This window comes from Natator depressus, chromosome 5 (assembly GCF_965152275.1).
Source record: "Natator depressus isolate rNatDep1 chromosome 5, rNatDep2.hap1, whole genome shotgun sequence".
NCBI classification, from domain to species: domain Eukaryota; kingdom Metazoa; phylum Chordata; order Testudines; family Cheloniidae; genus Natator; species Natator depressus.
The window spans coordinates 68,146,730-68,290,908 of record NC_134238.1 but is presented as its reverse complement, the minus strand read 5'-3'; the positions used below and the strand labels follow the sequence as shown (position 1 = coordinate 68,290,908).

The 144,179-nt window shown below is 41.6% G+C and overlaps 1 protein-coding gene across 8 annotated transcripts; it reads left to right on the top strand.

The window, feature by feature from the left end:
* Nucleotides 1-52,366: 52,366 nt before the first annotated feature.
* PJA2 (praja ring finger ubiquitin ligase 2) lies at nt 52,367-143,956 on the top strand. 8 transcript variants are annotated; one of them, XM_074952930.1, is made up of 11 exons: nt 52,367-52,606; nt 75,467-75,871; nt 85,408-85,710; nt 91,731-91,931; nt 95,894-96,962; nt 112,712-112,897; nt 121,903-122,088; nt 124,067-124,178; nt 142,435-142,549; nt 142,872-142,993; nt 143,742-143,956. In XM_074952930.1, exons 3-11 carry the CDS (start codon nt 85,662-85,664, stop codon nt 143,865-143,867), a joined length of 2,166 nt encoding a protein of 721 aa, XP_074809031.1. In that variant the 5' UTR covers nt 52,367-52,606; nt 75,467-75,871; nt 85,408-85,661; the 3' UTR covers nt 143,868-143,956. The 8 variants fall into 8 exon arrangements, with proteins under 8 accessions (XP_074809031.1, XP_074809033.1, XP_074809037.1 ...); XM_074952938.1 differs by having other exon boundaries at nt 52,369-52,606; nt 91,731-91,821; nt 143,742-143,954; XM_074952932.1 differs by lacking the exon at nt 85,408-85,710 and having other exon boundaries at nt 143,742-143,955.
* The last annotated feature ends 223 nt before the right edge of the window (nt 143,957-144,179 follow it).

Below are 144,179 nucleotides of genomic sequence, written 5' to 3'. Positions count from 1 at the left end.
TATGATATTCCAAAACTCCTCAATATACCCGAAGAAGACCTACACCAGCAATTCAGGGCACTAGAGACAGTGCTGACACACGATGACATGCGCGATATTGATGTGAGTGATTTAGGTGATGAACTGAAAGCCCTTTCAAGATACATTTCAGCAGGATCAACTCCAAAGGCTGTTCTGGAATATATGTGCACAAATAAGATGACCACCCTCTTTCCAAATACTTTTGTTGCTCTGCGCATACTTCTAACACTTTCTGTAACAGTTGCTAGTTTATTAACTTCACTTTTCCAAGCTGAAGTTAATAAAAACACATCTACGCTCCACAATGACACAGGAGATGCTGGTCAGCCTTGCAACCATCTCAATAGAGCATGAGCTGGCCCAGACTGTGGACCTTCAGGAAGCAGTTAAAATCTTTGCAACCAAGAAGGCACAGAAAGCACACTTTGATTATTCAAACAGATAAAAATGCCAGTGTTTACTACGCAGACAAGAAAAGTTACATTTGCTGTTCAGGCGTTTGAAAGTTAAGTGTTACTTAAAATTTTTGAACAAGGCATTTTAAGTTGTTGGTTCTCCTTTACTGGAGTAGGTAGCAGAGCAGTACCATGAGAGGAGTAGAACAGGAAGAAGGCAGAATTGAGACCTTTCAAAGTTTTGGCCCAAGTGAGGGGGTATGGGAGCGTCATTTGAGCTCCCCGCCTCAGGTGCCAAAATGTTGTGGGCCGGCCCTGTGTGCCTTATCTTCTCAGCTTTGCTACATTGGAAGCTGGTGTTAGTCTCTAAGAAGAAAATACAGAAACAGGCCACATTAAAGGAACTGATAATAGACTGGTAGGATTTGTAGGAAAGTGAGCATCATCCTCAAGATGTTTACAATGAACTCATCTTGAAGTCAGATGTTTCTCAAAAGTATTTGCTTTAAATTGGATATTGTGGGGATACTCAGTTGTTAGGTGAAAGGGGCTATAGAAGTACCCAGATAGATCCTAAAATCAACTATTTTTAGAAGTATTAAAATCCTAATCTCCAGAGTCAAATCCTGTTAGTTTTTCCTGTTGGGAAAAAAAATTGGATGCTTCCTTCAAGAGTACAGCACAGAATAATTTTTCCATTTTTGAGTCAGTGGCAGAAAAGATTTGTTGAATGCTAAACATTTCAGTGGGTAGAACAGAATTTTTTCTCTAACTGAAATGACCAGTTGCTTAAATGTACTTTTCAGATGACACAAAAAAGAAGAAAAGGGAACAACTGGAAACAATCAAAAAGTGACATATTTCTGTAAGGTATCGTTATGTGACTACCTGTCTTCTCTGTGGTAGTGACCCAAATACCATAGACCATCTGTATGCATAAAATATTTCTATCAACCTGAAATGATGCTTTGATAATCCTATGTGGACTTCTTTCTGTTTTGAAATGTAAATATGGTCTAACTGCTGTGCCTTTCCTTTAAATTTAGTAGATCTCTTGTTGTGAGTGACTTGAGTTCACCATCCGTTCTTCCAAGCAAACATGTTGAAAGAAGTATGCTCTTGTAAGTTCATAAAAACAACAAACAGGGTGGTTACAGTTTCTGTGCACTCCAGCTGTTTTGTAAATTGATAATTATGAGATTGGTGGCTATTCTTAGCTTAGTTCCTATGTATTTCAACTTGTAAATAAAAACCTGCACAGTCTGTTTTGCTAATGAATTCCACTTCATAATGTAATGCAGATGGCTCTCTTATCTCTTGAAAAGATGTTCTCACCAAGAGGCTTGATCCTGCTTCCCCTGAAATCAATGGGAATTTTTGCATGGACTCCAGAGAAGGCAAGAGAAGTGTGATGACCCCTTCTTACTGGACCCAGACAGCAATTATTTCATGCATTTAAATAAGCCTGTTTTCTTTTCAGTGGTTAATGCCAGCACAGGGAATCTGTCCGCTCACTGGCTGATATTCAGGATAGAACTGGATAATGTTCCTGTTGAGAACACTTAGAAAGAAGAAATTTCTTTTGAACTGTCAGACAAGAAGAAAGATTTTGCAGCAAACAGCACATATATGTCAGCAGCTGCAAAGTAATTGGAATTAAAGATACATTAGATATGTGTGCACATTTACTAGCATTCAGGATCAACAGTAAACATGTTTGTAAGAAACAAGAAAGAAGCTACTGTAGGAACTAGCTAATGTGAATTGCTACTTTGAACAGAGTCTTTAAGATTTTAAGTGTCAGACAGATACAGGAGCGGAATACAGGTCTGCTCACCATTGCTGCCTGCTCTATAATCACTCGACTGTCTCAAAGTACTTCTTAAAAAGAAAAGGAGTACTTGTGGCACCTTACAGACTAACCAATTTATTTGAGCATGAGCTTTCGAAAGCTTATGCTCAAATAAATTGGTTAGTCTCTAAGGTGCCACAAGTACTCCTTTTCTTTTTGCGAATACAGACTAACACGGCTGTTACTCTGAAAAAAGTACTTCTTGTTTCCTTTGCACTGGGTGGAGCTACAAGTAGACACACAGGATTTCAGGTAATAAAAATGGAAGATTTTTAAAAAAAAAATCTAACATACATATAATTGTTTATGCTGCTTGTTTAATTTCTGAACTTTTTGCAGCTTGGATAATGAAAGTACTAGTAACTATTTTGCTAATAGCTTCTAATAAATTACACCTTCACATTCTTGTGCACTAGCACAATGCTGGAATAATTGGAATGCAAATGTTGTAAGAGTATGTGCATTTGTTTAGAAAATGTTTCCATTGCAATTAAAAAAAAAATCATTGAAGCATGTTTTCTAGTCTAAATTCTTGTAAAAATGTAATTTTACAAAGCCTTAATTTTTAAGCAAAATTTGATCTGACAACGTCTGTTTGAGTTCAGGCATGCTACATGCACATAAAAAGAAAACAGATCTAGCCACATGCTTAGAAGGGGCTCTCATGCCTCACAGAATGTATAAGGCTTAGACAGGCCTCGGGTTTATGTTGTGGGAGTATACACGGGGGCATAGTTAACTTTATTTCTAGATCTAGACCCTCTCTGCCCCACACCATTTCTGTTGCTCTGCCTGACGGGGAAGAAGCATGAAGTGCAAGGTTTTCTTTTAAAAGGCCAGTTCACTATGCCCTGTGATCATTACAAATTCCAGAATAAGGAGCAAGAGGACAAGTCGGAAGTGGAGAGTTCAGCAGTAATTCTGTAGGCCAGGATTTCTGATCCTGTGAAATAAAATTCAAGGGCTACATTTTAAATAAGTAGATTCAGATGCCAAAAAATTAACACGAAATTACAGCATTGCACACACAAATCAAATACCTAACTAGCCTTTTGGATCTGCCATTACCTGATTTGCAAAAACTATTGCATGTATATTTTTGCACATGTATTTTTTCTGCACAGACTGGTCCACAATTTTTAATGGTACCCAAAGGAACATTACCCATGAAGACTGGTTCATTTTCAACAAAAGCGTATAAGCTGTAATGAAAATCCAAATCTACAATGCCTAAGCAGACCTCTCAGACTGAGCAAAAGCAAAATATACAGTATTGCCTCAAGATCCACCACTCCTGCAATGCCTAGACTTGGTCAGCCAATTTATGATGTCAGGTCAGGATAGTTGGAACTTACTTTATTAATTTTTTGGCAAATGTCTATGTTTAGAAAAACTGTATATACTTGATTTTGTCCTCTATTGACACACTTCATGCAATACTTATCATTCTAGGGCTGGAGTGGTGCTTTTTATGCACAATGAGGCCTACCTTACTCCACAAGCAGACCCACTGACTTCAGTGGGACTTCCAGTGGTGAAAGGTTCTATACAACTTCAGCAAGGATACATCACATTTTGACAGTTACACTGTAAAGCAGGGGTGAGCAAACTTTTCGGTCCAAGGACCACATCGGGGTGCGAAACTCTATGGAGGGCCAGGTAGAACCCCCTCCCAATCTAACACCCCTGTTCCCCGTCCCCTGCCCCCCTAGAACCTCTGCCCCATCCAATCGCCCCCTGCTCCCTGTCCCCTGACTGCCCCCCGGGACTCCCTGCCCTTTACCCAACCCTCCACCCCCTTACCCTGCTGCTCAGAACAGCATGTCTAGCAGCCGCGCTGCCTGGCCAGAGCTAGACACGCTGCCACTCTGTGCTGCAGGACTGCGCAGCCCTGCCACCCAGAGCACTGCCCGCGCGGCGCCATGGCTGCGGGAGAGGGGGGACAGCAGGGGAGGGGCCAGGGGCTAGCCTCCCTGGCCAGGAGCTCAGGGGCCGGGCAGGACGGTCTTGTGGGCCGTAGTTTGCCCACCTCTGCTGTAAAGTGTCGGGGGCAGGAGCTCTCTTCATATATGTTTGTCTCTAACACAGTGGAGCCATGATTGAGTCCTATGGGAACTACTGTAATATAAATATGAATAAGAATGTAGTAAGAATATTACAAAATGTATATGGTTTTCAGAGATATAATCATACAGTTGCATGTAGAGAGAGCTAAGAAATTATGATACATTTTGGCTCTGTACTACACTTTTTAGTGGTCCTGTTACACATCTAGGGAATCTTGGGGGCCAGATTCTCCAGCCTGGTAGATGTAAATTGGCCAGAAATGGCCAGTGGCCCTTCCATCTGTGCAGAGACGCTATCACTGGCAGAAAGGTGGTGAAGAGGACACAGATCCATCCTTTAATGATGGGGCAAGATAGGGAGGAGCAGCAGTGGGACGGGCCATGATATAGTGGAGCTCCACTATAATCCTCTACTGATGAAAAGTCTCAATGGCCTAAGTAAGAAATGCTCCTCAGCAGTCCTAACATCCCCGAAGGCCAGGTGATGCAGAACAAATAACTGCAGCTGCCTCCCTGTAGCTCTACCTCTCTGCGGTGCTGAGGTGAGATCAGGTAGAGTAAAGAATCTAGCCACTAGCGTTCAGGAAGGTGAAAGGTATGTGTCCAAACACAACACAACAAAATGTATTATTACATAGACATATGTCAATTTTTATTTAAGCTTTTAATTATTTTTACAAAAGAGAGTAATACAAATGTACAGGATTAATTTTCTTATACTTATCAGCATAAACTATTGGCAGTCTGCATTTTCTCCCTTATTTGACATTCATTTCTTGTTTAACAATCAAAAGCAATGTTGTGTGTGCAAATTACCACTTGGAAGACCTGGATTTGTATGCTTAATTGCTCACGTAAATCATAGCTTTAGACAGAGTGCGCCAAATTCATCCCCAATGTTACTCCATTGAAATCCCAGAGATGAATTCAGCCAACAAGTGTAGTCTTTAGAAAATGTTGACCAAAGCACAATTGTTTGATGTTGACTGTCATATTTAAGTCATTTAGCTATTGAGAAGTTCACAATTTCCTGACTCCAAGGTACAGTACAGCTATCATTTTAGACCTTTCATTGGACTATTCACATAAGAAAAGATTTGCAGGATCAGGTTCTAATATTTTTTAAATGTGTTTTTATCAAGTTAGTCAGGTGCTAAAAAGTGTTAAGAGATTTTGTTTTGTTTGTTTTTGGTTGCTTGTGTAACTTGAAAATAAACTGCTTGATTTTCATTCAGCAAATATCTGAATTCAAGCTGACATCTTTTATGTCAAATTACTGCTTAATAAACTTTTGGCCCAAATTATGTTAAATTATTTAAAACAGGGGTTTATGAACAGGCACAAACCAAGAGAATTAAAGGGCACCAGATATAAATATATAAAATTTGGGTGGGTATTTCATCTCCTTATTTAAGTGATGTGTGATCTGTTCCTAAAGCAATAGTAGCTCAACTTTCTGTCAGAGTACCAGAAGCTGAGCAAGAATACTGAACATGGTGTTGCTTCTTCCTCCTTTTTTCCAAAGCTTCTAGGGGCATCTACTAACAATTACTGTAACTTCAGATGTCCTTGTTAGTCCTGTCTCCCTTCCTCCTCTCAAACTCAAGAATTGTTACTAGAAAGCATAATTATCTTTACAACTAAAAATTATTAATTTTCTTCTGGGAATTAGTTGTAGCAATTTAAAATACCATTGTGAATCTATAACATCCCCTAACCATCACTGAGAGACTTGTGTTCTAAATGCTAGCAGGACTATTCAAAGCAGAGCATAAATTCATGAACTAATGACTAATACAGCATTGTCTGGCAGAGTGTAACCTTTACTGTTACTAGCATATTGTTTCTAATATCACAATCTAGAAATTTAACACCAAGTAAGGAGAATAATCAAGTGCAATATAGTTTTCCTTGACTATGCTTAAGAAAAGCATTTCTGTTACAACAGAAAACATCTATATCATTAAATAACCGATTCACAAAATAAGACATGGAAAAGCTCTTTGGTTGATTACTATCCGAAGTTCACGCAGCCATGCATATTGCCCAGACTTGTTATGAGCTGTTAAGAAAAGAAAATGTATTTTATAGGATTTGAGCATATGAGAATATTTCAGTGACTGAAGTAATCCTGCCAAATCCCTCTACAACCTGATCTCCCCACACCACGATCCACCCTTCCTCCCTATCTCTCCTCCCACTCACCCGCCCCCCCACACACACACAAAAGAAGGAACTCATATTCTGGGCATCATTTAACAAAGTAGCTTTGGGAACAGCATCATAAGATTGCCAGGTATGTGTCATGACTCATTATAGCAAGGTTCCCTCTGACTACCAGAGGGAAAATTAGTTGTCACAGGCTGGGGATATCACTTGCAGGGATTTAGCCTGGAGGTATTGTGAGATGTTAGAAATGTGTCATTCCTCATTATAGCAATGTTGTCAGTCTGCAGTATATAAAATACCATGTCACAGTTACTGTCTAAAATCTGTGCTGTTGATCACTTCTGTTCATATAGTCATTAGTTCACTATCCTGACAGATCATACTACTCTGAAATTTTGCACCTTAAAACATCATGCTTCAGAAACACCAATGCTATTTAACACCAAGAGGATTTATACCAGTAGCTATAAAGCTAAGTTCCACAGACCACATGGGGTCAGTCATTGGAGAGCTAGTTGGTCACATGATGTTGCTTCCTCCTCCTTGTTTCCAGAGCTTCTAGAGGCATCCACACACTCTAGTGCAAAGAAAGGCTTAGGCACCTGTAGAAGCAGCTAGAAAATGGGCAAGTCTGGCTGCCTCCACTAGGGACAGCTGAAGTGTGAAAGGAAATAAGACCAGCTCTCAGGAAGTAGAACTGTCAGTCACCCGTGTGAGCTGCTAAGAGGAGTAGAACCAAAAGCTTACAGTGTGGAAGGAATGTCCAGAGGAGAAGGGAACGCGAGTGTGGAGCAGTATGGCCAGGGGAGGAGTAGAGAGGAGCAAGTAGTTGGGCAGTATATCCAAGGGGAGAAGAAAGGCAGGCACAAGGAAGCATACTGTATGCAGGACTAAATAGGAGAGTGTGACCATGCAGCAGAGAAGCATGGGCAGCCGAAGCAGTGGAAGAGAAAGGGAACAGCATGTGGGAGAGGCAAAGGGGAGATGACATAAATAACATTTTTCTAAAAGGACAAAACACAGTTAAACATACATCTCCGTTTTCCTAATATTACTTTCCACGCCAACTATTGCTGTTGTTGCCACAGGGATGTTCCACACTTAGGAATGTGGGATTGTGATTGGATGCTTTGGAGTGGGGATAGTCTGCAAGAAAATGTGTCTGTTTAAAAACTGGTCCTCAAGCATTCAGAGTCTATCTTAGATTTTATTATAACTTTAAGAAGATATTCTGCCAATTTTTTCTTGTTTAAATTGACTTTTCACTTTCCTGCAAAAAATGGGTATTTGGGGGAATTTTCTAGTTATGTTCAGTGTATGAACATTTTTGAAGGGGGTTACAAACACAAAAATAAGTCCAGCTTTCCCAAAAGAACCAATTATGGACCCCTGTCTCTGAAGTTTTTGAATAAATGTCAAAAATTGTCTGTAGGTTACAGCTACCACTTTCATAGATCAAGATCTGGAAAAGTGAGTATAATAATTGGTGACCAAATTGTGTGTCCAAATTTGCATAGACAGTTACTGGATTTTACAATTTTACAGTTACTATTTAGCATATATTTTTGTTTGGAAGACTTAGGCATCCCATTTTCAAACTTCTCAAGTGTCCTGTAATTAAGTGTTATGATCAACATAGGAAGTTGTAAGAGCAGAATTAGCTCTTAGTCCCAAAGAAGTAAAAGGCAAGTGGAAAAAGAAGTGGAAGGCAAGGCACAAGACCTAATAGAATCATGACAACAGCTAAAACCGCAGAAAATTAGACTCACAGTCCTAAATGACTAATCATAGAATATCAGGGTTGGAAGGGACCTCAGGAGGTCATCTAGTCCAACCCCCTGCTCAAAGCAGGACCAATCCCCAACTAAATCATCCCAGCCAGGGCTTTGTCAAGCCTGACCTTAAAAACCTCTAAGGAAAGAGATTCTACCACCTCCCACCACTCTCTTTGAGTGTTCCAGTTTTCATTTAAATTAATACTGAGTTACAAGGTGCATAAGGAGAACCATTAATGGCAGGCACATGGAATTCGATCTTACACAAAAAAAAGTGGAAAGTAAGAATTGTGAACCACGATCTTCTGCTGTATGTAATTGGTAAACTCCATGCGGCACTAAATTCTTCTTATAGTACGTACTGAGGCATACCCAGTTTGTTTTGACATTCAAAGCAAGAACTCGGCATGAGTGAATGCACCTACTGGACTATGGTATGATGACTACTTTTTAATTTGATTATTGTGTTTTTAATTTATTAGTACAATTAATTTTTATCGATTAGCTCTTCTATATCATGATGTTTGTCGTTGAATATTTTAATGGAGAATACTTTTCACATCAGATGGATTCTTCAGAATCTCAGGTTTCATTTACAATAATTATGTTTCTAGCCCTTATTTTGTGAAGGAAACCTTAAAATTGTGAACTGAGTATAATCAATGCAGTATTGTCTGCTTGCGTCTGTCATTTCTTGTGTTTCATGGTACACATATCATTGAAGAATGATATACTAAGAAATTTTTGTTCGAAGTGTTTTAGTTCTGACCTACATTGTCCAATAGATTTATTAATAATGTTCTCAGCCAATTTTTTAACGTTTCCAAATATGGTGAGTTGACAGAGTTGTGCTGCCCATGAGAATATTAATGTTTGGGCTCATTTAAGTCATTTCAAAAAGTTTCCTAGTCTTTCTGCCAGTCCAGGTAATTTCTGCAATGTGATGGTTCTGTAAACAGAACAGTGAAAATGTCCATGTGTGTCCTAGACTTGCAGATCAACAAGTTTATTATGGTTGGTTTTCAAGCCATCATGGGCTAGATTGATCCATTCGGGTCAGCCCAGATTGGGGCAATAAGTATCTGTACTATCCCAGGAGGGTAGAATTCCTGTCATGTTTCCTCCTTGGTTTAGGGCAGTGGCCCCCTAATTTTTCAGGGTCACACCCCCTGATTCATGTCTGCATTCCCTCCCCCTCCAAGTTGGGGCTGGGAGCAGGGGCCACAGCCCCTGTTCTTTCCCCTATGACCACATCCACAGTCTGAGCAGCCCTTAGTCAGCTTAGCATGAATCAAGAGGGTTGGGGGCTTTACTCCTCTTACTCCCCTCCTCAGCAAAGCAAGTACTAGGGACAGTCTAGCCCAATGTGGCTATCTGTGCTGTCCTTGATGATGACAGACACTGACAACCCATTACAACTGATGACCTAAAAAAAGATGATCATCATCAATGGTCAACATCATTGTGGGTCACCAACAGCTTTCACAAAATCAAAAGTGCACTATTTTTGTGGTAAATCTTTTTCATTTTTTATTGAAATTTGTAATTTTGTCCATGTTCTATCAATGTTTCAAATTTCAGTATTTTCTTAGCAGCTCTAGTTTTGTACAATGCACTGTTTAACTTGGGATTTCCTTGTTTGTACTGTTTGTGTTGCTTGTATGCTCACTTGCGCAACCTTAACTCAATTTCAGTGAAATTTTTGCAGGAGGATAGAAGATATACTGGGTGTAAGCCTGCATGGCCACCCCTCCTGGTCTATCTCTGAGGGAGGCCACGCCTCCTCACTGTTGTGCCTTTAGTACTGCAATCAATTAGGGGGGAATTAGCAGTCTTTAAAGCTGAGGCCACTTGATCCGAGCTAAGCAATAGCGAGCCTGTGAAGCCCAGCCCTCAGGCAGAGCAGGGCCACAGACAGTTAGGGGCTCTGGCTTGCAGTCAGGGCAGAGCTAAACAAGGGTCTAGCATCTTATCTCAGGGGACAGTAGGCTAGCACAGGCCTATTGCCATACACTGGGGAGGCTGCCATCCCAGGGGTGGTGTGGCAGGAGGAGTTGGGCCAACCTGATTCCACCAGGTCCCAGCCCTGGGCCCTAACAGTGGCATTGTGTTCCGCCACTGGGTTCAGGGGGGACTCCAGCGGCAACATGCTGACCTATCTGCAGGCAGCCACGCAGCCAGACTACATTTGGCTGCCCCTGGGCTACTTCCTACATTCCCAGGGTTTAGTTCCGCCATGCTGTGGGAGTCCTCCATCTCTCAGGGGTTGGTGTCAGTGGCAGCCCCAGCAGCTCATCAGTGTCTCAGTTGTCCAGCAACCCTGGAAGCCCTGGCCATTCCTCAGGGCAGCAGCGGTCCCCCTCTGCGTCCCATTCCGGCAGCAGGGGAAAAGCATCACTCAGCAGCTCCCACCCAATTGAGCTGCAGGGCCCGCCTTTTATACTTCAACTTCCTGTCCCACCCCTCAGCTTCCAGAGTGGTGGGCAGGACTTTCCTGGCTCTACAGCCCCAGAAGCAGATTGTGGTCCCTCCTAGTCTATCTCTGAGGGAGGCCACACTTCCTCGCTACACTGAGAAAATTAAAAATATGTTTGAAGTATAAACAAGTCAGAACAAAATCCAAAGTATTCAAGCCCTGATCCTACAAAACCTTCCAATTCAGCAAAGCACTTGAGCACAAGCTTAAATTTAAGCACATATTTAAATTCCATTTACTTCAATGAGACTTAAGCATCTGCTCAAGTGCTTTGTTGGATTAGGGCCAGAGTGTTCTGCATCTTGCAGAATCATGCTCCAAAACAGAACGATTGAAAAAAAATTAAGAAACCAAAATATGGGATCCTGATAACAGTCAAGGTGCTTCATATATTCAAAAAAGAAATCATGAAATAAGATATTCTGTTGAAGATAAATGATGAGCTTGAATGGCCCCAAAGAAACTGTGAAAATTTCCTAACAGTTTATTGCATTACCACTATGAAATTCTACTGGTAGAAAAAAATAATTACTAGTCTTTTGAAGAGTACATCACCAGATGTCCTTTATCAGCTCTATCGTATCCACATGGCAGGATGCCTTCGGTGCAAATGTGTTTCTTCATGTATGAACAGCAAACACAATGGGTTTCATCGGCTGTTGCAACATGAAAGAAAAATAAATGCACTCTTTTAAATGTTTCCTTCTCTTTAAGTTTGGTGCCTCAAAATCAGCAAGGATACTTTCAAATATATACTCACAGGCTGCCTCCGCAAACTTTAATGATCAGTACTCTGGAATCATTGTTGTAAACAAAACCTAAAGGCCAATATAACCTATTGAGTTGCAAAAGGGAATTTATGATGTAGTGTATACCATATCTAAACAGAGGCTTATTCCCTGAGTAGCATAATATTGGAGAGTTTTCTGATGTCTTAGTTTCAGCTGGCTCTAGATTTGATCAAAAGTATATAACACAATGGCTAAGTTACATTAAATATATGTATATAATCTATTGGGCATCCTAAACAGATGGAATGTTTTGCCCTCAGCTAGGTATGACTGGGAATAACAAAGCCCAATGCAACTATTTATGTTAATACATTCATGAACATCAGAAACATGAGGGGATGCTATATTAATACTGAGTTACTGTGCAGGTACATATCTCACTGAGTATTTGACAGACAAGGTGGGTGAGGTAATATCTTTTATTGGACCAACTTCTGCTGGTGAAAGAGACACGCTTTCAAGCTACACAGAGCTCTTCTTCATGTCTGGGAATGGTACTCAAAGTGTCACAGCTAAATACAAGATGGAACAGATTGTTTAGCATTAGTTAACACATATTGTAAGAGACCATTCAAAGCGAAGTGGACTCTTAAATAAGAAATGCAAGTATTGTTGAACTTTTCTACACAAATAGCTGTCAATTTTATCTAAAACTCTTTTATGCATGTGACTTGGCCCAAGCTTTTGCCTAGTTGCATGTAATGGTCCATATTCTGTCCATATTCAGATTCTTGTGTGCAACTCCCTTTTGAGTCATCTTGAATTGTGTGCATGAATATGAGAACAGAACTTGATCTACTGACTTTTAATAAACAGTGTGATGTTAGTTCAGAAAGGAACATAAAGCTAGTGATGTCATGGTGACATCTTTAAAATGCTGCGTGACTGTTTTGGTGACTTACAGAAAATTCTTTGCCCCGTTCATACAGCTAGTACAGTAATCACTCAGTATGTTTTAAAACTGTATTTTCATCATAAATCAACAAATAGCACAAGATGGAGCAAACAAAACAGAATCCATGGGTGATTACACAGACCCAACTCTCACGCCCATGTAATATGTCTGCTCTACACTGTATTGGTGCTGTAATACTATTTAGGTAGAAAACACACATTTGGTAGCCATTATCCAGTAACTTAGAGACTGAAGGCACCCTGGACAGCACTGCACAAAAAGTTCAGCAAATGAGACAAGGACCAAGGGCCCACTTTGTCGAGGGTCCTAAAAACATTTTTTCTGCTATAATAATTCTCACAGATGTTTGGGAAACAAAGATATTCCAGATATTGTGAATGACAGCTGAGCCAGTGACTACTGGCTTGGATCAGACATTTGCAATGTGCAGCTTCACAGAGTATTAGCTACATTTATCTGAAGTTCACCCATGCAGCACCAAAGCTTCTCTGGAAAATTAGTGTATATAACTCCAGATCATCTGTGACACTGCTGGTCAGTCTCCAAACACTCAATTTTGGGAGGAGCATTAACAACTGTCTATGTAAAGACAACCCCAGTCTCCAGTAACGTGTAATGGTGACTTTCACAGGAAAAGGGCTACACAGATATCCTGTGCTGAATGAGGTGGCAATGTCAATAGAACAGTAAAAACCAGTAAGGACAACAGCACAATTCACAAATGAATGTGATCCTCTGGTAGAACAGATGATCTACAATAGAGATAAAATTGAAGTGAAAGTAGTATATGTCTAGAGTGACCAGAGGTCCTGTTTTTAAAGAGACAGACCCGTATTTAAGCCAGCCTGCAGGGGTCCTGACTTTTTCTTTAAAACGGACAAACTGTCCTGTATTTTCTGTCCCATGTCCATACCTCCCCCCCCCCGCCCATCTGTACTGGTGGGTCCTGCTGCTGGCTGGATCCCTGGTCACCACCCACCCTCCCACCAGTGGTGAGTGGGGGGGTCCAGTGGCTGACGATGGGGGTGGGTACAAGGCTAGTGGCAGGGCGAAGTTGCAGTGTGCGGGGCTGGCCACTCTTCCTGCCAGCCTGTCAGTGCAGTCCCCACTGCATGCTGGCTTTTGGCTAGCAGCGCCCCACCCCCTGCCCTGTTTCCGGCTGCACGCTGTGGTGGCTGGTGAGTGTGGGCAGGTGCCAAGCGGTGACTGGTTACGTGTTGCCTCTTCTGTGTTGCACCGGCCCTTTACATGCTCCCCTCTCGCTGTGCTTTCCCTGCTTTGCCCCTTCACTCCCCTGCCCTGCTGCTCCTCTATACCTCTCCCCCCCCCCCCCCCGGGGTACGTCCCACTGTGAGCGGTGTGTGGAGAACCAGCCCCTGATCGGAGCACTCAGCTCACCAACAGCCTGACTGGCAGGCTCCTTCCTTCTCTCACTGCCTCTGGCTGGGCCGGTGCCCCAGGAAAGCCCCAAACCCTGTGGCCCGAGGTACGGGCCAGGAGGAGCAACGCCCTGCATGTGCCAAAGGCACACACAGCGCTGGCACGGGAAGCCTCTCCACCCCTCAGGTGGAGGGTGGTAAACGATTCCCAGCCTGTTCGTGCCCCAGCCCTGCAGGCTCCACATCAGCCCCCTGGGCAGGGGTTTAGCACTCTCTCCATCTGCCCCCTGACCCTGGGTCCTACCCCAAGGGAGCACGGGGCTGCTCCATCCCCTAGGCACCCTCCCCTGCTGAGCCAGCTCTCTGGCCAGGTTTTCTGAAGTCCCTGCAGTCAGATTCCTTGGACCCTGGTGCACAATGCATCTTTAGGGCTTAACCCCTTCCTGCCCACGCTGTAGCCAGGGGACAGGAGGCGGTTGGGTTATGTTGCTGGCCAGCAGCAACCTGGAGGTGTTAGCTGCCTACTGACACTGTGTGGGCAGGAAGGGACAAAGACACAGGCCAAGTCATCCCTTCCCCCCGCTCCCCTGTGGCTGGAAGCAACTCCCGTCCCTTCTCTCCCGCACAGTGCCAAAAGGCTGCTGCTGGCCACATTCTGGTGTGAACCCTGACAGAAATATGAGGGGTGGGGCATCTGACCCTGCATGCCCCCCAACATGTTGCCTGGGGAAGACATGGTGCCAGATACCAGGAAAGGCAGGTCCATCCTGGGGATCCAGCCAGGCATGGTGGCAGGCGGAGAGCACTGGACAGGGAGGGTTGAGTCAGTCACCCTCCCTGTGTGAGAGAGGTGTAGAGAGTATGTGTGTGTCTCTCACCTCTCCCTGTGTGAACCCTAAAGTTTTAAAGATAAGAAGATAACTAAAAATAATCCAACTACGCAGTCTTTCTTTTTAATAAGGGCTCAGTCAGCTTGATGTTAATTTGAACGTTTGTACTGCATAGTTCTGACTGATTGCTTCAATACAAGTAATTTTACCAGGGATGTCCTATATTCAGTATAGGGAAATATGGTCACCCGATATATGTTAATATGGAAAGTGCTGTAATTATTGTGAACGACAATTCATGTTTGGATGTTTCTAGGGTGTTTAACTGAATAATTGTTTAGTAATGATTATTGGAAACATAGTGTAGGTTTGTCATTAAATATTGTTGATGATAATATGCACTGGAGAGAGAGAGAGAGAGAAATCCAGAGAGGGCAAGCTAAAAAGATTCATTACAGTGTAGCAGTGTGCTGGTTAGAAATCGGACACCAGCGCACATTGACCTATACTCTGATTTTGCTATTATTTTAAAACTAATAATGATAGAAGAGCAAAACGAACATTTTGATAAGTGAACAGTTGTCTGTTTTTCAATCAGCATGCTTTTAGCATAATGACAAGCCACTCGGAATGGAAATTAGCCAATGGATTTCATCACAGTCTATACCCATAATAATATTTATGTTAAATTATTGTGTCTCAGCCTAGCAGATAAATGCACTTCGGAGGAGAAAAAAGATTTGAAATTTTGACTGTTCTCAGAATCTGTAGACAAGAAGGCAGGGCAAGGCATTGGCAACCAAGAATAAAGCATCGCTGTACATTGTAGTGCAGAAAACTACTTCATGAATAGAAACTTATCTAAAACCTGAGCTGTACATTTCAGCAAAACTGATGTATTTTTTTCAAATTAGATTACTTTTCAGACAACCAATGAAGTCATAAATAAAACTCTCTGTGTTATTCCTGCTGGCAGTAGATTCTGCAAGGGGAGGAAATGAAAATCACAGTAGAAGACAGTTACGTAAAATTATTTTAACTTATAGTTTAATTAAGACATTAAAAACTAATTTTTAATAATTTATGTACAAAAAATGCATTAGAATGCAGTATGAGAATAAGTAATGAAAAAGAAGATATTATAATGTCTAATAGATGTGCAGTGTTTGCACTGAGAAACTAATTTTCATAGATAGTAAGTAACAATTTAAAAATAATTGCACTGTAAATTATGGTACATAGTTCTGGGAAACTTTTTTCATTACAAAGATAAGCTTTTTTTTTTAGTTTGAATGTTGTCAATATAATCTCTAAAAAAAAACCCATCTGCTTACAGTCTAATGGAAACCAGGGACTTTTGATGTCATACCATCAAGATTCCTTGGAAAGAGTTTTTACTAGATGAACATTGGTGTCTGCAGGCTTGGGGTCAATATTGTACCTGTATATCACATGAGCAGTAGAACTGAAGAATGCCTGCTTTTGAGCTCACAAAAATTCTAATTTTGTGGAGTGAATTTTTTTCCTTCACCACCATTAAAGTATGATTGGGGGGTTGGGGGGAAACACATTTATTTGTCACACAATTTTTGCAAACAGCAAATTGAATTGGTTGACTTTGATTGGTCACATAAGTCACTAAGTATTTGGTTTTGGTGCTCTAATTGGGGTTGAAAGTTAGCAGAAGAAGCTATTCTGACTCATTTTCTAAGATGTATTTGCTCTTTGAGCCAGTCAGGATATAAATGGTTGGCATCAGAGAGAAATGTATAGGGAAAATGTTTCTTATCCTTGATTAATTATCACCCTCATCCCTAAAGGTCCGGTTAGGATTTACCAGGGGTAGTGCCTCCATCTGGCAAAGATACTAGGAAAAAAGCAGTCTAGCCACCAACAGTGCAAGAGGGGTTGTAGAAGACCTCCAGTCTTCCTAGGAAAAGGAATATAGGGGGACTGTGTGAGGGAGGACTTAGAACTGGTTGGAAAAATGAAAATATTTTCACAAAAGAACTGTAGATTGCTTTCTCCTGATTTGTCAAAATGTAACTGACAAAAAAATAGAATAGGTTCTGACTAACTCTGGTGAGCAGTGTGGCCGGGTGTGGTCCTCAGAGTTTCAGATAGGTTTCAAATAAACATCAAAAGTTTCAAAGTGTATTTATAGATTTCCCCATCTCCAGGATTATTTGGTTCGCACCCTTTAAACATTTACTTTTACATAAGGTATTCATGATACTAGCAGTATTCTCCATTCTAATTGCTCATACATAGAGCCCTGCAAATCCATGGGTATCTGCTTTGTATCCGTAGATGTCCGCATCTGCAGATGCGCGATGTCCACAGACCATTTTTGCAGATCGCAGCGTGGCTGCGGATACAAATTTTGTATCCGCACAGGGCTCCACAGTGCACACTCAAATGGAGTAGCTGTCACCTAGCCTGCAGGCTCCATCTCAGCTCTCTGACCACAACAATGTGCTGGGCATTCTGGGAGTTGTAGTCCCCAGCTTGCTTTGAGGGAGGAGGTAAACTACAACCCCCAGAAGGGAGTGAGCCAAGCACCATTTTGAAGGTGGGGCTGTTCTTTAAATGAGCAGGTGGCAATGGCTGTGTGCGTGAGAACTGGTGCAACTGCATAGGGGTGCCTGAGCTCCCCAGGAGGAAGGCAGTACTGCATAGAAGGACCCAAAATTGTAGACTTCCTGCCCAGAGTGGGGAAGGAGGTACGGCAGAAGTGGAGCAGGTAGCAGGTCTCTGGGGAGAAGTGGGGGCTGCGCAGTGAGCTGTGGAGCTGTTTAGAGCCCTGCAAATTCATGGATGCAGATATCTGCAGATAATTTTTGCGGATTGCATGGCGATACATCTTTTTGTGTCTGTGAAGGGCTCCACTCCTAATACTGTATTGAATAATACTACTGTATTGAATGGTAATAAAAAGTTTAAATGAATTTAAGGTGTTCAAACTACATAGTCTAACTATGTTAAGGCTGGTTTACTGTCAGCATTTCATTGGTTTTGGTTCTCTGATTGGCAAAACCTACTCTATATGGGCTGGAAAGTTAGCAGAAGCTTTTCTGACTCACTTTCTAAGAAGGATTTGCTCTTTGAACCAGTCAGGAAATAAATGGTTGGCATTAGAGAGAAATGTGCAGGGAGAAGGGTTGCTTATCACAGTCTGGCTATGTCAAGTGTTAGGGTTTGAATGGTTATTTCATTCACCTTGTAGGCATCATGCACAAGTTATAGAAATCAGTAACTTTTTAGGTGCATTGTGTAATCCCTCTGAGAAAGAGGCTAGCACAGGTGTTGACAGACAGTAACAATTAATATACCCGCTGCCTCAGACTCACTTCCCTTGTTCCACGTGGCCAAAGTATGTATCCTTGTCCTCGGTCACCTCACGGGTCATCAGATGAACTGAAGGAAATGGAAGAGAAGCTTTCATTGGTAGGACAAGAAGAAGAGCCCACTACTGGTAAAGCTGTAACTGAGACACTTTCTGGGGGGTGGCCAGGACTGTGAGTCACCTTGTTACCCCCACCCCCGCCTCAGGAAGAGAGAGACTTGCTTATGCTTAATTGGATATCAGGCCCTGGACCCTCCAGCCAGTTAGCCACCCAAAAAAATCTCTTCAGGCCTCTGCCTGCCTTTAAGGGGGCTTGGCTTTTCAAAGTAAAGAGTGTTCCTCATTCACTGTCCACCCTCAACCACTGGACACTCACAGAAATTACCAGATAAGCTGTCCCCAAATGACCAGTGCACACAGCAGCTTGCTTAGTTCAGCTGAGGATCAGCTCTACTACAACATCACAGCACTGAGATACATTTATATTGAAAAGAATCACAAGTTAAATATTAAACGATTTATGAGATAGTAAATAAGGATACTGGAAACAAATGGTTACATATAAAACAAAACATAAAATGCAAACCTGGGTCTACACATATCAATGGTTACCTTTGCTATTTAATAAAGTAGATTTCTCCCCGCTCCCCCCCAAGGATTAAAAACCACGATCCAAGCATTCATGATCATCCCTATTCTTGTCTATGTTAAAGGATAACAAAATGTCTTTTTGCTTCTCTTTATATTTCCCCAAACCAATTGTTTTTGTCCCCAGAGTCAGGATGACTCTCCATGGCTCCCTTCCTGGCTCCAAGTTGCTTTCACATCCTTGTGTTGACTCCATGTGCAAATTGGGGCTTCCACTGTGTTGGCTTATAATGCTGAATCTACATATGAACCAAGGCAGACAGGTGAATCTACATCCCTTTGTCTGGCAAAACCTGTTTGTCCACAGATTTTTAAAATCTTTTCAGTGCACAACTCTTTAAATATCATCTGTATATATATCTCACAACATTTATGAGAAACAGTATGACAAGCTTTTACGAGATCTCACTTCTCTCTCTTTGGAGAAATACTCTGAAAGCAATATGTTATTGCTGACAAACTCACTATATCCATCAGGAGTTACTGTTATAGAACAATGAACCTTTTACCAGTTGGCATGGAGGAGTTCTTAGGGTCACCAATATGTTTCCTTGTCCTCAGTCACTTCTGGGGTCATCACATGATCTGAAGGGAAGAGAAGCTTGTAGCAGCAGGACAAGAGGAAGAGCCCACTACTGGTAACACAGTAGGGTAAGTGCCTACATTGCCTGCCTCCAATTCCATAGCACCCTGGCCATCAGCCTCGTGTGGTTAGGTTCATCAGCTTTCTAACTGCAAGATGGTGGGATGGGTCTCTGATTCCTCTTGGGAAGCCAGGGGCTATTCATGGTCCTTTAGTATGGAAGCCCCCATGAAAAGCTGCTGCTTCACCTCTGAGCCGCATCACACAGAGTTTTGTTGGCCTGGAAGGCCTAGTCTACTTTCTCCCTGCTGGTGAGAATTTCACATTTGTTAGTGGCACAGAAGCCAAAGGCTGGGAGCTAGAAAAGCTAATGGTTCAGTTGGGAAAGCTTGAGGGGAAAAGAAAAGAAAATCACGTCTCTCCAGACTCAAACTAATATTAATTAGAGACAATATACAACTAAGGGCATGTCTTCACTAGCCATGTTAAAGCGCTGCTGCGGCAGCACTTTAATGTGGCTGTGTAGTCATGTCACCAGTGCTGGGAGAGCTCTCTCCCAGCGCTGTAAAAAACAAAACAAAACAAAAACCAAAAACCCCACATCTCCACGAGGGGAGTGGCTCCCACCACTGGTGCACTGTCTACACTGCCACTTCACAGTGCTGAAATTTGCAGCGCTCAGGGGGGTGTCTTTTCACACCCCTGAGCGAGAAAGTTGCAGCGCTGTAAAGTGGCAGTGTAGGCAAGGCCTGTGAAGAAAGATGGAGCATTTGCTGAAGTGCAGACATTAATAATTTACAGTTAATGAATTTCCCAAGAGTTTTAGGGAGTGACTCTACAGAGGCTTTCAAGCTGTTTACATACTATTAGATGTCTTTGAAATCTCTGAAAACGGCTGTTTGGAAACCTTCGTGATTTAATGTTTTTGATAAAGAATGTGGGACAATTGCAAGTGATTTGTCTCCACCTAAGGTTACAAAAGATCAAGACCTACAATAAATGTCAATTTGATAAAAGGCAAAAGGGAATTAAGGGCTGGATGTATCCTGTTTGTGACATTTCTGTTTCAGACCCATTGGGACAAGATTAAGTGCCTTGCTAGTCATGGAAAAATTGTACTTTTTAACAGCTAGAAATTAATTTTTCCTTAACTTTACAGCAGCACCTTGTAAAAGAAAATTGAAAACTTATGTGAAGAAATAAGGCTAACCTGCAAAGTTTGGGGTCCAGCAACTACTAGTTCATGAAAAGCAGCACTGGCTAGTGTTGGTAAACGAGATTTTGAGGGATGTTACAATAAATCAGTGTCTAGGTAAGACAAGAGACAGATGCCATGTTAATACACAGCCACTAAAGGCATAAAAAAATCCTTTCCCACTGTTTGCAATTTTGTGACATCATGCATATATATAAATAAAACAGTAAAGACAAACAATGTGCTTTTGGGACAGTCAGTTTGAGGATCTGCAGAAATATGGAGAAACAGATGAAGTCAACGTTTTCAGTAGATGTTCAGGTGCTTTTCTAAAATTAACTTTATATATAAACACAAATCAGTGTTTATCTGCCAGATGGTTAATGAGGGCCAGCCAGGCAACTTCTGTAATTCACAATAATGAGTATGGTAATGAGCCTGCATTATAAACTGAAGTGCCGAATGATACATAGTACCTACTTCAACCAACAAAGCCTTTGGAGTGTTTGATATTAAGAAGAGAAACATTGAATCTCCATAAAAAAATATTGGAAGTAAAATTGAAAGATTCAGTTAAACCCTAATTTGATTGAAAGAATGCTCAAAGTTTGTTATAAATGTTTTCAACGTTATATCTTTATAAATGTAGTCAACATAGTAAACCAGACTAGAATCAAACCAAAAGGTAAGGTATTTAAAGCACGAAACAAGTGCAGTTTATATGTCTCCAACAACGAATTTTTCTATACCAGTATCTTCTGTTACCCTTTGCTTACATAAAGGCAACATAACAGGCACATAAGAATGGTTATATTGGGTTACACCAAAAATCCATCTAGGCAAGTATCTTGTCTTCTGACAGTGGCCAATGCCAGGTGCCCCAGAGGGAATGAACAGAACAGGTAATCATCATGTGATCCATCCCCTGACGCCCATTCTCAGCTTCTGGAAAACAGAGGCTAGGAACACCAGCCCTGACCTATCCTCTCTGAACTTATCCAGTTCTTTTCTGAACCCTGTTATAGTCTTGGCCTTCACAACATACTCTGGCAAAGAATTCCACAGGTGTACTGTGTTGTTTGAAGAAATACCTCCTTTTGTTTGTTTTAAACCTGCTGCCTATTAATTTCATTTGGTGATCCCTAATTCTTGTTTATGAGGAGTAAATAACACTTATTTACTTTCTTCACACCAGACTGCTGCTAATTACATTGATTTATTTTCATAAAATTAGACATGCAAATACCATAATTGGGCATCTAGTACTTCTGTGTGCTAATAACATGGGTCTAATAAGCCATTTGGGTGTGTGATTTTGGTACTGATACATGCAAAATAGGCATACCGTTTAAAAAAAAATCAATCCCAATGTGTCTCAGACAGTTGTGCATTCCAAAGAGAATAGAGAAAAATTCCTGTTCTCTGTAGCACTCAGGGGTCAGCTTGGCAAGCTCACGATGGCTCAGTGTGGTGGGGTGCAGAAGGGAAAGGAATGGGAAGAGACTACACTGAGGCACTATATACATAAATTAAGACAAACACATTTCCTGCATATTCATCTGATAGCTGGTGGCTCATAAAGGTGGTGGCCACCGTTCAAATCCATGAATGGGTTCAGGCATCATGGACTGCAAGCACCATACTCTCCTGCTGGGCATGAGAAAACCTGGGCAAAGGGTCCCATCTCTACCCACTGCCTGATCAGCTACCTTCACATTTCATAGAATCATAGAATATCAGGGTTGGAAGGGACCTCAGAAGGTCATCTAGTCCAACCCCCTTGTACCCGCATGAAGTGCCCTTCACTTTTCTTGATGTTCTCCAAGATGCCTCCTTTGGCCTCCCAAAGCATTCATGTTATCCAGCACATCTGTTCAATCTCTCCTTCAGAGTGACCTCCGTTGTTGGCATATTGTCTCCGAAAGAAGAAAATCTCAAATAGGACCTTCCTCTTCTTCTTAGTTTCTGACAGGCTGGCTAACTGAGATCCACCTGTAGGAGCAAGTGAAGTCACAATAGGAGCAGCTGACACCCCATCAGCTGAGTGTCATCTAACAACTTTTACTTATTATTTAGCCAAAGCTCATTACAATATGCTAATGACCCTGGATCCATACAGCTGTTCTGGACAGCTACCCACTCTGTCCCCATTACCCTGGATTGGATCTGTTTGGCTTATGTGCTGCCTTAAAGAAGCATGCAGTTTGAAAAAATCTCTCTGAAAATAAAACTTCTCATTAGCTTTAATGCAAGACTGAGCCCTGTATGTGGGCCATGGAGTGGTACTGCTGCACAAAACCCCCACTGGTTTCAGCTTAGACTTTCCTTTATCTACATACACATTCCAGCACTGTTCGAAGTTCTTAATTTCCCTCCAAAAAATTCTTGGCCCTTCATCTTCTAGATCTCAGCCAAAGCTTTCTAAGCTAATCACTTTATCATTTTGATGCAACTGCTTTGTAAATTCTAAGGGCTTGATTGGTCACTACCATACACCTTGTGCAGTCACCTTAATCCTGGGCAACCTGCTGGTTTTCCTGTGGTCCTGGATGCTGGGAAATGTGCCAGCTTAACACTGACTGACTGGAGGAAAGTTCATTGTTTTGAAAATAAAATGCTAGCACTCTGCTCCCCACTGTAGGTGTTTCACTTTCCACCTTCTCTTCTCACTCTTTTACTATATCTCCTGATGCTCAAAAAATGTGCCAGTGTAAGTAAAACACATTACTAAGCCTCAACTATAAAGATGGAGGGATGCTATGTGGCCAGCAGAAAGCAGTTAAGACGGTGCCTGCGTATTAATTCACACATGTGCAAAGTGGGTATATAATGCAACCAAATCAGAATGCGAGTGTTTGATGTTCCTTTTGTCCTCTCTTTGCAGAGCTGTAGATTATTATAGTCTCATAGATTCTTGGACTTTAAATTAGAAGGGATGATCTAGTCTGACTTCCTGCATATTGCAGGCCACAGAACCTCACCCATTCAATTCTGTAATCGACCCCCAACCTCTGGCTGAGTTACTCAAGTCCTCAAATCATGATTTAAAGATTTAAAGTTACAGAGAATTCACTATTTACACTAATTTAAACCTGCAAGTGACCCAGACCCCATGCTTCAGAGGAAGGCAAAAAAATCCCAGGGTCTCTGCTTATCTGACCCAGGCGAAAATTCCTTCCCAACCCCAAATATGGTGGTCAGTCAGACCCTGAGCATGTGGGCAAGACCCACCAGCCGGACACGTGGGAAAGAATTCTCTGTGGTAACTCAGAGCCCTCCTGTAATGGGGTTCACTCACCACTGTGGTGCCTCCTGCTGGCTGTCTTGGGAATTAGCCAACATCCTCTTCAGGTGGTGTCTCACTACCATCACTCCTGCTCTAGGACCCACGTCTCTCCAAGGACCACAGCGTCCTCTTCAGCAACACAGCCCTTTGGCTGCGCCACGCTCTGTGCTCCTGCCTTCCAGGGGCCTGCAGTCTGCTGTTCAGCCACTTCCCTTAGTGGCAACTACAGCAAATTGTCCAGCCACTTCCTCGTGGCCCCAGCATCCTCTTTGCCCTTGCCTCAGGGCCTCAGCCTGCAAAACCCCAGCAGCCAGCCAGGAGCTGTCTCTCACTCCCCACCTCCATCCCTGCTAGCAGCACTGCTCTGTCCAGGGTGCTGGGTGCTGGCAGTTCTCTCAGCCCTCCAGAGAGGCTGTCTGTGTCTGTGTCTGTGTCTGTGTCTGTCCTTCCTTCCTCCCCTCCCTGGGATCCCAGCAGAGAACTACCTTCCTATGCCCTGTAGCTCCCTTTTTATATGGGCCTGCTTGGCTGCTCCCTTCAGCCCTTCTCTGATTGGCTGCCTCCTGTGCAGCCTCCCTAGGGCTCTGTTAACCCCTTAGAGCCCAGTGTGGGGCAGACGCCCCCTCACATCTCCCCATCTAGGGTCCCATCAGTGGCCATTGGAGATATTTGCCACTAGCAGTCACAGATCAGCTACATGACATTGTAGCAGTCTCATCGTACCATCTCCTACATTAACTTACCAAGTTCAGTCTTGAAGCCAGTTAGGTTTTTTGCCCCTACTGTTCCCCTTGGAAGGCTATTCCAAAACTTCATTTCTCTGATGGTTTGAAACCTTTGTCTAATTTCAAGCCTAGCCTTGTTGATGGCCAGTTTATATCCATTTGGTCTTGTGTCCACATTGGCGCTCATCTTAAATAACTCCTCTCCCTCCCTGGTATTTATCCCTCTGATGCATTTATAGAGAACAATCATATCTCCCCCTAGCCTTCTTTTGTTTAGGCTAAACAAGCCAAGCTCTTTGAGTCTCATCTCATAAGGTAGGTTTTCTATTCCTCTGATCATCCTAGTAGCCCTTCTCTGCACCTGTTCCAGTTTGAATTTATCTTTCTTGAACATGGGAGGCCAGAACTGCACACACTATTCCAGATGAGGTCTCACCAATATCTTGTACAATAGTACTAACACTTCCTGTCTCTACTGGAAATACCTTTCCTGATGCATCCTAGGACTGCATTAGCCTTTTTCACAGCCGCATCGAATTGGTGGCTCATAGTCATCCTGTGATCAACCAATATACCCAAGTCTTCCTCTCCTCTGTCACGTCCAACTGGTAAATCCTCATCTTATAGCAAAAATTCTTGTTGCTATTCCCTAAGAGCATGACCTTGCTCTTTGCACAACTAATAAGATGCATTATCTTCAGTGGGAGTTTTGCCCAAGTAAAGACAATAAGTTCAGGGGGTTGGGATAACATTTTTGCTTTTGGCCTCACTATGCTTTCATTTTCTTCCCCTCTTTTATTATCTTTAATAAGCACTTCAGGATCCAATCCTAACTGCCTTGTTAATGCCTTTCTTTTGTTCCATTCCCTAACTCAGTCATTTTCCATACATTATCCTGTGCTGTTTGTATTTGCTTGTTCTGCACAGTATGCCTTCCATTATCCAGTTTGTTTTTCTTTTTGTTTCAAACCATGTGGATTCCCTGCCTTCTTTCTGGCTGTTAGTTGCTTTGTTGTTTTTCAGCACTTTGATATGACTCACTTCATTGCTGCTTTTGATTTGTTGCTCTGATTTGGTATATATTTTAGACATGCAGTATATGCAAAATGTTCAGAATTCTGTTCTAAAAAGAATCACTGGCCTTTATAATTATTAAAAATATTTCAATTTGCCAAATCAATTTGGAACACTAGCAATATAAACAAAGTCTGATTGAATGTTTGTTTTTTTTTATTCTGCCATTGCATTACCTGACTTTGGAATTATTTTCAGTGTCCCCCAAATGTAAACTATTTAAATAGGATGAATCAAGCTTGATGAAGATAAGACTTTTATGATTTTTTTTCTGGAAACAGTAATACTACTCTTCTATGGGAGGAAAAAACAAATAGGTACCAGACACTCACCAATCACTCAGACAACCCTGAAAGATCTACAAAAAACTAGAAGAGATAATAATCTGTAAGGTTTCAATAAGTCTCTGAGAAAAGGTCACACAGGAAGGAAAATGAACTACCCCTGAGATTTTTCCAGGGAAAACTCACTTAGAAACAATTATCCTTACTACACAATTGTTTTTGGCATCACTCTCTTCGTAACATGCTCATATATGCTGCTTTTTTTCTGTCATTATCTACTTTTCTTTTTCTTTAAATTTTCTTCTTTTCTCCTGCTCCTGCTTCCTTCCTCTGTATTCACTATTCTGATCTGCCTTTAGTTTTCCACAGTTTTTTATTTTATTTCCTTTTTTAGCACAAGAAGAAATTGAAAATAAATAAATCCTACCAGGATAGGCTGATGACTTCCATTTACATCATCTGAGATAGCACCTGGAATCATGTTCTAGGAATATGGAATAGGCAGCATGGAGCTTTGAATCTGTATCTCCCACAGCCTAGATGAGTGTTCTAACTACTCGCTACCTCCTTCTCTGTCCTTTATGATAAAGCATCGACCTGGCATAGGCATCTAACTCCAGGAGAAGCTTCACAACTGTGAATCCTAAGTGGAGATAGGTGCCTCCCTCTGCCATAGACTTAGAGACCTAACTCCCTTTGAGGGGCAGGGACAATCCCCACCTTTCTCAGTATTTTTACTGGCTAGTTTAGCCAGCTCTCTGCTCAGCATTTTGACATTTGTGAATCCCATTCTTAGGCATCTAGCTCTCTCCATTGAATTGTACAGGGAGCCTGGGTACCTAACTCAGGCTGTGGATTTCAGTAGGTGGTAGGCTATCCAAAACTAGCCTTTAAATGCTGAGCATAAGTCCTCTTTGTGGACTCTAGCCTCCAGACTCTAAGTACTCTGAATTATTCTCAGCCTCCTAATTCTTTTCAATAATATCACTAAACTTTCAAAATACCTGCAAAATTTGCTAGCACACTGATTTCCATATGCAAAATCTGTATTTCTCCATATAAATAGAACAAATTATTAGTTATTACATTATTTGTGAAACAGTAGTGCCTAGAAGTCAGGATCCCATTGTGCTACGTCAGTGGTTCTCAACTGTGGTCTACCATTTGTTCAGGGAAAGCCCCTGGCACGCCGGGCCAGTTTGTTTACCTGCCGTGTCCACAGGTTCCGCCAATCGCGGCTCCCACTGGCCGCGGTTCACCGCTCCAGGCCAATGGGGGCTGCAGGAAGGTCAGCCAGCACATCCTTCAGCCCGCACCACTTCCCACACCCCCCATTGGCCTGGAGCGGCAAACTGCGGCCAGTGGGAGCCGCGATTGGCCAAACCTGCGGACGCGGCTGGTAAACAAACTGGCCCGGTGCGCCAGGGGCTTACCCTGAACAAACAGTGGACCACAGTTGAGAACCACTGTGCTAGGTACTGTACAGTCATATGGCAAAGAGCCAGTCCCTGCTCTGAAAAGTTTACAGTATAAGTAATGTCATGCATAAATACACATTTGGGTGCACAGTAATCCTGGATCCACATACAAATGAGTGTAAATATTTACAAATGTAAATGTAAATATGGGAGGCCCATTTTAAAATCTCACCAGAAATTTGAGCTAGGATTTTCAAAGGGAGTTAGGCATCCAGGTCAATTGAAATGCAATGGGATTTGGGACCCTGATTCTCTTAGACTTAGATTATGCTTTAAGAATCAGGATAATTACTGCTGAGTCATCCTAGCCACCAGCCAGCATATAAAGGGAGTGGGCGTACCTCTTTGAGCAAAGAGGAAGGCTGAGGAGCATCTGAGTTTTGGGAGACATGATCAGATGACAGGTTTCAGAGTAGCAGCCGTGTTAGTCTGTATTCGCAAAAAGAAAAGGAGGACTTGTGGCACCTTAGAGACTAACAAATTTATTTTAGCATAAGCTTTCATGAGCTACAGCTCACTTCATCGAATGCAGCCATGTCTCTAAGGTGCCACAAGTACTCCTTTTCTTTTTATGATCAGATGAGTTTATGTTAGAGGTGTTGTTTCTGCTGAATCCCAGAATCTGAGTGAGTTTGGCCTCTCAGGGGCCGAAACCCACTGATATCAGAAGTAATTTTTCTGTTGACCTCAATGGACTTTGGCACAGACCTTAACTCTGTGAGAAAGGGGTAAGGACTCAATCAATTTATATAATCAAAAAAAGTGTTGTTTTTTTCCAATGGCAGTATTTATTTAATGCTTGGAAGAGTCTTAAAACCACTTACCAAGCTAAAAACAATTATTCACTATATGCAAATAATTTTATGCATTATTTGGATTGTGAGGCTTTTGTTACTTTAAATGTTCCAGCAGAATCAAGTTCATAGTGGAAACCAAAGTTCTTGATACCCCACCAAAAAGTTAACTATTAATTTATAATATAGGTTTTGCTTGGTGCAAAATTCATTGTAGAGATTAGCACAAAAATAATAATTTAGATTCACAATTATCACATAGAAATTCTCTAATAGCATTTTTGTGTGTGTTCTGCAGGGTGCTGGGGCGGGCGGGGGGCGGGAGCAAAGCAGGAAAGATTGTTTTCTACTGACATAAAAGTTGTCCCATAATGGTTAGATTAACAGCAAGAATAATTACCAGCTCAGTGGGTAGGTTGCTACAGTTGTTTTTTCAGCTTTGGCAGATTGCACATACATACCTGTTGAGTTTTGCTACCATGTAAAAATCTAATAAATTATATTGAGGGCACATTGTGATGCATATTCTTTCCTATGATGGATTTATGTTTCTGTTTTTAAAGTCTGAGCCTTAACTAATAGTTGCAGTATAAATTAACAATAACAAAGTATGTATGGAAATTATGAGTGCATTTTCCCAGTTAATTCCAAAATAAGCTTGTTATCTACATGAAATACAACTGTGACTCCATGAATAATTCTTAATAAACTTTAATGTAAGCTGAAAGCCAACCATGATAAATACCAGTGAAATAATGCTGCTATTTCCACATCTCCTATTCAGGAGTTTGTTCATATGAGATTATTACTTTTATCAACTATTTATTCAGGAAAAATTTAGCATAAAACCTAAGAGTTTTGTAAACTTGGTACAGAGTGAATTCATCAGTATTCACCAGTATATTGTTTTATCAGAAATTCTTTGATGTGCGTTGCATTCTTTGTCAACATATTCTTGCTGACATATATATTTTAACAGAAAATGCTTTTTTAAAGAATCTGATTCAACTGCTTATTGAGTTGGTGTCAGGGATATGAATGACCAACCCAGCGTAGACTAACATAAAGGACCAAATTCTGATTTTAGTTATACTAGTGTAAAGCTGAAGAAAATCCCCTGAATTAGGCTTTTAAAGTCAAATAGATTACGTGAATACAAAGTAGGTCTGATACATATGTTTGTGCTGAGCCATATCCTTCCCTATAGGGGAGAAACCCATGTAGGGGCCAGGAAACTCTGAGAGTTTGAACTGATGAAGATTCCTTTAGCTTCTATCACAGGACCAGGATTTGTCCATATATGGAACCGGGAGGGGGTGAAACCCATCAATTCTGAAATTATCCTGAGATCCATAGAATGTTCCTATGGCTCTCAAGATACCCCAAAAAAGAGAGATGCTTACGTAGAGACCTGGCGCCTGTTTGTTGTTTCCCAGGATCCTTCTCTTCCATAGCAACATGTCTTCCCCTGCAGCGATACTCGTGTAACCCTTCTGCCAGGCCAAGTTGATAGCAGCAAGGGCCGGGTTCAGTACACAGGGGTTCCCTCACGAACACTCCGCCAGCCTATCCGCGAACAGCACCACTGCACTCTAGTTCTTCCGGCTCCCCACTACTTGACACAGTGCTCAGTGATTTCAGCTCATAGTAGTGGGAGCCTTAGTGCTGGTGCACCATAAGGCCAAAGTGAATTCAATGCAAATGCAAAACTGGCTCGAGCCCCCACCCAGTGACCTGGGAAAATCTTACACACCCCCTGGGCGCCTCAAAGAAGCAATACTTCCCCTCTCGCAAGCACAGAGTCTCGGTGTAGCAGAGAATCTTTAATAACATGAGGTAAACGACATCAGCATTAAGTTGGGGAAACACCACAACTAGTGTTCATTAACCAAACCATGAGCAAAGACCCACCCCAGCAAATTGGGCCACATCCTTTCCCTCGGGTTCTTGAGTCCCAGAACCCAAACGTCTCTTGAGTCCAGCAATCCACAAATCACCCAGAGTTCAAAAAGTCCAGCCCCAGAGTTCAAAAGTTCATCTGCAGAGTGTTGCTCCCCAGTCTGGCTAAAATGTGCCTGTGTGTGGGGGGAAAGAGGTAAGGAGCACCTTACGTGTCCTGAAGCTGACTGCCCCACAGGGCTCTGCTCTGCTCTGCTGTCTCACGACCGGCTCCACTCCACCACGACTGGCTCCGCTCTGCACAGCTCGCCGTCTCACGAACAGCTCTGCTCAGCTCGCCGTCTCACGAACACTCCGCTGTCTCACGAACGGCTCCGCTCTGCACAGCTTGCCTCACCATCTCACGAACACTCTGCCAGCCTATCCGCGAACAGCACCACTGCACTCTAGTTCTTCCGGCTCCCCACTACTTGACACAGTGCTCAGTGATTCCAGCTCTCAGTGATTTCAGCTCATAGTAGTGGGAGCCTTAGTGCTGGTGCACCATAAGGCCAAAGTGAATTCAGCACAGTACCTGTAACAAGACTCTTAATAGACCCAAAATTAGCTCTGACATTCCACAGTGGAGAGAGGCAGAGGTGCAATTGGTGTTTCAGGCCCTCACAAAGGAGCCCACACCACCAGGTACAAATACCTGTCTCAAGCCTCTCTCAATTCACAGAGTTTTGGAACCCATGTCCCTTGCCTAGCGAGTGCTACTTAGTTGATGGTGAGTCCCTCCATCATAACAAAAGGCCAAGTACAGTTCCAAGCACAGTTCCCATAATCAGGGTAATAACAATTTATTCTTCCTGCCCCAATAACAGAGACACTGGGGATCCCACAACAGCCAAAGTGACCATTTGGGCAGTTATGGCCTCATTCTAGGTGGGGTGGGTGTGCCTATGCAAATGAGATCAGCCCCTGAAGTTCTTTTCCACAACTAGCCACACCTCACCACCAGATGTCAGGGTGGAGCTCATCCTGACTCTGCTTACACTCGCATGCACTTCTCAGCTCCTAATTGTGGGGTAGGGAGACTTTTTAATATGTGGAGGGGGGAATTTTCAAAAGTTAGTTTGACATATGTCAACCTTATTTTCCACAGGGAAATCCGCACAGATTGGAGTGGAGAATGATGCTTATGAAGGCATCCATTGTTAGGCCCACCCTGCCTTCTTCCATTCCATTCCAGGTATCTGCATATATTTAATATTTTTGCTATGCCATAAAATCACTCGAACACTTTTAACTAGTGCAATCCGTAAGGAAACAAAAACAATTTCTTACTAACGTGTACAGTATAACATAGATTTTATGAGCTGTCATTTAATGCTTATTTCAAAGGAGAATAAAAACTAGGGGCCTGATTTTCCTCTCATTGACACCAGCTTTAAACCAGGCCCAGACATGCCACTTGGTATTTTTCTATTATTTCAGTTTGGTTTTGACTGTAATGAACGCAGCACTGTACCTGCCCTGGTCAGGCTGAAACAAATCTTAAGACTTTAGAGACACTCAGTTTACAGATCACCAGGCTCTATCTTCATCTGAATGGTGGGGAGTGAATATGTTTGTGTGGGATTAAGAGCTCTCTCTCTCTCTCTCCCTGCAAAAGCTCACAGTGCTGCAGGCAAAAGAGATGGGTGGGGGGGGGGGGAAGGTAGGCAAAAAACCTCTTCAGCAGATCATCCCTTCTTGAGCAAAGGTGAACAACGTAAAAAGATACTAAAATAATAATGTTTAAGCTGTCTTCTATCAACTCACAAAATCTGTGCAAATCTGCAACCAGTGAATGTGGCTGTATTGAAGGTGGATGTTCCATTTAAGATAAAGGCCGTGTCTAGCTAAATGCCGCAAAAGTATTTGTGGCTCTTTCAGGCCAAGAATGAAGCAGATTGCCTGCAACCATAACTACTAGCTGCTGTTAAGTGCAGAGGAATGTGGTTGCTGATGCAGCTTTGTTACTATGCTTGGAGCACCAATGTCAGCTGTACTAGCAGACAGTGCAGCATGTTAATTCAGGAGACCTTGATAAGAAAAACCACAGGCTCAATTCAGTGGTGAAGGCATGCACCTAGATGTATTATTGTTGAAGCACGGTCCTAGTGCCCCATACACTAACACATCTAGGCCTATGACAGTGGACCAGCTCAGTCAGCTGTGGGAGTTTCTGATGTCCCTCGCCTGGACAAAGGTGCCCCTCCTATGACTTCCTCTTTTATACATTGATAAAAACAATTTACATATTACAGTCCTGATGTGGTTAGTTACCACCCTTATTCTTGTACCTGCTAGTTCAAACAAAACATCCCCATCCATTGTCTGTCATCCCATCCTAATTGTACTTGGGGTCGGTGTATTACTGTACCTTCTCCTAGGAATGTGTTTACACCATTACTTGAGAACTCTAGGTGTTCCTGTACCATCCTCTCAAGTCATGAATGTGCTTACTTGGTGTTAGCTAATACCTAGTGTATTGTTATTTTGCCAAGACCAGGCTTACTCTGGTTCACAGCCTTTGTTTCACACTGTTACTTATGCCCAAGGCTCCAGCAAAGCCTACAACTAGTTCACAGGTGACAAAAGGTGTCTCAAGTGTTCCAGAGATACATAAGAATGGCCACACTGGGTCAGACCCAGGTCCATCTAGCCCAGTATCTTGTCTTCCAACAGCGGCCAATGCCAGGCTCCCCAGAGGAAATGAACAGAACAGGCAATCATCAAGTGATCCATCCCCTGTCGCCCATTCCCAGCTTCTGGCAAACAGAGGCTAGGGACACCATCCCTGCCCAGCCTGTCTAATAGACATTCATGGACCTATCCTCCATGAATTAATCTAGTTCTTTTTTTAACCCTGTTATAGTCTTGGCCTTCACAACATCCCCTGGCACAGGTTGATTGTGCATTGGGTGAAGAAATACTTTTGTTTGTTTTAAACCTGCTGCCTGTTAATTTCATTTGGCAACGCCTCGTTCTTGTGTTATGAGAAGGAGTAAATAACACTTCCTTATCTACTTTCTCCATGCCAGTCATGATTTTATAGACCTCTATCATATATCCCCCCTTAGTCATCTCTTTTCTAAGCTGGAACGTCCCAGTTTTATTAATCTCTCCTCATATGGAAGCTCTTCCATACCCCTAATAATTTTTGTTGCCCTTTTCTTACCTATTACAATTCCAGTATATCTTTTCTGAGATGGGATGCCGACATCTGCATGCAGTATTCAAGATGTGAGCGTACCATGGATTTATATAGAGGCAATATGATATTTTCTGTCTTATTATCTATTCCTTTCTTAATGAGTCCCAACATTCTGTTCGCTTTTTTGACTACCACTGTACATTGAGTGGATGTTTTCAGAGAACTATCCACAATGACTCCAAGATCTCTTTCTTGAGTGGTAACAGCTAATTTAGACCCCATCATTTTATATGTATAGTTGGGATTATGTTGTCCAATGTCCATTACTTTGCATTTATCAACACTGAATTTCATCTGCCATTTTGTTGCCCAGTCACCCAGTTTCAAGAGATGCTTTTGTAACTCTTTGAAGTCTGCTTGGGACTTAACTATCTTGAGTAGTTTTGTATCATCTTCAAATTTTGCCATCTCACTGTTTACACCTTTTTCCAGATCATTTATGAATATGTTGAACAGCATTGGTCCCAGTACAGACCCCCGGGGGACACCACTATTTACCTCTCTACATTCTGAAAACTGACCGTTTATTATTACCCTTTGTTTCCCATCTTTTAACCATTTACTGATCCATGAGAGGACCTTTCCTCTTATCTCATCACAGCTTACTTTGCTTAAGAGCCTTTGGTGAGGGACCATGCCAAAGGCTTTCTGAAGATCCAAGTACATTATATCCACTGGATCACCCTTTTCCACATGTCTGTTGATCCTCTCAAAGAATTCTAGTAGATTGGCGAGGCATGATTTCGCTTTACAAAAACCATGTTGACTCTTCCCGAACAAATCATGTTCATCTATGTGTCTGATAATTCCGTTCTTTACTATAGTTTCAGCCAGTGTGCCTGGTACTAAAGTTAGGCTTACCAGTCTGTAATTGTCTAGAGCCTTTTTAAAAAATTGGTTTCACATTAGCCATCCTCCAGTCATCTTGTACAGAAGCCGATTTAAATGACAGGTTACATACCACAGTTAGTAGTTCCGCAATTTCACGTTTTAGTTCCTTCAGAACTCTTGAGTGAATACCAGCTGGTCCTGGTGACTTATTACTGTTTAGTTTTTCAATTTGTTTCAAAATCTCCTCTAATGACACCTCAATCTGGGATAGTTCCTCATATTTGTCACCTAAAAAAATGGTTGTATAGTAGGCTCTCTGCTTCTGCAGTACTTTAAAAAGTTTTTGTTATTACTTTTTTGAGTCTTTGGCTAACTGTTCTTCAAATTCTTTTTTGGCATTTCTAATTATATTTTTACACTTCACTTGCCAGAGTAGTGGCTGCTAACAGGCAATACAAGTGTGGATGGTGAGAATGCAGTCCCAAATCCAAAGAGAGAACCTACAAAAATGGAGGTGAGACAGTGGTGCGAGAGAACAAATGTTCAGTTGACTCTGGTATGTAAGTTTGTGCTGCTACATAACAGTGCCGCAGTAACAGTGCTACATCTAACTGTGCTGCAAATACAGTATTATTTGTGCTGTACTTACCTAATGCTAACAGCTGTGGAATGCATAGTTCTCATTTTATGCCTGTATTGTTGGCTATGCAGTGTATGGTTATATTCAGTCAAAACTCTTCAGCAGCATAGTCAAATGAAAAGGTTTAATATCCATAACAGATATTTTATCTGATGTGTTCAGAGACAAATCAGTAATAGAGACAGTGATTCCACACCCAGTTAGATAAAATGAGCATCAGATGCCATACATCATAGCTGCATAAAGAATCCACTGTCCGCATAATCAATATGCTAAGCAATATGACCTTCTTGTAGCAAATAGTCAGATCAATATGGTAGCTGCAGTCAGTCTCCCACTGACTAGTGATAGATCAGCACCAGTATCTGCTGTGGCCCTAGGGGCAGAGTGGCAAAGACGCAAGAGAAGCATGCTTTGAGCAGGTTTAACTTGTTCCCTTTTTTATGCTGCTTTTTGGATGGGATAATACTAAGTAAGGAATCTGACCACATCTCTCTCTCTCTCTGTCTCTCTCTCTCTCTCTCTCTTTTAAATCCTTTCCTATATCTACAGCTCACCTCTAAATGAGAAAGTCCTAGGTAAGAGTATTGTACTGTTTCTTTCAGTCTGTAACAGGAAGCCAGGCAGGAGTGGGGAAGAGAAAAATTCTCGGCAGATTCTTCAGTGAAACAGATGTAGAGATAAAATAGCTCAATATTGGGTTGTTGGGTTTTTTCATTCTAATAAAGGTCCTTGTTCAATGTAAATTATTTTTTTAACATTGTTACACTGACATCCTGTGCACTGAATTAGTGCTCCCCTTGCTCATTTAGGATTATATGCTAATATATCTTGTGTGTATGCATGAATAATTTACATACTTTTAAAGATTAGTCATATCTTGCATCCTTTTTATCAAGTGTATGCCATGTGCCAGATGGAATAGTCTAGCCCCTTTTCTGAAGGACACTTTCAAACAAAGGCCCAAAGGGCTTTTACCTGACGACAGAAAACAAAGGATTCAAAAATGTGAAAAAGCAGTAAAAATATTATTTTATTTTGCCATGGTTGTTATTGTTACATGACTTCTGGGCTTAAGCAGCCATTCCGTCTTGGCTTCTTGCTGGACACAAAAATTATTTAATTTCACAGACTGCATTTATAGCAGAGTCACATGTGCTCAGTCTGTGTACATGCACCCACGCGCACAGCTTCGCTTCATATAGGAAATACTGGAAGTGCCATGCTGAATCAGACCAGTGGCCCATATAATCCAGATGTGCGTTCTGGGTCTGACAGTAGCCAGTACTAGATACTTCAAGAAAAGATGCAAGCAAGCTGGCAGCAGATAGTTATGGAACATGCCCACAGAGAAAGTTTCTTCTAAATCCCATTTATTTTTGAAAATATGGAAGAATGTGGGGGAACAAAGTCAGCATGCTGGATGTTTATAGCTTTAGTTTGCAACAAGAAGGTTTATAGCACACAGCGCAATTTGTAGTTAGGGACATTTGACAAACATAACATTTCAAAAACTACCTGTAAGCTGATGGGGCAAATCAATGGTTCCAAAAAATTACACGCACATTTTAGACAATTTTATTCCTCCAGGTTTTATTCTTGGAAGATTTTAAAGTGTATTGATTAGAAGAGACACAAACCAAGGTGAATTCACATAAAGAAAATAACCAAACAACTCTCTCAGCCTGGAGCCAACCAAGGTGTGAAGTTAGTCAAAGACCTCCTAATGGGAACATGCACAAGAGGGGGGCAAGAAGGGGCATGCCCCCCCCAATCTCCATGTGTCCCTGCAACCTGAGGAGGGAAGAAGCAGCAGGGTGGCTGGCTGCCAGCTGAGCTCCTCCTCCCACCACCTCTACAGCTGCTGCTTCTCCTTCCCCACTGCTGGAGTCCCACCCGTTACCTCTGCCTCCATCCCCTGACTCACCTCAGTGGGCGGTCTGCAAAGAAGGCAGCAGTACTGGGACTCTAGCAGCAGGGAAGGAGAAGCAGCAGCTATAGGGCCGCCCTGCTTCTTCCTCCCTCCCCCGGCTGCCTCCTTGCTCCTGGGTGTCCCCACCACTGATGTTCTGAGAAATCGGGGAGGGAGAGTGTCACACAAACCTTTTATTTGTGTGTGTTTAAGATGCCCCTCCAAAAGCAGTCAAATTTAAATTCCTGTGCATGCCCCTGCCTCCTAACTATCAAGTGTTATTTTCCTTTATTCCCCAAGGGACTGAATGGGGGCTGCTTAGGCGTACAGGTCCCAGCCTGTACACCTGTTTGAGGTCTAAGCAGGAGTTCACTCCCTGCTTGCTGGGAAATTAGCAGGGTCTCTGGAAGCTGTCACATTATCAAAATGATATGGTCACTGGACTTGTTCACCTATCATCTTTTTTGGGCGGGGATGATGTCCCTCGTCTTTGTTTACAAGAAGCTGGGAATGGGTGACACGGGATGGATCACTTGATGATTATCTGTTCTGCTCAGTCGCTCTGAAGCACCTGGCATTGGCCACTGGTGGAAGACAGGATACTGGGGTAGATGGACCAATGGTCTGACCCAGTATGGCCATTCTTATGCTTATCTTTGTGGGTTTCTATACCTCAAAGCAGTCTCATCACCAACCACTCTTCACTGAGAATAATGGAATAAAATAAATTTAGTGGCTTGGCGCTCTTGAGAATGGGCTGATAAGAGAAAGTTACGGAAAAGTGAACAGCCCTAATATTTTAAGTTTTCATATCTTCCAATTGCTTTGCCTGATTAAATTAAATTCAAACTTTTCAAAATATTTCTCCTTTGGTGGGAAGAAAACTGGTTTATTTTTACAGCCAATTTAGCAGTCAAATTTGGGCTTTAAATAGAAATGTACTCACAGCCTGAACTATAATTTCTGTATATCTTGGGAAGTTTTGATAATTTCCTTTGCAAGTCACTTTTAAAAAAAGGTTTAGGTTCTGTTTGGATTAGCGGTTGGACAAAAGGTTGCATCTCTTCTTATTTGTCCTAAACAAATTTGATTATTTCTAATACATACAATAGTGCTTCATATACTCCTTATAGTTTCTTATTGATTTCCTGCATAACAGTGTGGTGTCAAATATGTAAGTGACACTTTCCATTTGATGCAGGTATTGAATCTTGGATGCACATTCTCAGAAACAAACAACTTGCACATAATGTCAGTATTCTGCTTCACCACTTACTTCTCTTTTGCTGTCCTGTGCAAAGCAAGCAAATCATGAAACAAACTGAGCACAAATCCTGAAACAAGTTATGTTAAAAATATCACATTAACAAATACAATGGTCCATACACCAGAACTGATGCCAACAGCAAGAGCCATAAAAATCATTCACTATCTATATGTGAAGTTGAGACTATGGATAGCCTATTAACTTGGGCCCTGTGTCTTTTTCCCTGAATAAGGCATTTATAATCCAAATACACTTAATCTGTAACTATATCAGTAAAAGGATATTTCCATGAAGAAAAGAATACAGACGTCAGAAAAGATCTTTTCACATATTGGGAACTGAGAAATTGGCTGTGGATGGCTCTGGTAGCAGATTAAATGAGTAATATTGTACATGAGCATGGATTCACAATGGTGTGCTTTCACTGAAATTTGAGCACAGCATCTAACAGTGGGCTACTACATTGTAACATGAAACAATGCCAAAATACAAAGGGAACATACATAGCTTATAATACTAATCTATTTTATACAGCCTGCCCATACAAACTGTGTACCAAAACTTAGTGCCTTCCCTTCCTGCATAAAGATGTATAGAAAAGGACTTACTCTAGAAGGATTGGTACAGCCTCATGTAGGGAAAAAACTGTTTTAGCACCCCGGCTGGACACAGTATTAGTGGGAATGTGTGGCCAAAGGGATGCATGGAGACTGAGTATCCATGGAGAAAATCAGGGACAAACCACTTAGACTGCAGAGCAGCTATGTGCTGCCTTCCTGACTCTGCTTAACTCCTGTCTCCTTTGTCCAGCACTGGCAGCACATTTTGCAGAGGGGGATTACTGCTGTGCCAAGTAGCAGAAATGTATGCTATGTAATATGTCCCTATTGGAGACGAGTCCATGTGGTGCACAGCAGCCGTTACTTGACTCCTGCTCCCAGCAGCCAGACCAGATATCCTTTTGAGATGCCAGAGTGGCATTTAGGGGCATTTAGGGGCATTTACATTGCTAATGACTAATGTAGTGAGTAGGCACATACCGCATAGCCAATTTATAGCTACGTCTGCAAAGCTCCTTAGCCACTCCACCCACTTTTCCTGTGTTTAACATGCTTTTGTTTCCCTTCACCCTAGACTTTGGATGAAGAAGGGGTTTCTTACAGAACAAAGTAATACAAGACAGTGAATATAATATGATATATATTTCAGAAACAAGGATATAAAGACATTGTATAGTGAATAAATCAAAGCATTCCATCACAAAGCCAATAGCGGAGGAAGAAAGCAAGTAGGAGCATAGGCAAGGGAGAAAAGATAAGTTTTAAGATGAGATTTGAAAGGAGATGGGGAGTTAAAAAGTCAGGGAAATACAGATGGCAGGAAATGCAAAGAAAAAATATCTGGCACTAACAGCTTGGAGATTGTAGGAATAGAATACAAGAGGAAGTAGTTTAAAAAAATAGAGGGAGGGTAGAGGGAAAGAGGGAGGAACACAGTCCAAAAGTAAGCTGCAGTAAATCCAGATTCTTTTTTTGAAAGGAGACAGTTTTGAACTGGATCCTGAGATGAATTTGGAATGAAGTGGCAGAATCTCAGGATAGGGGTGATGCGTTTCCACTTCTTTGTCAAAGTAATAAGATGGGTAGCAACATTCTGCACACAGAAGGCAAGGAGATGGGTAGATGATAGAAATGTGAGTTAAGGGGTGAAGAAAGGAATGTAGAGGTGAGGATTTCAGCAGAGCAAGACTCCAGGCAATTGAACAGCTGCAGAGGTGACAGGGAGATTTGCAGACCCAGGAGATGGCAGTGGAAGGAGAAGGAGAGTTCAGGATCAAGAATGATGCCAAGGTTATGGATAGTGGAATCACAAGGAGTTCAGAGATGAGTAAAATGATGGCATTATATTCCCAGGTGCTTCTCTTATTGTTACGTGATGGAATATCTATTGGTATTTGTTCCAAAATGAAGCCAGGAAAACAAACAGTGAAGAAAAGGCAAGTAAATTTTGAAATTATCCACATGCCTGCTGACAGTGGATGGATTCTGTATTAACTAGAAATGCGTACATTAAGTTCAAGTTATTGTTTAGCAGCCTATCACATCTCTAATTTAAAGACATATTGAGAAATGACACAGTGGATGAAAAGCCTCTTTTTAAATTATCATTTAATATTACACTCTTCCTTATTTTGTTAGAGTAAACTCAATAGTTCTGAGCTGAGATTTTTTTAATCACGTGCTTGAGTCCCATGAAGCCAAGAGTCCAGAAATCCCACAAAGTCAATTAGCCAGAAAGCTGACAGGAGGAGTGGTTTAGAGAAGAGAGAGTTAATGTCCTGTTGCTAGGCAATAGGTTTTTAGGCCCTTCTCAAAAGCCCAGACTAGTGTGGTGTTTAGTAAAGTACACTTCATTGTATAAACAAATCAGAACAACTGCACACACAGAAATTGCTCTGATTTTTAAAAGAAGAGATTGAAATTTCAAAATAAAAAGCCTCAAATTGGTTCTTTAAGAAGACACATTAGGTCCCCCTCCCTTCTCAGATACAAAGGATACTTGCTCTTCTTTCAGCTTTCTGGCTTAGTAACTTCTCAACATGTTGACTTCTTGGCCTTTCAGCCATATGTCTGTTGACCTTATGGATTGTTGCCTTTATGAGATTCAACCATATGTCTGGATCCCATGCTCAGAGCAGCAGTTCCCAGTAGTGGATTATTGCAGCAGCCTTAGAGAGAAGAGCTGACACAGCTCCCTATTGTTTCAATAGCCTTTGCAAGCTCAGCAATACAATTAAACTCTCATACTTCATGGATTTCCTCTCCCTACTGTGCACCAATAGTTTCAGAAGTGACCTATTTGGAAGTCATATACTATCCAAATATTTACTCCCCCAATAGCAGTTTTAATTCTAATATAAATTGCTTGTGTTAAATATGTTTGTGGTATATGGATAGCAGTAATCTCTCTATATGTAATCCTCTTTATGTAGTGATGTAGTATGTGAGTTGATACCTTATTCCTCACTCCAGAAAAAATGGCAGTGAAGTCGCTGTCATGTCATGAAATTCAGATGATGTATGTTATTAATTTATATATGCTCTTTCTGTACTGGTTTATGGTAACCAAAATAAAGTGGGCTTTACAGATCTTTCACTTGAAGGATATAATTTAAAGTGATTGTATTTAAATACATCAGAAAATTGATTATCTACACATTTCTGGTGTACTAAGCACCATAGCCTCCCTGAACCATGTTTAGAGAAACATATATGTAAATAAATACCTGCTCCACATGTATCATAGCCTCCCCATGCCTTTTACTGCTCTTCCACCCAAATGCAATATTCTTCTTAACTGAGTTACCCTTGAAATGTGGTACCCAGAAACTGAAGTTTTATTATCAATACAACACTGTTTACGGCATTTTACCAGAATCAAGTACTTCCTAAAATTATGTTACAAAACAGCAAGGGGAAATTTCACCACCACAAGTAGGAAATGACTCAGCAACAAATTATTCTCTTTCCCCTTAGCAAAGAGGCAAAACCTCCCAGTTGCTTGAATGTTTACCAAGATTCCTGCAACATCCCTTAACTATCTAAGCACTTTTATCACATCCACTTACCCTTAGGATAGGGTTTTAATCTTTTTTTAAAACTGCTCTAGTGAATTTTAGTGCTTCTGAAAAGTGCTGTACTGATAGCCCAGAGACGGAAGTTCTCTGTTTACTCACATAACAAGTACAGTACTGCAAACTTCAGCAAAAATGGAAGTTGTTACAGATTCACACTCTTGGGTCTTAAACTTCAAGAACATGCATTGGCAACTCCCAAAACTAAAGATTTTGAGTTGTGCCCCCATCTTCACCCACATAACAGATGGTATATACACCCTGCTCTCTGAGCTCACAGCCTTATAATGTTTCAACTGTCAGTTCCTTTTCAAAAGCTGCTGGCAGAAGAGCTCCTGGTGATGGCTGCTCCTTCTGTTGTTTATTGTTGGTTAAAATAAATTATTTGGGTATTTTCTGGAGTTTTACCCTCCTTTTCAGTAAGGTAAAAGTAAATAGAGAGGAAAGTGCTATCATGCCATGTGTTATTTTTCTTATTTGTGCTTTCAAAAGTTGATAGCGATTAGTATCTCTTCCTCTTTTTCTATCAAGGACATCAACATAATTGAATCACTTGGGGCTGGATTCATGAAGGGGTCTTTGACACCTAGCTGCCATTTCAGGCATCTAAGGCCAACTTTTAGGTATCGCTGGTATTCACAAAACAAACAACCACTTAGCTGCAACCTTATCCTGTAGGTGCCTCAAGTCCCCTAAATGTCTGTTGTTGGATATGCACAAAGGTGTTTAAGTCCTGATGCCACTGCTCAGCACTTAACTCATGCCTAAGCCCCAGGGGGATTCACAAGCTTGGTGTTCACTTATTGGATCCAATTTGTTAGGGCTGCTCAGACATTGCCTAACCTTCACAAAACATAATTGGGGCAACTGCCCAATGGTTAGAGCACTCACCCAGGATGCAGGAGACCCAAATTCAAGTCACCACTCTGTGATTCAGAGCAGAGACCTGAATCTGGGTGTCCCACCTGATATATCACAGCTCTAAATACTGGGCTATAGGAAGATATTCTGGGGTGGGAATCCCTCCTGTTGAAACTGTCCCACTTTGTATGAAATACTTACCATCACTCAAACAGCAAGAGGAGACTGAGTATAGTCTACTGGTTAGGGCCCTTATGTGGGAACTGGGAGACTAGGATTCAAATCCCTGTTCTGAATCAGGCAGGGTGGGACTTTGAACCCAGGTTCTCCACAGCCTGGGTAAGTATGCTAACAATTGGGTTTAAGGGGCAGTTCTACCCCCCACCTTCTTTTCCTCTGTTTTTCTTTGAGAAAAGGGCTGACTTGGTTTCGACACTTAATTTCAGGTGTGGGTTCATAGCTGTGAATCTGGAGCAGAGTTAGGCCCCTCCCTCTAGCCCAAAGTTAGTGCCTAACTCCCTTTGCAGGGCATGGTTTTGGCCACATCACTGTTCTTGGCATTTCTTATTGGCTAATTTAGACAAGCTGGCTTTTCTGAATCTGTTTTTTTAGACACGTACTGTTCCCTATGCATTGTATAGGGACTCTGGGCACCTAACTTGGGCTTGAGAATTCCACTAGGTGGCAAGGCGCCAAAAACTAAACATCTAATTTAGATTCACATCTAAACTCCCCTGTGAATCTAGCCCTTAGAAGCTTTTTCAGTTCCACTGCCTCCTTTGATATTTTAATTCTCTTGTCTGGCATATCCATGAACAGAGACGAGTAGATTATACTCAATTACTACTTCATTGTGTCACTCAGGATCTGAGCAATAGGCAGAAGCCTTACCTCATTCAGAGGTGTAAGGCAGTTAAAATCTTTCCCTCCAGGTATTAAGACAACAGTAAAGAGTCACCTACTGCAAGGTATTGATGAAATTTTAATGCTTTGATTGGAGCTTCAAGACATTGGTACCGCACCTCCTATGAGAAGCACTAGCACAGAATCACCTTGATTCACTATTGTTTAAAGAGTAGCTGGTCATGTATTGTGACTCGTCTTCTAGAACTTTCAGGGAATTGAACTCTCAAGCCTCTGTACATCCAGTTATGCTGCCTCCTGAGTCCGAGACGTTGACAGATATGGGCCTTTGGGTCCATTCTTGGGACAGATATCAAAGCATCCCCTCTGTAGGCTCTGAGGCTTCAACACAGCATCACCTTCTAAAGCCTGTCATTTCCACACACTTTTGTTTCTAAGCATAGAGGCCTTGGTGCAGTCACCTCCTGGGACAAATGTGTAGGCAAGGCTTTGTACCTTTGACTCCAAATATTTAGGCTTCCATGCAATGATGAAGCCCTGATGCAGCCCTGGAGTGAGGTACAGATGGATCTTTATTTCTAAGTTTGAAAGCTCCAATGTGCCCTTACTGCTTGAAGCCAAAGCTCCAGTCCATCTTCCCTTCTTGGTATACACACACATACATCATTGCTTCCTTTCTGAGGCAGCGATGCACTTTGGTTTGTGGTCCTTAAAGCTCCAGAGAATTGTAGCTTCTTGACATCCATAGCAGGCCTTAAGCACAAGAAATCCTCAGTTACCAAATTTGCAAGATATAGTACAGATATGGTCCATGTGCAGACTTCTAACTCATGTAACTATTCAATATTTAGCATTTTTTAAATTTAGGCCACTCATTTAAGTACCTAAATATAGGTGTAGGAGCCTAAATTTAGCCATTTAAAAAAAACCTTTTTCTTAGTCTGTATTTTATGAAGATCTGCCTACATTTTATGTATTTCATAGTGGCGAGTTTGCAGAAGAGAAGCCTCTGTGCAGGGATCTGCAGCAATATAGGCTCCTGTCACAGTTTCAGTGTAACTACCTTTATTCTCTCTCTGTGGTCCCCCAAAGGCCCAGCAAAGAAAATAAGAGAACGCCACTAGCCATCACCTTCAGCCCCCAACTAAAACCTCTCCAACGCATCATCAAGGATCTACAACCTATCCTGAAGGACGACCCATCACTCTTACAGATCTTGGGAGACAGGCCAGTCCTTGCTTACAGACAGCCTGCCAACCTGAAGCAAATACTCACCAGCAACCACACACCACACACCAGAACCACTAACCCAGGAACCTATCCTTGCAACAAAGCCCGTTGCCAACTGTGTCCACATATCTATTCAGGGGACACCATCATAGGGCCTAATCACATCAGCCACACTATCAGAGGCTCGTTCACCTTCACATCTACCAATGTGATATATGCCATCATGTGCCAGCAATGCCCCTCTGCCATGTACATTGGTCAAACTGGACAGTCTCTACGTAAAAGAATAAATGCACACAAATCAGACGTCAAGAATTATAACATTCAAAAACCAGTCGGAGAACACTTCAATCTCTTTGGTCAGTCGATTACAGACCTAAAAGTTGCAATTCTTCAACAAAAAAACTTCAAAAACAGACTCCAACGAGAGACTGCTGAATTGGAATTAATTTGCAAACTGGATACAATTAACTTAGGCTTGAATAGAGACTGGGAGTGGATGGATCATTACACAAAGTAAAACTATTTCCTCTTGTTTATTCCTCCCTTCTCCCCCTCCCCCCACTGTTCCTCAGACATTCTTGTCAACTGCTGGAAATGGCCCACCTTGATTATCATTACAAAAGGTTCCCCCCCCCCGGCTCCCCGCTCTCCTGCTGGTAATAGCTCGCCTTAAGTGATCACTCTCGTTACAGTGTGTATGGTAACACCCATCGTTGCATGTTCTCTGTGTATATAAAATCTCCCCACTATATTTTCCACTGTATGCATCCGATGAAGTGAGCTGTAGCTCACGAAAGCTTATGCTCAAATAAATTTGTTAGTCTCTAAGGTGCCACAAGTACTCCTCTACTTACAGTTTCAGGCTCTCAGCTGTCAAGATGACTTGTGCCTCCTTATAGTGGGGGGGCACAAGCTAAAGGGGAGTATATATGACCACCTCATGTGTCTCCCCTGCCCAGTGATCCCTCCCGCCTTGCGCCCAGCCTGGAGCCACAGTGTTCTCCCCGCCCCATGTTAACTGCAGGGAGGGGCTCTCTGTCCTTCTCTCCCTGTGCCTCCCTCTCGCAGGTTGGGTCGCTCTCCCTGGCAGCTGGGCGGGGAGCAAGATGCAGCTGCTTCTGCCTGAGAGAGCCTGGCTAGTGCTAGAGAAGTGCCAGAGACAGCATCCAAACATGCTGGGAGAGAGGAGCGAGGCGAGAAGAACAGAGCCCCTCTCCTTCTGAGCCACTGGAATCTGGAAAGGGGATCCTGTTATTCTCTGAATGGTCAGGAGTTTATCAGGGATAATTCTTGAGGCATCTACTACTTCCAGGCTTGCAAGTGGTACTTGGGCTCTAGTGTCCCTCCACCGCAGGGCCTTTTCCCATCCACTCCCACTTGGAAAAATGTTTTGTTGATTCTCCTTTTGGGTCTGAAATGGTCAGGTTTACTGAGTGAACTGTCAGGGAAAGATCTGTTTCAGCCATGGGTGGGACTATTACCACCTGGACCCACTGTGGTTTACCACTGGCCCCTTGTCCCCCCAGACCTGGGTAATATGTTACTTTATCTGGATAGAAATGGGGAGCCAACCTGGCATATCATGTCCCTAGTATTATCTTGCCACATAGGACAGAATCCTCACCACCAATACACCCTTCCAAAGCTAACCCATAAAAGGCCCCAAGTCCCTCAAGAGGCAAGATAATGTGCAGAATGACAACAATGTGAACAGATCTTCACACTCTGACACCCACAGAATTAATTTAGCAAATTATTCATCTGCAGGAGAACGGGGATTAGTCAGAGAGAACAGAGTGGACAACTAAAGAGGAGATAGGCTAGTCCTTGCAATGACAACGGATGCGGAATAGTAAGAAGGGGAAGTAATAGGTAAGATTTAATTAAACAAGAAAGGGAAAAAACTGAAGTTAACTAATAGATGAAAGGTGAATATAAAAATTAGTGCTGAAGGGGAGAATTAGTAACAAAACCAATAAAATATAAAAATACAAAACAGTGTGATAAAACATTGTTATGAAAAATAGCACATTGAGAACTTAACAAAAATGAGAACATAGGCTAGAGTTCATCATAAAAAAGAGAGGTTAACAGACAAGAGTTAATAAATAATAAAGGCAACCAGGCTTCAATGGTTTTGAATCATGCCCTTATTGCATAGTAAATCATGTGTTATGCTTTTCATGGGTTAGAAGTTAATCTGCCTGAGGAGTTCTCTCTTGTTCCACAATTAAGATATAAACGATATCATTTACACATATACAGTCATTTCTTTTAATTAAGACTGACATCTTTGTCAAAGCTATTCTTATGTTTCCATAAGTGTTATATAAGAAACATTGTCAAATGTTTAAAAAGCTTAATCACAATTAATTGCGAGATTAAAAAAAATAGTCACAATTAATCGCTGTTTTAATATCACTGTTAAACAATAATAGAATACAATTTATTTAAATATTTTTGGGTGTTTTCTAGATTTTCAAATATATTGATTCCATTTACAACACAGAATACAAAGTATGCAGTGCTCACTTGGTATTATTATTTTTTATTACAAATATTTGCACTGTAAAAAAGATAAACAAAATAAACAGTATTTTTCAATTCACCTCATACAGGTACTGTAGCACAAGCTCTTTATCCTGAAAGTGCAACTTACAAATGTAGAATTATTTTTTTACATAACTGCACTCAAAAATAAAACAACGTAAAATTTAGAGCCTACACGTCCACTCAGTACTATTATTCCATATTCTATATTCCACTCAGTATTATTCCAAACAAAGCTGGTGATTTGAGGCATCGTTGAAGATTGAGAACAAGTTTTATCAATCAGCTACTTATAGTAGTTGAATAAAAGGTCACTTTTCAACTTTATGAATAATAGTAACTTAGAGCTGAACTTCTTAAACTTGTCTCTGTATGAATAACACAGTATGTTTAGCTCTCACTTTGTCTATGACCGTATGTCTTTCTTAACATATACTATAGTTTTCTCTCTTTCTCCAAAATGCAGTGCATTTCTCTGCCTGCCTCTGCACACATAGTTCAGTGCATGGAATACTTTTTCTCTCCACATTCTTGTACCAGGCCCAACACAAGTCTCTCAGTCATTCTCTCTCTCTACCTGTTTCTGTATGCACTATATAGTGTACATCTTTTGTGCGCTCTGTCTCTCTGTCTCTCTCTCCACAGAACAATGTGTGCCACTTTGCCTATGTATCTCTACACTGCAATGTAGAAGTTCTTTCTGCCAGTCTCTCCGACCAGTGCAACTACCCTCAAATGGAAGATGAAAAATTACCAGCCCAGGCCCAAAATCTTTTCTACTTGCCCTTTACCATGATTGTTATAATGGTGAAAAACTAACTACAATTTATTCAATAAACCAATAAACAACTCAAAAAGAAAAAAAATCTCACTCTAGGTGAGATGTCACATCAGTTCAGTTCAATTCAATAATCCTTTCTGGGCATGACAGGCTATACAAGTGTTGGCAAACTGTAAAAGAGACAGAAACCTCATGTGTCTGTCAGAGATAGATGCAAACTCCATGGTTAGGGCTGTAAGGAGTGCCTCTCTGCCCGTCACTCCCCATAGGGTTGCCAACTTCCTAGTCGCACAAAACCGAACACCCGAGCCCCACCCCTTCCCCGGGGCCCCACCCCTGCTCCACCGCTTCCTCGAGGCCCTGCGCCCCACTCACTATATTCCCCCTCCCTCGGTGGCTTGCTCTCCCCCACCTCATTACTTTCACTGGACTGGGACAGGGGGTTGGGGAGTGAGAGTGGGTGAGGGCTCTAACTGGGGGTGTGGGCTCTGGGGTGGGGCCAGAAATGAGGGGTTCAGGAAGGGACTCCGGGCTGGGGCAGGGAGTTGGGGTGTGGGAGGGGGTGAGGGCTCCAGCTGGGGTGGGTAGGCTCTGGTGTGGGGCTGGGGATGAGGGGTTTGAGATGCAGGAGGGGGCTCCAGGGTGTGGGGTGGGGCCGAGGGATTTGGAGTGCAGGAGGGGGTTGCAGGTTGAGGCAGGGGGGTGAGGGCTCTGGGCTGGGGGTGCTGGCTCTGGGTGGGGCTGTGGATGAAAGGTTTGGGGTGAAGGAGGGGGCTCCAGGCTGGGGAGTGGGGCCAAAGGATTCAGAATGTGGGAGGGGGCTGTGGGTTGAGGCAGAGGGTTGGGGTGTGAGAGGTATGAGGGCTCTGGGCTGGGGGTACTGGCTCTGGGGTGGGACCTGGGATGAGGGGTTTGGGGTTCAGGAGGGGGTTCCAGGCTGGGGTGTCGCATTCCCCAGAAGCAGCCAGCATGTCCAGGTCCTAGGAGGAGGGGGCCAGGAGACTCCACGTGCCATTCTCGCCTGCAGGCACTGCCCCCCCCTCCAGCTCCCATTAGCTGGGAACCGGCCAATGGAAGTGTGGAGCCAGTGCTCGGAGTGGGGGCAGCATGCAGAGCCCATTGGCCCCCCACTTAGAAGCTGGACCTGCTGGCCACTTCCAGGGTGCAGCCTGGTGCCCCAGGACTGGTAGCGACTAACCTGCCTTAACGTTGAAGCACCGCTGACTGGACTTTTAATGGCCCGGTCGGCAGTGCTGACCGGAACTGCCAGAGTCCCTTTTTGACCAGGTGTTCCAGTCGAAAACCGGACATGTGGTCACCCCATCTCCCTACGGTGAAGTGTAGTGCAGTACTCTGTGTGTGTGTCTGTGCATGTGTGTGTACCCCATTTGTGTGTTTTCACTGGGTGCATATTCTGTGTAGCCTAGTTGTGAGATTGGGTTTATGTATGGTACCTTGCATGTGGTTCTGGGTATAGTTTGCCAATCCCAAGCATTTAATAATCACAAAACTGGCTTTACATTTTTCATTTTCACATTTCACATTTTCAGGCTTTTCTCCAAGGGAGCTAGAAACTTTCCTTTGAAAACTGAAAGTTGAGAATCTCTCCTAGTCATTAGACTTCAGGAACTGGGGCTTAAGTACAGTAAACACACCAAACATTGCAAAAGTTATCAACACTATGTATACTACTGTATGTGTCTGTCTGCTAGTTCTGGCGGGGCCATGGGGGGATGCAACTGTGTGTGTGTATGTCTCTGAGGAGGGGTGGATCTCTGTGTGTCTCTATGGAGGGTTGTAGCTCTGTGTCTGTGTGCAGCACTAAGGGGAGGAGAATAGCTCTGTAGAACTGTGTGTGTTTCGTTGGAGGGGTGTAGCTGTGCACAGCTTTGGGGGAGGGTGTAGCTGTGTGTGTGTATAATTTGGGGGATGTAGCTGTGTGGGTGGCTTTGGAGAGGCGTATAGCTCTGTGCAGAGGGGACTCTAGTGTAGCTCAGTGTGTAGCTCTTGGGGAGGAATGTAGTACTGTGCATCTATGTCTAGGGAGAGGTGTAGCACTGTATGTGTGTGGTTCTACGCAGGGGTGTATCTCTGGTGCATAGCTCTGGGGGAGGAGTGTAGTTCTGTGTGTGCGTGTTGCTCTAGAGAGTGGTGTAGCTCTGTGTGTGTGGTTCTAAGGAGCATTGTAACTCCATGTGTGTGGTTCTAGGGAGGGGTGTAGCTTTGTGTGTGTGTGTGTGTGACTCTAGGAAGGGGAGTAGATCTCTCCTTGTGTGTAGCTCTGTCTCTGGGGAGGTGGGTAGCTCTGGGTTTTTCTACACTTAAAACGCTGCAATGGCACACCTCCTTTGCTGCATTGCTGTAGCACTTCAGTGAAGACACTACCTATGCTGACAGCAGGAGTGCAAGTAGGACGGTACCCTCCAGTACGCAGTACTGGCAAGAGATTTTTAGCGGGTACAGAGTACTGGAAAGACTTTGGCCTAGCCCCCCACCCACAACTCCGGGGGTGGGGAGGAGCTGTGCTCTGCTCCTTAAAGGAGCAGAAGGAGGCTAGGGAGGGCATTCATTCTTTAAATGGCTTTAACAGCACAATACATATGCTAACAAACTTAAACAAAGGCTTTGTTTAAGTTTGTTAACATATGTATTGTGCTGTTACCTTGGTCAGGAGTCCTCAAGAGGGGAGGGATGGGGGGGTACCGAAGGTGTTTAAACAGTGTTTTTGATACTGTTTCTCCCCATTGGTCTGAATTATCCATGACATCCATACTGCATCACATCAAGTCTAAATCATTAGAGGAATGCCTCTGCTTGCACTGACCAGAGGATGTTTGGATTCTGGTGTCAGCCGAGTTCTGCAGCTTGATGGGAATCATGAGTTGTCCCCAGTGTAGATATAATTCTTCTTTGCAGCCAAACTAGTCTACCATGCATTTTGTTAACTGGAACTGGAGCAGCAAAACAAATGTCTCATTTTCCAGCTTTGTGGGTGAGAGAACTATAAGTGAAGATTATAATGCCGAACATTGATGGCCTTAAACCAGCTGCCTCAGGAATCTGCCAAGAACTTCGCTGAAAAATATGTTCCTCATCTTAGCAACGGAGCTAACACTTATCACATATCTGCCCACCTTTATCTGAATGACACGCCTTCTGATCTGACAGCTCAGGCATTGTCAGTTTTATCCAGAACAATTTACAAACTTGGAACCTAATCCTGTAAACTCTCAATCATTTGATCAATCCCATTGAACACAATGGGACTATTTGCATGTCTGTGGATCACTTCTGTGGACTAGTAAGAGTTTCAGGAGTCTGTTCATATAAAGGAAGTTGAAGCCTGCATTGAAATGCAATGTTTGGGTATAATGCCATAATGCAGTTTAGGATACAGTTCTACTTAAAATTTGTCTTTTAATAAGTCATACATATGCTGAAATGGCTCCTCACCCAACTCCCATATTCCATATAAACAGACTGCATACTACATATTTAGGAGGAAAGTGACTAGTTAAGCATGTTGATTTTTCTATATACAAAGGGAGGTGTCAGAGGGGACGGGAAGAGCGTGGGGGCCCCGGGCTGGGTGCAGGGCAGGGAGGAGTCATATGGAGGGTCATGTGAGGAGGTCACGTGCCCCCCCTTGTGTCCGTCCCATGAGTGCAATACTGGCAAGAAATGATTTCTACTTGCACCACTGGCTGGCAGGAAGACTTCTCCCATTGGCATAGGTAATCCACCTCCACAGGAGGTGGCAGCTAGGTTGACGGGAGAATTCTTCCATTGACCTAGTGCTCTCTACACCAGGGGTTAGGCTGGTTTAATTGTGTCACTCAGGGACATGGATGTTTCACACCCCTGAGCGATGTAATTATATTGACCTTACTTCTTAGTGCAGATCAGGCCTCTGTGTGAGAGAGGTTCTAAGGAGGGGTGCAGTTCTTTGTGTGTGCATAGCTCTGGGGTAGAAGTGTAGCTCCCTGTGTGTCTCTAGGGAGAAGTGTAGCTCTGTATCTGTGGCTCTAGGGAAGGGCGTAGCTTTGTGTGTATCTCTAGGGTAGAGTCTAACTGTGTGTGTGTGGCTGTGGTTCTAGAGGGGTTGTAGCTCTGAATGGGCATAGGAAGGAATGTATGTAGCTCTGTGTGTATCTTTGGGATGAAGTGTAGCTCTGTGTGTGGGTGGCTCTAGAGAGGGTATAGTTGTGTGTGCATGGTTCTAGGAAAAAGTGTAGCTCTGTATGTATCTCTAGAGAAGGGTGTAGCCAGGGGTGATAGGAACAATTTTTATAGTGGGGGTGCCGAGAGCCATTGAACCAAACTGTAAACGCTGTGTATAATGGAAATCACTTCAAGCCAGGGGGTGCTGCAGCACCCCTAGTTCCAGCATCTGTTGGTGTACTTTCTCTCTGTGGCTCCAGGCAGGAATGTAGTTCTGTGTGTGTGGTTCTAGGGAACACTGTAGCTCTGCGTGTGTCTCTAGAGAGGACTGCAGCTCTCTCTGTGTTTGGCTCTTGGGATGAGGGTGGCTCTGGGTGGGCGCGTGTGGCCGTAGGGAGAGCCGTAGCTGCATGTGTAGCTTAGTTGACTCATTTCCTTCCCCTGAAACCTACAGCAGCAGTAGCGGGCGGACCCATGGGTTCCCATCCTCTCCCCTTCTCTGCAAGGATTGGCTGGTGTCTCCGCGGTGCGGCCCGGGATTGGCTGGCTCTGGCGGTGTAGCGGGCCGGGATTGGCCCGGCTGGCTCTCGCTGAGGCTGTGTCGGGGCCCAGGCTTTGGTGCCGGGGCCCGGCCTGGAGGAGGCGGGTGAGTCTGGACCGGGGAGGGGTGAGTGCAGGGCCCGGCCTGGCCGGCGCGTTCGGGGGAATGGCCCCCGTTGCGCGGTAGCGTGGCTGGCTCGGGAGGATCCCGGGGCGGTTGGGCCCGGCCGCTCCGTGCCGCGGCCTGTCACGGGGGGAGCCCCGGCCCCCGGGCTGTCACGGGCGCGACCCGTCCCTTCTTGGTTTCCCCGGGGGTCTGACCCCTTTGCCTGGGTGCCCGGTGCGGGGCAGGAGCGGCGCAGCCCGGGCCTGAGGGGAGCGCCTGGGCCGGAACCGCCGCTTCGGGACAGGCCGCCTCCCCCGGGCTTGACGACGGGTCTCGGCTCCACGCCTGTCCAGGCTTGTGCAGGCCCGGGTGGGGGATCGGCCAGCGCTGCTGGCAGTAGGGACTGGGAGGCGTGAGGGGGTAGGAGGAGCTGCGGGGTGGGGCTGGGCATGGTCCAGTCAGTAGGGGTGGGGTGCCTGGGGGATGTGGTGGCCACCGGGGCAGCTGTGACCCATAGAGTGGGAAATAGGTGGGAGTGGGGGGCGCCTGGGGAGGGTAGTGGGGAGCAGGGTACATGTGGGTGGGGCTGCTACTCTGAAACCTGTCAGTATTTAATGTGTGTCAAGGCTGAGCCCTGGAAGCTGGAGGCTTGGCAGTTCATAGCCCCGGCACCTCTGGGCTTGCTGCATCAGTTATAAATGTAAAAAAAAATTACTTGAGTCTTAGTACCGAATTGCTTGAGGCCTGACACCTTTTTCATTACCAGTTAAGTTCTGTGGGGCACTGGGTTGTGAAGTCCTGGTCACAGTCAGTGAACACATCTGGGCCTCCATGCTGCAAACCCTTCCCCTGTGTGCATAACTTCACGTGTGTGAAGAGTCGCTTTAATCAAATGGGGCTGCTTGTGCAAGTAATGTAAAATATAGAACCATAGATATGTAGGGCTAGAAGGGGCCCTCAGTTCATCCCGCACATTGAGTATACCTGGGCGTCTGCAGGATTGGGGCCATAAGTAGAAGCACATTCATAAATGTGAAGGCTGGTATTGCTTCTGTATAAATCCATAGTATGCCCACATGTTGAATACTGTGTGCAGATGTGGTCACCCCATCTCAAAAAAGATATTTTGGAAAAGTTATAGAAAAGGGCAACAGAAGTGATTAGGGGTATGGAACAACTTCCATATGAAGAGAGATTAATAAGACTGGGGTGTTCCAGCTTAGAAAAGAGACAACTAAGGGGGGAGATGATAAAGATCTATAAAATCACAATTGGTGTGGAGAAAGTAAACAAGGAAGTTTTATTTACTCCTCCTGATAATACAATAACTAGGGGTCACCAAATGAAATTAAGAGGCAACAGGTTTAAAACAAACAAAAGGAAGTATTTCTTCACACAGTGCATAGTCAACCTGTGGAACTGTTTGCCAGAGGATGTTGTGAAGGCCAAGACACTGACAGGGTTAAAAAAAGAACTAGATAAGTTAATGGAGGATGGGTCTATCAATGGCTATTAGCCAGGATGGACAGAGATGCAAAACCGTGCTTTGAAGTGTTCCTAGCCTCTGTTTGCTAGAAGGCAGGAATGGGTGACAGGGGATGGATGATGATTACCTGTTCTGTTCATTCCCTGTGAAGCACCTGGTATTGCCCACTGTCGGAAGATAGGATACTGGCTAGATGGACCATTGATCTGATTCCATATGGCCATTCTTATATTCTTACGATAAGAGTCTATACATACTTAGGCTATGTCTATGCCAGGGGTGGCCAAACTGTGGCTTGCGAGCCACATGCGTCTCTTTTACTGTTAAAGTGCAGCTCACAGGTCTCCCCCCGGCCATGCCCTGCCCCATTTTCCACCTACCAGACTGTGTGTGTGTATGTCGGGGGGAGCTTGGGACCTCTGACTTGCAGTAGGGTGGTGGTGTAGGGGTTTCTGCCCAGTGCGGAGGGCGTTCTCAGGGCTTCAGTCCTGCAGGGTGCGCCTGCAGGGGCTCCTGGCTTCAGCAGGAACAGGGCTGATGCCCTGAGCCCTGGGAGGCATGCCTTGGCTCTCAAACCTCTGAAGATTGTCGTATGTAGCTTGGAGGGTCAATAAGTTTGGCCACCCCTGGTCTATGCTATAAGCGCTAAGTGGGACAATTGCTACATAGCGTAGTGCAGCTGGCTCGGGAGGCTCCCGGGGTGGTTGGGCCCAGTGGCTCCGTGCCGCGGCCTGTCCCGGGGGGCAATTGCTACAGCAATTGAAGGGTTTTTCGTAGCTTTAGTACACTGTTTTTCAACATATTTTTCATCTGCAGACTCTTAAAAAATTTTGAATGGAGGTGCAGCCCCTGTTGGAAATTTTATACATAGTTTGCGGACCCCGAGGGGTTTGTGGACAACAGTTTGAAAATCAGTATTCTATGGTAATGTCGACCTTTTGTGGACTGCTTAGACATAGTCTGCGGCCCCCCATGGATCTGCAGACCACAGGTTGAAAACCATTGCTCGAGTAGATCCAGGCAGTAACTGGGTCGATGGAAGAATTTTTCCATTGATGTAGTGCTGTCTGTATTGAGGCATAGGTTGAATTCAGGGGTGTGAATTTTTTGTAGACTTCTGGTCTCGGGCTGGAGCCCTGGCTCTAGGATCTTGCAGGATGGATCCAGCCCAAGCTCTAGGACCCTCTCAGGGCCCTGGAGCCTGAGTTCTAGCCTAGGACTGGAAGTCTGCACAGCAGTGAAACAGCCCCGTGGACTGAGCCTACCAAGCCTCAGTTGGCTGGCAGAGGCCAGCTATGTGATTTTTCTTTGCTGTGTAGACATACCCTAAGTGACCTAATTATAGTGGAATTAACGATATTTTAAAATAAAGAACATTTTGAACACTTGCATAGTATCCGACCAGATACCACTGAAAGTGATTTCACAGACATGAGTTATACATTCATGTAAATACACATATATTGCACAATCTCTGCATATTCAAAGGATGAAAACAATGTTTAAAAAAGTTCAAAATTGTAAACTAAACAGGGTCATATATGTGATACTATATAGTTCGCAGAGGAGCCAGATCTCTCAGGCTTACTGACTTGGGTTGGTTTAAGGTGCTGCTTTGTGTTTTTAATGTCTCTGTGGAGACACCCGGTATGAATCTTGAACCGTGTTATATACACTTATCCTCCTAAACTGTGCTACCTTTGGGGCTGAAATTGTGCTGCATGTGAATTTCTTTTGTTATATTTGATAAAATTCAATTTGACCATCTTGGGGGGTGGGGAGGAAGGGGGCCTCCCAGCAGTAAAGAGAACTTTCAGATTTTATTTTTGTGCTCTGATGGCTTTTTAAAACTTTTGTACTTCATGGACTTGATGTTCATTTAAGACTAGTGACATGATTGAAAAAAATGGTGTAAAAATAAGCTGTGTAAATATTTATGTATCTGTGATGCAGTACACCAGATATAAACCATTTTGGTTACTTGATTATACAAGTATATATTTGCATCAGAGATTGTATAGAAGTTATTTTCCCTAAAACTGTTCCCCCCCCCCAAAGAATTCAGTGTATTAACTGAAAAGTGTTTAATCTAGTGTACTGGGTTAACTCAGAGAATGCTGTGATGGGTATTAGTAGCAACAGTTCAGGCTGGCACCATCATCGCTTTTTATAAATACACTGTTTTGCATGGAATCAGAAGTACTCATTGGCTTGTGGGTCTAGTTTTTTTTTGGTGGGAGGGTTGGTTTTTTTTTTTGGTGATTCTTTGTCCCTTTTGCTTTGGCCTGGCGTAGTCTTGAGATAAATGAATCTTATTATTACTTTATTTTGTACTGTGATAGGGCCGAGAGGCCAGGGCTCCATTGTGGTAAGCACAGTATAAACATATAAGAGAGACTGTCTGTGATGATTCCTAGCAGTACCCAGAATTGTGAGGCACCTCGCTACCATCCGCCCTTAGCATGAGAAAGCCATCTCTGCGCCTGCAGAGTGTCAGCTCCTTGACTTCACTGACCATGGGCAGCATTACTTTACGCAGGCTCTGTTATCCATCTGCAGGTTAGCAAAATGCACGCTCCAACACCTGAACCTTCTGAGTGTCCCCTTGGATTGTCCAGCTGCTGTTCACTGGACACTTAGAGTTCAGAGATTCACTGCTCCCAAAGGAATGGTACCCCCCAGTTTACCAGCTACACCTCAGAGCAGCACTCCATTTAACACACAGCATTTCACTTTTTTTCACACCTGTAAAAATGTATTTGACAACATACAGAGGTTTGAGAAGTAGCAAATAAAAGATTTGGAAACAAGTGGTTACTTGTGAAATAAAAAACATAACACACGTTCTAGAGCCTGGACTTAATTAACAAGATATTCTCTTGTCTAATGAAGTTTAGTTCACCCAAAGTCTTCGTAGCATTTTCAGAGCAAAACTATGCTCTGAAGTGTCCCTAGCCTCTGTTTGCCAGAAGCTGGGAATGGTTGATGGGGGGATGGACCACTTAATGATTACCTGTTCTAGTCATTACCTCTGAAGCACCTGGCATTTTCGGCACTGTTGGAAGACAGGATACTGGGTTAGATGGATCATTGGTCTGACCCCAATATGGTCATTTTTATGTTCTAGCTAAGTTAGCTGTGACCCTCCTTTCTTAAGACAGAACACGTTGACAGTATCCTCGGTGAAGGATCCAGGGTGTACCTCAGGACCTCCAGTTGTACCCCAAAAATCCATTGTCTTTACGTGTAAACAAGATACCTCTTTGCTGCAAGTGTTTCCTGCAGTTTTTTCTCTTGAAGATGTCACAAACTCTTGATTATCGTTCTGCTCTGTCTGTGGAGGGACCTCCATTGTGAAGCAGACAATATCACACATGTGACCAGCCAGAGTGAGAAGGGTCTCTTCCCTCCTACTTAAAAGGAACATGTTTATCACCTTCTGGTGACCGGCCTTAACTTACATACCTTAAAAACATAATTTCTGGTTTAGATACTTAACTTCTTAAACATTATCCATACATACATTTTGAAATGATTGATAATCAGTGGGATACTGTCTTTCAGTAGAGACTTCACATGCCACACTTTGGTGAATTATTGTATGTATACTTGACACAGAGGATCCCGATAAAACTCTATACCTTCCCCATTCAGGCCCTCTACCAGTTGGCACAAAGATATTCCTGGGTCACAGTTCCTTTATCCGAAGAGCTTATAATATAGGTAGATTGTTATTTACAATGCAAGATAACTGGAGTTGTGAACATATGATTTACATTTTAATAAAGTTTTGTTGCAATACTTCTGAAAAATGGTAATGTTTGATACAAAATAGAACCATAGGGAATATGTATGTACTACTTTATTTATTAGAATGCTCATAAAAACCCTTCTGTCTTTTTCTGAACAGATTAAGGGCTGAAAACATTTGTAATACAGTCCATATGTCAGTATTGGCACAAACTTCACCAACTTTATTACTTGCTGTGTTCCAGCATCATAGTAAAACAGTCCCTGGAGTTCAGTTTAGGATCTACTTTTGATTAGTAGGTGAGCAAAATGTATTTGAAAGAAACAAATCTAAGTTATATTGAAACAACTTTTAAATTATTACATGTACAACTTTCAACATGTCAAAACAAGGCAACTCAAAGATGGAGATAGGGATGGGAACTCCACAACTTCTGCATTCCATTCTAGGCTCATGCTTTGCCATGGTGTTTCTCATCTTTTCAAAAGGTGCAGCAGCATGACTTAACGATGGAACTTTTTGGTTTTGTTTGAGTCTTCTTCCTTTTGGTGGTTCCAACAGCCTTAACTTTATTGACAGATCTGGTATGTTGTCTGTCAAAGAAATGACCAGAAACGTTTGCAGTAATGCGTTGCTCAGCTGATACAAGGACAGTTATTGGAACTGTCAGTCATATGCTGACCCTGTAGCAGTGAAGATGAGCAGCTCCTACCAGAAGCTTTGCCTTGGCAAAGAGAAGACTAGGTAGTCAGGGTGGTTGTTTTTGTCTGATTCTTTTAGTCAGTTTCTTTCAGTTAATAGCAATAATTTCTAAACAAATGTTACTTGATATTAGTGGTTAGAGCTTTGTTTTATGCTCTAAGAAAGCACTCAAAAGTTGTAGCTGCTGACACGGCATACAAGTTGTATTTTAGCATAGCTAAGTAAAAGAAAACTCTGTAGAGCTAGAAGACATGGTCTAGAGAACTCTAGATCTAAACCACAGGTACAGGTTGGGAACAAACAATGAGTGTAGGTAACTCACAGCTTGTTAAATATCAACAACACAGGCATGGTAAGTGCTAAAATGTCCTCATCTTTTACTAATTAATTTAACATACTTCAAAGGTATGGCAGAACCAGAGTGCCACGTGAAGTATTAAGATGAGTGTTCATGACAGTGGGGAGAAATGTCTCAATCTTCTCCTGCTGAAATTAACTGTTCCAAATCAGTGTTAGCATCTAAGAGGATTGTTCAAATGTGAGAAACTTAAGATGGATATTAGACACATTATCTGAGGCCTCAGGTGTCTGACTTAATCAAATTATATGAATTCAAAGTACATGAGTTCAGTTCAAATGAGAAAAAGTAGCAAGTTTTAAGAAAAGCTCTGTGCAGCAGCCCCTTTCCACCTCCAGTTCCCATAAACGCAGAAGGAAAAAGGTAGCAATAAGAAATACAAAAGAAAGTCTAAGAACTCTGTTAATATTTTATTAATGTATACATACAATCACGTGATTATATCTTGTAACTCAATCAAAATTATATTATGCATTATTGGACTCAGCAGTCTTATACTCGTAATAGCTGGGTTACTTTTATTTTGAGCTCTGACTTCTAAAAAATAAATAGATATGCTCAAGAATAAAGAGATTTTTATGCCCTTTGGATATTGATTTTGGAGGGTTTTCCCTTCAAATTTTAACTTTTGATAGGGAAAGTTCAACAATTTTCATGAAAATTCTTCTACATAGGACCTTGATCTGCACCAAGTTCGCATGAAATGTCAAATGAAACATTCATTTTGCAAAAATATGCAAGGTTGTTCCAGTTTTTAGATTTGTTCTTTTCTGTATGCATCTGAAAGAAAGTTATAGGTGCTTGGATCGCACTGGTTATGTATGTATACCCACAGACGTTTGTACTTGCTTATTTTCAGATATTCTGTCATGTATACAGCTTTTGTGACTCAACATCTTTAAATATTTTTAAAAATAAACAGGGTTTTTGAAACGCAAAAATATAAATAGATTATTTTATACCAGTAACTCAAATGTTTCAGTCAGAATTGGAACTGTCAGTCCGGGTTACAGAGTAGTAGAGGCTTTTTCCTTCTGAATATTTTGCCTTAGTGGGGGAAGTAAGTACTTCAGAGTTCCAAATGAAATATCGGCACATGTAAAGAAAAGGAAAATAGCCTCTTACCTCATTAAATGAAACAAACAGCAGAAGCCATAAAAGGAGAGTAGACGCTACCCCAACAAGGGTCATGCTGTAGGTTACCAGGCTATAAAGCTCTGGGCATGTCTACACTAGAAATGCAAGTCGACCTATATTAGGTTATCTCACAACCACTGCAGTAATTACAGTGCAGTTCATATCCACGCTACTCTCCTTCTGTTGGTGGTGCGCTTCCTCACCAGGAGCGCTCCCATTGACTTAAGAGGAGCAGTATGGGGTGCTGAGAGACTGGGAGCTCACAACTGGGACCCTGGCTCTGGTGGGGAGCTGACAGTTGGGGGGGCAGCACCCATGGGGTGCCGGGAACCTCTGAGCAGCAGCTGAGTGGGGAGCACAGGCAGCAGTTGGGCATGCTGCACGAAGCTGGGAGGCAGCTGGGCTCTGGGGAGCAGGGTGAGTGCAGCCTGGCTTAGAGCGGTAAGCGCGGGAGCAGCCATGCTTTAGCTGGAGCCATCCACCCACCTCTGTGACAGCCCGGCTTTCTTGTCAATTTCAGAGCTCCAACGAACAGCTAGTATAAGTAATGCAGTGTCTACACAGACACTGCATCGCCCTAACTACACCGACATAAGCCCTAAACTTCTTGTGGAGGTATGTTGGTGTAGTAGGGCACTTGCATCCCGAGGAGCATGTGTACACTGACGTAATTAGGTCGACATAAGATGCCTTATGTTGACCTAACTCTGTAGACCAAGCCTTTATGAACAGTGGGCAGACTTCACAGTGGAAATCTGTGAGGTAGCCTCCTTTCTGATTAAACTGTCATCCAGTGGTCTCTTTGTGGGAAAGCAGGGAAAGGAGATGCCCAGATAGTTTTCTCAGGGGCTATTGCAAGATTTCAATAAACTTTTCAGCTTTTGTGTGTTTTGCTGTAGCTAAAGGACAATTTTACCTAACAGAGTCAAGCATCACCACGATGCTGCTTTTTGGACTTGTATGTTTTTATGCTGTCAGATATCACTATAGTAACTGAGCACCTTCCACATGAAATCGATAACAATGGCACTATCCTTAGAGGGTGACTACTTCTTTTGGGGGGTAAAAATTCTGCTTGTGGTGGAGGCTGTTGTAGGTCTTTTTTGGGAGTAGGTAGAAGAGACTTGGTTCAGTTGGTTGGGTAAAAGGGTGGTGTTGGTGTTGTATCATAATGGAAAATATTTTGAAAAGTTGGTAAAAGAGCATGCAGAAAAGATTGTCTGACCTCTGTCGAAGACATATAAAGGCACACAGCATCTGAAGACCATTTTTCTTTTTGTTCCTGTGGATATAGAAAGAACTCTGCTTATATCGGAAAGAGGTCTTGTAACAGAAATAGTAAGTAGAGGAACACACATGTCAAGACTTGGGAAAATACAGTTAAATCCAATAGAGAACAAGGTAAGACACCCCATGTCAAAAACAGCTTCAGGTATGGGGCAGAATATCATTTTTAGACTCTCTAGATAAAACTTATTGCAGACTGATGGGTCACAGAAGAAATTTCCTAAGGAACTCCACAGAATTCGTGACGAGTACACAGAATGTGTTTTACTCCCTAAACTCCTTGAGATTTAAAAAAAAGAAAAAGAGAAGAATAAGAAGACGTTGACCTCTGTACTACTACCTTGAAAGGGATGCAGTAAGACTGTATCAGTGGCATTTTCTGTTGTCTTGTCACTCATAAAAGAAAATGCTATAAATACATGCTGTGTTGGAACACACGAATGTAAACAAGCTGAGGTTTTTAGTTATTTGTATTGCAGTAGCACCTACAGGTCCCAGTTATGCACCCGGACCCCATTGTGGTAGATATTAAAAAAACTAAAAGTCAGTCCCTGCCCTAAAGAGCTTACTATCTAAGACAAGAAACTACATGTATATACAACAGATAGATGGAGAATAAGGAAACACTGCAATAATACAGGTTAGCATGATAGTCAGTGGTCTCATAGTGTCCCCAAAAGATTTGATGACAATTAGTTTTAGAGTGTGTATCTTTCTAGTTACAGTTGACTACCTCTCATGGATTTATGAAATGCTGTTGCCAGATGGTGTTCAAATTCTCAAATCTCTAGAATTCTTTCCAAGATTCTGGTAGCATCTTCTTTGAGGATAGGGATATCACCTTTTACCCTTCCTTGAAAATATTCTATGAGAACCAGTGGCATGGGAGTCAACAAGCATAGCAGCTCAGATATCAACAATATCAAAACTCAAGTTCAGGCTATTTGTAATCAATATATCTTCTCAAATAGGTACGAGGCTCTTTTTAGAACTCCTTTCAATAGTAACCTCTCATCCATTTGAAGATAGGGCAGCCAGCAAGGACAATTACTGTTCTAGGAAAAGAAGTTTTATCAAATGACAAGTTCCAGAAGATGAGATACAGCATGAACTAACTCAATATGCAGGAAAGTATGAACAAGCACCTTCATTTGTCTGCTTGAGATAAGTTTCACATCTAGACATTGTGCAATACGCCAGCTGCAACATGTGAAGAATGTAGTGCCCATCTTTAAAAAAGGGAAGAAGGAGGATCCTGGGAGCTACAGGCCAGTCAGCCTCACCTCAGTCCCTGGAAAAATCATGGAGCAGGTCCTCAAGGAATCAATTCTGCAGCACTTAGAGGAGAGGAAAGTGATCAGGAACAGTCAGCATGGATTCACCAAGGGCAAGTCATGCCTGACTAATCTAATTGCCTTCTATGATGAGATAACTGGCTTTGTGGATGAGGGGAAAGCAGTGGACGTGTTGTTCCTTGACTTTAGCAAAGCTTTTGACACGGTCTCCCACAGTATTCTTGCCAGCAAGTTAAAGAAGTATGGGCTGGATGAATGGACTACAAGGTGGATAGAAAGTTGGCTAGATTGTCGGGCTCAGCGGGTAGTAATCAATGGCTCCATGTCTAGTTGGCAGCCGGTATCAAGTGGAGTGCCCCAAGGGTCGGTCCTGGGGCTGGTTTTGTTCAATATCTTCACAAATGATCTGGAGGATGGTGTGGATTGCACCCTCAGCAAGTTTGCAGATGACACTAAACTGGGAGGAGAGGTAGATACGCTGGAGGGTAGGGATAGGATACAGAGGGACCTAGACTAATTGGAGGATTGGGTCAAAAGAAGTCTGATGAGGTTCAACAAGGACAAGTGCAGAGCCCTGCACTTAGGACGGAAGAATCCAATGCACCGCTACGGACTAGGGACCAAATGGCTAGGCAGCAGTTCTGCAGAAAAGGACTTAGGGGTTACAGTGGACGAGAAGCTGGATATGAGTCAAAAGGGTGTGCCCTTGTAGCCAAGAAGGCCAATGGGATTTTGGGCTGTATAAGTAGGAGCATTGCCAGCAGATCGAGGGATGTGATCATTCCCCTCTATTCGACATTGGTGAGGCCTCATCTGGAGTACTGTGTCCAGTTTTGGGCCCCACACTACAAGAAGGATGTGGAAAAATTGGAAAGAGTCCAGTGGAGGGCAACAAAAATGATTAGGGGACTGGAACACATGAGTTATGAGGAGAGCCTGAGGGAACTGGGATTGTTTAGTCTACGGAAGAGAAGAATGAGGGGGGATTTGATAGCTGCTTTCAACTACCTGAAAGGGGGTTTCAAAGAGGATGGATCTAGACTATTCTCAGTGGTAGCAGATGACAGAACGAGGAGTAATGATCTCAAGTTGCAGTGGGGGAGGTTTAGGTTAGATATTAGGAAAAACTTTTTCACTAGGAGGGTGGTGAAACACTGGAATGTGTTACCTAGGGAGGTGGTGGAATCTCCTTCCTTAGATATTTTTAAGGTCAGGCTTGACAAAGCCCTGGCTGGGATGATTTAGTTGGGGATCGGTCCTGCTTTGAGCAGGGGGTTGGACTAGAAGACCTCCTGAGGTCCCTTCCAACCCTGATATTCTATGAAAGTATGTGTTCAGCTAGTTGTGGGAACACCAGCATCTACTAGAGTGCAATGTTGCAGTGATGTTGGAGGAAAAGTATTCCAGACAGTTGTCATTTTGAAAGGATAGGTAAACTTAGTGGACGCATGGAAACACTACAAAGCAACACAGATTTTCTGGAACTGAGAGTGGCAAGATTATCTTTGACTTCTTTAAAAGGGGCCTTCAGGGTCAGAGTCCTGCAAGACATTACTATAGTTGGAACAAGCAGGTAGGTATGAGAAGCTGTGTTTTTCATCAGGAAGTGATCAAGACCTGCGTGTTTGTGTGACGCCCAGCAAAATAGGACCCTAACTTGACAGCGGCCTCTGGGTGGTAGTGTTATACAAATAATCATTAAGCTGGGCAAATACAAAAGCAGATCAGTTCAATAGGAGCATTGGAACTGGAACTTCTCTTGAAAGACACTTGGAAACATGCAAGTGTGTTCCCAGGAACAGCTGCAATGTACTCATCTCATGACTTATAGTGAGGCAGGCATACAGTGGGGTGTTTGTCAATTGTACTCTCCAGAGCTCTTGAAGAAAAGAGCATCGGGGGCACCCTTCTAATGGGCCCCAAATTAGCTCAGCAGAAAATGATTTTAAAACAAGACATATCAGTCAGGGATCCAGTACATTTTCCAAAAAATGTACTGTATTTATTTCTTGAGATCAGTAATAAAACCCAAATCTATAAATACTAATCTAATAGCTTGGCGTTTCAAAGTTTAATGTTAAACCAAAACAATTTTTTTTTTATATTCGAAGGTAGATTTTTACAATTCCAGATGCTGCCAGCGCTAATAGATGTGAGACTGAATTAACAATTTAATCTTCAGAGGTTAGTTTAGCAAACAGCTTGGGGAACCTGCTGGCCTACAATGTAAGACCAGATGAATAGTTACTTAAAGCAACGTTTTTAAAGGCATTTTAAAAAAAAATTAGATTAAGAACTACCCTGCAGTTCTCTGTGATGCACACGTGCCTATGCACCTTCAAACTTCTTAAGGAAGTTTTATTTTTTTTTAAAATAGCATTTCTTAGTAAATACATTTTCTCAGAGAAAATCAGAGGAGGCAGTCTTGTTCTTGCTATAAAGTTGAAATAATTATCATGCCTTCTCTTGCATTCATACCAAGGCTTATTTATTTAGTTCAGAGGTCACAGGAATTAAAAACTGGTAGAACTGTGCTTAAAATGTGGAAGAGAACTAAAGAATTAAGGCTAAACTACGTCTGTATTTTCCACTTAGACTCCAGAGCAATAGAGATTCAAAGTTGTTATAGAAAGTAGGGATGTAAAATATTAACTGGTAAGCATTACACTTACCAGTTAACCTGCCTTAACTATTAACCCCTGGGCTGGCCCACCGGCCCCAGCAGCCCCCGCGCCGGCCGAACCTGACCCGAGCCCTGGACCTGCCGGAGCAGCTCCAACCCCTCTCCCTTTAATCGGTTAACCGTTTAAACAATATCATTTTAATCTCTGTGTCACAGAAGGTGAATGATGTAATGCAACATGCTAGTTTAAACATAATATAGCCAGTACTTGGCATAAGACAAAAGAGAAATTATGCAGAAATACCTCTCGGGATATAATCTTTGTGCTGAGTTGTGGCTTTCTGTTATGTAAGACCATGCTTACATTATGGAGCCTATGCCAGCATAATTTTTTTTTTATATAGTCCTAACCAACATAGTTGTACTGGAATAATTGTGTAGGGTAGATCAGGCCTTAGATTTTCAGAAATCTGAAATTCTACTTTGGAACCGTAGGTTTCAGAGTAGCAGCCATGTTAGTCTGTATTCACAAAAAGAAAAGGAGTACTTGTGGCACCTTAGAGACTAACAAATTTATCAACACCCATTGTTTCATGTTTTCTATGTATATAAATCTCCCCACTATATTTTCCAGTGAATGCATCCGATGAAGTGAGCTGTAGCTCACGAAAGCTTATGCTCAAATAAATTTGTTAGTCTCTAAGGTGCCACAAGTTCTTTTCTTTTTAGAACAATAGAATCACTTAGACAAACACTTTATAGTATTTGTCAAAGTGAGGGTGTAGCTTTTTGAACTGTCAGGTCCCCTTGAGAGAGAATATGTAATCTTATGTAGCAAGACTAAGGGTATGTCTACACTATGAAATTAGGTTGAATTTATAGAAGTCGTTTTTTTTGGAAATTGTTTTTATATAGTCGATTGTGCGTGTCCCCACACAAAATGCTCTAAGTGCATTAACTCGGCGGAGTGCTTCCACAGTACCAAGGCTAGCATCGACTTCCGGAGCGTTGCACTGTGGGTAGCTATCCCACAGTTCCCACAGTCTCCGCCTCCTATTGGAATTCTGGGTTGAGATCCCAATGCCTAATGGGGCAAAAACATTGTCGCGGGTGGTTCTGGGTACGTCATCAGGCCTGCCCCGCTCCCTCTGTGAAAGCAACAATAGACAATCGTTTGGTGCTTTTTTTTCCCCTGAGTTTCCTGTGTAGACGCCATACCACAGCAAGCATGGAGCCCGCTCAGCTCACTGTCACCGTATGTCTCCTGGGTGCTGGCAGATGCGGTACTGCATTGCTACACAGCAGCAGCTCATTGCCTTTTGGCAGCAGATGGTGCAATAGGCCTGCTAACAATCGTCCTCATGTCTGAGGTGCTCTTGCCTGCCTTGGTAAGGTCAGTCAGGAGCGCCTGGGCAGACATGGGTGCAGGGACTAAAATAGGAATGACTTGACCAGGTCATTCTCTTTAGTCCTGCCGGCAGTCCTATTGTACTGTCTTCTGGCGAGCAGCCAGGAGATGAGGATGGCTAGCAGCCCTACTGTACCGTCTGCTGCCAGCCAAAGATGTAAAAGATAGATGGAGTGGATCAAAACAAGAAATAGACCAGATTTGTTTTGTATTCATTTGCTCCCCTCTCCCTCCCTCCGTGAAATCAATGGCCGATAATTGTTTCGGTGAGGTCTGTCAGGGGCACCTTGAAAAGTTTAATGGAGATTCAGTCCTGCCTGGAATACCGGGGGGAGGGATAGCTCAGTGGGTTGAGCATTGGCCTACTAAACCCAGGGTTTTGAGTTCAATCCTTGAGGGGCCCATTCTGTGTGACAGTTGTTCTTGTTTCTCCTTGATGTAAAGCCACCCCCTTTGTTGATTTTAGTTCTCTGTAAGCCAACCCAGTGAGCCAGGTCGTCAGTTGCCCCTTCCTCCGTCAGAGCAACGGCAGACAATCGTTCCGCGCCTTTTTTCTGTGCAGAAGCCGCACCACGGCAAGCATGGAGCCTGCTCAGATCACTTTGGCAATTATGAGCACATTAAACACCACATTATTCAGGATTATTATCCATTATTCAGCAGCATATGGAGCACTAGAACCTGCCAAAGTGAAAACGGGCAAGTAGGCGACGTCAACGCGGTGACAAGAGTGATGAGGACATGGACACAGACTTCTCTCAAAGCACGGGCCCTGGCAATGTGGGCATCATGGTGCTAATGGGGCAGGTTCATGCCATGGAACACTGATTCTGGGCCTGGGAAACAAGCACAGACTGGTGGGACCGCATAGTGTTGCAGTCTGGAACGATTCCCAGCGGCTGCGAAACTTTCGCATGCATAAGGGCACTTTCATGGAACTTTGTGACTTGCTTTCCCCTGCCCTGACGCGCCAGAATACCAAGATGAGAGCAGCCCTCACAGTTGAGAAGCGGGTGGCAATAGCCCTGTGGAAGCTTTCAATGCCAGACAGCTACCGGTCAGTCGGGAATCAGTTTGGAGTGGGCAAATCTACTGTGGGGCCTGCTGTGATGCAAGTAACCAGCGCAATCAAAGATCTGCAGATATCAAGGGTAGTGACCCTGGGAAATGTGCAGGTCATAGTGGATGGCTTTGGTGCAGTGGGATTCCCTAACTGTGGTGGGGCCATAGACAGAACCCATATCCCTATCTTGGCACCGGAGCACCAAGCTGGCGAGTACATAAACTGCAAGGGGTACTTTTCAATGGTGCTGCAAGCACTGGTGGATCACAAGGGACGTTTCACCAACATCAACGTGGGATGGCCGGGAAAGGTACATGACGCTCGCATCTTCAGGAACTCTGGTCTGTTTCAAAAGCTGCAGGAAGGGACTTTATTCCCAGACCAGAAAATAACCATTGGGGATGTTGAAATGCCTATAGTTATGCTTGGGGACCCAGCCTACCCCTTAATGCCATGGCTCATGAAGCCGTACACAGGCAGCCTGGACAGTAGTCAGGAGCTGTTCAACTATAGGCTGAGCAAGTGCATAATGGTCGTAGAATGTGCATTTGGACATTTAAAGGCGCGCTGGCGCAGTTTACTGACTCGGTTAGACCTCAGCAAAACCAATATTCCCACTGTTATTACTGCTTGCTGTGCACTCCACAATATCTGTGAGAGTAAGGGGGAGACGTTTATGGCAGGGTGGGAGGTAGAGGCAAATCGCCTGGCTGCTGGTTACACGCAGCCAGACACCAGGGCGGTTAGAAAAGCATAGGAGGGCGCGGTGTGCATCAGAGAAGCTTTGAAAACCAGTTTCATGACTGGCCAGGCTACGGTGTGAAAGTTCTGTTTGTTTCTCCTTGATGAACACCGCCCCCCCTTGGTTCACTCTACTTCCCTGTAAGCTAACCACCCAACCCTCCCCTCTTTGATCACAGCTTGCAGAGGCAATAAAGTCATTGTTGTCTCAGATTCATGCATTCTTTATTCATTCATCACACAAATAGGGGGATAACTGCCAAGGTAGCCTGGGTGGGGTGGTAGAGGAGGGAAGGACAAGGCCACACAGCACTTTAAAACTTATTGAATGCCAGCCTTCTGTTGCTTGGGCAATCCTCTGTGGTGGAGTGGCTGGGTGGCCGGAGACCCCCCCCACCACGTTCTTGGGCATCTGGGTGAGGAGGCTATGGAACTTGGGGAGGAGGGTGGTTGGTTACATAGGGGCTGTAGCGGCGGTCTGTGCTCCTGCCTTTCCTGCAGCTCAGCCATATGATGCAGTATATTAGTTTGATCCTCCAGCAGCCTCATCATTGAATCCTGCCTCCTCTCATCATGCTGCCGCCACCTATCAGCTTCAGCCCTCTCTTCAGCCCGCCACCTTTCCTCCCAGTTATTTTGTGCTTTCCTGCACTCTGACATTGTCGGCCTCCACGCATTCATCTGTGCTCTGTCAGTGTGGGAGGACAGCATGAGGTCAGAGAACATTTAATTGCGAGTGCGTTTTTTTCGCCTTCTGATCTTCGCTAGCCTGTGGGAAGGAGAAGATCCTGTGATCCTTGAAACACATGCAGCTGGTGGAGGAAAAAAAGGGACAGTGGTATTCAAAAAGACACATTTTATAGAACAGTGGGTACACTCTTTCACAGTAAACCTTGCTGTTCGGGGGGTACTGGCTCCAGGTCCAGGGTGAGAAACAGTTCCTGGCTGTTGGGAAAATCAGTTTCTCCGCTTGCTTCTGTGAGCTATCTACAACCTCATCATCATCATCTTCCTCGTCCCCAAAACCTGCTTCCGTGTTGCTTCCCTCTCCATTGAAGGAGTCAAAGCACATAGTTGGGGTAGTGGTGGCTGAACCCCCTAAAATAGCATGCAGCTCATCATAGAAATGGCATGTTTGGGGCTCTCACCTGGAGCGGCCGTTTGCCTCTCTGGTTTTCTGGTAGGCTTGCCTCAGCTCCTTAAGTTTCACGTGGCACTGCTTCAGGTCCCTGTTATGGCCTCTGTCCTTTGTGCCCTGGGAGATTTTGACAAATGTTTTGGCATTTGGAAAACTGGAACAGAGTTCTGATAGCATGAATTCCTCTCCCCATACAGCGATCAGATTCTGTACCTCCCGTTTGATCCATTCTGGAGCTCTTTTGCAATTCTGGGACTCCATCATGGTCACCTCTGCTGATGAGCTCTGCACTCACCTGCAGCTTGCCACGCTGGCCAAAGAGGAAATGAGATTCAGAAGTTCGCGGGTCTTTTCCTATCTACCTGGCCAGTGCATCTGAGTTGAGTGTGCTGTCCAGAGCAGTCACAATGGAGCACTCTGGGATAGCTCCCAGAGGCCAGTAGCATCGAATTGTGTCCATAGTACCCCAAATTCGACCAGGCAATGCCAATTTCAGCGCTAATCCCCTTGTCGGGGATGGAGTAAAGAAATTGATTTTAAGAGCCCTTTAAGTCAAAAAAAAAAAGGGCTTCGTCATGTGGACAGGTGCAGGATTAAATCGATTTAACGCTGCTAAATTCGACCTCAACTCCAAGTGTAGACCAAGGCTAGGTGTAATTAATGATCTGAGTTACATCTAAACTAACCTTTCCTGTACCCATTTCCTTCCTCAGACTGTGCTGCAGAAAGATGGGAGAGGGCCACTTTAGGTATAGGGAAGGCCAAATGACCTGAAAGGTAGTGGGAGGGAAATATCACCCAACCTTTAATTCATGTCTTCACCTGGAACCTGTAGGTGTCTCCCAAAATGTATTGAATGCGATACAGCCTTTTTCAACATACTTTCGTTGTGGGAGAACAACTCTGTCCAGGCCCTTTGACAGAGTCTGAGTGGATGGCTCAATCCCACAAAATCTTTATCGCTTCTTTTGAGGTGGTAGGTTACTTTTCTTTTTGGTGACACTGACTGAAACAGCACACCACAGTAGAATTTCTTAAAATGAGGCTTATTAAAAACAGAAAATTAACTTAAAACAAATTTTTAATATATCTAGATCTACTCTTTTTTGATAAACTAAATAAGATAATGCCTTCTTAATGTAGGTAAGAGAAGAAAATCTAACGTGTTCCAAGAACAAGTCCTGTCTCTGACCTCTCGTATGAAAGTTCTTTCCCCACGTTCAGATTTTTCCCGTCCCAAAGCCAGGTTATTTCCACCCTTACGACTTTCCCTATTTCCAAACCCAAAATATAGCACTTCCCAGCTTGTTCTGTAAGTATCTGCCTACCCCATGAAGTTGATTGGTTTCTGATGGGCCTACCCTTTGTTCCTGAGGATGGTAGTTCCATGTGGCTGCATGGAGTTGTTTGTCGGGCTTGCTTGTCTACACTTAAAACACTGTGCTGCTGTAGTGCTTCAGTATAGAAGATACCTAGGCTGATGGGTGGGATTCTTCCATCAGTATAGGTAATCCACTTCCCCAAGAGGTGGTAGCTAGGTGGATATAAGAATTCTTCCATCAACCTAGTGCTGTCTGTGTGGGAACTTAGGTTGGCTTAACTACGCAACTCAGTGGTGTGCATTTATCATACTCCTGGCCTACATAGCTGAACGAACCTTGTTTTGTAGTGTAGACCAGGCCTGTGTCTAAAACTTGCCAACTTAGATATGAAATTTACTGACTATAATCTGTCACACAGACTATTTCAATAGAAGAAATGTTTCAGAGTAACAGCCGTGTTAGTCTGTATTCGTAAAAAGAAAAAAGAAAAGGAGTACTTGTGGCACCTTAGAGACTAACCAGTCTGGTTAGTCTCTAAGGTGCCACAAGTACTCCTTTTCTTTTTTCTTTTTACGAATACAGACTAACACGGCTGTTACTCTGAAACCTGTCATTATGCAAGGCACTGCATTTAGCCGCATGGAGTGGAAATCTATCAACTGCATGAAAAAACTTGTACAGATACAGACAGACATCATCTTCCTTTCCAAATGCAAACAGATGGACATCGTACCAAAAGGACTGAAGGTAAAAAATCCATTACAATCTACATACCACACAGACTATGCTGACAGCTTGTGTCACACGCTCTCAAAGAAATAGAAGAAATGTTATTTAATTGTTAAATAATACTAATGTGTAAGGCCCTACCAAATTCACGGTCCATTTTGGTCAATTTCAGGGTCATAGGCTTTTAAAAATCATAAATTTCATGATTTCAGCTATTTAAACCTGAAATTTCATGGTGTTGTAATTATAGAGGTCCTGACCCAAAAAGGAGTTGTGGCGGGGTTGCAAGATTATTATAGGGTAGGGGTTGCGGTACTGCTACCCTTACTTCTGGGATGCATCTGAAGGCAGAGCTGCTGCCAGTAGGAGCACAGAAGTAAGCGTGGCCTGGTATGGTATTGCCACCCTTACTTCTGCACTGCTACTGGCAGGGTCCTGCCTTCAGAGCAGGGCCCCTGGCCAATAGCTGCTGCTCTCCAGCTGCCCAACTCTGAAGGCGACGCAGAAATAAGGGTGGCAGTACCGCAACCCCCCTAAAATAACATTGTGCCCCCCCACAATACCCTTTTGGTTCAGGACCCCTACTTTGAGAAATGCTGGTCTCCCCTGTGAAATCTGTATATTCTAGGGTAAAAGCGCTCACAAGACAAGATTTCACAGGGGGAGACGAGATTTCACAGTCCGTGACGCATTTTTCATGGTTGTGAATTTGGTAGGGCCCTATTAATGTGGTAGTACCTAGAGGCTTCAACTATGATCAGGGTCCCATTATGTTAGGCACAACATACAAACACGTAGTACAAACATGTAGTGAGAGACAATTCCTACCCCAAAGAGCTTACAGTCTAAATAGACAAGACAGACAGGGCGAGAGTGGAAGTGGGCACAGAAAGGGGAAGTGACTTGTCCAAGGTCACAAAAGAGGTCAGTGACAGAGCCAGGAATAGAATCCAGGTCTCCTGAGTCCTGGTTCAATATATTAATAAATATTATAGAACATCATCACTCTACATGGTCTTGTCTAGATTTAAAGAAGACAGTCCCTTCTCCAAAGAGCTTATGATCAAAATTACACTCAAATTGCATGTTGTTTAACAGACAAAGGAATGATAGGGAAAGGAGAGAGGACAGTTAAAAACACATCATTTTACATACAGGAGTCTGGTTTTGTTTGTTTGTTTTTTCAGACAGAGAGCACATCCATCAATTTCAGTCCTTCTTTAGGTAAAATTGTACCTTTCAGTTGCAAAGCAACACTAAGGAATTACTAGTTTAATACACTTTATTAGTTTAGTTTTAATCTTTTGTCTATAAAAGAATTCTTCTGCCAGAATTAGCGAAAGGAGCAAATCACCCAAGGCTTAGCCAATGATTGAGAGCTCTCATGGCTGCCTTCATATTAGCAAAATGCACAACTCTTCTGTGGTGACTGCTGTGTAACCCAAACTACTTTTTTTTTTTTCCTTTTTAGGTTTTTTGAACTATAAGATGTAGATTTTTCTTCATCAGAAAACCAGTCTATATTTAGACATCATAATTATTGGATATGCACAGTAGTTAGTTCTGAAAGCTTTTAGTATTTCAATTATTTAATCGCCTTACTTTTCCTGAATAATAAAACAGGTTTAGTCTAAAATATTTCACTTTCTAATCTGAGTAATTTTGCTTTATAAGTGCAAAAAAATCCTACAGAATGCTTTTGCATTTACTGTAAAATCATTGACTATAGCAGCTTTTAAAAAGCAACACATTTTAAAAAAAATACACTGAAGTTGAAAATTTGTGTATGCAGTCCTCTTCCCAGAGCCATTAAAGATGTGTTGAAAGTCTCTGAATTGGTGGTGCTTTTAGGACAAATTTACAATGGTGCAAATGTTTGATTCTTTTGCGGTTCACTTGGATAAAGAGTGCATTACTGTCAAATGAAACCGTTATAGGGGGGAAAATACTGAAATTACCAGTGAATGTGAAATTGTACTTTGGGGTTAAGATGTGTGGTAGGAAAGCAGTGAGATTAATGTAATCTTGATGTAATTAACGATATTGAGCATAAATGGTCGGCTCATATAACTTGATTCTATCACATTTCTAGAGTATTTTTCTTGGATTATGTTATACATTCTAGAGATGTAATGCTTCAGTGTTTATAAGGGTATCAATCTGATATTGGCACATTTATATATTTGACCTTATTTTTTAAGTTTTTTTGGTCATTTGGTACTAATAATCTCTTTTGGTCAAAAGGGAATGTCACCTCCTAAGAAGTAGAAAAGGAATGTGTTAGTGTAATCTGGTAGGAAATTTGATTACAGGAATATTCTTTTTCTAAAAGTGTAAATAAGGGAAACTTTGTATTACAATAGTAAATCTCCTTTGTCGTAAAGAAAGAAGGTTAATCTTTTCTGGTCAAACCATATCAAGGAAAACATAGTTCGTGCCCGCTAGCAAGGAAGCAAGTCTACTCTGCTTTTACACTTCAACTCCTTTTCTTTCTTGCTAATAAAAGTATAATAGTGGACTTTTTTTGGGAGAAGTACTTCAACAAGGAAATGTTCTTTCCCATCCCACTGCATTTAATGGCAAAACCCTGAATTATGAACCTTACCCAGAGCCCAGTGAAATCTATGAGAATCTTTCCATTGACTTCAGTGGCCTCTGGATTGGGCCTTGTATATTTCTGGAGAAGATGCAGAAGGAATATTGCAATTTGTTAGTAAACTAACTGAAAATAAAAACAATATAGTCTTGGTTAGACTGTAGAAAATGTAGCACTAAAAATTACGTAGCGATAATTGGCAGTGGCAAACAGTGAATGCAGCTTCTTTATTTTGGACATAAAACATTTAGCCCCAAATTATATGAAGCATGTAGATTATCTTCTGAATGCTATTGTTTGTATTATTGTAGTGCCTATGAGCCTCAGTCATGGATCAGAACCCAGTTGAGGTAGGTGCTGTATAAACACAGAGCAAAATCCCCCACAAAAGCTTACAATCGAAGTAATAAGACAAAAGGAAACAGATGGATATGGACAGACAGGAGAATACAAAGAATCAACAAGACAATTGTTGCCTAATCATTGTTAATTGTTTTTGTAGGCATCATAGAAAAGGAGAGATTTGAAAGAAGGTAATGAGGTAGCTTTGCAGATCTTTATGGGGAGTGCATCCCAAGAATGAGGGGCACCATGCAAGAAAGTTCAAAGGTGCTTGTTTGAAAATTTAACAAGTGGGCTAAGGAGGCTGGCGTCATGGGCTATCACACTGACTGTGAATGAGAGGTGACAGGTAGGATGAGGATAGGTTGTGAAGGGCATTTGAAGTGAAGACAAGCAGCATATGTTTGGTAACGATAGAGAAGGGGGAGCTAAGATTGGGATGCAAAGACAGGGCTGACATGGCCAAAGTGACAGGCTAGGAAAATGATATTTGTAACAGCAGGCTGATTGATGTGAATAGGGCAAGATTGCATTTGCTCCAGAGAGAGACTGGAGCATGAGAACAGGAGTGGATGAAGTGCATGTTGCAGGTGAGCAAGGGCTTGGGGGTTGGCAGACTGGATCTTGCAATGGGAAAGAGGGACAGAGAGGCAAGGGTGGAGGAGAGTGAAACGTGGAGAGAATCAACCACAATAGCAATGACAGAAAGAAATAAATGAGAAGCAAGTGGAGTTAGTACAAGACAAGGATAATGTGCATTTGCTCACATTAGTGAAACAGTTGTTACTGTACAATTTAGCAAATGTAGTCTGAGAGAGTCCCTGACCGCCTTCCCAAGGGCCTCCTCTTAACCTAGAGGGTCTTCCCTATTTTCTACTGCAGGAGCCATCCCTCTGGTAGCTATATATGGAAGCTTAAAGATTCCAGAAGAGAATACCATATAGCAACAGAAGAGAGTTCCCGTCCCTTGAGATTGAGCATACTACTTGTGTCTGGTTCTTCTAGATGGGCGGCGAAAGATCAAGTAGTCTCCAACTCCGCTCTCCACACCCACATCAGTGCGCTGCACTGCAAAGCTCACGCTGAATACACTCAGGAAAGAGGAGTCGTGGCCACAAGCAGGAAATTAGTTTGTGCTAATACAGCACTTACTGCCTCCCTCCTCTTACCTGTGCCATCACTCTGGAGGGCTGGAACTGGATTCTCCCCTTCCTCCAGTTCTGCCTACGCAGTCTGGGAGCATAACATAGTAAAATCTCATTCTGTGGTCAAATTAGTGATAGAAAGGTAAGGGACGTTTCATTTGACTAATTAAAATCTACAGAATTGTAATTTCAGTGGTATTGCATGGCAAAGGGGATGTGCTGCTCCCAGCTCCAAGTTCTCAGGTTGATGGAAATTTTGATAATACTAATAATTTTGATAATAATAAGTGTCATGGGAAATGGGTCAAGTTGAGTATCGTTGGAAAGCCCTGTCTCCCATGAACACAATGGTACCAAACATGACAAAGCTAGAACAGTTATGTAGATACATATTTGAGAAAATGTTTAAAAATCAACATTTTTAATTATACGATGCATTGCTTACGGGGAAAAAAAGACATTGATCTTGTGTAACCATAGGGTAATCTCCCCCCATTTAAATTTTTTTCAGTACTTTCAAAAAATTGGTAGTGCTCTGTTATGAAAGTTATTAAAAATAAACAAGTTTCTTTCATGATAAGTGTGTACACGGAAAAGCTCCAGGTATTAACACCTTTAATTACATCACAGACATTTTCATACAGTGCCACTGCCTGCTCCCTTTGAATTCCATGGGATAATTCCCTATGGTTTGAATGGAGATGTGATATATCTGATTATAGTATAGTATTAATTGAAAGCAAATGTATATAAATGCTGATTCAAATATTAATGTTCCTTCTTACTTTTCAGCTGATTATTGACTACCACCTCTTGATAACCTGGATTAATTTCTTCTTGAAAAGTTTAGCCTTCTCGGTGTTTCTATATCTCCATGGTTATAGATGCTTGAGCTCTTTTATTCTCATTCTTATAACAGTTTAGAACTATTTTTATGGGGACAAAATCCACACAAACACTGTAAGGGAAGTCACAACTCCTTAAATCTGCAGATAGATTAGAGCTAAAATTTTAGCATTTAAGTAAAAGAAGGTTGATCATCATTTTAAATGTTTCACTATTTGTATTATTCTCCCCTCCTTGGAATTCAGGAAGAGATGGGTGTAAATACCTGCAGATATTTTTGTGCAATCAGATGTTCTATTGAGGGGAGATGAATTTGCACAATGCTCTATTTTTAAAAGTATTTTTACCCATCTTACATGTTTTCAAAACAAAACTTTTTGCTTATTTAGGGTTGTTTGATGGAACAGGTATCATTTTGGTGAGGATCCAAAAGGACAGTTGCCAAATTACAACAGCATATTTCAGTTACGTTACCATATAAACAGTATGCTGCTGGATTCTATTTAAAATAGTAGTCTGCATTCACAAGTATGGAATGATAATTTACATTAGCAATGATAAAAGAGAAAAAGTTTCTAATAGAGTAGGTAGCTTGGGGCTTGTTCTAATAGAGTAGATAAACTATTTTAGTTGCTTCAGCCTTACATACCCATCTCCTAAAGTAATTGTTGACTCTGGGTATTTCAAAGTTGATAGACTGGGTGAAGCCAGTAGCCACTTGCTGTCTACGTCTGATAAGTGAGTATAAACATGTTAAAGCCAAGTTACAAATGTACGTATACGATATGGTATACTGTTTGGTTTGGAGTGACTTAGCTAACTAAGTTGATTATAGAGGACCCAGTCATGTATCTTCTGCAAACTTATAAAGTTTGTGGATGATACTAAATTGGGAGGCCTTGAAGTTGCTTTGGAGGACAGAATTACAATTAAAAATTATTTTGACAAACTGGAAGTGTGGTCTGAAATAAATAGGATGAAATTCAATAACGACAAATTCAGAGTACTCCACTTAGGAAGGAATAATCAATTGCACAAATACCAAATGGGAAATGACTACGTAGGACTGGCTAGGAAGGAGTGCTGCAGAAAAGGATCTGGGGGTTATAGACAATCACAAGAAAAGGCACAAGAACAAATCCGCACAGACACACCCCTGGAACCCCGACCAAGGGTATTCTATCTGGTACCCAAGATCCATAAACCTGGAAATCTTGGATGCCCCAACATCTCAGGCATTGGCACCCTGACAGCAGGATTGTCTGGCTATGTAGACTGCCTCCTCAGGCCCTACGCTACCAGCACTCCCAGCTATCTTCGAGACACCACTGACTTCCTGAGGAAACTACAATCCATCGGTCATCTTCCTGAAAACACCATCCTAGTCACTATGGATGTAGAAGCCCTCTACACCAACATTCCACACAAAGATGGACTACAAGCCGTCAATAACAGTATCCCCGATAATGTCACGGCAAACCTGGTGGTTGAACTTTGTGACTTTGTCCTCACCCATAACTGTTTCACATTTGGGGACAATGTATACCTTCAAATCAGCGGCACTGCTATGGGTACCCGCATGGCCCCACAGTATGCCAACATTTTTATGGCTGACTTTAGAACAACACTTCCTCAGCTCTCATCTCCTAATGCCCCTACTCTACTTGTGCTACAGTGATGACATCTTCATCCTCTGGACCCATGGAAAAGAAGCCCTTGAGGAATTCCACCATGATTTCAATAATTTCCATCCCAACATCAACCTCAGCCTGGATGTGTCCACACAAGAGATCCACTTCCTGGACACTACAGTGCTAATAAGCGATGGTCAGATAAAGACCACCCTATACCGGAAACATACTGACCGTCATACTTACCTACATGCCTCCAGCTTTCATCCAGGCCACACCACACGATCCACTGTCTACAGCCAAGCTCTACGATACAACCGCATTTGCTCCAACCCCTCAGACAGAGACAAACACCTACAAGATCTCTATCAAGCGTTTTTACAACTACAATACCCACCTGCTGAAGTGAAGAAACAGATTGATAGAGCCAGAAGGGTACCCAGAAGTTACCTACTACAGGACAGGCCCAACAAAGAAAATAACAGAACGCCACTAGCCCTCACCTTCAGCCCCCAACTAAAACCTCTCCAACGCATCGTCAAGGATCTACAACCTATCCTGAGGGACGACCCATCACTCTCACAGATCTTGGGAGACAGGCCAGTCCTTGCTTACAGACAGCCCCCCAACCTGAAGCAAATACTCACCAGCAACAACACACCACACAACAGAACCACTAACCCAGGAACCTATCCTTGCAACAAAGCCCGTTGCCAACTGTGTCCACATACCTATTCAGGGGACACCATCATAGGGCCTTATCACATCGGCCACACTATTAGAGGCTCGTTCACCTGCACATCTACCAATGTGATATATGCCATCATGTGCCAGCAATGCCCCTCTGCCATGTACATTGGCCAATTGGACAGTCTCTACATAAAAGAATAAATGGACACAAATCAGACGTCAAGAATTATAACATTCAAAAACCAGTCGGAGAACACTTCAATCTCTTTGGTCACTCGATTACAGACCTAAAAGTGGCAATTCTTCAATAAAAAAACTTCAAAAACAGACTCCAACGAGAGACTGCTGAATTGGAATTAATTTGCAAACTGGATACAATTAACTTAGGCTTGAATAAAGACTGGGACTGGATGGGTCATTACACAAAGTAAAACTATTTTCCCATGTTTATTCCGCCCCTCCCCCCCCACTGTTCCTCAGACGTTGTCAACTGCTGGAAATGGCCCACCTTGATTATCACTACAAAAGGTTTTTTTCTTTCCTGCTGGTAATAGCTCACCTTAAGTGATCACTCTTGTTACAGTGTGTATGGTAACACCCATTGTTTCATGTTCTCTATGTATATAAATCTCCCCACTATATTTTCCAGTGGATGCATCCGATGAAGTGAGCTGTAGCTCACGAAAGCTTATGCTCAAATAAATTTGTTAGTCTATAAGGTGCCACAAGTACTCCTTTTCTTTTTGCGGACACAGACTAACACAGCTGCTATTCTGACACAAGGTAAATATGAGTCATCAATGTAATAATGTTGCAAAAACCCCACAAATGAACATTGGTTTTTTGATGCATTAGCGGGAGTGTTATAAGCAAGGTACAAGAAGTAATTCTTTCACTCTGCTCAATACTGATAAGACCTCAGCTGGAGTATTGTGTCCAGTTCTGGGCACCACATTTTGGGAAAGATGTGGACAAATTGGAGAAAGTCCAGAGGAGAGCAACAAGCATGATTAAAGGACTAGAAAACATGACCTATGAGGAAAGATTTTTAAAAATTGGGTTTGTTCAGTCTGGGGAAGAGAAGACTGAGGGGATACATAAGTCTTCAAGTATGTAAAAGGTTATGATAAAGAGAAGGGTGATAAATTATTCTCCTTGACCTCTGAGGACAGGACAAAAAATAATGTGCTTAAATTGCAGCAATGGAGATTTAGGTTAGACATTAGGAGAAACTTCCTAACAGTAAGGGTAGGTAAGCACTGGAATAAATTACCTGTGGAGGTGGTGGAATCTCTGTCATTGAAGGTTTTTAAGAACAAGTTAGACAAACATCTGTCAGAGATGGTGTAGCAAATATTTGGTCCTGCCTTGAGTGCAGGAGGCTGGACTACAGGGCCTGTATAAAGCTTATACAGGGTAAACTCATAAATGGTCCACCCTCTATAACACTGATAGAGAGATATGCACAGCTGTTTGTTCCCCCAGGTATTAATCACTTACCCTGGGTTCATTAATAAACAAAAGTGATTTTATTAAGTATAAAAAGTAGGATTTAAGTGGTTTCAAGTAATAACAGACAGAACAAAGTTAGTTAACAAGCAAAATAAAACAAAATTCACAATTCTAAGCCTAATACATTAAGAAACTGAATACAGGTAAATCTCACCCTCAGAGATGTTCTAATAAGCTTCTTTCACAGACTACACTCCTTCCTAGTCTGGGCCCCATCCTTTCCCTTGGTACAGTCCTTGTTAATTCCATCTCAGATGGTAAATAGGGAATTTCTCCTGACTGGCAGCCCCCTTTGTTCTGTTGCACCCACTTCTATAGCTTTGGCCCAAGGTGGGAATCTTTTGTCTCTCTGGGTCCCCACCCTTCCTTCTAAATTGAAAAACACGAGTTTTAAGATGGATTCCAGTATCATGTGACATGGTCACATGTCACTGTAAGAACTCATTCTTCATTACCCACATACACAGGAAAGCTTGCAGGTAAATAGACCCATTCAGAACCAATTGTCCTAGTCAATGGGAGCAATCAAGATTCCAAGCCACCATTAAAGCCACTTTGCATAATTACAGTAGGACTTCAGAGTAATACTTCATATTTCTAGCTTCAGATACAAGAATGATACATTCATACAAATAGGTTGAACACACTCAGTAGATTATAAGCTTTGTAATGATTACAAGAGACCTTTTGCATAAAGCATATTCCAGTTACATTATATTCACACTGATAAGCATATTTCCATAAACATATGGAGTACAACGTCACAATCACATATTGCATCTTAGTCTAGTCATCACTGCACTAAGATTAGCAGGACCGGGGTGGATAAAAATCAGTGATTTTTTTTATTTAAATCTGTTTTTTTTCATAAAATGCTTTTTGAGGGAAAGAAGATAGATACATTTTAGCTCAAAGATATCTCATCATGGAATAAAGATTATAAATTCTAATTCTATAGTATGAGATAATATATTCATGTAACATTTGACAAGTTTTGTAAATGAGTTCCAATAGTTCATGGATTCGGGAACCTATCTTATGGGGTTCCAGGGACTTCTGTGTAAATTATTTAGGTTAATCTTTCTATCTACCCAATGGGACTCAGTCTAGAAGGTACCATCAGAGATGCTTAGTTTTGCAGTTCTCAAACTGTGGATTTGTCTCTCCAGAGATAACATGCTTGTTAACAGTAAAAATGTTTTAAAATAAATATAATATATAGAGGTGAGAAATAACAGACATCAACCCTACTGTCCCTCTGCAAATTTGTGCACACAGAGTCAATCCCTTATCTCTCTCTAAAAGTGCAAAGTTTCAAAAAGTTCAATGAATAGCAGATTGTTGGGGGTGGAATAGATCTGGACAAGGAAAAGTTTGGAGATCAATGCGAGAAGGGAGGGACAGGCAGTAGAAACAATAGTGAAACCGTTTGAGCAGCATATTCCAGGAGTCTTGAGGTCTTTCTGAGTGTAGCCTTCATTGATTTGAGGTCTACCATACCATTCTCTCACTAGAAGGGAAAACCTATAATAGCAGCAGGCCGTAAAAGACACCCAGTTTGGGAATAAGAACCATTCAAGAAAATATGTTTGCTGATGATGTTTTAAAGAAAGTCACGTCAGTGAACTGGTGGAGGTCACTTAAGCACTTGGATTCAGAGACTGTTGAAGTGATAATCTCACTTTTAACAGCAGTAGCTTCTTCTGCCACTGTAGAAAATAAGTATTTCCTTTAGACTAATTCATTACAAATTGAGAAATTGTTTGGGACCTAAAAAAGCAGGAAAGCTTGTTTTTCTTTTCCAGATTATGAACAAACAGGAAAATGAAGGTGAAGTTGACTGAGTTAGCTGCAGAAGCCAATATTTTAAGTTTCTCATGTTGGCCTCTGGCTGACATAGTCCGTTTAATTTTTTTAAAAAATATTTAGTTTAACTATTTTAGTTTAAAACAATTTTAACAAAAACAAACCTGATTTTAAAAAACTTGTATGTTTAACTAAATTCAAAAATTCAGATGCTTGTTTTGTTAAGATATTATATGTTTGCTGTTGAAGAAAAAAATCCAGACTACATAAATGTTGTTTTAGTTAAAAGAATTTAAACGTCTGTCTGGTGATGTTCTCTTCCTAATACAGCATGGCAAGAAAATCCTCCAAATATTAATGATTAACTTGTTGAATTGGAGATAGTTTACCTCCCAATGATTTCATAAATATCTGTTTCAATTACCTTTGATAAATGAAATAACCAATCATTCATTCATTTTCTGATATAGCAGTAAAACTAATCTGAAAAGTTTTTTCAAAATAAATCACTTAAAAATGTATAGTGTGTGCCTTCTAAAAATGAAACCTCCATCTGAGTTATGAAGAATATGTATTAAGGTTATAACAACCAACAAGAATGCACTTTTATGTAGAAACCATGATTAAATGGAGTCTTCCTGACTAGTGATTTAAATCACTAGCCCGCTGCCGGTCTGGGGTTCTGGCTGCCGGCCCCGTGCCAGCCGGGGTCCCGGCTGCAGGTCCTCCTCAGCCTGCTGCCAGCCTAGGTGAATGGAACCCCAGGCTGGCAGCGGGCCGAGAGGGCCGGCAGCGTAAGATCAGCATTTTAATTTAATTTTAAATGAAGCTTCTTAAACATTTTGAAAACCTTGTTTACTTTACATACGACAATAGTTTAGTTATATAATATATAGACCTTTTGAGAGACACCTTCTAAAAACGTTAATGTATTACTGGTACGCAAAACCTTAAATTAAAGTGAATAAATGAAGACTCAGCACACCACTTCTGACAGGTTCCAACCCCTGGTGTAGGTACTCCACTTCCCCGAAAGGTGGTAGATATGTCAGCTGGAGGGCACTGTCTATGCCAGGAGTTAGATCAGTAACTATGTTATATTGACATAAGTTGCTAGAGTAGAACAAGCCTTAGAGTGGCTGAAAATATGGCAGGTAATGGGAAAAAATGAAATTTTAGCGTGAATAATTGTAAAATATTGTAGATCAAAATAGTGGAAGAGAGACATTAGAAAAAGTGACATAGGTTTGATAGCTGACAGCAAGTTGTCACCTCTGGCAGGGCTTTGCAATATTATATGGCAGCAAGAAAGACCAGTGCAATTTTGGGTTGTGTAGACAGTGATGTCACAGAAGAAGGATGTGATAGTCCAGCACTATAAAGGTCTGAGCTTTCACCTGAAATACTGCATTCTGTTCTGGAATCATCCATATTAGCAAGCTAAAGCTATATGGAAAGGAGTCCAGGAAATGGCAATGAAAGTGACTTAAAGTGGCAGGAAAGACTAAAATTACTAAATGTTTCTTGGTTTAGTGACTGCTAAAAGTAGTAGGTCAGAGGAGAGAATATATACCAGGAAAGAGAGGATTTATTTAGAGTGATTTAAGGGGATGAAATTAAGTAAGGGAAATCTTAAGCAGAGTATCTGGAAAAGTGTCCAGAGCAGAAGATCATTTGGGCTGTGGAATAGTCTTTCAAAGGAAGTGGCGGAAACTTAATTGCTTGATGTTTAAAAACAGGATTGGAGGAAGTGCTAGGAACATAAGGCCAGATTTTCAAGATCTCAGCCAGGGTGGAGTGATTTAAATCACAGAACAGAAAACCTTGATTTACAAATCATTACCTTTAATCTTTGTTTTACATTTGTACTTTGTAGTTATTTCATTGGTTGGTAACCATTAAAGCGTCCTGATTTGAAGCTAACTCTAGTCTTGACACTAAATGCTACTAATTGTAGCCTATATGCTAAATTTGGTGGTTCTTTTTTATAACTAAAAGGAATACGCTATATCTTTACAAATTGACTTAAGCAGTTATATAGCTTAACATATATTTATTCAGTCTTAATTTTTATATTTTATTATATTATAAAATGGTGAATGATACATTTCTTATTTAATAAATTAACTTTTTTTTACTTGTGATTTGTGTGTCAAGCTCTATTTGGATGAAAATTGGAATTCAATTTAAAATGCACACACAAAAAATAAATTTGGGCTGTATTAGTTAAATAAAATTACCTTAAATGTGCTTGATATATAAGAAAAAGGTTTATCAGAACATGTTTTACATTTAAAACTAATTGCTCTATTAAACAAAGGCAGTATTATAAATTGAGTTGATTGTTTCTGGTCACCCAGTGTCTGTCAAGGCATTAGAGCTAGTAAGTAGATCTCACCCTCTCATACCTCCATTTTATTCATCAGTTGGAAGAGGAAAGCAAACTTTCCTGGTTTCTTAGCTTTCAATGAAGTAGTCATTGAACTGAACTAGTTGAATAAACTGAAATGAAGAAAATATTCTCTGCACCCGCAAAACACTGTCAAAACTGAAACCTGTCAAAAGTTAGTTTAGCTGGAAGGGAAGAGGTGGGGCCAGAGCCTCTCCTCTTCTGGCCACGCTGCCTGATTGAGTGCAGCGGCTGCCCTGGGGCTCAGCTTCTCTAGGGACAGTGGCTGAGTGAGCCGGAGCCCTCCTCAGCATGCTCAGAGTCAGCTCCTGTCCCCAGAAGCTGAGCCTGGGCATGGCAGGGAGCAGAGACAGCAGCAGCCCGCTCCCTACCCAAGCTCAGCTTCTGGGGACAGGAGCCAATTCTGAGCATGCCAGGAGGGGAGACCTCCAGTTCACCTGGCCACTGCCACCAGAAGCTGAGCATGGCAGGGTGGCCTGCTGCGGTGCATCCAGGCGCTTTCCCAGGCAGCTACTGTGCTGCACCGGGCAGCATCCTGGAGTGGTTCTGGAGCCTGGCTGCCAGAAGAGCAGCCGAACAGCCAGGGGGAGCTGGACCGATACAGCAGGAGGACAGACCCCACCCCACCCCCCTCACCCAGGTAACATGGGATGGGGAGGAGGGGACAGGGAGAGCACGGGGGCCTTGGGCTTGGGGCAGGGCGGAGTAACGTGGGAGGTCACGCGGGAATGTCACATGTCCCCCTCCTTAGGTGGTGTCCCTCTTTGTGTCTCTCCCACACAGTCACCTCTGGCAGCGTTCCTAGGCGCGTTCCTAGGTACCAGTGGCAGCAAAGGCAACCGGATGGGCATGAGGACGGCCTGGCCATGCCGGAAGAGCGCGCCCAGCTGCACAGCCGGCAGCTTGCTGGGTACCAGCCAGCACAGGCACAGCACCGCCCAAACGTCAGGCGGACTGTGTCCACGCGGGCTGGGGGCCCTTTGACTGTTCTGCCCTGAGGCCCGGAATTGCTGTCAGCGGGCCTGGGGATACATGAGATGCTTCTGATGACAGTGTTTGAAAATATTTTTTGGACTATAACTAGAAGTGAGTGGATTGAGTAAAACGAGTGACTGAACACATGAACCTTACCTATTTAACAATAAATTTGTCTTGGTTGCTGAAGTGGGTTCCGCAAGTTGTGAAAATGCCTGGAAAGATACTAAGTGAAGATAATATGTGATTGACTTCAAACTGTACAGGCTTTATGGACAAATAAAACAATTCCTCAGATGGACTGAGGAGGCAGGAAGAGGTTAGCTCACGATTTTTCTACTTAAAGACTCTTCTGGCAGGGCTTTGCTGAGTTGCACTGACACAAGTAGGCAACTTTTCATTTATAATAGAAGTAGTGTTACCCCCCATACCAGACTTGAGGCACCCCCACAATGCCTTACCTATTTCAGTAACTCAGTTATCTATTTTGGTAGGTGAAAGGATATGGCCTGCCCTAGACAAATTGCCAGGGTTTTACCAGGGTTTCCCTTCAGGAAACACTCCATGAAGTGAGCTGTAGCTCACGAAAGCTTATGCTCAAATAAATTGGTTAGTCTCTAAGGTGCCACAAGTTCTCCAGAAAAGACTAACTCTTTATCCTTGGGAGGACATGGATATAGCCTGGTGCTCGAAGGATCAGGCAGTAATCTTCAAAAACAAAATATTCTTTATTTAATGTATTAATATTCCTCAATACAATAAATGTTGAAAGCTTGCATTAAGAAACAAACACAAATCCTGTTAGAACAAATATGTGCATTAAAGTACCCAATATTGCAATGTCATGGAAATGGTTCTGAGTATGTTCTACATGCAGTGATCAATCATATGTAGGATGCTGACTTCAGTTTTAATTAAACACTAAAGTTTATACATAGCAACAAACATACATACAGATACATCCAACTTTATTATTCCCAGCGTACACACTTATGAACCTTATTTCTATTTTTTTAAAATATATATACACTATGACTGTCATGCTTACTTTCCGCAGGCTTCTCTTTCCTCGCTTGGGATCCTTCTGTTCTATCTCAGCTGCCCCTTTTTCACTGCTGCTGCTTCTCCACCGTTGCTTTTGGTGATTTCTTCTTCCATCACAAAAACCTAACCCTCTTCTACTCTCTTCAGTGCTCTGATCTGCCTCCTTCTCGTACTTCTCAACCTTCTACTCCTGACCTCTTCCTTCTGCTAGTTCAAGCCTGTCAGCTCTCTGCTTTATATACAGTTTTTGGCCTATTCTGATTGGTTATTCCCTTAATCCTTATAATTAGCATACCTATTCTCCAATCATCTTTAAGTCCTCTCTGATTGGTTAGTTCTTATAAATCAGTCAAGGCTGCTAGATGTCTGTCAATCGAAGCCGGACCTAGTTGTAAACTTGCATCTTGCCTCACTGACCCCTCCCTTCAGGTTTTGGAGTGATGTGTGTTTAATCTCAGCCTGCATGCTTCCATAGGCCAAATTGCTCCAAGACTGCCATCTTAGTGTTTCTGACTGTGACTACCCCAAACCGCCATTTTTACTATTCCTAGCTATAACCACTTGAAACTGCCTTTATAAATTATTAAATACTTATGACTATAAACAATTATCTTATTTCCTTTATATTTCTTTATGTATCTTGATGTTAAGATCTACTGCTGCTACTCCAATTGTTACTAATTTAGATAATTTTATTTCTATATTTCCCTTGCTTCAGCTAATAGTGACAGGGCAATATTCTTAATACTGTATTCAGTAACCAGAGTAGAGCAGCTCAAAAATCTCTTGTATCAGTGGGGGAATGGAAAAGGAGGTATGTCGACATAAATGGAAATTTTAAAAATTAATTTCTGCATCCTAACTTCCCTTTTCGCAATATTAAACCTACTCTGCATGCAAGCCCCCCATGTTTCTAATCATCACATCATAGGCCATGTATAGATTGAGGAAAAGCAAATTGATTACTTAAGCATTGCCCAAAAAGCAATCTCAGTCAAAATCTGTGGCAGTAAGACATTTCTGCTATTGCTGAAACTTGGGCCAGATCCTTTGTTATTGGATGTGGCGCTGCGTTGACACCAGTGAAGATAAGATGCTATTTGTAGCTTTAAAATGTCTTAGATATTCAGACAACCACAGCACAGTTGTAAATAGTTGAAAGGCTTTTGTAATTTTAAACATAATAAATGATTATTTACCTTCTTTGCCGTTGCTCCAGAGCTACACTATGGGTTAGTGGCTCACTGGCAGACTCAGGCAGTGCTCTGGGAATTGGGTTGCTTTCCCAAGAAAGTGGGAAGAATGCTTGAAACAAAAGAGGGCCCAAAGTTAGATGCTGCGATGGGGAATTGGAACTGCGTATCACTTGGCCAGAGGCTTGAAAAGTCAAATGAATCTGGCACCTACAAGAGAAGATTTTTTTTATATTAGCCCTTAATCGTCTGTGTAAATGTTGCTGCTTTTAACTATTGAATTGGTTTTCTATAGTGATGGCTTCCACAGACAGATGTGTGGTGCTATACTTAGTTAAGGTACTTGCTCAGCACTTCACTATATTGGCAACATAACCAGGAAAGCTTTATGTTTGAATGGCTCAGGTGGTGGTGGGGAAGTCTCAAGGTCCTAAAACATATTCAGAGACACAGATTCAGTGAGTAAGAGGTAGTTGGAATGCTGAAAAGGATCTAGATAATATAGTGGACTGTAAACTAGATATGGGCTTGCAACATACTATGCCAAAAAGAGCCAATGCGACACAGAGAATCAACTATGAAAATTTTGTTGTGCATATAAATTATATAAAATCTTAGCTCTGAGGTCAATAATTACTTGAAGGCTCTTATCTTCTAAAGCTGATTCATGTGAATGAGTTCATTAGCTAAATACAGTTCTTAGTGACAAAATTGCCAACACATCTGGCATCTTTGTTAGCAAGAGAAGCCAAGGATTGAGTGGGTAAGGAAACTGCAGTAATCTCTAATCCTTAGAAGAGGCCCATCACAGAGCAGAACTGAGGCATGTTGGTAGAGTAGTATAGGGAATTTTGCTCTCCCACTGTCCATGCTGTACATCATGGGATAAATAGAGAACCTCAGCTTCCATGATTATTGATTTAGTACCTTTCTTGAGTGCTAAAGTTACTCCAACTCTGAAATATAAAAGGGGGGAAATGTGATCCTGAAAGTCTTTCTCTAAGCTTTCAGGAATTCCTGTAAACCTCATGAAACTTGATGTGCATTTATTGTATAGATTAAAGTATATGTAAGTTAAAATACTGCTCCAAAATGAGAATAGGTCACCCATAATGGCTGTCCATATCTTCAATAATGAAGCATAAATAATAAAATGATTCCTTGTTTAAATAATTTATTTAAGATGCTATTTGCATTAAATAACTTCTCAGAAAAAGCATAAGTAACAAGATCCAGACTCACGTAGTGCCTTTTCTTAGTGATGAAGTTCAAGCACAAGGGAAGTCCTTAAATTGAGAGAGAATCTCCCAGGAACTTCCAAATTTGTATCTTTCCCAACTTGACATGAATAATAACTTACATTTATCAATCTGTAATTGGGACACAACCTGATTCTCCTTTAAGGTGCTTTATAGATGCTTTGTAACTGAGTTCCTAAAACTTATGTGAAATTATTCCATTAATGTTTACCTTGCACGCATTTTTCTTTGTGTTCACCAGCCAGAAATTCTCCAGATTTGCCTTTTAATACTGAAAACAATATAACCATTGTCTTCCTCAGAAAAAGTCTAGTACCCAGATTACACTTTAAAATCACGACAGTTACAGTTCTTTAAACTTTTCTTTGAGAATATTGACATACCTGCAGCCCAAATGGCTTCTGCTGGAAGCCCTTAGGTTGTAATAAGTAGCCCTCCTACATCCATTTCTTCAGTTGAAGTTTTTAAAGGGTGTTATCTTAGCTGAGAGAAGCTCCAGGGGAAAAAAAAATCCTTTTTTCTCTCCAAATTTTTTTCTAAGGACTGGCTCTGGCTTCATCCTGCTTGGAACAAAAAATTGCCTCCTTTGGTGTGTCTGTATTGGCATAATTAATACATGCTTCAGCAGTGGTGTAGGTTTTTAAGAGAGGTAAAAACACCAGCACCCCATCTACTCTTAATATTTATACTGTTACCACCTGTGCAGTTGCACCATTCTTGACAGTTGACCTAATATAGGTACTAACTTTGGTAGTAGAAAAAGTGCTTGAGTGCAGATGAGGAAATCTCCTGATCATTGGCATCATATGTCTAAACAAACAACTTTATCCTGCTTGTCTCCACTGAACTAAGTATGGTTCTTAAAGAAAGAATATTTGTAACAGCTGGGAAAAATAGAACTTCCATTTGAATTCCAAATATATTTGCTGTCTTTGAATGTGGGCTCTCAGAGAAACTAAACTCCCTCTTGTCCTTGCCCCATCCACATTTCGGTGGCTGTCAAGGTTACAAAAGCTAAAGTGTTAATTGAATATCCAACAAAGTTAAAGATGGCCGATTGACTGGAAAAATTACTTATATGTAAGAAAGCTGCTGAACTTCTGAAGTATAGTTCTTTTAATTACATTAATTGGGGAAATTATGCAACATGAGCACTTCTAAATCAGGCAGACTGCAACTGGAATTAACATTGCACCAGAAACTTTTATAATATCTAGTATATCAGCCTTTTTTCCTATTCAAGTTTTCTTATACCTTTGACTGTATCTTCTTGGTAAAATCAGTAGGATCCATTTAGCCTGGATCTTATTACCATAATAGGATCCCACATGAGTTATTACTTTGCATGGCTACTCTTAATAAAGTTATCTAATGTAAAGAATCCATCACTACCCCTTGTGACCTGGAATGTTTATTCTAGAAGATGTGCTCTGACTACCAATATTTTTCCCCGCCCCAGAGAGAGACTAACTGGAGCCAGCTAACTTTTGTGTTGTTAGTGTTAGGCTTATTTTCAACAGTACTTAAGTTTGTGATAAAACTTCTTATGGTCGTGTAAAATGTCAGACCCATTAGCAGCAATGCATGTCATTTAAGGAAGAGCAATCAAGTGTTCTACGTTCTTTATTTGTAAATTTTTGCATATATAAGGAAAAAGCCTAATCACAAAAAACAGAAAATGTTTGTAGTGAAGATTTGAATTTGAGATATGATCTATTGACCTCACAGGGTGGATTGTGCAATGTTCAGTTCTGCCCTTTTAAAGTTGTTGCTTTACGTGGCTCAAAGAAGTGAAATTTTTTCTTTGAGGCAGCAATTCTTAAATCAGCACGTCTTAAGAAATACTGGATGTGAGCTACAGTTGTTCTTAACTCTTTTCTTAATCATGTTTTTGTAGCATATATTATGCCTTTATGACAAAATGCTAAGTTTATATAAAGTGTCAATATACTTTTCTTTTGCTTAGTGGACTACTGTAACTTCTGAACACTTTTTTTTTTTTTTTTTTTTTTTGGTAGCATGCATTTAATAAAAGTAGATTGTTCTTTCAGCAAAGCCTTTACATAGATTGCTCTGAAAAACAAGTAGTTCATAGTTGTGCTTTGGATGGTATAACTAAATCCTAATTTTGCAGTGCTGAGTGTTCCAGATTGAGACATTTGTGTCACTCAGAAATATGAAAGGGATGAGGAATGATAAAAATCAGGAATAGAGCAAAATTTACTGTGTCAAACTAGTTCCTGATTTCAGTTGAGCTACATTAGGGATGAGTTAGGCCCAGTGTTTGTTTTTAAGCCTTTATTTACTGCAGAGTCTGTCTTTTTATCCTGAGAGGATAAAAATTAAATATTATTTAAAACAAGGAGAAAAGTCTGGTCAAGTGTACTTTTATATGCCATTAGCATCAAAAGAACTAAAATTTAAGCTGGTAGTGTTCACTGATTATATATAGATTTTAAAAAAATGTTCATGCCAATGCACCTCAACACTTTAAAGAGGAAAAATGGGAAATTTATTGTGGAAAATGATTCCCTGCTCAAACAAATCAAACCGTAAGGGGAAGGTGAGGAATGGATTTTTGTTTTCCCTCCCTCTTATCTAATGTATTCAGTTTTTCCTGTTTTATTTCTTGCAGCAATGGGTCAAGAAGCTGGCAAACCTGCTTGGCCCAAACCAGCAGGAGGCTATCAGACCATTACAGGGAGAAGATATGGAAGAAGACACGCGTATGTCAGTTTTAGACCATCTTTGATGAATCAAGACAGAAATTCAAGTCAACAGAATGGAGAATGTGAAGGATTAGAATTAGACGATGTTCAAAAAGAGAAGTCTTTATGTGCGTTCTCTGTAATTTCAAACTGAGACACATTTTCTTTGGGAGGGAACGGAGATGGAAATGTATAGAATGTTGAAAGTCATATGAACAAACTACAGGTCATATGTTCTGCATCAAAAACTCAATGTGAAGTTTAATGAACATTAGTATTTATCTTGAAATGTTTAAATTTACTTCATAAAATAAAGTAGAGCAACACCGAAAGATTTAAATTTCATAAAATTTCACAAAAAATATAATTGTAACCATGAATATGTTATAGAAATCTTATCTTACCCCAGCACCAGATTCTTGAATAATTTCCATGTAAGAGGAAAATACATCGTGTTTATTTGCTGCCTCAAATAGAGCTAGAAAACAAAATACTTTACATTTCATGAGCCAAATTCTTCCATCATGTAAGTCCATTGACTTAGCAGAGTTACACCAGAAGTTAATTCGACTATTTGTAAATAATTACAAGAAAAATATGAGAGCGAAAAAGAAATACTGAAATAGCAAATGGACATTATTTTCCCCTTTTCATGAATATTCAGTTTTCTTTGGTTTGCTAATTTTAAACTTCATCCATAATTCATGAGGTTAAAGTAGCATTCAGTTAGAATAATTGAATCTAGAAATTCAAAATGACCTATTAGATCATATGTATAGTCCCTCTTCTTTTGAGTCTATTGTATATTTGTAAATGTTTTTGCAGTCTAGTCTTAAATGTGCCAATTAATATTTGTAAAAAGAAGAGTACTTGTGGCACCTTAGAGAGTAACAAATTTAATTATGCAAGTAATATTTACCACTTTTTCACTTAAGAGACTATTCCAAAAGCCAGAAGATCTCACTTTTTTGGAAACTCTTCACATAATTTCATTTCATTATTCTTGAAAGCTTTTTTTATTGTGCTAAGAAATTCCTGTTCCCCTTTTGTGTTTACATCTTTCAAATGTTCAGAGTGAGTTGTATGCAAATATTTACCTTATTTGCGTCTTAGTTTTCTGGTAGATCAGTGCTAACCCAATGACTTTTTTTTTTTTTTTTTTGCTTTTTTTTGGTCTGAATTTCCTGTAGTTTGTCACTATCTTTTTAGATAATGAAGTGCCAACATTGAACATATTGTTTCAGGTGTTCAGAGGAGGTAAATGGTGAAAGGAATATTGCTTCTCTGTTCCGTGATATGACTCTTCTACAGATGTAGCTCAAACTTTCATTGACTTTTTGCTGCTATATTTCCTTGTAAACTTATGACTAATAGTAATTATGTGCTCTATAACCCTTAAGTCTCTTCTTGGCATTTCTACTTTCCATATTTTTCCCTGTCATTTAATATTTGTGTTTTGGATTATTTTATTCCCAGATGTTTGAGCTTGCATGTTTCCAAGCTGATTCTCGTTTTATACTGAGAGTACTGACCAAAACACAGGAGTTATCCCCTGCTAAATTCCATGCCATCTTCAATATCTACTTAAACAACCACAAGAGATAGATAGAAGGGACCTCACTATAATGTTTCATCAAAGGCAGCACTTCTAACAGTGCAATATCCTTTTAGTTTTGCAGTGACAGCATGCCATGTAAGCCCAAATTCTAGTGTGGGAAACCACAACCCGCATCATTGTGTTCCAGAAATGAAAGTGCTATCAACTCACCCTTCTGACATGCCATATCTTTTTTCAGATAAGACTGAAGAGATAAATAAAAATGTTGTGCTACCATAATTAGAGGTGACACTATCTGTGCCACTTATAATTCAAGGTTCTGCAGAAATCTGAGTCTATATGATACAAGTGTCTCAAGCAGCCATCTGGATTCTAATCGTAGAAATGTAGGGCTGGAAGGGAACTTGAGAAGTCATCAAGTCCAGCCACTTGTGCTGTGGGAGGACTAAGTAAACCTAGGCCATCCCTGACAGGTGTTTGTCCAACTTTTTTTAAAAGCTTCCAATGATGGGGACTCCACGACCTCCTCTGGAAGCCTGTTCCAGAGCTTAACTACCCCTATTGTTAGAAAGTTTTTCCTAATATCTAACCTAAATCTCCCTTGCTGCAGATTAAATCCATTACTACTTGTCTTACCTCCAATGGACATGTCCTACCTTCAGTGGACATGGAGAACAATTGATCACCTTCCTCTTTATAACAGCCCTTAACATATTGGAAAACTGTTATCAGGTTGCCCATGGGTCTTCTTTTCTCAAGACTAAACATGCCCACTTTTTTCAAACTTTCCTCACAGGTGAGGTTTTCTAAACCTTTTATCATTTTTGTTGCTGTCCTATGGATTCTTTCCAGTTTGTCCCTGTCTTGCCTAAATTGTGGTGTCTAGAATTGGGGTCTCATCAGTGCTTAGTAGAGCAGGATAGTTATCTCCTGTGTCTTACATACCACACTCCGATTAATATACCTCAGAATCATATAAGCCTTTTTTGCATCACATTGATGACTCGTATTCAGTTTGTGGTCCATAATAACCTTGAGCTCCTTTTCCGCAGTACTACCATCTAGACAATTATTCCCCATTTTGTATTTGTGCATTTGATTTTTTTTCCTTCCTCAAGTGAGGTACTTTTCACTTGTCTTTATTGAATTTCATCTTGTTGAATTCAAACCAATTCAACTTGCCACGGTCATTTTGAATTTTAAACCTGTTGTCCCAAGTGCTTGCAACCCCTCCCAGCCTGGTGTCCTCTGCGGATTTTTTCTGCATACTCTCTACTTCATTACCAAGTCATTAATGACAATATTGAGTCGTACTGGACCCAGGACTGACCCCTGCAGGACTCTGCTAGGTATGCCCTTCCAATGTAACAGCAAACCATTGATAAGTACTCTTTGAGTACAGTCTTTCAATCAGTCGTGCACCTACCTTATAGTAATTTAATCTAGACCACATTTCCCTAGTTTGCTTATGTATTTGAATAATGTATAACATTTTTAATTAGATCTTTTCTTTTTCTTTTTTTTTTTTTTAAAAAGAATATACTTGGGTACATCTATTTAACCATGCATATTTCATTCTTTTTTATTCAAAACTCTTTTCTCAGATGTATACAAGCTTTCTGTGCTTCTAACAGTGGTTTAAATTTCATAAGTGCGTGCACTGAGTTATGCATGCAACTTGAGGTTTCCATGCAAACTTGAATATAAACGTTCCAACCCTGATTTGCATGTGCACCAGTCAGAGGTATGCAAGAATGTACACACTTTTGAAGATTTGGGTCACTGTTCACTTCAAAGCTGATTGGATGCTATACTTATTCAACCTATTTCTAGCTTTTTCCACTCCGTTTTCAAAGTCTGCCATTCTTGATGTTCATTGTCATGTTACCATCAGAGGAGTCTGCCCTCAGTTTTACTATCAAACCTAATTGCAGTGAAATCATTGTGGCTAATTGGAGCCTTTACATTTACTTTCCTTGTTAATTTCTCCTTGTAAGTCAAGAATAGCATTCTTGCTTGCAAGTACAAAATACGCCTATTTAAAATCCCATTTATGGTACCAATAAATGGCTTCTTCAGATCCTTGCAGAATGTGCATTTTTGCCCATTAATGTATGGGTAGTCTAATTATTAGCAGTATTATTATTAGCAGCAAATTTTTCAGTTTCCTTAACTTTTGAAACATACTAAATTCCTATAATTCTCATCTCAAACTTCTATTGTCTGAAAGCAATTTAAAAGAGGCTGCCTGCAAATGTGTTTTTGTTTATAGGGCTCTTACGTATTTCTGCTGTCATGAGTGAAGCTGAAATTGTATCATTTTAAGTTTGTTTGTTTAGACTTAGTTTAATAAATGGAACCAAAGATATATTAGCTGCACATAAGCACACATGTGATAAACGTACCTGATCATTCAATTGCACTGTTGTTCCAGTCAACTGCCAGCTTTTTCATGAGCAAGCATTGTTAATGAGAAACTTTATATCCAGTTTGATCACTCCAATGTATTCTTTCTTGCGATTTTCTATGAAGGTCCCAATCCATTGGTTCAAGTTTGTTCTGCTTTATCAGATGAATCTTCGTTACAGAATGGTGGATCTGAAGTTCCTGTTGGTAGAACTGAATTGAGGCAAACTGTCGAGACAAACACATCACCATTTTCTCCAGTATGCTATAATCAGGAAGGCAGTCAAACCTCAAGGAGCAGTATGAATCCTGATAAAATTCCTGAGGACTGTGCAGAATATACTTCTGGCAAGTGTAGTGATCTGAATGGTCAGAATGGAATTGCTTTTGTAAACATTGACTCCTATGAACCAGATAGCAGTGATGGAGAGGATGATGGTGCACAAGTTGATCTTTCCTTAGCAAAAGAAGAAGCAGGTTTATTTCAAGAAACGCTGGATCACATGCTTTCTGAGTTGGAGAAAGAGGTAGAGTCCTTCAGTGGCATACAGTCACGATTGTCTACTTTTAATCATAATGCTTCCAGAGAAGTTTTTGAAGAACTAGGACCAGTGCCTTCAATGAAATATTATAGCATAGACTCAGATCTTGGCCATCGAGATAATAGGACATTTAAAAAATCATCTGCTGAAGATGAAGCTAGAGGAAAAAATAACTTAAGTGGTAGTGCCAGTTGTGAAACACAACAGAGAAAAATTATAGCTGATGTTGCAGTCAGGACCCCTGTAGGGATTTGTAATGAACTGAATACCAGTGATGGCAAGACTGATCAAGGAAATTCACCTGAACTGGTAGTGAGACCTAAAGTTAGAAAACAAAATGCTACAAACCCATTGGATAGAAAAAAGCTTACTAGTGATGACGAAGCAAAAAGCAGTACTAGAAGGAGGAGTGAAATTTTTGAAGCCCAGCAAGGCAGTGCAGAACATGTCTTGAGAAATAGCAAAGAAAAAATGAATTCCAGTGTGTTCTTTGACCCAAGAGACTATGAAGATGCTCAAAAGAAAACAGAAAATGATCTAAAAACTAATGTAACCATCCAAGAAAGAACAGCTGTAGTAGATGATAGAGCTTTCTGGGATGAATTTGAAGATTGCAGCAGGCATTTACCTGGTTCCAACAAAGATGAAGACAGGTAAGATTTAATATATACATTATTGTAGCATCTTAAATTTGTAAAACTAATGCACTAATCTGAATAACTTTAGCAACTATTATGAGGTAGTAGTGGTTTAAAAAAGACAAAGTATCTTGGGAATGAATATATAAAATGGCAAAACAAAAAATTGCTCTCTAAATTGTTTGTGACCTTGTCATGAGTTGCCATCTGTCTCCTCCTCAAATTGCTGTGCAATATTAATACCTGTTGCTGTACCGAAAGCCAGAAATGCATCATTGCAGGTAGGGTTTTTTAATTTTAAAATATTAACCAGCCCATTTTTCATTCTACTAATATGTAAGGTATTTGTGCTTCAGTAAGCATTGATAATTTAAAACCGCATTGAATTATAATTTTCTGCATACAGCTATTTGTAGAGAAAGATTACTGAAATAATGACCTGTAAATACTATCTGTAATTTCCTGCTGTAGAAGCATTTCTTTTAAAAGATGTGCAGGGTATGGTAGAGAGACTTAGCTGCTACAGTTGTGTATTATACTAGGAGGGTTTAGATTTCTGAAACACTGACCTTCCTGCTATGCTTCAGTGTCTCCATTCTGTATTCAGCCCAAAGTGTACTGTAAGCTAAAGCCCTCCACATACCATGGGACTCTTAGGGCATGTCTACACTTGCCTCCAGAGCGATCGATCCAGCAGGGGTTGATTTATGGCGTCTAGTGAAAATGCAATAAATCGACCGCCAAGCGCTCTCCCGTCGACTCCAGTACTCCACCAGAGTGAGACGTGTAGGCGGAGTCGACGGGAGCGGACACAGTCGACCTACTGCAGTGAAGACACCACAGTAAGTAGCTCTGAGTACATCAACTTCAGCTACGCTATTTTTGTAGCTGAAGATGTGTAACTTAGACCGACTTAGCTCGTACGCACTCCCCCTTCTCCTCCCAGTGTAGACCAGGCCTTAGTCTTTGTCAGAAACATAGATTATCATCCTGCATTCCAAAACAAAATATTTTGAAGATTGGTTAGTGGAAATGCAGTTGGATGAAGTAAGCGTTTTGTTTTTGAAAGCTTATTTAAACTAATATAAAGAGAAATTTTGGAAGTCCTCTGTAGTAGCCTACATAATAGGGGTGACCAAACTGTGGCTTGTGAGCCACATGCGACCCTTTACCATTGACGTGCGGCTCGCGGAGCCCCCATTCTCCACCTACCAGAAAGTGGTGGGGGAGGAGTTTAGGACCTCTGCCTTGCAGTGGGGTGGTGGGGTAGGGGCTTCTGCCCAGTGTGTGTGGGGGTCTCTGGACTTCTCCTTAATAGGGAGGAGAGTCTCGGGGCTTTAGCCCCACAGGGCTCACCTGCTGGGGCTTGGGGCTTTAACAGGAGTGGGGCTGAAGCCCCGAGCTGCAGCAGGTGTCTCCCACGGGGCTGAAGCCTCGAGCCCCGGCAGGTGTGCCCCAGCTTTCGAACTTTTGAAGACTGTTGTGTGTGGCTCAGAGGGTCGGTAAGTTTGGCCATCCCTGCTATATAACTTTTAGAAGACTTCTCCTTCTTCCCATAGCTTCTGACTAGTTTCACTGACAATCAGTGTAGCCAGCTGTAGAGTGAAATTGATGAGTATCTTGCATGTTGCACTTTTCATCTTCACTCTTTAGTTTGCCTTGTGTACCCCATGACAGCAGCAACCTAGTGGTTAGGGTAGCTTGGCAAATATCCAGCAAATCCACCATGCATAAGCATCTTATGCTGTGAGTAAATCTTAAATGTTGCAAAATGCATAAAATGTAATTTCTATATTTGAGAATGACATGTAGTATTCGCTCTTTAATTTACTCTTGTAAGAAAGACCAACTGCTGATATAATCCTCATTGAAGTTTTAACGATCATACTGATCTGCAAGGACTATAAATAGAAGAAATATCCATAGCTAGATAAAGACATAGGTGTAATACCCAAAGGAAGAATTATTCTAAAATGATTACTAAATTGTTGAGATCTTAAAATCTTTTAAAAATTCGTCTTCAACTTGTTGCTGTATTTTTTTGTTTTTGTTATAAAGATACTAACTACCAAAACGACATTAATGGAACATTGGGCTTGCCTCCTTGTGTTAACTTTAAAGACAGAGTTAAGGTTCACAGGCCATCCATAATCGTGCTTTATGTAGCACTTTCTAGCCTAAAGATCCCAAGGCAACTTTTTAAAACTACTACCAAATCTTACAAGCGTAGGTGCCTAAATTAGATCCCTAAATAAGTGGCCAAGGGGTGTGTGCATGTTAAGAGGTGCAGAGCACCCTAGCTACCACTGAGGACTGTCACTTTTACTGGTAGGAATAGAGGAAAAAGGGGCAAGTTGTTAGTTATTCACCTGTGTAATTTGGTAATTTCTTTTAAACACTTCACCCTGGTTGGACAGGAAGTTAAAGGTCCTTTGCTGTGAGGGAATTCTTGAACTCTCTTTGGGTGTTGTTCAGGGTGGATTTGATTTAAATCACTAGTGAGGAAGACTTGATTTAATCATGGATTTCTACATAAAAGTGCGTTCTTGTTGGTTGTTATAATCTGAATACATATTGTTCATAACTCAGAGATAGATGGAGGTTTCATTTTTAGAAGGCACACACTATACATTTTTAAGTGATTTATTTTGAAAACTTTTCAGATTAGTTTTACAGCTGTATCAGAAAATGAATGATTGTTTGGTTATTTCATTTACCAAAGGTAATTAAAGCAGATATTTATGAAGTCATTGGGAGGTGAACTATCTCCAATTCAACAGATTAATCATTAATATTTGGAGGATTTTCTTGCTATGCTGTATTAGGAGGAGAACGTCACCAGACAGACGTTTACATTGTTTTATTTAACTAAAACAACAACGTTATGTAGTCTGGATTTTTTTCTTCAACAGCAAACATATAATATTTTAACAAAACAAGCATCTGAATTTTTGAATTTAGTTAAACGTTCAAGTTTTTTAAAATCAGGTTTGTTTTTGTTAAAATTGTTTTTAACTAAAATAGTTAAACGGCATTTTTTAAAAAAATAAATAAATCGACTATGTCAGCCAGGTCAACATGAGAAACTTAAAATATTGGCTTCTGCAGCTAAGTATTGCCTTCCCCTTCATTTTCCTATTTGTTTATAATCTGAAAAAGAAAAACAAGCTTTCCTGCTTTTTCAGGTCCCAAACGATTTCTCAATTTGTAATGAATTAGTCCAAAGGAAGAAAATATTTTTTCTACACCAGCAGAAGAAGGTACTGCTGTTAAAAGTGAGATGCTAACTTCAACAGTCTCTGAATCCAAGGTCTTAAGTGACTTCCTCCAGTTCTCTGGTGTGCCTTTCTTTAAAACATCATCAGCAAACATATATTTCTTGAATGGTTCTTATTCCCAAATTGAGTGTCTTTTACGGCCTGCTGCCATTATAGGTTTTCCCTTCTAGTGAGAGAACGGTATGGTAGATCTCAAATCAATGAAGGCTACGGTCAGAAAGACCTCAAGGCTTCTGGAATATGCTGCTCAAACAGTTTCACTTTTGTTTCTACTGCCTGTCCCTCCCTTCTCACATTGATCTCCAAACTTTTCCTTGTCCAGATCTATTCCACCCCCAACAATCTGCTATTCATTGAACTTTTTGAAACTTTGCACTTTTAGAGAGAGATAAGGGATTGACTCTGTGTGCACAAATTTGCAGAGGGACAGTAGGGTTGATGTCTGTTTTTTCTCTCCTCTATATATTTATTTATTTAAAACATTTTTGCTGTTAACAAGCATGTTATCTCTGGAGAGACAAATGCACAGTTTGAGAACTACAAAACTAAGCATCTTTGATTGTATCTTCTATACTGAGCACTGAGTCCCATTGGGTAGATAGAAAGATTAACTTAAATAATCTAGACAGAAGCCCCTGGAACTCCATAAAAGTGGTTCCCTAATCCATGAACTATTGGAACTCATTTACAAAACTTGTCTTAAACATTACCTGAATATATTGTCTCATACCATAGAATTAGAATTTATAATCCCTAGTCCATTATGAGATATCTTTGAGCTATAATGTATCTTAATTAAAACTATCTTTAGATAGGTTTTTTCCTCAAAAAGCATTTTATCAAAAAAATCCTATTTAAAAAAAATTTTTTTTAAATCATTGTTTTTTATTCCCCCTCCTGTTGTTATGCTTGGAACTTGTATGATATTCTCCATCAAAGTCTCACTTTCATGTCTACCAAGAAAAATATATATTTCCCTCTTTGCGCCTTACCAATTTCCTTTGTCTTTTACAAGCTGTTATAGCTAGTAACAGTTCTCTATTATAACAGTTATGCCTTAAATAATAGTGAACAAGAGTGACAAGCTCTAGGTGACTGATGACCAAGGACATCTGTGGCCGCATTCATACTCGCATAACCTTTTTTTGGCTGCCTTTTGGGCGGAGAAAATAAATTTTTGGGGGGGGGCCCACTTGTACTACTCATATGTTGATGAGCACTTATTCACACAAGGAGTCCCACTGAAATCAGTAGGATGCTATGTGAGCACTTAGTCAGTGTGAGTAAGGGTTGCACAACTGAACCCCCTTAGTGAGGGATGCCAGCTGAAACCATTATTCAGCATCTGTTAATTAATTCTCTAAGCATCCATGCTCAATGCAGCATTGTTCCCTTGGGAGTCTATTATTTATTATTATTGTTGATTTATATTGCGGTATCATCGAGGAGCCCCAGTCATGGATCAGGACACTGTTATGCTAGCCACTGTAAAAAGACAGTCCCTGCCCCAAGAGCTTACAATCTAAGTAGTCTTAGTATCCTGCAAGCCATCTTTCATGTGTTCTGTTCTTTAAAAATACTGTTTTTTACATAGTTCTTTTGCAGTAACTTCACTTCTCCCTGCTTATCTGCTAGTGCTTTATGCACCCTGGTAGTTGACTAGGTTTGACTGATTTTACTTTACTGAGAAAGGGACAGCTTTGTCATATCTATCAGCTAGCCTCATATTATGTATCTGTCAATGTGGAGCTTCTGTCCTTTAGTTTTACATGTGTTTTTCCTCTTGTGGATGATGATCCCTCACGCTAATCTTTGGGAGGTGATGGCATCAGTCAGCATCTCTATATATGGCTCCTGGTTGCCACAAAAGATAAATCATTCTATTTCTAAAATAGCTGTGTTATCACCATGTTGCTTCCATTAGAGATTTCTTCACCAGATATGAAGTACTAACTGACAAAGTGGGGAAGAGGGAGAACATAAAAAAAAATCAGCCAAACCGTCATCTTCCTTCTTATATTGAAGAATGACATCTTAAAACCTATACATTTTTTAAAAAATGACATTCATTGCTTTTAACAGGTGAGCATCTCATAAACACTATGGTATACTTCTGATTATCCAAATAGTATGGATAACATGGATTTTCTTTGGATAATCAGGAGCTCTGATAATCAAGAGGGCAGGAGCCATTCAGCAGCTTGGTGGACTCTTCCCACAGCTGTCATCGTCATCGTCATCCTCCTAGCAGTCCTCGACGGGGGTCTCTGCTCTGCCCCATTTGCTCATTCCCATGACAGTGGGCTGCAGAAGTCTCCTTGCACTTCCATAAGGCAGGTGACACCCTATCCCTATAGGTGCAAGGGTGTGGTGGGGAGCCTGTGGTCCTGGTGAGACAAGAGCAGAGATCCCCGGCTAGGACTCTGTTCTGCTCTGCTCTGCCACAACCACAGCCTTCCCTGCAGCTTGTCCTTGCACGGATTGGATGTCAATGACTGCAGAAGTTCAAGGAGCCCTGTCAAGGTTCCTTCCCCACTCTGAACTCTACGGTACAGATGTGGGGACCTGCATGAAAGACCCCGTAAACTTATTCTTACCAGCTTAGGTTAAAACTTCCCCAAGGTACAAACTTTTACCTTTTGTCCCTGGACCTTATGCTGCCACCACCAAAGTGTCTAACAAAAATAACAGGGGAAGTGCCCACTTGGAAACGTCTCCCCCACAATATATCCCCCCAAGCACTACACCCCCTTTCCTTGGGAAGGCTTGATTAAAAATCCTCACCAATTTGCATAGGTGAACACAGACCCAAACCCTTGGATCTTAAGAACAATGAAAAAGCAATCATGTTCTTGAAAGAAGAATTTTAATTAAAGAAAAAGTAAAAGAATCACCTCTGTAAAATCAGGATGGTAAATACCTTACAGGGTAATCAGATTCAAAACATAGAGAATCCCTCTAGGCAAAACCTTAAGTTAGAAAAAGATACAAAAACAGGAATATACATTCCATTCAGCATAACTTATTTTATCAGCCATTTAAACAAAACAGAATCTAACACATATCTAACTAGATTGCTTACTAACTCTTTACAGGAGTTCTGACCTGCATTCCTGCTCTGGTCCCGGCAAAAGTAGCACACAGACAGAGAGGATCCTTTGTCGTCCCTCCCCCCCGCCCCCCGCCTCCCGCCTCCAGCTTTGAAAGTATCTTGTCTCCTCATTGGTCATTTTGGTCAGGTGCCAGCGAGGTTATCTTAGCTTCTTAACCCTTTACAGGTGAAAGGATTTTTCCTCTGGCCAGGAGGGATTTAAAGGTGGTTAGCCTTCCCTTTATATTTATGACAAGCCCTCTGCAGCTCTGGTGTCACACCCCCATTCACTCCTATGACAAGAGGGCTTTCAGAGGGTTCCCTGCACTGCTGCAGGAGCCATTTAGCCACAGGGTGGCTTCCCTCACAGCCGGGGGTTCACCCTCCTCTTCACAGTGTTGGTGGGATGGGGGAGGTGGCTCTGCTCTATTATCTGAAGCTCTTGATTATCCAAATTCCTTCCTTGTGCCCTAACATGATATACATGACCTCTGCATCATATATCTCATGCTGGGGGACAAGGAAGAGATCTGAATAATGCAAAGGTTCGGGTAGTAGTGTTTTGGATACATGGGCGTATGCTGTGTAAGTTAGGGAAGTAGTATTCTCATCTTGCAGTTAAGGAATTGAGTCACTAAGGGTAACATTTTCAAAAGCACTTAAGTCCCATTGAAAGTTAGTGGGACTTAAGTGCTTTTGAAAATGTTACCCAAAGAACATGTTACCCAAAGAAGCGTGGCCAAAATGACATAAGTCTTTGGCAAAGCTGGAAATAGAAATCAGATCTCTGGCGGTCCAATTTTCAGTGCATTTAACCACAGATCTAATCTTCTCTCTTGATATATAATTGGCCTTGTATTTTTTTTTTTACTACTTTATGCTCCTTGGCCAGACCCATTTACCAGTTCACATTTTTACCATTTATGGGGGATTTACAGTATGAAAAATTGTCTGCATAAACTCTTGTAACAAAAATATTGCAGGAAGCTCTGATTGAACAAAAGAATGAAATCTTCAAGGCCTTGTAAATGGATTCAAAAGGTCAAGCCTTTTATTTAATACCTTTGGGTGGACTTTTGAGGAATACTAACATGAGGGAGGATGGGAATAACCTGTAACAGTTCTTCTTTTTCTTCTATGTGTTAGTGCAGATCCCATTCTAGGTACAGATGTGCCTCATGCACGCAAAACTAGAGGTGTTTTAATATCATCCGTTAGGGCTGTGCATGTGTCCTCTGCTGCCTCATGCAGCAAGGGCATAAAGGGTGGGGGCAGTCGCTGTACATGGCAGCAAGATAGAACTTAGCTGATGGCTGACTCACTAGGCTTTAGCTCTGGCTAAATTTCTCTAATGCTTCTTCAAGCACTCTGAAATGCCTCAGAACTATCTTTATTCTGTATTACCTAGACTGTTCTAGCATTTGTCAAACAGAAGTTGCTTGCAGACCCTCCTGTACAACCACTTTCCCATACATAGCTTTTTTTTTTTTTTTTATGGGCTCTTAGAATGGTTGGCTTGAAACTTGCAGGCTAGTAGTTGGCTAGTTCCACTGAAAGACAGGTACAGCAGGTGCCTATTCTTGGGAGAGTCTTGCATTAAAGCAGGTACTTTGTCTGCCTTCCGTTTTCTGAAAGAACCTGAAAGTTTAGGGACATGCGAGGCTGAAGCTGCGTCTTCTGGAGCAGTCTCAGAGTGGGACTGGATCCAGAAGAGCCAAGCTTGAACATCCTTCTGATAGTCAAGCCCACATCTTCTAGCCCTCCATCTGTTAGCCTGTGACTCCAGAGATCTCTGCAGAGAAAGTGGCACCAAAGCCTAAGTTGGATTGACATTGGCATTAGTATTGACCCTGACTTAAAAATTGACACCTCAGACACCTGGAGCAAAGTGTTGCAAGTGGGAACTCCAAGCACTTGGACAGGAGCTCTAGAAGGAGTTCTGTGTGCTCTCTTATAAAGAGGGACACTGGAATACATCACGAGACAACCCAACCAAATCATGCACTGCATTGATGACAGGGCAGAAAGGAGCAGACTGTGCTTCAAGAGTTCAGAGCTGTTTAGTGAATGGATAGTGATCTATGTTCACTGAAAAATTTCAGTGTCCCTATCCTCTCTGGGGAGCTGCATTCCCCCACCCTGTCAAAAACCCTTCAGTCGTCGTAACAGCAGACACTGTGTACCCTCCTACCAGAGACAGAGTACCAGGCCAGGGAATGCACAGGTGTAACATGGGGTGTCAGTCCTCCATGGCCGTGTCCCTGGACTTCTCTGCAGCAACCCGCCAGCAAATTTGATGGGATGGTTGAGAGTTGCATAGAAATCAGTGCACAGAGCATGACCTTTGGAAGCTGCATCACCCCATTCCCCCAGGTGTGATCTGTTGATAACATCAGACAGGTGCCTATGGGAGATCATAGCCCATGGCTACCCTATACAATCCATTGCTTACTCCCTTCCCCATTCCTCTTTAGGGATCCTTCTCATGAAAGCCTATTATAAACAGGAGTGGCCAGATTGCTTCACCTAGCAGCTATAGGGGAAGTTCCTCAAGAATACAAGGGAGGAGATGTCTGCTCCCACTATAACCTTATACCAAAGGGGGTCTTTGTCCTGTCCTAGACCTGAGGAGACTCAAGATATACACATATCATCTCAGGTTCAGGATTGTAATACTTGCTTCTATCATGTCATCACTCCAAGCCCAAGACTGGTGCATGGTTCTTTACTTGTACGTAAAGATGCATACTTCCACATTGCCATCCACTTGGTCCACAGGAAGTATCTAAGATTCACAGTGAAGCAAACCATTGCTAGTACAGAGTTCCACCCTTCGGACTCTCCACGCCATTAAGAGTGTTTGCTCAGTGTTGAGCTGTAGTGGCAGTGCACCTATGGAAACAAGAATGTTTTCCTGTGTCTGGATTGGCTGGTCTGAGACAGGTTCTAAGAGGAGGCTGAAGCAGCCCTGAATCACATCCTCTTATTTCTCTCACAGATGGGACTCCTGGTGAACTATGAGAAGCTGTCTCTTAGATGCTAAGATGGTGCAGATGCTAAGAGTTCCAAAGAGTGCGACTTCACGTAAGTGAAAGCCTTCCTTCCAGAGGATGGATCCAGTCCTTGCTGTAGATAGTGTGCAAGCTACAGACAAGACCAGTTCCCACAGTGCATATGTCCACGTGCACATACATGACCTTGCTTGCCAAATTTTGTTTGCTGCCTCGGCAACACTGCTCCCCATCTGGATGTCTTATGACGAAAGGAGTCTCAGGAACAAGTTGGTGTGCCACATGGACCCCCTGCAAGTGCAAGGGTCCAGGTCTCAGAACAATCTAAAACTACATATGAATGTCTTGAAACTGAGAGTCATCCTACTGGCTTATAAGGTGGTCCTAACAATCCTTTGAAAGGCGGTGGTGCAGATGGTTAGAGACAGCATTATCAGCTACACACTGTATAAACAAGCGGAAGTCACTCAATCATTCCCTCTCTGTCTGGAGGTCATTGAGTCTGGAAATGGTGCTATCAGCATGGGGTGACTCTAATAGTTCTCCATCTACCAGAGGTTAGCAATGACCTGGCTGACTTCTAGAGTAAGAATGTGGTGACCAGCTATGAATGGTCAGTGCAGAATCAATCCTGGAATTGTTATTCCGCCAGTGGAGAACTTGCACTATAGATCTTTTCACCATGGTGGACAACACCAACCATAAGGAGCTGTGAACTCCAGTTCCCTTCTTGTTGCTTTTCTACTTTGATGGTTTCAAGTACAACTGTATGCCTTTCCAGCAATCCCCGGGATCATTATCTAAGATCAGATTGGGCAGAGCTATGGTCATCATCATACCCCCTGCCTGTCTGAGGCAGTTGTGGCTGTCAGATCTCCGGCATCTGACCTCCAGCTTCCCCCTGCCCCAATGTCTGCCCATCTGTCCAGAAACAGTCTGGCAGAAGTAGAGTCAAATATTGTACCTGGACCCATAGCTGGTGCATCTGAGACCCTGGCTTTTGGGTGGTTGAGAAGGACTGAGAGAGACTGTTCATTGTAGGACAAGGAGATCCTTCTACAGAGTCAGAAACCCTCCATCAGGAAGACATATTCTTTAAAGTGGAAAGATTTTCCATATGGGCAGTGCCAAATGATGTGAACCAAGTTAAGGTCCTGATAGCCAAGATTCTGGACTACAGTACTGCTCCTGAAGCAAGGAGTAGCAGCCTTTAGCTCCCTTAAAGTCTATCTGGAAGCAATATACAGAGAGCCACACTCCAATACAATCACACTTGGTCTTTCATGCCCTGTAGTGTCTAGATTCCTCAAGAGATTTCTTCATACCTGCCCTCTAGTTTCAGACCCTGCTACCATCTGGGAGCTTAATGTTGTCCTCCTACAACTCATTTGAACCATTAGTGGAATGCTTGTTATATCATCTCCACCATCAGGACTGTCTTCTTCATAGCTACTGCATCAGCATGAAGAGCCAGTGAACTGCAAGTTCTCATTCTGCCATTCTTTCACATGGGCGAAGTGGTGATGAGACCATACTCTAAATTAATCCCTAAAATAGTCTCTCAGAATTCCACCTGAACTAGTCCATCACCTTGCCAGTCGTCTTCCCAAAGCTGCACTTGTTGCCAGGAGGAAAGAAGCTTTGTACTCTGGATGTATCTAAGGCCCTGCTTTATTACATCAACAGGACCAAAGATGCCCCCCTCAACTTTCTCCACACCTCTTTGTGTTGACCAAATGTGGTGCATAAAAAGGTCAAACTATCTTATCTCAGAATCTCTGTGTGGATTTCAAAATGCTTTTTTACCTGCTACAAGTTGTCCGGCAAGCCTCTGCCTCCAAATATATCAAGGCACACTCCACCAGGGCACAGGCAGTGTCTCTGGCCTATTTCAGAAATATGCTGATCTTTGAGATCTGTCAGGTAGCCATGTGGAGCAACCCTGGAGACTTTTGGGAAACATTATGCACTTGATGAGGCTACATGACTGCCAGGACAGACGCCAAGTTTGAAAAAGCAGTATTTGAATCTCTCTTTGATACAGCTGAAACCCTGACTCTTGCCATCTGGGGAGGATGCTACTTACCTAGAGTGGAATCCACACTGACACATACTCAAAGAAAATACAGTGACTTTCCCTTCGGTAACTATATGGTTCTTTGAGATGATGTATTTAGTGTGGATTCCACAACCCACCCTCCATCCCAGTTTTTCTGAGCCCTCAGCTATACAGGCTTTGAATTGCGAGGGCATTGTGGGAGGGTTGTGACTGTCCCACTCATGAGGCACATTCAAGGCCCTGACAGACATGGCTATTCAAAAAATCCAGACTGGTGTGTATGTTGCTCATGTACAGCTGGAGTGGGATCTGCACTGACTACATGATCTTGAACCACAGTTATTGTAGGTAAGTAACTGTATTTTACTTTCAAGGTTATATTATTGCATAGCCTTCTTTTCCACAGTGCTGCTACTATAGATGTGGGGAGGAACTACATTTATATAACTTAAGCATTGGCTCCCAGGAGGCAATCTGTCTCTTTGCTGTAGAATGATAGGGAGGGAAAAGTATATAGACCACATGCTTATGAATATTGTCTTAGTGATCATGGTAATAAATGACCCATTAAATAGTAAGCACGGGTGTTTTAAACTACAAATACAACTCGCTATCTCTTCACTTTGTTTCAGCTCTGCTATTGCTGTTACTGGTAAGCATCCCGTCATAGGGCTTGGGGAAGGCCACACGCCATCAACAAAATAGTGTAACTGACTCCATATGCCATGGTGTAAAACAAACCACATGAAAGAGAGTTTTGGTTTTGCTATAGTAACTTGCACTTGTGATGGTAATGGATACAAACTTTTCAGATGGGAATGCAATTTTGTTTCAAGTTGACATTTCCCCATTAAAACAGTGGGCTTCTACCACCGTAAGTCAGCTTTTGTCCCAAGTGGATTTCTCCATACAGGGAGATACTACTATGAATTTTTTTTTATTTTTAATGGTGTGACCTTTTTCTTGGTGCCCTAACTTAGCTAGGTCTCAGATGTTTGCCCTTAATCTTTGGATTTGGACTCTGGATATTATTATAAGAAATCATGCCAGAATCTTTCACATGGCTGAATGGGTAGAAGAGCAGAGTTATCCTAGAAAAGCACACAGTAAATCCCTGTAAAGCAAACAGTTCAAAAATAACTCAAAATCCTTTGTGATGGAGATCTCATACATACTAGAAGTAAAGGTGTGTGTAAGCTGTTACAGCTGACGGTGGTTTAACCTAGGTATCGGGGCAGGCATCAGGCCTCGTGGTCAGAATGGTCCTTAGAAACTAAGGACTAGGGTCAGAGCAAGAATCAGTATTGAGAAGCTGGAGTGAAGGATCAAGCCAGAATCAGTAGTAAAAGTTAAAGCCAAGGGTTAAACCGGAGGCTAGGAACTGGATACCAGAGCTGAGGGGCAAGCTGGAGACAGTAGTCATTAGTCAAAGATCCATGGTCAAGCTGGAGGTCAGAAACTGGAGTGAGCAGGGTAAGAGGCAAGGAAGGGCAGGGACAGGACAGAGGCAGGGGTGGGAGTCAGGCAGGAGTAGCAGGAACAAGGTAACACAGGAGCAGGCATTATGGTGGGTGTTGAGTAGCCAGCCTGCAGCTGCTGCTGACTTAAGAGCCAGCCTGCTGGCCCCTTCAGCCAGTCAGATGGCAAGGACAAATCAGGCAGCCTGCTGCTGCAAACCAGCTGTACTGTTGGGGCAGTTTGGAGATTAGCTGTGCTACAGGCCTGATTCCTGAGAGAGTCAGGATCAGGTTGTCCTTAACCATGGTGAAAACACTGTTCCATTATGTTCTGTAGATGGGGCTTTAACCTTGTCACTATTAAACTTTGGAATACCAGTGCTATTGGTTTGGCTATATGCTACTGACACACAAAGGGAAAATAATTTATATTATGCAGTGAAAAGATGAATATAGATGACTGACTGTGGAAGCAATAATTAGTTGATTTCACTCGTGGTAACTTGATCTATTCATTTTTAATGTAACTTGTCTTTACAGCATTCTCTCATGGACTTCTCAGATTTCTCTTTCAAATGGGATATTGTTGAACTTCTAACTGCTGTTTTACTGGTGACTCTTGAAGACAGCTTGAATTGACATTCCAGCTTTATGGAACTATTTCCTTTGGGGAATAACTATTCATAGATCAGATGGACAGTTAGATGTATTTATGGGACTGCTCCTGAGGGACATCTAACTTTACTGGACACTTACTGGATAGCTTTTATTTACCATTGTAGTTTCAGCATGCATGACCAGAGCCAGTATAAAACTGTGGATGTCTCTTTTGGTAGGGAAGCGGGGATAAATAAACGTACAGATCCTGCAACATCTTTCCCTCAGCTTGCATTTATCGTGTGTAGCTTCCAGTGTACTGTGCTATTTGGTTAAACATGTTCTTCAGCAAATTCTGTCAGCATGGGTATGTACTATTAGAAGGAAACTTTCTCCATTTCCCCAAATAAGTTTGAAGGTAGGAAGAAGGTAAAATTTCAAATGTCAACTTCATAATGACTACCAGATTAAATCCTGATCTGCAGCTGTCCTGATCTGCAGGACTGCTTGTGTCTTAAATAAAAAGAGATTTTCTCCATCAGATTACAGACTCTCTGCTTCCCTACTCATTATAGTTTTCTGTAACTTTTTATTGAATGACATACTCCATTATCTCTGCTTTGATCTAAGCAGGTGTTCTCTGTCCCTGGGGGCAAAAGATCCAAGAGCTATGCAAATTGCTTTACAGAAGGTGCTGTTTGACAAGTTATGTAGACTGCTTCTGGAGATTCAGCAAATGCCTCTACAATGTTAATGCTATTATAAGCCATGAGAGTAAAATCCAGTCAGATATCATCTACTGTGCTCCTTTACTGCACTATGTTGTGGGTGAAAGTTAAACTTCCTCAATTTTTACCCTTTTCTTAGGAAAAACATCTCTGCCATTGGTTCTTTTAGACCGGGGTGGGCAAACTTTTTGGCCCGAGGTCAACATCTGGGTATGGAAATTGTATGGCAGGCCACAAATGCTCACAAAATTGGGGGTTGGGGTGCAGTAGGGGGTGAGTGCTCCAGCTGGGGATGTGGGCTCTGGGGTGGGGCCAGAAATGAGGAGATCAGGGTGCGGGAAGGGACTCGGGTCTGGGGCAGGGGCTTCGTTGGGGGGGGGGAGGAAGACTCTGGCTGGGGGTGCAAGCTCTGGGTTGGGGATGAGGGGTTTGGGGTGAAGGAGGGTGCTCTGGGCTGGGATAGAGTGGTTCAGAGGGCAGGAGGGGGATCAGGGCTGGGGCAGGGGGTTGGGGTACAGGAGGAGGTCAGGGGTGCAGGCTCTGGGTGGCGCTTAACTCAAGCAGCTCCCAGAAACAGTGGCATGTCCCTTCTCCGGCTCCTATGCAGAGGTGCAGCCAGGTGGCTCTGCACGCTGCCCTATCTGCAGGCACCACCCCTGCAGCTCCCGTTGGCTGTAGTTCCTGGCTAATGGGAGCTGTGGGGGCAGCGCTTGGGGCAGGGGCAGCATGCGGAGCCCCCTGATTGCCCCTACACGTAGGAGCCAGAGTGGGGACATGCTGCTGCTTCTGGGAGCTGCGTGGAGTGGGGCAAGCCCCCACCCTGCTCCCTGGCTGGAGTGCCAGAGTGGGGCAAGCGCCAGACCCTGCTTCCCAGCGGAAACTTGAGGGCCAAATTAAAACGCCTGGAGGGCCTAATGCAGCCCCCGGGCCATAGTTTGCCCATCCCTGTTTCAGTAGTTAATCAGTTTTTTTCCTCCTGTTCCTTCAGTTTAGATGTCAAATTCACATATAAAAAGATTTTTTTTTAAAAGTACCAAATAATGTTTAGAAGTGGAGGATCAATGTCCGGGTGTGAAGTCTTGCATGCCATGGGAATGAGGCCATTGCCACACGCTTGTATCCTCCTGGCTCCTCTCAAGGGTCTTGCCATCCTTTTCTTTTCCCAGGGCAGCAAGAGAAAGGGTTCTTATATAGTATCTGGAGTGAATATTTTGAAGGTATTTCATGGATTCTGCAAACATGGATGGAGGAGGGAAAAATGAAAAATTGTGCCAAATAATATGGACATGATTTTTAAAAATCATAGTTATAAGAAGATAAACCCTCCTCTTTATAAAGAAACAACAGCTTTTATTTATAATGGTAAGATACATGAATGGTACAAAATTAATGTATTTCAGAAATATTGTTTCTATTTAGAAACAGTTCTCTACCCTTTTCATGAAATAGCTAATAATGAATTTTAACTTTGGCTTTTTTAAATTTATTTATTTATGAACCTGTCAATACTTTAAACACAACATTGGCTTGTCTCAAATTGCAGTTCTGAATGCAGTGATGGGGAGTGGTCTGCATGTTTGCCCTCCTATTTTGCTGCTACAGAAAAAGACCAATCCTCCAGTGATGAAAGCTGGGAGACTTTACCAGGCAGGGAGGAACGTGAACCTGAAGTGCAGAGCAACAGCAGTGGCCTAGAAGAGGAAAACACAGACTTCTGTTTCCAAGGCGGGTATGTTTTTTTGTATTTCAGAAAGTGATTTCTACTAATAAGTGAGAATTAATAATACGATGTGTACTCAAAAGTATATTTAATTATTGCCATTTTTAATAAATCTTAATTTACCATCAATTACCTCGGTTGCATCAGAAAGAATGCAGTATTTGCCTACATTTAGAACAGGAAATAACTCTGATGTTTCATACAGACCCACTGTTGGTAATTCTTGACTTCTGAATGATAGCTGTAGTAATACTGTAATGCTATTGAGAAATACTGATGATTGCACAAGCAACAAAAGAGACTTACTAGACTAAAACAGTCAGAGTGGATTCTGTATTATCTTTGTCCAAATTCGTTGTAATAAACACTCTTCTTCTTCACATATATTTACTTTTTATATTAACTTTTCAGATACCTTCTCCTATAAATCTGCTTCCATGTTTTTCTGTCTGATTCTTCTCTTTACCTGGTTGCTCTTCTTCCTCTGGTCATGGAATTTGCCATCATCAGTTCTTTGTCTATTCAGTCATATGCGTCAATGACCCTAGCAACTTTGTTCTTCAAAGCAAACTGTGGAGGCTTCCAGCTGAGAAGTAGCTAAAACTCTCCTCTGAGCCAGTCCGTATTGTTTCTTAATTGACTAGAGAGTTCTTCCTTGAGCAACAGTAGTCACTCCCAGTTTTTCTGCTCTTCTGCACTCTCAGATCCTGCTTGCCTTGGGAAATCACTACCACTAGGCTCTCTCTGTTCTGGCCTTCATAAATTTCAGGTGTAATGAATTAGCACAGCCTTGCAAAAATACTGTTAAAAACTTACCAGTCCAGACACAAGATCTTTCCTGCCTTTGCAACATTGATGGTGGGAGAACCTGACATTTTATTCACCTGTCAAATTACTCGCCCTGGGAGATTACACATTTGAAAGGTTATTCAGTGTATATTTTTGGGTGGAAGTATGTAGCTTTCCATTACTCTTTTTACCCTGTTAAATAATGTTATATGTCAAGAATTTTGAATGAGTGCCTAAATTTGGTTACTTATATCTGTTCGTAGGCATCTAAATCAGAATGGCCTGATTTCACAGACTTTGAGGGTTGCAAGTGTTCAACGCTTCAAAAAATAATAATTTAGATGATTTAGATGTCTAAATATGGGTATAGGTGACCAAATATAGGCACTGATGTTTGAAAATGTTGATCTTCATACTTTTTTTAAAATAATTGGTACAGCTTATATAGTGCTGCTATATTAGTGACAATAATAGTGTGGTGAATAATTTTCTGAATCACCACTTCTCAAACTGATCTGCAGAGCTGTTTCGGTCACAATGGTTATTGTATTCTAGAAATTTCATTTATCTGGAGAAGTCTTCAGACTTCACAGGGGTCTGTTTTGTTCCTGTGGGAGATTCCTTGTATGGCTCTGTGTCCAGGTTGCTGTGCAGGAATTTGCCTATTAATTAGTCTTTGAGTGTTTTTTCTGGTGTAAATTCAACTCTGATCAAATTTATTGACAAAAAATAAATTGTAAAACTTAAACAGAGTAACACTCTGTGAGGCAATTTGGAGAGATTAGACCAGAGTGAGATGTAGGGATATTTGGTACTAATAAATATTGGCTCTAAATCCAGAAAGAGGAAGTAAATAGCAGAGATACTGTATCGGATTAGGAACATGTCCACTTTAATTCTACTTAGTTATTTTATTTTCATCCCCTAATGGTGTTATAGGATGTTTTCTATTAATTGGATGTGATATATCTTGACTTTAGCAAAGTGTTTGATACGGTCTACCACAGTATTCTTGCCAGCAAGTTAAAGAAATATGGATTGGATGAATGGACTATAAAGTGGGTAGAAAGCTGGCTAGATTGTCGGGCTCAACGGGTAGTGGTCAACAGTTCGATGTCTAGTTGGCAGCTGGTATCAAGCGGAGTACCCCAGGGTTGGTCCTGGGGCCAGTTTTGTTCAACATCTTTATTACTAATCTGGATGATGGGATTAATTACATCCTCAGCAAGTTTGCAGATGACACTAAGATGTGGGGAGAGGTAGATATGCTGGAGGGCAGGGATAGGGTCAAGAGTGATCTAGACAAATTGGAGGATTGGGCCAAAAGAAATCTGATGAGGTTCAACAAGGACAAGTGCAGAGTTCTGCACTTAGGAAGAAAGAATCCCATGCACCGCTACAGGCTGGGGACAGACTGGCTAAGCAGCAGTTCTGCAGAAAAGGACCTGGGGGTTACAGTGGATGAGAAGCTGGATATGAATCAGCAGTGTGCTCTTGTTACCAAGAAGGCCAATGGCATTTTGGGCTGTATCAGTAGGATCATTGCCAGCCGATTGAGGGAAGTGATTATTCCCCTCTATTTAGCACGGTGAGGCCACACCTGGAGTATTGCTTCCAGTTTGGTCCCCCGACTACAGAAGGGGTGTGGCCAAATTGGAGAGAGCCCAGGGGAGGGCAACGAAAATGATTAGGGTGATGGGGCACATGATTTATGAGGAGAGACTGAGGGGTTATTTAGTCTGCAGAAGAGAAGAGTGAGGGGGGATTTGATAGCAGCCTTCAACTACCTGAAGGAGGGTTCCAAAGAGGATGGAGCTCGGCTGTTCTCAGTGGTGGCAGATGGCAGAAAAAGAAGCAATGGTCTCAAGTTGCAGTGGGGGAGGTCTAGGTTGGATATTAGTAAACACTGTTTCACTAGGAGGGTGGTGAAGCACTGGAATGGGTTACCTAGGCTTGACAAAGCCTTGGCTGCGATGATTTAGTTGGTGTTGGTCCTGCTTTGAGCAGGAGATTAGACTAGATGACCTCCCGAGGTCTCTTCCAACCCGAATATTCTGTTGTTCTATGAATCAAGAACTAAAGGTGTTGAAAGTGTGTGAGATTTGAAAGTTGCAAGGGAAGTGTACGCTAGGGTGGATATTTAGCTTAAGGAGGAGTCTATAATATACAATCTCTTAAATAAAGCTGTGATTTTTCTCTTTGGGGTTATTGGTGGCCTGGGCAGGGAGAGAGAGAGTTTTTTTGATAAAAACACAAATATCTCATGAATGACAACGAAACTATCTTTTATGTTCTATGCAGGGCAGGGCATTTCTTGTGTATTTGTCTAAAATATGTTAAATCTGGATCGAAAACCAAAACAAAAGTTGAGCATTTACTGTTCTTTTTCTTTTCTTTTAACTTACAAAGTCTGGCCAAAAATATAGAATGTTGTCTTCCCAATGTGCCATAGGCTTTCTTTGGGTTGTCATAACTGGAAGAGCAGTAAGCATTCAAGGCAGTGCTAGAAAGGTCATTCACTATGAAATGCAGAAGGAAATGGATTAAAGAAAAACTAGGTAATTTTACCTAGGACATTCACTGTAGTGTGCATTCAATTACCTTGTTGACCAAAAAGCTGCACAAGGCTTTCTCTGGGGTTTTTTTCTGTCATTCAAATTGCAGTCTTGAGGTCAGTGGCATCAACAGACTGATTGAATTATGATCGTGTATTCCCTTGGGTGATACATTTTTTCTGTATTTGCTATATGAAATAGAAGAATCATCTGAATATACCCAATCTTTTAAAAATAGCTTTCCTTTCTGACAAGCACTAGAGTTCCATTGCTGTGTTGCAAAAGATGGCTTGTGGCCAGCACAGTGCAAGCACTCTGGCATGGCAAATTTACCACCTGAATTTTGCTTTTCATCAAAGCAGTGTCTGTGGCTTGTCATGTTGGTCAACAGTGTTGTGTACAACAGCCACACAATACCCATAGTCCTATTATTAGTGGTGGTCTCTTCAAGGCCTTTGCCTTCACACTTGGTGAATGAATAAAAGTGTTGCTTAACTAGTATCGGAGCAGTGGTAGTAACCTGTTGCAAACAACTGCTGAGATTTAGTGTGATTCATCCTCTTCATATGTTGGATTTTTTTCTAAATTGGAATAAAAATATAGACATAAGGGCTTTTATTCTTTCTGTCTGAGCCATAAAACAATTGAAAAAGATATTTTTGCATTCTCTTCAGAAATCACGCAGTTCTGCATTACATAGCCAAGAAGCTGAGACTCTTGCAGTGTGTCAGAAGTGAAAATCATATTTTCTAAGGACAGTATACAGTACAGTCTTTACAGGGCAGTTACCCTCAATAATTCCCTGATCTGCAGCACACACAAAAAAGTGGGTCAGGGCCAGTGTGGCTGCCACTTTATTTAAAAAAAAGGGGGGGGGGCAAACCATGGGATTGAAGGGCCCCTAAAATCACCTAATTGCAGCGGGAGAAAGCACACCTGCTGCCCCTGTAGGGGAAGTCCATATAGGTCTGTGAGCAGCAACTGAAGGACAGCAGAGGGCAGGTTTACACTCCCAAATACTTGAAACCCTGTATTGCTGGGAGACAGTGTACGCAAAATATACTGAATAATGAGGGGAAAAGGGAGGGGGCACCTGCAGCAATATTTCTCTTCTGCCCTTTTCCCTCTTGCCCAGTGGTTCTCAAACTTTTGTACTGGTGACCCCTTTCACACAGCAAGCCTCTGAGTGCGACCCCCCCCTAATAAATTAAAAACACTTTTTAATATATTTAACACCATTATAAATGCTGGAGGCAAAGCGGGATTTGGGGGTGGAGGCTGGCATATCACAACCCCCTGAGGGTCCCTACCCCCAGTTTGAGAACCCCTGCTCTTGCCAGACATCTCACTGGGAACTAACCACTCTGTCAGAATGTTATAGCCTCTGCAAGATTATGGAGAGCTGCAGCCTACCAGATACATGAATTTGAACATGAACTGCTCTCTGTCTTCTGCTACAAACACGGTTACCCCAGTTTTTCACTGCAATGGGGCAGCCTGTTTGAAGTGTAGTGTGTGGTGAGCAAAGCTATAGGCTGTATTTACCGAGCATTCCTTGCCTATCCCTGCTTCTGTCAGACATGGATTTAGCATCACCACCTTTTTGAGAGGGAGTATAACTGAGGTTGGAGAAGCTGTTTTATCTGACTCTGCCTTCTGCAGTTGAAAGGGACCACTAGATTGCAGTGAGAAGTCAGGATAACCCTGAGTGCAATAGGAGGGAGGGAATGGAGAAAATTAGATCACGGATGATTATCCTGGGCAGAGCTAGCCCTTTCCACATGATGTAACTTGTTCATTTCTTTATAAGTTCTTATACTGCCGTCATCTCTGTAGTATATGAGAGGAGTTAGTGCCCAGTGTGGGGAAGGGGACTATAGGCAGGTGACATCTCAGGGGTTTTGTTGGTGCCTGTTCTGTCCTTTTCAGGTACTTGTATTGAGCCCATCATGGCAATATTGGAGTATCTTCCTGCCCCTACCCCAGTAATGTAGCATACTGAGTCCTATTCAACCTCTGATAGTTGCCGAGATTCCAGGAGAGGCATAACAATTGCAGCAGTTGAGTTGTCTCCTGCTGTCTGTCCTCTGCTGCAGATAGACAGGCTCCTTCTATGTTCTTGCAAGGAATCAGGGTTATTTCTGATTTCTGGGGATGGGGACTCCGTGAGGCCCATAACCTCAATTTTCCATTACAGCAGCACCTTAAAATGCCCATTAATGGCAATTACAGACCTTGACCCTCACTGACTGGCAAAGTGAGCAGTCTAGAGCCAAACACTAACTTTTTAATTAAATTTCTTTAAACGCTATTAAAGACTATCTTACCTGAAAAAACAGTAACATGGGTGATGTCAATATATTAATTCAACTTTATTCTCAGTTAGGGACTCAGTAATTTATCAAATTTAATCCTGGTGTCCCTTTCAGTGAAAAATTAATTGAAAACTTACAATTCTTTTAAAAAAGTGAGCAAGAGTTTAGGTGTTCTCTGAACTAAGCAAAAGCTTAAACTAAACGAAGCTTCTTTCAATTGAGCTAGTTCAAATTTATTGAAAAACTCATTTAACACCAGTGTAGACACAGTTTTACACCTTTTAACTCCACCTATAATTCAACCTGCTAAAATCAAGCTAAAGGAGTGTGTGTATTCATGTTACATGGAGTTTTCAGTTGAACTAACTTGGTTTAAGAAGGCACCTATTTCTCTTCTCTAAGCAAGGCCTTAGAGGCCATTAGGGATAGCTCTGTGGTAACAATTGGCAAATGTTAACTCTTATTAGCTTATTCTGTAACTCCACCTGTTGTGCATCTACTGCTCTCCCTCTCAACGCCACATTGTACCCAATATTATGTGTACTAGTTATGTATTGTTCAGCCTAGTACCTGTTGTCCCAAGTTGCAGGGTTTCCACCACTTATCTTGTGAGATTAATGCACAGTTTAAATTTTAATGTAAAAAAGCTTTTTCTGAGATTCAGCCTAAAATTTGCTTTGTTGATTTCACCTCTTTAGTCTTGGCTATATCCCTGTGTACTATCCTAATTAAATAATTCCTGATCACTCATGTTGATTTTTCTCTGAACTTCCTCCAAATTGTCACTATCTTTGGAATAAAAAAATGAGGAATCAGTATGATGTTCAAGGTGCAGTCACTCCAGAACTTAAAATGCAATGTCTAGCCATCTTGTAGCAGATAAAACAGTATCAGGAGACCTGTAATTGGCACCTGTTAGCTCAAGTAGCTATATGCTTGTGGCAAAAAATGAGGGTGAGCAGATGCTAAATCCAATGCTTTTCCTTTTACTTTGTGCCAAACTATGATGAGATGTGTGCCAGCTGTTAATTGGGCTTGCTTCTAGCAGTTGGAGCTGCTACTTTTCCTCTAGTGGCCCCATCTTGATTTCCAGAATCTAAGCTTTCATTTAAAAAAAGTTTAGTTTCTCCACTCTAAAGGCTAGGGACTTAATCTTGAAAATGAGTGTAACCCATGCAGTTTTGCCTCCCTAGGTCTCTAGGCAGCCTGAAACAATAGCACTGAGAATTCTGAAAAAAGAAAAGGAGTACTTTGTGGCACCTTAGAGACGAACAAATTTATTTGAGCATAAGCTTTCGTGAGCTACAAGCTGTAAGCTCTAAGGTGCCACAAGTCCTCCTTTTCTTTTTGCGGATACAGACTAACACGGCTGCTACTCTGAAACCTGAGAATTCTGAGTATCCTTTCTTCATCTGGTGTGCTAACTCTGGGGCTGCTTGATTTAAATGTTAGTTTAAGTATTTCATTAGTGATGAAAACATGCCAGAAAGAAGGATGGTCCTCTTATGGTCATCTTCTCAATTTACTATGTGAAGCATCTAATTTTGGCAACAAGAGTGTGTAGTTCTTGGGTTGATGGTGGATGGAGCTTGGGAGAGTACCATCTCCTTCTGCTCTCCATCTGACTTCTACTTAATAGTTGGATTCCAGAGTCATTTAAATGTATTGCCTGTTTTTGCAAGTGACTTGCCAATGGAACAGCTATAGTATACTGAGATTCTAGTATATTAATATCTATAGCTAGTAGGTTTTGCATGTCCACCAAAGTAGATTTCAGTTCTACAAGGATAAGCACCTTATTCAGTCAGGTTATGGATTGAAATATAGGAAGAGAAACACCATCAACAATTGTAAAAATAGGAATGAAAATGTATTTAAAAGATAAACCAAAAGTGAGCATGACACACAGACTGTATTAGATGCTGAAAAAACTAAAATGTATTTGTACCTTAAATGACTCAGTATCCAATTCTGTGTGAAATAACACTTCACTCTCCTATACCAATTTTGATCTGAAAGCACTTTAAAAATATTGCAAATTAATTCCATAATATCCCTGCTAAAGGTAGGCAGGTTTTAATCCCAGGTGAAGGATGTCTGAGGCATAGAGACCAAAAAAAAAAAGTTTGCTCATGGTCATGCAGTAAGTCCAGTTGCAAAGCCAGGTAGACTCATAACTCCAGTCCAGTATACCAATGACTGGATATGTGTACTTTGTTGGGCAGTGCAATTTTAATTTTTTTTGTTTAAAACGTATATTATGCTGACTAGACTTCACACAATCAGTCCAAAAGGGTTATGATCAGAGTACCCCTTTTTTCCCCCATTGTTGATCCAGTACAAAAGTACAAATCTTGGGGCAACAATCAAAGTGTAAATTTAAAATATTAATTTCAGATTTTCCCTGAGAGCATAAGAATTTTCCTATGATTTTTCCCCAGATTCCTATTATATACAACAACATATACAAATCTGCCAGTGAGAAAATGGAGTGCCTCTTTCTGCCTGCCTTATATTAACAGTAGCAAAGGAAATGGAACTGTTTAGTGCTATTCTCCAGCCAGGCCAGTTGGCCAGCCTACAGTTTTGGCTTTCCGGCTCCACTGTTGCAAGCTGGACTCCTGTTCTTGGTCACCAATCCCTTGCTTGCTGGTTCCATGGAACATTTCAAAGAGAATGCACTGTAATCCAGTTAACTGCCCTCTTGTAGGGAAAGATGGATAGCAAAATTCAGCAGGAAACTGGGCCTTGGCTGGACAGTGAGACAAATGCCTGATTCTGGCTGCAACAAAATAGCAAGTTCTGCAGTAAAAATGCTGATTTCTGTGGCATCTTGGGGAAAAGCCAAATTCCATGACCACAGAATTATGGCTATCACGGAGCTCTGATTTTTGGTGAACGGGTCAGGTGATACCTCTCGGAGCTATTGTCTTAGGATCTTGGCAGATGACATTGGATTCAGAGTCTAGTTCTTCTGAGCCCTGGTCTACACTGAGCGGGGGGTCCGATCTAAGTTACGCAACTTCGGCTACATGAATAATATAGCTGAATTTGACGTACTTAGATCGACTTACTGTGGTGTCTCCACCACAGTGAGTCAACCGCTGCCACTCCCCCATCGACTCTGCCTGCGCCTCTCGCGGTGCTGGAGTACAGGAGTTGACGGGAGAACGCTTAGGGGTCGATTTATTGCGTCTGGACCAGACACGATAAATCGATCCCTGCTGGATCGATTGCTGCCCACCGATCTGGCGGGTAGTGAAGACGTACCCTCAGTCTGAGAAAGCTGCATTTACAGCCCTTACTTTAGAACTTATTTTGTTTAAGTTACAGCTTTTCTAATATTTGTTTGTAGGGAACAGACCTCTTTGGAGGAGGGAGAGATTCCTTGGCTGCAGTACCATGAAGAAATTGAAAGTAGCAGTGATGAGGAAAATGATCCAGTTAGCCATTTTGTGCATCCAGGATTTTTCATGTTGGATGGGAACAACAACCTTGAGGATGACTCCAGTATGAGTGAAGACCTAGACATGGAGTGGAGGTATGCACCTGTGCATAAAAGTGATGGGTTCTCTGTGTGAGATGATATTAGTAATTAGTTTTTCTGTCATCTTGCACTTTGTGCTATATTTAGGAGGCCACAAATTGAGCATTGTTCTACTGCTTAAACAAGCCGATGATACTGGAGTTTCAGGCTTAACTTGCAATAAGTGCTGTTTCTTCCAACAAGAAGACTAAGACGTGTCATATTGCTCAGGTTCAAATTTTAAGATAGTTCTGATGTACCACGTAGTTATTTCAAATTGGAGATCCTGTGGATGTAATTTTGGATTCATTTCCAGGTTGATAAGTACCCCTATATAAATGTTGTTATACACATTTTTGATTACATAAGAATATTCATCTAATTGAATGTTGAAGTATATATGATCTTGGTAAAGGTTTTTATTTTGTAGTTACTCCTCCGCAATTATAGGGATTTAGATCTGCATTATAAACCTTGTCTTATTTCTCTTTTCAGTGCTATGCACATAGAAATCATTTTTACATGTTTCTTTCCATTTCAGTGTTAAGATTACTTAGAAATCTTGCAAAATACCAAGATAATTACAGTAGGAGTAGGGAGATGACTTTGCCTCCATATGCCATTCATAACACCATTACTAGAATATTGCATACAGTCTGGTATCCACATTTTAAAAAGAAAGTTGAAAAATTAGAGAGTGCAGAAAAGAGCCTCAAAAATAATTTGAGGGTTGGAGAAAATGCCTTAGAATGAGAGACTTAAGGAGTTCAATCTGTTTAGTTTATCGAAAAGGAGAGTAACAGGTGACTTGATGACTGTGTATTAGTAGCTTTATGGGGAGAAAACAGAGGGTGCCAAAGAGCTGTTTAATCTAGGAGAGAAAGGCTTTATAAGAACCAATCGTTTTCATTTCATTTTTTTTTTTAACCTTAGGAATATCAAGCCTGGTTTTCCAAGTACAGTGTTAACTTTCAGCCCTTAATTGAAAAGGTGGGATGTTGAATTTTTAAAATAGTCTGCATTCAAAATTTTTAGGTGTTTAAGTTCAACAGTGTGACCAAAAACAGTTTTAAGCAGCCTAATTACAAATCCTACCTTTACAATAGTTCACCTTTCACTTTTATTGTTGTGGTGACATCAGAGTCTCTTCCAGGCTAGACAGGACCTGAGTTCCTAATGTAGAAAAATAAGCAGGAAATAAACTTTTTTGTTGGGAGAGGAGCAAGAGCTTTCAGAGTGTGGCTTAGCATCATGAAGACCTAAAAGGCACAACCCGAAGTCTTGTTTCAATTTTTTGGAAAACAAAAATTGGTAATATCTTTTAGGGCTGATAAGAAAACAGAAAGCATATCCCTTATACCTAGCAAATGCTGATACCTGCATCTTGCAATATCTGCTCATATCAAAGCGTTATCACTAAATTATACTGATGAATTTATAAAAAGTAGCTCTAAAATAAATTGCTTTTATTTTTCATGCGCATAATATAGAAAAGCATCAGATATAAGGTCAGAAATTGTGTCAGAAGCCTTATATGGGTTTGTTCCATTGCAGAGTGTACAACTTTACTTAAAATAGATGTAAATGTTTTTGAAAAAGTATAGACACACAGTGTTTAGTCTATCTGAACATCTGTGTGCAGAGATATGAAGCACAAAATTTTCAAATGGGCACACTCCTGACTGATTCACAAACATCCTCTAATTGACATATACAAACCCAGCTTTTATGCACTCCTTAGGATTGTATGCAGTATAGTTGTAGCTGTGTCAGTCCCAGATATTAGAGAGACAAAGAAGGTGAGGCAATATTTTTTTATTGAACCAATATCTTTGGTTTAGTAAAAAGATATTACCTCACACACCTTGTCTCTCTCATTAGGATTTGCCTGGTTTTTGTCTGACAGATCAAGTAATTTTTCAACTGAATATTGTTAAAGCTGCACTTAAAATGGAGGCTCTGTTTCCTAATATTGCATTTTTGGTGTTTTCAGACTACTTGATGAATTTGGTGATGGCCTAGGAGTTGCTCAAGCCATTTCTTATGTGGATCCTCAGTTTCTCACATATATGGCACTGGAGGAGCGTTTGGCACAGGCCATGGAGGTATTGAAATACGATTTCTGACTTCTGTGTAAAAATAAAAACGGAACACATTAAAATGACTTAAAACCATGTCACCAGACTAGCTTAAAGGAGCCTAAAGATGATAATTTTTCATTTTGTTTTGAGCAGTAATGCACCAGTGTGTTCCACATATATGGTCCCTGTGTGTATTAATTCATATCCGCTCACTTTTTAATGACACACATTTTTACTACTTTTTATACTTGTAAGCTCTGCTGATCTAAACAAGTATGAAACACTGAGCTAGATGCACTTGCTAGTGTGTTATCATTTCCTAGTGCATCAGTCACTTAGGTGAAAGTAATCATGAAATGACAGATTTCATGATCCAATGGAAAGGAAGGATGGAGAGCAGCAGAATAAGGCCAATGGACTTCAAAAAAGAATACTTGAAGAAAATCAGAGAATTAGTGGGTAAGGTTCCATTGGGAAAAAAAATCTAAGGGAAAAAGGAGTTCACAGGAGCTGGCAGTTTCTCAAACAGTATTTAAGGCTGTAGAGGGGCAGTTAACCTGCTCTAGTGGAAAAAGGCTAGGGTGACTGGGGAAGCCGCCACAGCTGGGGCTATGCCCTATCAGGCCACAGCGGACTTATAAAAGGGCTGTCAGTCAGGAGCTGAAGGACCTAGCTGCCTGGGAGAAAAGGGTACCTGAAGCAGAGCAGGGCTGGGGAAAGACAAGAGGAGCTGGGGAGCTCCAGTCTGACCTTGTTAGGGGTCCAAGGCAGGTACTGGGGCTAAAGAGGTGTAGCCCGGGGATAGGCAGAGGCAGCTGGTCCAACCCCCTTACCGATGATGAGTGGCCATTACAGACTGCAGTTTGCCCCAGTGAGAGGGGGCTAGATGACGACTGGCAGAAGCCACGGAGGCAAGATGGTCTTAGGGGTTTGGGGATTCCCCTGGGAGGAGAGACCCAGAGTGTGAGGGTACAGCTGGGGCAGAACCCAAGTTAAAGGGGCACTGGAGTCCGGGAGGGACACAGTGGCCTGAGGCAGGTGAGCCACCGGCTGGCAGAGGGTGCTCCAAGGCTGGAAAAGAGCTAATTCCCAGGACAACCAGCAGGATGTGCCGCGCTGATGAGTCATCGCTCTGCTACGAAGGCACAATAGCAAACTGTCCTGATTCAAAGGAAAGATAAGAAGAAGAATAGTAAGAGGCCAGTATGGCTCCATCATGAGCTCTTTACTGACCTAAAAATCAAAAAGGAATCCTACAAAAGGTGGAATCATAGCCAGATTGCTAAGGATGAATATAAATGAATACCACAAGCATGTAGGGACAAAATCACAAAGGCTAAGGCACAAAATGAGTTACACCTAGCAAGGGTCATGAGACAGTAAGAAGAGGTTCTATAAATACCTTGGGAGCAAAGAAAGACACAGGAAAGTGTAGGTCTGCTACTTAGCAGGGAAGGAGAACTAATACTAGATGGCACCAAGAAGACTGAAGTGTTTAATGCCCGTGTTACCTCAGTCTGCAATTAAAGAGGGGTGAATGGTGACCAGATGTTTAACACAATTAATATTAACAAAGACTAGGAAGGAATACAAGTCAGAATCGAGAAAGTACTGGTTGAAGAATATTCAGATAACTTAGATGTATTCAAGTCAGCAGGGCTTTACAAAATTCATGGTAGGGTACTAAAGCAGTCTTTGAACCATTAGCAATTATCTTTGAGAACTCACTGAGGATGGGTGATGTGCAGGAGGATTGGAAGGGGCGTATAGTACATGTCTTTTATAAAGGGAAACTTCAATATCTGGAAAGATACTGCAACAAAGTATTAAACAATCCATTTGTAAGCATCTAGAGGATAACTGAGTGATAAGTAATGGCCAATATGGATTTGTCAAGAACAAATAAAGCCAGACAAACCTAATTACTTTCTTTGACATGTTTACTGGCCTAGTGGATGGGGATGAAGCAAGTAGATATGAGATATCTTGATTTTAGTAAAGCTTTTGGTTTAGTCCCATATGTTCCCCTAGGTCCCATAGGGAAATGTTGTCTAGATGAAGTTATCATAGAATCATAGAATATCAGGGTTGGAAAGGACCTCAGGAGGTCATCTAGTCCAACCCCCTGCTCAAAGCAGGACCTATCCCCGACTAAATCATCCCAGCCAGGGCTTTGTCAAGCCTGACCTTAAAAACTTCTAGGGAAGGAGATTCCACCACCTCCCTAGGTAACGCATTCCAGTGTTTCACCACCCTCATAGTGAAAAAGTTTTTCCTAATATCCAATCTAAATCTCCCCCACTGCAACTTGAGACCATTACTCCTTGTTCTGTCATCTGCTACCACTGAGAACAGTCTAGAGCCATCCTCTTTGGAACCCCCTTTCAGGTAGTTGAAAGCAGCTATCAAATTCCCCCTCATTCTTCTCTTCCGTAGACTAAACATCCCCAGTTCCCTCAGCCTCTCCTCATAACACGTGTTCCAGTCCCCTAATCATTTTTGTTGTCCTCCGCTGGACTCTTTCCAATTTTTCGACATCCTTGTTGTAGTGTGGGGCCCAAAACTGGACACAGTACTCCAGATGAGGCCTCACCAATGTCGAATAGAGGGGAACGATCACGTCCCTCGATCTGCTGGCAATGCCCCTACTTATACATCCCAAAATGCTATTGGCCTTCTTGGCAACAAGGGCACACTGTTGTCTCATATCCAACTTCTCGTCCACTTTAACCCCTAGGTCCTTTTCTGCAGAACTGCTGCTGAGCCATTCAGTCCCTAGTCTGTAGCGGTGCATTGAATCCTTCCATCCTAAGTGCAGGACTCTGCACTTGTCCTTGTTGAACCTCATCAGATTTCTTTTGGCCCAATCCTCCAATTTGTCTAGGTCCCTCTGTATCCTATCCCTACCCTCCAGTGTATCTGCCACTCCTCCCAGTTTAGTGTCATCTGCAAACTTGCTGAGGGTGCAATCCACACCATCCTCCAGATCATTTATGAAGATATTGAACAAAACCGGCCCCAGGATTGACCCCTGGGGCACTCCACTTGATACCGGCTGCCAACTAGACATGGAGCTATTGATCGCTACCTGTTGAGCCCGACAATCTAGCCAGCTTTCTATCCACCTTATAGTCCATTCATCCAGCCCATACTTCTTTAACCTGCTGGCAAGAATACTGTGGGAGACCATGTCAAAAGCTTTGCTAAAGTCAAGGAACAACACGTGCACTGCTTTCCCTTCATCCACAGTTACTATAAGGTGGATATGCAACTGGCTGAAAAACTGCACTCAAAGAATAGTTATCAATGGCTAGCTGTCAAACTAGGAAGACCTATCTCATGTGGTCATGCAGGGTTCTGTCCTGAGTCTGTTACTAGTCAATATTTTCATTAAAGATAATGGAGTAGAGACTACTCTTATAAAATTTGCACTTGACACCAAACTGTTAGGGATTGCAAGCACTTTGCAGGACAGGATTAGAATTCAAAAGACCTTGACAAATTGAAGAATTGGTCTGAAATCAACAGGATGAAATTCAATAAAGTTAAATGTATTACATGTAAGAAGGAAAAATCCCATGCATAAATACAAAATGGGTGAATAACTGGCTAGGGGATAGTACTGCTGGGTGTTGTAGAGGACCACAAATTGCATATGAGCCAGCAATGCGAGGCAGTTGCAAAAGAGACTAATATCATCGTGGGGTGTATTAACAGGAGTGTCATATGTAAGACACAAGGGGCAATTGTTTTGTTCCGCTTGGCATTGTGGAGGACCCATCTGCAGTGTTGATTCCAGTTTTGGGTGCTCAAACGTAAAGAAAAATGTGGACAAATGGGAGAGACTCCAGAGGAGAGCAGCAAAAATTATAACAGATTTAGAAAACCTGACCTATGAGGAAAAAAAAAACAAAAAAACTGGGTATGTTCAGTCTTGAGAAAAAGATTGAAGAGGGACATGATGAGTCTTCAAATGTGCTCTTATAAAAAGGATAGTGATCAGTGGTCCTCCATGCCTACTGCAGGTAGGACAAGAAGTAATCAGCTTAATCTGCAGCAAGGAAGATTTAGGTTAGATATTAGGAAAAACTTTCTAAATCTAAGAAAACAACAAGGAGTCTGGTGGCACCTTAAAGACTAACAGATTTATTTGGGCATAAGCTTTCGTGGGTAAAACACCACTTCTTCAGATGCACTTTCTAAATCTAAGAATAGTTAAGTATTGGAATAGGCTACCAAGGGGAGGTTGTGGAATTCCTGTTATTGGAGGTTTTTCTTCGTGTTTAAATCCATGTATTCCACTCAGGTATGTACCCACCCAGCACACCAAAGCCGGAGAACTTTGCTAAGCAGTATCTATACAGGCGGTGCTCCTACCCATACCTGCCTAAGTTCCTTCTCACTGCCCAGAGCTTGAGTAAGAGTGCTCGTTGTGGTTTTTACCTCAAGCCTTGTTTCACGGTGCTGTCTGTGGTTTTTCCCCCCTCCCCCCGTGTATAGTTGTTAGTTGTCGTTCGTATAGTAGTACCCCTAGGTTTAGTTTACTAATAGTTAGTTAGGATTTTGCCTGGTGTGATGCCCTCACTGTTGTGTGGTGTAGCGAACCCTTATAGTGACCCTCAGACTTGTTGGGGGAAGGGCATGTTAAAGAAATCTGCAAGTCATTCAGAAGAGAAAGGCAAAGAAATGCAGATGGCCAGAAGCTTTCACTTGAAGCAGTACCTTCTGGAGCAGACCATGAGGTCTGCTTCAGCACTAGGGACCTCCAAAGATTGCCAGACCCCTTAGTGGCATCTCAGCCAGCATGGGCTGTTGTTTGGCCAGGTTTGGATTCCTCTTCCAGGAGGAAGAGAGACTGTCTCCCTTCCTCTGTTCCTCCTAGACAAAGATCTCATAAAATGGACCAGGGCTAGGAGAGGTTTCTTCTCCCCTTCTAAGAGGAGTGCAAACCAAGATCGTGATTCATCTGGTACATGAGATAGAGCAGGGATGTCTACCTGTTCTCTGGTACCAACGTGTGAAGTCTGTACTATTGACTCTGGTACTCTGGCGTATTGGGCAATATCAGACTTGTTTTGCCTGTCTGTTCCTGACTGTCCACTAATTGAGGAATGTTCAGGTGTGGTGGCTTCTTCTTCGGTGTCCTTTGTGCCATGTGAACTTATTACAGACATGACATTGTTGTTGACACCTTCTTCTGCACCTCTTCCAATTTAGGGCACAGAGTTGAGGTTGCCCACCTGTTTGGTACTGAGGGGCTTGTCAGGAGCTGAGGGGCTAGATCAGATACAAACTTTGGGAAGGCAGTTCTGCAGTTTTCTATAAGTAGTCTCTGATCTCACCTCCTACTCATTCGCTTGTGAGTCACCTGATCTCAACCACTTGAAGAAGAAAAGACAGTTACTTGGTATCTCATGACATATTGATTAAGAAACTGGAATAATATAAAATTAACATGACACACATTAAATGGATTAATAACTGGCTAACTGTTAGGTCTCAAAATGTAACTGTAAATGGGGAATCATCATCATTAAGCATGTCTGTTTCCACTGGGGTCCCACAGGAATCAGTTCTTGGTCCCATGCTATTTAACATTTTTATCAACGACCTGGAAGAAAACATAAAATAATCACTGATAAAGTTTGCAGATGACACACAAATTGGGGGGAGTGGTGAATAATGAAGAGGACAAGTTACTGGTACAGAGCAACCTGAATCACTTGGTAAAATGGACACCAGCAAACAATATGTGTTTTAATGGGACTAAGTGTAAATATATATGTCTAGGAACAAAGAATGTAAGGCATACTTACAAGATGGGGTACTCTATCCATGGAAGTAGTGACTCTGAAAAAGATTTGGGAGTCATGGTGGATAATCAGTGGAACATGAGTTCCCAGTGTGACACTGTGACCAAAAGAGCTAATGTGATCCTGGGATGCATAAACAGGGAAATCTTGAGTAGAAGTAGAGAGGTATTATTTTACTTGACACCAGTGTGACTGCTGCTGGAATACTGAGTCCAGCCCTGGTGTCCACAATTCCAGAAGGCAGCTGATAAATTAGATAGGGGAAGAGCCACAAGAATGATTGAAGGATTAAAAAACAGTGATACTCAAGGAGTTCAATCTATTTAGCTTAACATGTTATGGGATGACTTGATGCCAATCTGTAAGTATCCACGTAGGGAATAAATATTTTTTTAAATAAAAAGAAAAGGAGTACTTGTGGCACCTTAGAGACTAACCAATTTATTTGAGCATAAGCTTTCATGAGCTACAGCTCACTTCATCGGATGCATACTGTGGAAAATACAGAAGATGTTTTTATACACACAAACCATGAAAAAATGGGTGTTTATCACTACAAAAGGTTTTCTCTCCCCCCACCCAACTCTCCTGCTGGTAATAACTTATCTAAAGTGATCACTCTCCTTACAATGTGTATGATAATCAAGGTGGGCCATTTCCAGCACAAATCCAGGTTTTCTCCCCACCGTCCCCAACAAACCCACTCTCCTGTTGGTAATAGCTTATCTAAAGTGATCACTCTCCTTACAATGTGTATGATAATCAAGGTGGGCCATTTCCAGCACAAATCCAGGGTTTAACAAGAACGTCTGTTAAATGGGGGGGTGTGGGGGAGGGTAGGAAAAAACAAGGGGAAATAGGTTACCTTGCATAGTGACTTAGCCACTCCCAGTCTCTATTCAAGCCTAAGTTAATTGTATCCAATTTGCAAATGAATTCCAATTCAGCAGTCTCTCGCTGGAGTCTGGTTTTGAAGTTTTTCTGTTGTAATATCGCAACTTTCTTGTCTGTAATCGCGTGACCAGAGAGATTGAAGTGTTCTCCGACTGGTTTATGAATGTTGTTATTCTTGACATCTGATTTGTGTCCATTTATTCTTTTACGTAGAGACTGTCCAGTTTGACCAATGTACATGGCAGAGGGGCATTGCTGGCACATGATGGCATATATCACATTGGTAGATGTGCAGGTGAACGAGCCTCTGATAGTGTGGCTGATGTTATTAGGCCCTGTGATGGTGGCCCCTGAATAGATATGTGGGCACAGTTGGCAACGGGCTTTGTTGCAAGGATAGGTTCCTGGGTTAGTGGTTCTGTTGTGTGGTATGTGGTTGCTGGTGAGTATTCGCTTCAGGTTGGGGGGCTGTCTGTAGGCAAGGACTGACCTGTCTCCCAAGATTTGTGAGAGTGTTGGGTCATCCTTCAGGATAGGTTGTAGATCCTTGATAATGCATTGGAGGGGTTTTAGTTGGGGCTGAAGGTGACGGCTAGTGGCGTTCTGTTATTTTCTTTGTTAGGCCTGTCCTGTAGTAGGTGACTTCTGGGAACTCTTCTGGCTCTATCAATATGTTTCATCACTTCAGCAGGTGGGTACTGTAGTTGTAAGAATGCTTGATAGAGATCTTGTAGGTGTTTGTCTCTGTCTGAGGGGTTGGAGCAAATGCGGTTGTATCGCAGAGCTTGGCTGTAGACAATGGATCGTGTGGTGTGGTCTGGGCGAAAGCTGGAGGCATGTAGGTAGGAATAGTGATCAGTAGGTTTCCGGTATAGGGTGGTGTTTATGTGACCACCTTTTATTAGCACTGTAGTGTCCAGGAAGTGGATCTCGTGTGTGGACTGGACCAGGCTGAGGTTGATGGTGGGATGGAAATTGTTGAAATCATGGTGGAATTCCTCAAGGGCTTCTTTTCCATGGGTCCAGATGATGAAGATGTCATCAATATAGCACAAGTAGAGTAGGGGCGTTAGGGGACGAGAGCTGAGGAAGCGTTGTTCTAAGTCAGCCATAAAAATGTTGGCATACTGGGGGGCCATGCGGGTACCCATAGCAGTGCCGCTGATTTGAAGGTATACATTGTCCCCAAATGTAAAATAGTTATGGGTAAGGACAAAGTCACAAAGTTCAGCCACCAGGTCAGCCGTGACATTATCGGGGATAGTGTTCTTGATGGCTTGTAGTCCATCTTTGTGTGGAATGTTGGTGTAGAGGGCTTCTACATCCATAGTGGCCAGGATGGTGTTATCAGGAAGATCACCAATGGATTGTAGTTTCCTCAGGAAGTCAGTGGTGTCTCGAAGGTAGCTGGGAGTGTTGGTAGCATAGGGCCTGAGGAGAGAGTCTACATAGCCAGACAATCCTGCTGTCAGGTGCCAATGCCTGAGATCATGGGGCACCCAGGATTTCCAGGTTTATGGATCTTGAGTAGTAGATAGAATATCCCAGGTCTGGGTTCCAGGGGTGTGTCTGTGCGGATTTGATCTTGTGGTTTTTCAGGGAATTTCTTGAGCAAATGCTGTAGTTTCTTTTGGTAACTCTCAGTGGAATCAGAGGGTAATGGCTTGTAGAAAGTGGTGCTGGAGAGCTGCCGAGCAGCCTCTTGTTCATATTCCGACCTATTCATGATGACAACAGCACCTCCTTTGTCAGCCTTTTTGATTATGATGTCAGAGTTGTTTCTGAGGCTGTGGATGGCATTGTGTTCTGCACGGCTGAGGTTGTGGGGCAAGTGATGCTGCTTTTCCACAATTTCAGCCCGTGAACTCTTAAAATTACTTTGCTGTTCCTCATTAAGAGAAGTTAATCTCCAACAAATGAAATAACAATAATGATAGCCATCATGCATTCATATACATACAGTTCAAACTGTTCTAGGAATATTGGCAATTTCTCTATATTTACAATCTGAATATGGAACATCCAGTAATGGTACGATTCATGCCCAGAAATTATTTCTGCTTAACCCTAATTCTGAATTCCTTTTTTCCTCTTTTTGCCCTTTGATCCCACAGTGGTGCAGGATATATATCTGCTGTAGATTTGGCTCAGGTCCATTTTAAGAAAAGGTGGTGATTTTTCCAGTCTTAATTACCTTGCTCTGGTAGACAACAGATGACCTCTTCTCTGTAGCATCATACAGAGCGTTGCTCTAAACTTTTAGCAGTTGGCCTTCTCATGTCAAAACTAAAATTCAACAGTGTAGCCCAGTTTGATATTCCTGTCGAAATAAGATTTTGAGGTCCCATGTAGTTTAATTGAGGATCTGGAGAGGGGAGTGCTTGGGGAGGTGAGTAGATAACACAAAGTGATGTAGGCTAGTCAGGAGCATAGGGGACTGTGAGGAATTTCAGAGAGACCTAAATAAGCAAAGTGAGAAGACAACAAAACAGCAAACAAAATTCATTGTCAATAAATGCAATGTAATGCGCATTGGAAAGAAAAAATTAAACAACTTATAAACCTGTCAATTGTATCAACTCAAGGAAGCGACCTGGCCTCCATTATAGAAAATTCAGTGAAGAGTTCTTGATGTGCAGCTGTAGTTTAAAAAAAAATGTTAGGGTGTATAAGAAAAAGGTTTGAGAATAGTGCAAACAATATTAAATGCTCTTATATAAAGCAGTGATGCAACCTCATCTGGAATAGTGTGTTCAGTCCTGTCTCCCCATCTCAAGAAGAATATTACAAAACTGGGGGGCGGGGGGTTCAGGGAAAAGCAAGAGTGATGAAGGGAAGGGAAAAATTCTCATATGAAGGGAGATTGAAAAGTTTGAGAGAATAAGAGGAGACATGAAAAATATGTAAAATAATGAATGGTCTAGAGAAGGTGAATTAGGGACTTTTCTCCTATCTCGTAACACAAGAACAAGGGAACATTTGATTAAATTAAAAGATGAGATATTCAAAATAGATAAAAATAAATTTTTTACTCGATCTGTAATTAAACTGTGGAATTTGCTGCCATGGGATATTGTTGAGGCCAATAATTTAACAAAATGTCAAAAGGAATTGGATAATTTATATATCAGAATAATTAGTCAGAATTATAATGCATGATCATAAAAGATTTGGAAGAGATTGAGATTGGCTAAGGATCAAATGTTAGAGGTCACGGTGAGACCTAATGTGAGGAGCAGATTATCCCACACTTGCCTGCTGTGGGGTTCTTCACCTTTTTTGGACATCTGATGCTGGTCACTGTTAGACAGGATACTGAACTATATGGACCATGGGTCTGACCCAGTATGGCAATTCCCATGTTCCCAGACACCTCAATCTTAGGTTGCATTGTACAAAAGAAGTGCTAAATGGTGCTTTTAGATGTGTAATGCACTGTTGTAAAGTAATTGCTGCAGTGAGTACCTGGTATGTGATCCTGTAAATGCAGAAGCAACATCATTCGACTACCAGTCCATTAGTTCAAAGGGATAAATTCAATAGACTTGTTTGTTGTAGTACACACGGAGAATTTTTTAAATCTCTGTCTATAGCTCACTCCCTTAATATATTGATCGTGGGCCTCTTCAGTCCTCTCCTGGTAATAGCCATGGGAGGAGATCTGGGAGATGAAAAACCCCATGAGGATCCCTTCACATTTTTCTTCATTTAATCATTCAGTCAGGGGACAGGGGTTGTAGCATCAGCAGTGATTCTGTTCCCATGCCACCTAGTGGCCTACTGGCTGTCCCCCTCTCCTCACATTTGTCTCCAGACTTCTTCTCCTTGTCCAGATCTGTTCCACCCCCAACAATCTGCTATTCATTGAACTTTTTGAAACTTCGCACTTTTAGAGAGAGGTAAGGAATTGACTCTGTGTACACAATTTGCAGAGGGACAGTAGGGTTGAGGTCTGTTGTTTCTCTCCTCTATTTATTTATTTATTTATTTACAAATATTTTGGCTGGTAACAAGCATGTTATTTCTGGAGAGACAAACCCACATTTTGAGAACTGAAAAACTAAACATCTCTGATGGTATCTTCTATACTGAGCACTGAGTCCCATTGGGTAGATAGAAAGATTAACCTAAATAATCTAGACAGAAGCCCCTGGAACGCCATAAAATTGGTTCCCTAATCCATGAACTATTGGAACTCATTTACAAAACTTGTCTTGAACATTATATGAATATATTGTCTCATACTATAAAATTAGAATTTTTTCTCAAAAAGCATTTTATCAAAAAAATCTGATTTAAATTTAAAAAAAATCTATTTTTTTTACGTTTTAAATCATTGATTTTTATCCACCCAGTTTTTTTCCCCTGGGGGGACTGTGGTATCTGAGTGGCTTCTCTGCACAAGAATAGGGGAGCCTGCATGGAGAGGGCAAATCCTTTATGTTCGTTATATTTACCAGATAATCTTGTCCCATTTGTGTTCATATTTATATGTTTATACCTGACCCAGAAGTCTTGGAGTGTTGAGCCTGCAAGAAGTTTGTCTGTATTGCTAGTATGCAACAGACATAAGCTCTTCTATCGGAAGAAAAGCATGAGCCCTTGTTTAATTCCATCTGTAATGGCAATCCTTGGGGGCTGTATGCCTGATTGACTGAGAGAGCTGCTGTAATTGTGGTGGTATCGTTGGGAGCTGTTGAGCATTCTGTCCATTTAGTAAATCATGGATGACTGTAAACAAGTTCTTATTTAGTCTTTGAGAGTGACACAAGTCCTATCCAGTCAATTTTTATATCAGACCAGGAGGGAAGACAATTCCCTTAGAACAGTGGGTCTCAACCTATTTACTGTTGTGCATCTCATATGCAGCTCTATATGTTTATGTGGGCCACATCCACACAATATATATATACTATTTGTATGGCCCTGAGTATGTCACAAGGGACTCAGCTGAGTGCTGATTGGGCCGCCAGTTGAGAACCACTAACTTGGACTATATACCAGTGTTTAAAATTAGGTCTTAGTTGTCTGAAGCGTTATGGAAAGCAAAAGAGCCTGATATAATCGATTTTTGTCAGTAGTACATAAATGCCCAATAGGATGTTTCAAAGTATCTTATATGGCTTTAATAACTGGTTGACACTTATGATACCTGGTACATACATCACTTCTCTCCGCTTCCTGGAAAACCCCATTGTGGGATAGCATCATTCTCATTTGTAAATTCAAGTAATTCTTTAAAGGTATGGACTCTATGCTTTTGGCTAAACAAATTTAGCAATTCTGTATTGTGTTGCGAATGTTGACACAATGTATTTGTTGATACAGTTTGAATCTAATACCATATTCACTGAGCCTCTGTGAAAGTCAGCATTCAGATCCGCTCTCACTAAAATCTCAAGCTTTTTCTGGTTTTATGTCATTATCAAGGGCATCAGGATGGCTCTGCATCTACAAGCAAGTCTGGAGCTAATGTAAATACAGGTTTCAGAGTAACAGCCGTGTTAGTCTGTATTCGCAAAAAGAAAAGGAGTACTTGTGGCACCTTAGCGACTAAGCTTATGCTCAGATAAATTGGTTAGTCGCTAAGGTGCCACAAGTACTCCTTTTCTTTTAATGTAAATACAGCTTCTTTAGGGAGAAAAGATAGCTCATAGGCTATTAAATAGCTTATAGGGAGCAGATGAGTTTTAAACTTGCATGCTATTCTATCTATTGCACTGTCTCCAGTCAGTGTCCTCTTTTATAGTTACCAGAATACTTCTAGGTGTTCCTGTATTCATGATTCTTTACCTTTTTTAGGTGAACCTGTCCTAATTTTATTAACGCACCTGTCCTAATTTTATTAATGCCAAGAATCAACCTGTTAAATTCCTGACCTTCTACTGTCTAGCTATACTGGGAAGATTTCTGATCAATAGAGCATCCTATATATTTTTGCATACTTACTACATTCAGAGGTACGGAATATTTTCTGGGCTGATCAACTGTTTTCAGAAATGGTTTAAAGTGGTGAGGAGACTTTCAAAATAGCAAAAAAACTACGTCTATATTATTTGATTATACCAGAAACAACAGGAATTTTGAGAAGATCTCAAGATATGTACTCCAAATCAGAATTCTATAGATGGCTCACCTCTACTCCGAGCTTCAAGATAGTTACAAAAATTGGCCAGAAAACAGCAAGAATTATCCAACTTATGGCTTGGTTTCCTTTGGGAGAACTTTGTATGTACCTTCTGGAACTTGAAAAGGAAACTGACTGAAAATCTGTGCTACCCAGAGGACTGTGTGTTTGGCTGTCATCTGGATTTTGATCTACTAAGGTCCCATGTTTGATGAGCATAGCCTGATTTAGAAACAGGAAATACTGTTTTAAATTCTCTTACAAAAGGCTCTAGAACCGTAGTGGGCAACCTGTGGGCCACAGGCCACTGGGAGCTGCAGGGGGCCATGCCTGTGGATGGTCAACGTCAACATGTCTTGTGGCCCGCAGTCAGCTTACCCTGATGGGCCCACAGGTTGCCCACCACTGTTCTAGAAGCAGGGGCAGGTCTACCAATTTTGCCACCCCAAGCAGTTGCCACTGAATTGCCGCCGCGGCGGGGGTGCCGCCGAATTGCCGCCGCGGGACACGGACTACCGCCCCATTCTGAATGCCGCCCCAAGCACCTACTTGGAAAGCTGGTGCCTGGAGCCAGCCCTGTCTAGAAGACGGAGTCTAACATGATTTGGCTGGCTAGTGTTACCCTAAATTAAGGCAAGCTACCTAGTGTAGGACACTGTGGAAAAGGTGCAGCACCATCCCACACTGGTTAGGCACACAGTGCTAGAAATTAATGTTCCTGATACTGTTTTCAAACCAAGTTTAAATGATTCCTTCTTTTGCTTTTAGGTTCTTGTAGATAGGGCCTTTAAATGGTGCACCATGCAATTGGAAAATCTAAAATCGATGTGGAGCAAGTAAAATAAAATAAAAATCTTGGAACAGAGAATGTCTTACATTTCTCAGAATACTGGCATAATGGTACGAAGGTTTTCTCTCCTATTTAGTACCACTGTCATAATGCCCACAAACATTCCAGCCCTGGAATTACATTTTTCAGAAAAATAATCTTTTAGGCTAGCTTGTTCCGGGGTACAAACAGTTAAGAATCCTGCACTCCCCTTCACTAACCTGAGTCTTTTCAAATTCAGGTAACAAGCATGTTCATGGAAATGACTTATCACCGTCTACAGGTATCGGCAATTTCTGATTATCTACATATACGGAGCGTAGGAAATATGTTGAATATGGGATAGTAAATAGCATTTTGTTCTGTAGCTTAAAAGGAAGACTGGCTGCTCCCTGTCAAATACAATGAGGTGGCCAGGAGTATCACAGTTTGGCAGCATTTTGCATGTGGGGTTAAGGGTGTTCTCAAAGTCTAACCCAAGGGTCAGCAACTTTTCAGAAGTGGTGTGCCGAGTCTTCATTTTTTCACTCTAATTTAAGGTTTCGTGTGCCTGTAATACATTTTAACATTTTTAGAAGGTCTCTTTCTATAAGTCTCTAATATATAACTAAACTATTGTTGTATGTAAAGTAAAGAAGGTTTTAAAAATGTTTAAGAAGCTTAATTTAAAATTAAATTAAAATGCAGAGCCCCCCGGACCGGTGGCCAGGACCCGGGAAGCGTGAGTGCCACTGAAAATCAGCTCCCATGCCACCTTTGGCATGCGTGCCATAGGTTGCCGACCCCTGGTCTAACCACTGACTTGAAATATTATGTACGATTTTTTGATATTTGAGGAACTGGTAGGGTTGATTTTAATGATATCATCAAGAAAATCCTATCTGTCTTGTGACAGTGCAATTCATTCTTTCAGAGGTACTAATTTATTTAAACCCCCTTCCTCAATCTTCCCAAAATTTCTAATGTTCCTTATCTGAACTAGCAAATTCATTTGCTAGATACCTTTCCCCGTGACAACCTAACTTTCATCTAAGGCTGTTATAGCTCAGAAGTTATTGAGAAAATCTCTCTACCTAGCAAAACCAATTTGCTGTAGCTAAGGAGCACTTGAAAGGGGGGTGAAACTGTAGTATTGCAAAAATCCAAGTTTATCTTACTCTGGGAAAGGGAGAGACTGAGCTGTCACAATTAAGCATGACTCTATCCATTTTTCTCCCGTCTAATTGGTAGATTAGCCAATTGTTTATTCATAGATTCCAGAATCTTACTGAATGTCAAAGAAAGCTCCGCTTCTGTGTCCAGCAAACTTAATCTTATAAACCATTTGTGATAATTTTCCACCTGTTCTAATTAAGCTATAGAACAAGTGCTGGTATATCCTTCTACTCATTTCAGAATACAAGATGGGCTGTAGGCCCAAATAGGAGGATGAGAGTGGAAACCTGGCTGGAAGTCTATAGACAGGAGGTGCAAAAAAACCTTTAAAATATGCAATAATTAGGAAATGCGTCAGTCGGAGAGGAAGTAGAGGCCTGAGGTTGATTCCCAGGTGTTCTCATTAACTGTTTTTAATAACATACACTACTACATTTTGTAGCTTCAGGATAGCCATTTCTTTGGACTACTTTGATATTTAGGCTTGGGGAAGAGCATCAAATGAATTATTATCCCCTCCTCCTCTCCCCCATGCCACCCTTCAGATTTTTATTTTCATGGTTTCTCAAATCTCTTGTCCATTTCTTGCTTTTGATGTTTTTTTCATCTTAAAACTAAGTTATGTAATACTGCATTTAAAGATTTAAACATTTTTTAAGATTAACACTCAAAGATAATATCTTATACAGGAACATAAATTAAACCAATTCTAACCCTTTAGAATGTTGGACTTGGTTCTGTAAACTTTCTCCCTATTTAAAGATTGAGATGGACACACTCAAAGTAAATCCAGATATAATCCAACATAGTAGTCCCTTAGTTTAGTGTATTGAGTGCTTTCCCCTTTTGTATTTTACGTTAATTAGTAATTAATTGGCTGCTGTAGATCTCAGTAACATTTTCTGTAAATATTACTATTAGAGATTATTCAAACCTAATAAGTTTTGTGTCTATTAAAATAAATAAATTGGATGCTGACTCCCCCCCCCCCCCCCAAAATCCATGCCTGTATTGAAGTGTCATCTTAGATGTTCAGTTTCAATTGCTATTGTTCTACTGTAAGACTGTTGTTAGGTCCATCCTAAATTGAAATCTGTCAAATTTGGTTCAGAGCAAGTTGGGGGGTGGAGGGGGGTTGTACTATGTCTCTTCTTATCATCTAGTGTGCACCTTGGGGAATAATAGATGTTAGTTCGCTTTAATCTGCTGAAGTGCCTTAGAAATTTGAAGAATTTGCAGTTTGACCTAAGTACATTCTTATGCAAATCTAAAGTAGTTCTTCTGGTTTTACTGGATTTTGAAACTTTTTAAATTGAGGCCTCATCTCAGTCTTCTTATTTTAAACACTAGGGACCTGAGTTGCCAAGTATTCAGTCAGAGTCCACATTAGATATGCATATTCCAATATCTTTCTGATGAACCTCAACTTTGAAACTTGGGAACCTGTTCAAATGTCATTTATTAGTTTAGTGTGCTGTTCTTAAAAGTAAAATGTATTTTTATGAATAGCTTGTGCTTATCTCTTTGGTGATAAGATGGATGGCTTGTTAGTGATGAAGTATGTGTCTCTGGGTGGAAGAATCGAGGAGACACAGTGTAAAATGGCTTAACTTGTTTTGTTTCTTTGTATTTGAACGTTTGTCACATGTTACGTGTACAGAAATATATGTTTGTGTTAATATATATTGATAAATATTTATTTACTTCCCAATAAGAATATCTTTTTAAAGAAAGAGTATCATAATTATTAAAGATACTAGGCATTAAGAGCCATGTGGTGCCAGTTTAATAAAATATTTATGTCCAGATTCACTCTCCTGCTCAGTCAGCCTTGTGCCATACCAGCTACTTGAAAAGAGGTGTATGAATTCCTGCACAATCCCACTTTCCCTTGGTCCCAGCATAAGGAACATGACACGGGAGCGTGCTCTATCTTTGTGATCCTCAGCTGCCAGAATAGGTTTTTGGGGCCAATGGTAACTAGCAAGTGAGAGCATAGCCAAAAAGTTGCTGTCATTTATGTGAGGTCTATGATTGGGGACCCTCAAAAGTGGCTTTAATGCCATCCTTGTTTCCACCCTCTCTGGATTTGCGCTGAGCGGAATTCAGCTGGTCCAGTGAATATGGGCTTCTGACTTTAAAATCTGTTTTTCCAGACTTGCAAGGTCTGGTTTGCCTATGATCCATTATTCCAGTATTCTTGGCTTTCTAGCTTGATTTAAGTTTTTTTTTAAAGGATTTTCTATCTTTAAGATGTAAAATCTATTTAACATGTCATCCACACCATATAATATCTCAGTATTATGTTCATTTGCTTCAGCTTTCCATGTTGTAAGTGCAATAAATGTTCTTTAAGTTGGGAAATAAGAAAATAATAATAAATATACCAGTACATTTCTACAGTACCTTTCATCCAGGAATTGTAAAATACTTTACAAACAATTGGTTAAGGCTCTCAACATCATTATAAGGTAAGTAAATATTACATGGGGTCCGCTTCTCTGTGCACTGAAAAGCAGCTACACATTAGATGGAACATGTTTTACGTTATGCCACATAAGTTGTCAGAAAATAAAGAATACTGTATCTAGTTGAAACTGAAGTATGAATTTTAGTTGGACAGAATGTGACTAATCGTGTCGTATTTGGTCAGGGACACCAGTGTTAACTCCTTACTCTTAGAAAAAGTGATCTTTAATGACCTTGTATTGGTCAAGATCTTAAGTTGTAAGTGTTAACCAAGAAATGGCTCCTCAAAGAGTACAGTGCTTCTCCACTCACCACTATACATTGGTTGAACAGCGAGCCACAGGGAAGAGTACCATCTACTGAAATATCCCTACTCCTTGCATTATTTGAGTCTTCGTGAAATGTCACTCATCCGCATAATGACCTCGATGGATTCGCGCTTTCCTCCTGAAAACTAGTATTGCTGCTGATCCATAGTCAAGCCCACTACTATTAGCCTTAATTTCTCGTATATAGTTTTGGGCTATGTTGTAGTTGAAACTGGGAAATCTGTTAACATGAAGCCATTGGTACTGCTTTCAGAAGGTGACAACAGCAGTGTGTTACGAAGGAAACAGTCAATTCTGACCTCCTGCATCCTCTAAATCATTCCTGAAAAGACATTTTCATGTCATTTTGTTCAGCCACTTTATAATATGAGTAAATATTTATTAGGGAGTAGCTTGAGACCATAACTCTCTTTGCTAATAACCTAATTGACATTTGAAACCAGGGATCCAGAAATAAGTAGCCAATCAATTAAGTTTCTGTTCCATTTGACCTGTAAAAATCTAGCAGTAATGCTGCTCTACATAACTTGCGTAATTCTTTTGCTTAATAAAGCAACACAATAGCTATATTAATTTTTTTTGTCTGTTGGGTTTTTTAAATGTGAAGCATCTCTGTCATGAATAAGGAAACGTAACTTTTTTAAAATAAAAACTTCCTTTTTAGACTGCTTTGGCACATCTGGAGTCTCTTGCCGTTGATGTTGAGCAAGCTCATCCACCAGCCAGCAAAGAAAGCATAGACTGTCTGCCACAGATTATTATTACAGAAAATCACAATGGTATGGAAAAAGCAGCTCACTAAAAATTTTAATTCCTGCAAAATGTATCTAAGCTTAAATTTGTTATAGTGTGGTAGTGTACATACAGTATTTAAAGGAAGCTGACACTCTGTTACGCAGCACAATACTGAGTGGTAAATTCAGAAATTATCTGTTCACTCTGAGTAGAACATAAGGGCACTTTGGAAAATGACTTGCTTACTCTGGTAAACTGTATCATATTATGATTAGCCACTGATATCTTCTTAACATATTTCACTTGATTTTTAATTAAACTTAAATTTTAAAATTTGTGATGTGTCTTTGTTTTTTCCTCCTCAAGCTGTTGGTCAGGAGCAGTGTTGTGCTATCTGTTGCAGTGAGTATGTGAAAGAAGAAATAATAACTGAGCTGCCCTGTCACCATTTCTTTCACAAACCCTGTGTAACACTTTGGTTACAGAAGGTGAGTTCTCCTTTGCTTGCTTGCGGGACTAGTGGTGAGTTTGTGCTCTGTCAGTTAGAACAACATGCAGCTTTTTCTGAAAACTTATTACGAGATTATTTCACAAAATAATTAATTGGATTATTTTAATATTTTAAGAAACAATTTTGTTGGTGGTGAAAAGAAATCCCTAGGAGTATGCAAGGAGCAAAGTTGGTTAGTCTTGACTGTTTAATGTATACAGGACCCATAAACAATTTAGACATTGCTTGCAATGTGTGTACAGCCCTAATGTTGAACTGCAGCCGTGATGGTACCAATATTCTTTAGAATGACCAACCCCTAGAACACCATACTGTGCTTCTCATTACTAGGAGGTAAAAAGAAAATTTAAATGGATTAGATAAAAAAATTCTTCTTGGATTGGAGAAATTGACTTAAACTTGTTTAATTTTATTTTTTTCTTCATAACTTGCCTAGGAAGAGAGAATAGCAAACTACAAGAGTGAAGAGTGCAACATCACTAAAGATGAGGAATTGTTTAAGGTGGTTCAGAGCAATTTAACTAGAAGTAATAATGTTAAATTGCACTGGAAAATTTAGACTGAGGTCTGTTTGGTTGTGGAATTGTCTCCTCAGCACAGGGATGAAAACCTCAGTGGTTGAGACATTTAAAAGATGGGTGAATAAAGCAGTTGAGAATTGCTATTGGAAAACATGTAAAGTCACGCACACTTTGCAATTAACCTGTTTCTTTTGTCTCTTCTAGTCAGGAACATGCCCGGTGTGTCGTCATGTACTTGCACCTGTACTCCCTGAAGCAGCAGCTGCTGCTACTTCCTTTCTCTCTGATCATGATTCCCCTCCAGTCCACAGTGCTGCAGGAACACAATAAAAGTAACCTCTGGTATGAGATGTTGCCCCAGCAAACTAAAAATGTAAATTTCTTCTGTTTTAATTACAATGTGAAAACAATTATATATAAAATATATTATATATAAAGGCTATATATAGTATATATTTTAGTTTAGAAAGAGAATGTAAGACTTTCTAAACTGTTTAGATTTACAATAATAGCTAAAATTTTCAAACTGAAAGTTAGAAAAATTTGCATCAGTTTTCTGCTGTAGAACATCTTGCTGTTAACTGTAATATCTAAAGCTTGTATTACGTTAAATTTGTCAAAAGAATGATCATTAATGTGGCA

What these genes read in the sequence shown, in the direction of transcription:
- PJA2 (XM_074952930.1), top strand. Translation starts at nt 85,662, where the DNA reads ATGCTTCTGATGACAGTGTTTGAAAATATTTTTTGGACTATAACTAGA. An exon ending in GACTTCTGTTTCCAAGGCGG is followed by an intron (nt 112,898 to 121,902) that starts GTATGTTTTTTT and finishes ATTTGTTTGTAG; the next exon opens with GGAACAGACCTCTTTGGAGG. An exon ending in GACCTAGACATGGAGTGGAG is followed by an intron (nt 122,089 to 124,066) that starts GTATGCACCTGT and finishes TGGTGTTTTCAG; the next exon opens with ACTACTTGATGAATTTGGTG.